The 144,179-nt window shown below is 42.7% G+C and overlaps 4 protein-coding genes across 7 annotated transcripts; all 4 read left to right on the top strand.

The window, feature by feature from the left end:
• The first annotated feature begins 39,771 nt into the window (after positions 1-39,771).
• On the top strand, positions 39,772-41,611 carry LOC105023403 (aquaporin-5). Its single transcript, XM_010892554.3, has 4 exons — positions 39,772-40,479; positions 40,658-40,819; positions 41,000-41,080; positions 41,215-41,611. The coding sequence occupies exons 1-4, from the start codon at positions 39,958-39,960 to the stop codon at positions 41,380-41,382; spliced, it is 933 nt and encodes a 310-aa protein (XP_010890856.2). The 5' UTR covers positions 39,772-39,957; the 3' UTR covers positions 41,383-41,611.
• Positions 41,612-43,561: 1,950 nt separating this feature from the next.
• Positions 43,562-63,303, top strand: itga2b (integrin, alpha 2b). 2 transcript variants are annotated; one of them, XM_013135931.4, is made up of 31 exons: positions 43,562-43,920; positions 44,377-44,507; positions 44,619-44,716; positions 45,089-45,260; positions 48,369-48,418; positions 48,707-48,752; positions 49,163-49,282; positions 49,556-49,600; positions 49,759-49,802; positions 50,547-50,612; positions 50,928-50,980; positions 51,848-51,923; positions 52,398-52,533; positions 52,825-53,010; positions 53,895-53,940; positions 54,097-54,204; positions 56,655-56,710; positions 56,814-56,965; positions 57,456-57,572; positions 57,777-57,844; positions 58,136-58,283; positions 58,457-58,549; positions 58,849-58,928; positions 59,481-59,561; positions 60,281-60,386; positions 60,646-60,798; positions 61,027-61,119; positions 61,314-61,430; positions 62,344-62,445; positions 62,533-62,655; positions 62,915-63,303. In XM_013135931.4, the coding sequence occupies exons 1-31, from the start codon at positions 43,748-43,750 to the stop codon at positions 63,038-63,040; spliced, it is 3,165 nt and encodes a 1,054-aa protein (XP_012991385.1). In that variant the 5' UTR covers positions 43,562-43,747; the 3' UTR covers positions 63,041-63,303. The 2 variants fall into 2 exon arrangements, with proteins under 2 accessions (XP_012991385.1, XP_012991386.1); XM_013135932.4 differs by lacking the exon at positions 50,547-50,612.
• A 644-nt stretch (positions 63,304-63,947) lies between these two features.
• Positions 63,948-118,195, top strand: fam171a2a (family with sequence similarity 171 member A2a). The gene is made up of 8 exons (XM_010892509.5): positions 63,948-64,234; positions 80,653-80,880; positions 85,461-85,553; positions 93,566-93,724; positions 95,456-95,635; positions 112,820-112,933; positions 113,076-113,202; positions 113,597-118,195. Exons 1-8 carry the CDS (start codon positions 64,072-64,074, stop codon positions 115,233-115,235), a joined length of 2,703 nt encoding a protein of 900 aa, XP_010890811.1. The 5' UTR covers positions 63,948-64,071; the 3' UTR covers positions 115,236-118,195.
• Positions 118,196-118,558: 363 nt separating this feature from the next.
• syngr1a (synaptogyrin 1a) lies at positions 118,559-141,819 on the top strand. 3 transcript variants are annotated; one of them, XM_010892511.3, is made up of 4 exons: positions 118,559-119,166; positions 131,559-131,796; positions 133,745-133,890; positions 135,438-136,409. In XM_010892511.3, the coding sequence occupies exons 1-4, from the start codon at positions 119,053-119,055 to the stop codon at positions 135,537-135,539; spliced, it is 600 nt and encodes a 199-aa protein (XP_010890813.1). In that variant the 5' UTR covers positions 118,559-119,052; the 3' UTR covers positions 135,540-136,409. The 3 variants fall into 3 exon arrangements, with proteins under 3 accessions (XP_010890813.1, XP_010890812.1, XP_034151229.1); XM_010892510.4 differs by lacking the exon at positions 135,438-136,409 and adding an exon at positions 139,162-141,819 and having other exon boundaries at positions 118,561-119,166; XM_034295338.1 differs by lacking the exon at positions 135,438-136,409 and adding an exon at positions 136,656-136,773 and having other exon boundaries at positions 118,561-119,166.
• The last annotated feature ends 2,360 nt before the right edge of the window (positions 141,820-144,179 follow it).

The following is a 144,179-nucleotide window of genomic DNA, read 5'->3' as shown; positions in this document are numbered from 1 at the left end:
ACGAATGGACAATTAGCTGTTAAAACAGCCAGTGGCAAAAGAGGAATTGTTCATAGACACAAGAGGCTGTACTGACACCCATCAAATATAGTGCTCTGTGGTGAAGTGGTTTGTGACACAACCTTTCATGTGGGCGACCTGGATTTGAATCTCACGAGGGCGGTACTTTCTATTGCGTTCCAGCCAAACTAGGCATGCCTGGTTTCTTGTTACAAAACTGTTGTAATTTCAGATATGGTTGAACATACATCACAATCAAAGCTGATAGTCTGCACTGAATGGTCATTTAATCTTTTTTGTAAAAAAAATACACAGAGTCAATGTCAATATTAAGCACGGTATTGAAATGACAACTTACATCACAAACGCGACATTGTGTACTACAGTATCCATTCTCTAGCACAAATACATGCTGTGCCTTGCTTATTGGAATCAGGTGCAGTGTGAAGGCCATAAGATTATATCTCCCTTCCTTCCTATGGCAAACCTGCCTTCTGTAACACATTAGTTTATTGGTAACTTGTATATACATAATCAGACATTTAGTTGAGGGAAACATACTCAAAGAAATGTCCCACATGTGACCTACATATGTCACATTTTTGAGGGAACACGCCCTCCAGTGCTGTCCAGTGCCGCTGTGCCTCCAGTGCCGCCCTCCAGTGCCTCCAGTGCCGGTATCTTGCGCCTACATCTGAAACGTAAGGAAGACCCTATCTACTCTACTACGCACTTGCTCGGGGTGCCCTCCATGGCCATGTGACTGGCTAGGGGTTTAATAGACGCGATTCATGGTCCACTTCTATTTAATAAAACAAACAGGGTATTCAATTGCACAAATCCGTTCAGTTGCTTCAGAAGAAATAAAACATCACTGACACTTTAACATTTAACTCGGGAATTATTTTTGTTTTGTCTACACATGTCAGATGTAAATAAATCATGTAATCAGGCCTGTCTAGTCTGTGTGAAACTCAACAAGCGCAACAATGAAGTGGTGCCTTATGGGATTACATGAAGGAGGCTGCGATGGTGCCCACTCTCTGGAAGGGGCCGCTGGAGCATCTGACTAGCCACTGACAATTTTCACTTTCTGAGCTCTGGGACACTTCTGCGAATAGCAGAGGTACATGTGAACGTGTAAATAAAGAGCAGAGGGTGGAATGAAGGAAGCATGGGGTTAATTTGGGATCTACCCAGAGTGTGAGAAAATGAGGAGTGAGAGAGCACAGGAAAGTGAGATGCCATTACGACGCTGGCATGACAGCATGCTTTTTGATGATTTCCCTTGTTTTTGAATACCAATATATTGCTTGTTAGTGGTAGCTGTCATTTTGGTCATTTATGAGTTACTATTCAGCTATTGTCTCATTTAGCTTAATGCAACATAACATAGCAAGCTCTTGCAAGAGGTTCATCTTTCCGAATCAGATGTTTGACCTCCCCTGACTTACTATATTTCATAAAAAGCCATTCTTTACTTTTCTCCCAGCCTGAAGTTAGCATGATCAGACTCATGTAAATCGAAGAAATACATTCTGACACCCAAACTAACAAACGTTGCATTGCATGCAGAAACAAACTTGAAAATTCTTCAAACTAACATTAGTACTCTAGGTCACGCTTGCAGCTATCTTGTGATTGCATACCACCAATGAAGCACCTGGAATTTCATTAAATAAAACTCCACAGCGTCCTTTACTCAGTGATTATGACTACACTGTGGGCCAATTACAATAAATAAATCATAAATGACTTTGTTAGATGACAGTTTGGACTTTGCCATGACAGCACCCCTCTATCACCCTTGTTTGCATTCTATTCCGACTCTGCCACATTAGTGACCATTTTGGACAGTATGTTTGCCAAGAAACGGATAATATAATACATTTTACATTTCGCCATTTAGCAATCCGTAGTTGTATTGAACCTGTCCATTTCATGAAGTTTGGACACAGACACTGAACCTGATGCCACATGTGTAGTGTTGTACCTGTCTAGACTACTTGATTTCAAATGAGGCATTCCCTAACAACTGATGACAATGTTGAAGGCTTGATTGCTGTGGTGTAGCTTCTAGGTAAGACAGCATGGAGTTAAAAAGAGAACATACATAGACGAGTAAGCAGAAAGAAAGAAATTCTCCACTGGAATATATAGAACCCCTTGCCACAACCGTGAAAACCGGACATTTTCTAGAAAACACATAGATGTTTGAAGAGAGCAGCTGGAGAAGCAATGTATTCTGGGCTATGTCTCAGGCTATGTCTCAGTCCTGGCAAAATTCCTCTCGTTGTTGACAGCAGACCTTTGTCACAGCGCATCCAGGGAGGAAAATACAAGAGACACATTAGTGAAAGGCCACGTAACTATATCATCAGACCACTTTGAGCTGGTCGGGTGACATTTTTCCACTGCCAAATAACATACAGCAGAGGAATTCAAAGTTGAATTTGTTTCCTTAAGAGGGGTCACAGTTGACATTAGTGACTCTGGGATGTTGTCAATGAAACTCCTGTGCAAGGAGAACTATATTTTTTGCGTCAGTTCTGTGAATGTTGATTTTCTTTGTCCTCCCCTATCCTTTTTAATGTTTTTCCTTTCTTGAACTCAAATTTGCTAAGGATTTCAGTGCTGATATTCTCCCTGCAGTTGTCTGCTGAAGGTGTTTATCCTTTTGTCCATCATCCTTCTGCTCTTTCTCTTATCCAAAACAACTCAAAAGATGCATGTCACATGATCATAGCAGTTCAATCGATCTATTGATTCATCTAACCTTTCCTCCCTCCCCATGAATGGCATCTGTTCCTGCTGACAGCGCACCTTTCCTCTCTTTGAGTTCTTAACTTGTCTCTGAAAGGCGTCATAACTTGACACATTTCCTGCAGGTTATTCAGGCTGTTCATAAAACTGCTTACATCATTTCCTCATCAGAGTTTTACCAAATGTACTGCACTCCAAAGGTCTTCATGGACATATACAAATCCAATTATCCATGCTCCAATCTGGCATTTGACTGGTTGTATACAACATTTCACAGTCGTTTCTTTACAAGGCATGGTGGTTAGGCTTATATTCAGTGGCTCTCCAAAGTGGCCTCTTTCGACTTTTCCAAATTGTATTGTGTAACAATACTAAATAAAAATGTATTTAATTTGGAGTCTTTACTTCTGCTCCAAACTAATTACAGATATTATCCACCTTGTCTGTAGAAGTCTAGTAATTAGTTGAATGGAGTCCACATGTGTGCAATCAAAGTGTATTACATGACTTCAGTTTAAATACACCTGGCTCTTGGAGGTCCCACAGTTGGTTATTACAGTTCTTAACTTCATGAAGATGAAGGCACATTTAAAATAAATGTGAAATAAGGTTATCCAGAGCACAATAAAGTCCATTAGTTAAGAAGGGAGAGAATATAAATGCAAACCTGTCTATAAAAGGCCATTCAAAATTAATCTTATCTGTAATTGCTGCCAATGGGGCCTCTACCTAATGTTGACTATCTGTGGTGAATACCTATGTAATCAATTTGTTTCTGTTTCTGTATTTGTAATTAATTTTGAATTAACAACAAATACAAAACTGAAAGTGTCGGACAGTCTGCATGCGTATACTCTAGAGTATGCAGGGCCGGCTCCAGGTATAAGCGACATAAGCGGTCGCTTAGGGCCCCCAACCACTGGGGGGTCTCCGACTGCTAGGGAGCCTTAAACCAATAGGGGAGAGGGATCCCTAAATAACATTTTGCTTAGGGCCTTCAAAATGCTAAAGCCGGCACTGATATTACATACATTTATGTTTATGTTACACAATAGTCATGTGCAGTATTAGTAGATAATTACATTAACACAGAGTGTGGTATTTAATAACAGAGATATAACTCTGCTCCTGGCTAAGTGGTGCAGTGGATTCTGGGCAATCACATTTTTACATTTACCTTTGCGTATTAGCCCATGCCACACTCTACCAAATGAGAATGACGGGACCAGCTCCAGAGCAGCATAAGGAAAGAATGACCTCAAATAAAGCTGTTGAATAAAAGAGTCTTTCAGCCTCCTCAGTGTTTTCTCCTGGTGTCTTGTACAAATCATGGTGGGAATCTTTTCCCCTGTTCTGCTACAGGCTGGACATGTACAATCTGTAGCACTTTATGCAAATAAAGGGACATTGGGTGCAAAAATACAGTAATGTCAATGCTATTGTAATAAGACGTCGCCACCATATTTATAGTCAGAAGTTGTGCAGGCTTAATGACTCCAAAAAAGGGTAATTACAGTTTTTTTCTTACTTGCATTATAGGGCGCTTGGAAATCTGATCCTGAAATAAGCAAATATTTTGTATAAAACAGTAAGGTCATCATCACCATGTCGTCAAAGTTATTTTAGACAGATGTCATTTTTGTTATTTGCTTGCAAAGTGTGTTGAAAATAGCTAGTGATGCCAATGTTAGCTAGCTCAAATTTAGTAAACTCCACTTGCTAACGATATACTAAATCTAAAACCTATCAGGTGACATGAAGGTAATGACAGTTTAGATACTCTGTATTTGCTTTCTTTAGTGATGGTATGTTGTAATCAAGCTTCAGTAATGCAATTCACACCTAATATTCCAGAAGTGCTCGTTGAAGATTTATAAAGAGTTACAACACCCCTTAAAAGAGCATTCAAAATAGCATGTTGATGAAAAATAGCATGTGCCACCCATGAATATACAATTAACTGATATCAAACAAATCAGTGGCATCAAGGCTGTTGCCAGGCCTTCAAATGACTGGTTCAGCCCAATAACTACACATGAAACAGTTGCTCATCCATGGTCCTTATCAGTGCTCATCAGCTTTGTTCTTCCAGTGTTTTGTTGTGAAGGATTTGTATTCTCTGATTACTTCAGCTGTTGAGTCCAATGACCTTAATATAGGAATGACATAAGTGTGTGTGTGTGTGTGTGTGTGTGTGTGTGTGTGTGTGCACGTGTGTTTCTAACTATTAATTGGGGACAAAAACATCTCCAAACTGTGTTCAGATCAGAAAAACATTACAAATGGTCTTACGCTTTATTGTCTTATGTGTTAGGTTCAGTGCAAAATTTAGAATTAGGGTACGGTTCAGGCCTTTTGGATTATGGATAGAGTTAGGAATTAAAGTAAAGTTAGGTTTAAATATGAAGGTTATATTATTGAGGTTAAGGTTAGGGTTAAGAGGGACATCAACCTTCGATTACCCATTTTGATTCAGGTAATTAACCTTTGTGTGTATGTCTGTGTGTGTGTAGTCAAAATATATAAATGAAAATCCATCTTTAAAACTGTCAAATGTTATAAATAGTTCTTTCCTTGTTTTCTTTCAACTGAAATGCCCTACTGATATTTAGAGATATATTACCAGCTGCTTTTTGTCCCAAATTCTATAATCATCTCATAATACTACTCAGTGAGCACAGTTTCATTTTTCTTTCTTTGTTTGGCTGCATGGCTTAACCAATGCAAGTATGAGGACGGCAGCTTAAGTTAGCTAACGTGGTTCAATATTCAAAGACATTGCCAACATGTACAGGTCTTATCATTCGGTACATTCTCAGCCTACCAAAGAATCATGGCTTGGCAAAGCAGGGAACTATTAATATTTCAGTCTTAACTGGTATTTATAGAAATGCCCTCCAGGAAGTTTCTTTGTGGTCATTATATTGTCAGACTGCAGTCCTAACAGGGTGGAGTGTTCCCACAGGTAATACATTACTTCTGATCATCACCTGTACAGGTTAATCCAAGATGACAGCTAAATTAAAGATAGACATAACCTCTTACCTAACTAACAAAAACATGTGTTACTATAAATAACTGTTAGCTCTAACTTCAATAAGATGTGCAATCGTCTCAGTTCCAATTTCACCTGAAAGCTGAGTCTCAACTTGGCATAGAGAGACTGGCTATAATCTAATATATATCCCGTTATTTTTTAACGCTTTAAAGTTGACCGTCAGATCACTGTGACTCAGTGTTTCTAAACCTGTTGAAACCAGGCTTCTTCCTCTACTGACACAAAACATTTCTACTGTGATTCATCAGGGGCTGAGAATGAGTAGCATTTGTGAGCAATGTTTGTAAAGTTGTTTTGTGTTCTACTTGTGTTGTATTTTAATTTAAAACACGTTGAAGTGTTTTGGTAGTCTAATACCAGTGTAGGTAAGGGAAGAGGGGGAGGAGAGAAGTCATGTTATTGCTCAAATTCAGTCTTGTAAATATTAAAAGGCAGGATTCTACACAGTCCCCATTTAAACAATCCTCTTTTTGACGAACCGCATAAGCAGTTACTGAGTGAGTGACTGACTGACCCTTGTTAAATAGCGTAGTGGTTAGAAAGGGGACTTGTGAACTTTAGGTCCTGAGTTTGTATCTCCTGGCAGGTGAAGCAAAGTATGCATTATGAATTATTCCATATAGTTGAAAACTTCGCTGGCTAAAACCATTAGTGTCTACATTACAGTAAGCCTGAAATAAAACAGTTTACGGTTATATTGAGACTGTTTATGGTGAATTTTCGAAGTACGCATCCATGCATGCATTTTGGGTCAGGATAGACAAATACATTTGCTAGCTACAACATACAATAGTTACATTATAGTAAGCCTTAACTGAAACTGTATACGGTTATATTGTGACTGTTTCTGGCTTGGAAAAGTTCATCTTCAGACAATTGCAATTGCTCAATTCTTATTATTATTCCTAGGAAGTTAGTAGGTATTAGTAAACCTATTACTGGCTAAGCTGTTAAAATGGCCAATGGCAAAAGCAATACAATACTCAATGGAGTCTAGCGGACGGCTGAACCGTGTAATGCCGTGGCGTAGTGGTTAAAGATAGTGCCTCTCATGTGGAAGACCCAGGTTAGAATCTATTGAGAGCAATGACATGTATTGATTATTTCTGGTAGATTCCACGATTCTCTCGTCTTTTCACTTGATGAAAAAGTTAGTTATCGTCGTCTTTATTGATAGTTATTGTATAAATGTCATTCACAAAAGAAAGAAAAAAGTATGTTGTTCTGCCATGAAATAGCTTTGGCACACTCGCTCACAATTGCTCAATTCTTATGACTAATACGCTGTTAAAATGGCCAGTGGCAAATGCCATATACGGTATTTGTAGTGGAGGTAAACTTAGTATGAAACTTTAGTCAGTTTAACTGTATCAATGTCATTCACAAATGGCCAATTAACTATTAAAACGGCCAGTGGCAAAAGAGGATTTGTTCAGGATATAGTAAAGAGGCTATACTGACACCCGGCAAATGTACAGCTCTGTGGTTTAGTGGTTAATGACACTTTCACATGGGCGACAGTGTTTGAATCTCGAGATGGCAACACTTTCTATTGCGGGCTGGTTGAACTAGGCTTGCCTGGTTTCTTGTTAAACAATAGCTTATTGTCATGATCTTGGGGAAGCAGGACACAGGCGCAGAGGTTTCTTGAACAAGTAGTCTTTTAATAAACAGACTTGGGAAAGAAAAGGCTCAAAATGGCATCATCATGTGGAACACAGCCATATAACAATCACCGACAAGAAACACTGGGGCAGGAAGAACTTAAACAAGGAAATAACGAGGGGGCAAATGAGACACACGTGAAAGTGATTACATTGAAAATACTAAACTGAACAAAGAAACTGTTAAACAACTACGGAGAACATAGAAATTTAATGACCGGCAAGGCACAGGCTGTCTATGACAGACCTGGGCGAGATAAGCCCCCTGGGCCGGATCCGGCCCGTTGAGTCATTCTATCCGGCCCGCGATACATCCAAAACTTGGCGAGCTCTGCAGATTATTTACTGCTGCGTATTTATTTATTTCAAACTAAAAGTCTTGTGGCAGTCCCAATAAGTACATTATGGGAGTGCCACGAGATGGCTAACAATATCTGAAAAGTTGATAATGAAAAGTAGGGTATTTAAAAAAAGGATGAACAGAAAAAAATATTTGGTCTTGAGTATGTTGCCCATTGGGGGCCCAACTAACACCCAGTGTAATCCTGCATGAAACCCATATGGGCAATTAACATGGGGCCATTGAGGAACCCGTGGACAAACCCACATGCAATCCAGATTTCAGCCCATGTTATGTAAAAAGCTTGAAGATGGGACTGGGATGGGTCTTTCGTATGTTGCCCCGTTGGGGCCCAGCTAACACCCAGTGTAATCCTGCATGAAACAATCCCATATAGGACCCATTTACTACCCATATGGTGTTCACATACCAATTTTGGCTGGGATAGACATATGGCTGCCCTAATAACTGTTGTTAACAATATACCTTATGTAATATAGCCTACTCTATTATATTGAAAGTTAAATTTTAAGGCAAGTATGTGTTGCAAGATTTCCATTGAGTGATAACCCTGAAAAGGGATTCCTTAGGCCACAGGTGTCAAACCGGTTCCACGGAGGGCCGAGTGTCTGCAGGTTTTCGCTCTCACCTTGTACTTGATTGATTAATTAGTTCACTAATTGGTTAATTTCTATCCCCACCTGGTTGTTCAGGTCTGACCTGGGAACCAATTTAAAGGAAAACCCAAAGACCTGCAGACACTCGGCCCTCCGTGGAACCGGTTTGACACCCCTGCCTTAGGCCTTTACCTGCCATACTTACAATTGTTAATAATACAAACAACATTGTTAAAGTAAATTAAGGTAGATTATGAAAATGATGTTGCATAGAAATATGCATAAATGTAATATGCATGTAAACAGAGTGTCTTTTAAGCATGTTGGTTAAAAAAAAGTAATCTGGCCTGTGATGGTCTCTGGCATTTTCAGTGTGGCCCCCCAGTGAAAAATATTGCCCACCCCGGTCTATGAGCTATTATATTGATGCGGTTTTTATGATGGGTAGGCCACATAACCACAAAGTTAAATAATCATTATGAAATAAAACCTGCTAGGCTGACCTGTTCTGGAGTGAAATTTAAGTGGGACAGAAGGCCACCACTCTAAAAGAACAACAACATGTTTATTGGACTCAACCAGTTACTCCCTTGGGTCAGTTCACATGCTGCGACACTTTTGCATTGTTAAATTCTCATTGAAAATAATTAACTCTGAAAATGCTGTGCTTGAAAACTTTCACAACCTATTCATCTTAATAATGTAGAGATTACTGGGTTTGGATGAATTTGTGACTCCACGTTCAACAACGGGAGCGTGGTCTTGTGACTCATTTCCACCATCTCTCACAGTTTCCTTCCATTCAACAGGCTATCGTTCGTGACAGACTGGGAGAATTTCCTTGTTAACAGGTCAACGACTGTTAACACTCAGTGGCATTTAAAACCCTCTTAATGGAGACAGTGCTGGCTCCAATGTGTGGCTGTAGCTTCAGGGGCAGCAAGACTTGAGATGTAGCTACATTTTCTCCAGATTTGTATTGAGCTGTTTTAGGATTCCTTTATTTATTTTACTGCTACTGTAATATTTTCTCATCTTTTGCTGTGGGCACAACATTTGGAGTTCCTGTCTCAACATTTGGAGCTCCTGAAGGCCTACAGCTCGTCGGCGTGGAACGCATTCGGGTCACTTGCACCACTGGCGCCGATATTCATGTTTTTCCATTGATTTTCAGGTCCTACGAAGACAGGATCTGAAAATGAATGCTAACCGAATGCTACCCAGTTATCTGGAGTGTGCACAGTATTACTTTGTTCACTGTTACATTACTTTGTGACAGTGGAATCCAACAGGCCAATCACAAGCTACTGACAACTGGCTGACACATTTGTAAAGACACATAGACCCCCCCTGTCAAGATCTTACGCTGCTATATTATTGTGCTGGGGGAGTAGGGTCAGTTCTCCTTCTCCACTATAAATTGTTGTTGATATGAGGAATGCATGTATTCTTACTGATTAAAGGACTGAGTCCCCATAAGTAAAGGAATGTGGGAGAGAGGGATCTGGTATTTGTCTAAAGGGGCATCCTTGACTGGTATCAGCAGATTATAGGGTTACTCATAAATCTGTATAACCCATCAGTGTCTATCTGTCGTTTGTCCAGATGCTGTAAGTCCTCCTCAAGGGTTGAGAAGGTTACCCATGTGGGGGAGGACAACATGTCCCTTGTGTGAAGCCTAGGATATGTTATAGAACAAAGGGAATGTGTTTTATTGACATAAGGCAGATGGGCAGCATCCTTACACAGCTCTCTGGTCTTGGCCATTGTGGAGAGGTTGGAGTCTGTTTGATTGAGTGTGTGGACAGGTGACTTTTACACAGGTAACGAGTTCAAACAGGTGCAGTTAATACAGGTAATGAGTGGAGAACAGGAGGGCTTCTTAAAGAAAGACTAACAGGTCTGTGAGAGCCAGAATTCTTACTGGTTGGTAGGTGATCAAATACTAATGCCATGCAATAAAATGCAAATGAATTACTTAAAAATCATACAATGTGATTTTCTGGATTTTTGTTTTAGATTCTGTCTCTCACAGTTAAAATGTACCTATGATAAAAAATTACAGACCTCTACGTGCTTTGTAAGTAGGAAAACCTGCAGTACATCGAATACTTGTTCTCCCCACTGTAGAGGCTCGAACATGGAAAATACATAGCAGAATCATTGTGCATGATTTTCCATCGCAGAGGATGCTGCCCTAAGACTCTATTATTTATCAAAATGAATGAATGTCATTGATTGATCTTCTTGACTTCCCTGCAAATGAGTTAATGGCAGCTGCAAGAAGGACGAATTTGTCTCCACTCATCTGGTCTCCTTCCTTTGTGGTTTATAGTGCTATCGATCCAAGCCTCATTCCATCCGTCTCTGCGAAACAGTGCTAGCTGCTACCTTCTGACCCACACAGATTTGTCATCTCACCTGTTTTTGATGCTCTTATTATGAAAAGTTCAGAATTATTTTATTGGTTAGGATTTCTTGTAGTACATTTGTGTTTGTCACAAGCTTTTGTTTTAAATGTATGTTATTTATTTATTTAAATCAATACATTTAATACATGTAGTGCAAGAATGTTTAATATGTTAATACGTTTTCAGATTATGTCGTTTGTTCGTGATTATATATTATGTTAAGAGCACCAATTTTCATCTGTAGATGTTTTAGGATTAGGATTAGTTGAGTTAGTTAAAATGTTACTAATGGTCAGTAGATGAGCTAAAGAGCATCTACAGAAACATTTGGGATTGTCACTATAAAGTTTAAACTTTTTCATGCCATTTAGAGAAACCCTGGGCAGGAATATTTCAATGAATGCACTTGGCATTATTCCCTGGTCAGAACTGTCTTCAACAGGGTGTTTCCCTGCTGTTGTAGCTAACTTTTGTCATCACCATCACCAGCAAACCTACCGCCTCTGGGCATATTTCCTCTCTCAACCCGCCATCAACCCCATCCCAGAACTATTAATAGCATTGGCTAGTGGGCTTGGGAAAGGCCAAAAGCTATTGTAATTATTTCGATTAGTCTTAGTGGCAATCAAGAGACATAACCTTTTAGACAGCATTGTCGCCTATTATTTGACACCTCGTTGAGCCGGGCTGCCTGGGAGGATTTTCAGGGGTGTGTGTATGGTGAAGACGGGTGCTGCGTATGTGTGTGTGTGTCTGAGGAGGAAAGCGCGTCAGGTAAAGACATCCCAGACTGTCATTGGCACTGCTCATGGCAGGCCCCCGGGTATTCATATTTTAATCCTCTTATCAAAAAACATAAGCCAAGTGCATGTCATCTAGTTGAATATATAACCCCGACTTTGCTCCCAGCAGGCTCCCCTGTGAGGATAGTGGTAATGTAAGGGTAAAAATAGGCTAAACCGGTTAAGTAGGATTTTTATAGACCTATCCTTTTCTATAATGCAGCAATAACAATAAAAAAGTGAGGCCAGCAACACTCTAATTTGAATTCCTGTGTCAAGCACAAGCATTTTGGCTACATCAGTGGAGAAAGGTCCTATTCACTTCCAGCAACTTCGTTTTTTTTTTCGCATTCAGGTACCTTGTGTCAGGGATGGAAATTAGCACCCGCCACCAGCCAAATGCGGGTGATTTTGTGTTGTGGCGGGTAAACTCGCTTCACCTACCGGCCACCGTGGCGGGTAAATAAAAGTAGCATACTGTTTCACCCGGACACTTTTTCGGAAGAGGATTAGTGCCAAGCAATAATAAAAAAAATAAAACCATTTCGACATTAAAGTCATTATAATGCGAGATTAAACTCGTTAAATTTAGAGAAAAAAGTCTAAATACAATCTTGAGAATACACTTATTAAATATCAAGAATAACGTTTAATAATCCGTCTTATGGTATCCTGGGAAACCACGAAACCTCGATGAATCGCGCGCAGGTGAAATCCACCAGCCACAGTGGCCGGTGGACAAAAAATTTAATTTCCATCCCTGCCTTGTGTTTGTAATCACTGACCCCAATGAGTTAAAATACACGGTTGTGTCTGATTGTCACGGTTGAGATGAGGTAGGGCATGTGGAGCAGAGCAAAAATACATCCTTTAACATCCTTCTTGTCAAACTTCACAGAAACAAAAGGAGGGCAACCAACCAAAACTGAGGCCCATAGTACAAACAGTGATCCACAAAACATGGAGAAACAACTGATCTTAAATAGGGTTCCCAATTAGAGGAAACTAGAGGCACCCCAGCCAGGACCTGACACTGATTGTAATGTCATAAGCGAAGCGATTCAGTGTTGCCTGATTTCAGCTAAAATAATGCCTAAGAGATTATTTAACTCTACAAGCTCTCCAAGCACCGCAAATTAGCTTGACATTCATTCAAAAAAAGTGTCACCTATGAATGAACTGGCCTTTTCCTTTCCGGATCATATCACTATACAACTGAGGGACAATCAATCTATATCTCTGAGTTTAAAAGTTTTGAGGCGGCAGAGATGTTAGAGCCAGTTTTTATTGTTTTATTGATACAAGGCTAATGATAATCAATAATGGAGATCAGAGCTTTTAAGTACAAATTATGCATTCTAAGCAGACATGTATCAGAAAGTTAACATGGTGCTGCAGGAATACTGATGTTTCTGTTAGGGAGTCATTAACTGGGTTCTCAAATAACCCAAAGGTAACGATGATATATAATTGCTGTTAAAGTGAACAGGTTATATGACCAAAGGAATCCTGATTTATTATGAATGAATTATGGCTGCAAACTTAAAACATGTTGAAGTTGGGAATTATTTCAATTGAGAAATCCTTTTCTGGGAAAGATCTGATATTACTGTAGGATCTTAAACCTAGAAGCACCAACAGATGTAGCCTAAAGACTAAACTAAAAGATTGGTGTTGCATAGCTTTAGGCCGGAGCCAGGAGTTGGGGTAGCCAGACAACCTCATTACCAATTATCTGGTGGCAGGGTGCCAAGATTCTCAATCTGGCTCACTTTTGGTGGCGTTATGGTAATGCCAACTCTAGGGAATATTTACATTGTGCACCACTGTCTGAGACATATCATAGAAGACTCAAGACATTTGATTATTTTGTTGTGTAAACTTGACGATATCGGTAGCTAGTGACACCTCCTTCCGAGGTAGTGTGTGCCACATTTTTGGAGGTTTGCGCCACATTTCAGTGTGAAGACAATTGTGTTAGAAATGTATCAAGTGTCTGTACAGTGCGAAGACATATTGCTCGATTCTCCCTGGTTTGATGCACTCAGTACTGTGCAGTACGTCCAGGACATTCTGATGTACATTAGAAGGCTAAGGAAACTATTATACAAACTAAGAAAAGAAGCAAAACATCATTAAATGTTTATTACTCCAGCTAGCTTATCTGGATCAGTTAGATCAGTGTTTCAGGCTTTACCTGCCATCTCTGAGTGATCACAGTTGAGCCTAAGTGTGTTAGTCCAAATGTTGGGAGACAGCTGAATTGAGCAAAAATGTGACATTATGCATATAGAATGTCTACACCTCCTTGAAGTTCATTCGCATGTTCTCAGTACCACAGAGTTTTCACTTTTCTTAACACAATACTCAACACTTTTACTCAATACTTTTACTTTCAAATTGTGTGCTTATATTAGAAATAATTATCAAGAATGTACTTTTAAGAGCACATTCTGCTTAAAATCTTTTTAACAGTGAAGTCTGCCTAGCGGAATGCCATTCTAGCATAAACAACACCAAATTATGGAATTTCTCCTTGAAGATAACCCCTCCAATAGAGTTCCAGACACATGTAGAATGTATGCGAAGGACCAATAAAGTTGTTCTGTCAGGTTGTGGTTGGCCAATGTAATAAAACACTATGTTTATTTAATTACATTTTGACAGCTACTAAATTCGGGTAGCTAATTTGACAGATACCACTTTTTGGCATTTTTTTTCTATTCTACCTTCTGCCATTCTTGTAATACTAATGAAGAAAAAAGCACATAACCTATAATACATTTGTCATCCACTGAAGTGACTAATTACTATGTGCGAAAATAGTACAGCTTTGTCACTGCAATTACACTTGCTACCATTTCATGTCACTTTTACAACCCCTCCCACAGCTGACAGTTTACACATGACTACAAAAACATGATTTAAAAACAAATAAACTGGCTAATGTGCTTGAAGTTCCTAAAAAAGAAAACAGTCAGGATGTTTATAACATGGTCAGATGGTTTATTCGATGAATGACTTATTTTCTTATTGCTGAAAAGAACTGATCTTAAGTTATTTCTTTCAACATCTCTAATATACAACATGTGATGGCCTTATCTGCGAATATTGAAGGTATCAGTCCATAATAATTGAAATGAAGACCAACTAGCTGGGTATTAAAGCAAGCATCGACAGATAAAATAATAGTTGACTTATCACACAGTGAGTCAATGACATTTGTGCTCATCATTTAAAGAAATGATAAAATAATGGGTAGGACACAGGGAATGGAGGCGTTGTAGCCGTTCAGGGCGCTGGAGGGCATTTTATTACTAGAGGTGGTGGATAAGGAGTTATCTTGCCCCCCCCCCATTCTAACGCATGAGAATAGCCAACATATATGGTATTGATTATGGAAATCATAAAAGCCAACCCGAAGCTGGTACATTAACGAGATTTATAGGGAATTCAAGCGGGATGACAGATTTATATGTCTGGCTTCTCATTACACTGGTTCATTTGGAGTTCAGGAGCAGTCTAGCCGGTGTGGTCTGTTCATATGGCACAGTGCTTCCACCGTTTAGCTTCTAACTTATCTGTAATGGACTGATTGGAAGGGATCCACCCGTAAACACATCCGGTGGTAGTAACAGTAACATCCAAGTGACCTGACCGTGTTGTCAATTAAAACGTACCTAATGTCCTCATCTGGTGATGTATTCTGATCCAGTCCAGCCTATTCATGTCAACTACTAGCTACATCTGTCTGTTGTCATTTGTGCGGAATACCTTGACTAACATAGAAGGGCTGGCTGGAGCCCATGGGACCAGGCAAATACAACAAATATAAACACATCTATGTAAAACTGAGAGGAATACTTCTAACAGGTCAAGATTTGTGGTCCTGCCTTTGGATACAGCTTCAAATTTGAGTGCGGACGTGTGTGAAGTTGACAGTTGTATCTGGACTTCAAAGGTCACTCAAGGTAAACCGGGCCGGGCAGGAACTGTTTTATTATCTCCACATCAAATGTATTGTGAAATGAATACTGGAATGAATGTACTCCTGTTGATCCATGCCACAGGGATTAAATGACATTGTTTTGTTCGATATCACACCTACTGTAAATACCTTTAATGAAAGTGTAATGTTGGTAGGAGGGGGCAAGCAGAACAGCCGTGGTGCGAGGAACAAGGAATGTGTTTGTTTGAAAAAGTTTCAGAGAAATTGGGGTAGCTGTTTAGTTTAAACCTGTTCCACTTAAATATTTGCCTGGAAAAAAGGAGTTGCTCGACTTCTCACACAAGAGCATATTTTTGACGCTCCTATTGACTGGCCTAAAAATCACCTTGGACACCTTTAGTACAAAATGGCCAGGTGGTGCGTTCTATTGCTATACTGTTACCATTCTTTGTTTTTCCATCACATGCTTGTAACAAAGAACAGGTGGAGCATTATAACCGAATACCCAAAAGACAGCAGAGACTGTCGATGTTCTGTCTATATCTTTCGGGGCTGGAGATTCCCAGAGACCTCAGAGTGAATTATCATCATCTCATTTGGTATTTACGATTCAGCTTAGGGACTGACTGGTCTGCACTGGTTGATGAAGTTAAGTATGAATGAAGGCCAGACCTTCTGTTTGGGGTCACTTCTATTCCTTGTAACTGTTCTTTATTATGACATTCTGAACTTTGACCCCTGTCAAGATCCTAAAAAATCTGTGCCTTTTGGCATGACTACTGCAGTTAAAACGTCAATAGAACTGAATACCTTTTTGTTTTATTTTCTACTCATTTTCTATTTTTCAAACTCAGTAAAAACCAGGTGAACGTCTAGTGGAATCCATTCATGGGATATTGTTCTACTGCTGCTGAATCTGATTTAATGTTGAAATGTATGATGGAAGTATTTGCATTAGTGTTTTATAAATAAACACCTTCTGGTATACAAACAGGTCTAGCCCACATCCTCATACAAAAACAATGATGTACCTCTAACCAGTAATAAAGGGCAGTTTGGAACACAGCTACTAACTGTTTTAGTGTGGACACTGAAGCATGCATATTTACTACATAGCCGTAGTCGAAAAAGGATATGAAAGTAGCATTCACAAATGTCTTCCAATTTACAGTGGGAGAACAAGTATTTGATACACTGCCGATTTTGCAGGTTTTCCGACTTACAAAGCATATAGAGGTCTGTAATTTTTATCTTAGGTACACTTCAACTGTGAAAGACGGAATTTAAAACAAAAATCCGGAAAATCACATTGTATGATTTTTTTATAATTAATTTGTATTTTATTGCATGACATAAGTATTTTTAAGTGGGAAAACCTGAAAAATCGGCAGGGTATCAAATACTTGTTCTCCCCACTGTATTTATTTTATTTTCTCTGAGTTGCTGACATATATGTTCAATTTTTATGTTTTGTTACTTAATTTTCCACTGTTCAGATCCTTAGCAAATGAGACGACAAAATCTGACGCCAGATTCATTGACAATTTAGGCCCAATCACCCGCGGACTCCATTAAAAATAGGCCAATTATGGGGAAAAATTGACCATTTGGAAACACTGGCTCCACGCGGTCACAGATTGTCATCATACAAAAGCATTTTTGAATCATAAAAAATATTGATGTTTATCCCTTCCATGTCAACTAAATAGTATGTAGCAAATTAATCATAATTCTCCCCACTGTACACCTGATATTCAACACAACTTTAAAATTCAAAAATGCAATCTACGCTTCCAAAACAGTTGAAAAGTAATGAGGCTTGGTAAAACATTTGAGAAATGGTGTACAATGCAGTATCATCTGCATATAAATTAATCTTCCATTTTTGTTTATAGCATCATCAGTGTTATTCATTTAAAGAGTAAACCATGAAGGGCTGAGTATCTAACCTTGAGGCACCACAATATGTAACTCAATATGTAACTCAATTTACAGCCCCTAGATACTATAATAATAACCTGAGTTCTGCCCTGGAGATAATTATTAATCCAGCTGCAAGCATCAGATCCTAGTCCAAGTGATGAAAAACTATTTTACAGAATTACATGATCCACTGAGTCAAAAGCTTATGACAAATCAACAAAAAAGGCAGCAAAGTGTTCTCTATTATTTAAGGCATTTGCAATATCATTTTTTGATAAGCATAAGAAGGCCGAAATTTAGGAAGACACCTAGAGAGGAACCAGGCTCAGAGGGGTGACCAGTCCTCTTTTGGCTGTGCCGGGTGAACATATTAAGAGTACAAATAGTAATAGTTAATAAATGCATGTGGGCTGAGTCCAGAGTCTATTTAATCCTAGTCCAGGTCAGAAGCATGACCTGATGGACAAGGACAGGGACAACACAAGGGAAGAAGGAGGTGTCAGCTGAAATCGTCAGGTATCGTCTTGATCTGCAACACAACCAGGAGGACTTTAGACAGGGACAGCAACGGGTCTTTCAAGCCTGGTACTCATCAGGTATGTGCCAAGACCTCATGTCCTCCTAAGTTAAAAATGGCAGGAGACAGGTAAAATTTAGAAATTGCATTCCTTAGGTCTACAAGGATTTATAGTAGAGAAGGAGAACTGACCCTAGTCCCCCAGCACAATAATATAGCAGCGTAAGTCCTTGGGGCTGAGACAGGTGGGTCCAGTGACACTGTGGCCCCATCCGGGTGAGGCCCCAGACAGGGCCCAATGGGCTGGAAATCAATCCACCCACATTGCCAAGCACCAACCGCAACCACCCTGAATGATGGCTGAATATTGCCAGCAGAGTATAGCCCAATTGCACAAGTGCGCAACAGAGAGACAACAACAAAACCTTGAACTACAGTTCCCAAGTCTCTGAATATTAACTGATAAGATGATTTAGAAAGAGTTGATGGCACTCGACAATGAGGATTCTCCTCCTTCCACATAATGAACTATCATGAATCTTTTCAAAAACAAAATACATCCCGGGCTTCTAACTATTTTCTATCACATCCCTTAATCGTCCCGAATCTGAGGCAGTGATTTATTTTAGTAAGTGACCATAAGAGTTACGTGACCATGGAAATAAGGGAATTAATTCATAAATACCATGTCACATTACATTTCACAGCACTTATAAAACAATTATCCGCCCTTCAGATCAGCCAATAGATGATACTCTGTCATTACTGTCTAAATCATTAACGGATGTTAATCTACTTTGTCAGATTAATATCCTTTTCTCCTTCAACTTCCCTGAGGAAAATCATCTCCCTCCTGGTCTGTCTGTTTGCAGACGTTCCTTACCATAACTACCCGATTCACACAGTTATGTTCACGTTTTTCTTGTTCATCTTCATTAGTGTTTTTGAATGTGTATATAGATTGGACACGTTTCCAGGGATCAAATAATGATGGCAATGATTTAAGCTGTAGCTGAGGTCACCTATATACTGTATATCAGATCTCAGCAGATCTTTAGTGTACTTGGCTCAGCTTTAATGAAGGCTTTTGCTAAGGTGACTGGTTAGCTGGCACTCATTTCACGAGAAAAGGCTGACATTGCCAAAAGACCACCTGCCTGCAAAATTAGCTACTGCCGGTGTATACCTCTAAAATATACATTTGCTTGCTTCTCACAAAGAAAAGTAAAACCCTGCGAATGAATGAACTTTGCTAACCCTGACAGATGGCTTTTGGGTGAATCAAGGATTTGTACAGTAGGAAGCCAGCATTAGATGTTGTCATTGGCTACACTGTGTAAATGTTTAATGGACAATATCAGTTATTTCAACTATTTAAGCAACCAAATGTCTGCTAATTTAATTTCTTCTATAAGAATGTACAGTACATGCATTTAAAAAGCCTTCATAAAAGGTGCACTGTATGTCATCATTTTATTTGCTTCTTATTGAAATCACAATCATTGTTTAATTTCTGTGATACTTTTTCAATTATAATTGTTCATTGATGTAGGTAGACTGAAGGATTTGCTTACTTAAATATTTGTTCAGACCTTATAGAAACTGTGTCAAGGTTTCTTTTCCCTCTAACATGATGACTGTTTTGTTTTTCCTTGTTTTAAATGTCAGAAAATCTTAAGATATTGTGGAGCTGTGAACTGCAGAAATGGCATACAGCACACTGCAATAATGTGCCACTACACCCTCAATGTCCTGTTTATTCATTTTTGCTAAAATCAGTTGGGTTCAGAGCAAATTCATATTTCAGTGTGTTGTCCTTTTAAATTGTCCTCACTGATAACAACCCTCTGAGGTCAAGAAAATTGCTTTGATATAACATTGTTTATTACCCAAGAGAGACAACTCCACCCCTGCCCAAGATCAAGGTCCTGACATGCATAAACATCTTTGTGATATGCCAATTGTTTTGTTTGAGCTACTAAAAATAAATTATATTCCCACTTATCTTAAATGCAATACCACTCTCCCTTTTTTCATTATATTGGACAGAGGATAGTGATTTGCAGGTATTACAGTGCCAATAGCACTGCTTTCCATAAGCACAAGGAACTGATTTGTGCTTTTCTACAGTAAACTACAATGATCAGTGAAGTTTTGCATGGAAGTCCTTTTTTATGTTTTATCGACAAAGAAATGTTTGATCTCTGCCAATATTTTTTATATTTTTAAAAAGGCCTTTGAGGTAGAGAGATGAGTCTTTTACAGCTCACTGTGTCTTTGAATACATACACACTCTGTCATCTGCACTATTCAACAGAAGCATTCCTTTTTCCTTTTTGACATTGTCTGATTTAATACACATTATACAGTATCTTGGTTTTATTTCAGTTACTTATTTACTGCCCTTCCTGCTTCAGGTTTCTGGGTATACTTGTTTTACGAAAAAAACAAAAATTGTCTACAAAAAGTATACTTATCTTTCAGTCCGAAAATGTGAATGCTTTTTCAAAAACAAAACTAAAAAGTTTTAATTAAATCATAATTCTTTGGAGAATATCCAGCACAACACAGACAATGTAAATGTAATTTGCCTCAACAGCCAAGCAATCAAATGATCCCTGTTGTATGCTGAAACTAGTTTGAGATTAATTTGATTGAAATAGGTATGGGGCTTGAGCTGTTCTGCCAGGCCCACTACTATACTGTGCAGGTAACAATTGGAACAATAAACAATGGCATTTTTGTTTTAGCATAGCCCTTAGAGTGTTAGAAATTTACAGTAAGATATCAGTGTATCAGCATAATCTAGTTTGTAGTTTTATACACATTTCTGTTGTCTTGCAGCTAGAACTGCTGATGGAAATGAAAAATAATGAGCAACAGAAAGCAGTGAAGGAACTGTATAAATTGTCCATGTTCATGCACCACAGATTCAGCAATACATTGCAAGGAAATATATATTTTATTACTGTTTAGCATTGGAATTCTGAAACAACATCGTGTTTCAATTGTCTGAGGATTTGGAATGACAGTTAAAAAGCTATTTCGGTCTCTCACTACCACCAGACATTTTCCAATGTCCTGTAATGCTGAATGTGCATTGTACTGGATGACACGCCAATCAATCAGGGCGCTACTCATCAGCCGCGGAGCCAAAGGCGCCTGTTGGACCTGTTTGGGTCAGGCACTGTCTACATGTCGATACCTAATAGGTTCTCAACCAATCTCCTTTCTTTATCAATATCACTGAATAAACAGAGGTCTGGACACGTCCACGCCTGACGGAAAATGCCAGACGAGCAAGATTAGTACTTTTTTGCAATATTCCATTAGTGAAGGGTCTAGCAAAATAATTCTTCGTCAAAAATAAGAAAGTAGCAAAGATACAGTTAGGTCCGGAAATAACTGGACACTGAAAAAAGTTTTGTTACTGTGGCTGTTTACCAAAATATAAAGTATGAATATGGGCTTAAAGTGCAGTCTCTCAGCTTTAATTTGAGGATATTCACATCCAAATTGGAGGAAGGGTTTAGGAATTATAGCTCTTTATTATGTAGTCCCCTCTTTTTCAAGGGACCAAAAGTAATTGGATAGTTGACTCAGAAGCTGTTTCATGGACAGGTGTGGGCTATTTCTTCATTGTTTCTTCATCAATTAAGCAGGTAAAAGGTCTGGAGTTGATTCAAGGGTTGGCATTCGCATATGGAATCTGTTGCTGTAAACCTACAACATGCAGTCAAAGGAGCTCTCAATGCAAGTGAAACATCCTTATGCTGCAAAAAAAAACACCACAAGATGCAAACCATTCATAAGCCTCAAGAATAGAAAGGCCAAATTAAACTAAAAATATCTAAAAAAGACTGCCCAATTCTGGAACCGCATTCTTTGGATTGATGAAACTAAGATCAAACTGTACCAGAATGATGGGAAGAAAAAAGTATGGAAAAGGCTTGGAACGGCTCATGATCCAAAGCATACCACATCATCTGTAAAACACAGTGGAGGCAGTGTGATGGCATGGGCATGCATGGCTTCCAATGATATTGGGTCAATAGTGTTTATTAATGATGTGACAGAAGACAGAAGCAGCCAGTTGAATTCTGAAGTGCATAGGAATATTTAATCTGCTCAGATTCAGCCAAATTAAGTGAAGTTGATTGGACGGCGCTTCACTTTACAGATGGACAATGACCCAAAACATACTGTGAAACAACCCAGGAGTTTTTTAGGGCAAAGAAGTGGAATATTCTGCAATGGCCGAGTCAATCATCTGATCTCAACCCAATCGAGCATGCATTTCACTTACTGAAGGCAAAACTTAAGGCAGAAAGGCCCACAAACAAAGAACAACTGAAAACAGCTGCATTAAAGGCCTGGCAAAGCATAACAAAAGAGGAAACCTAGCGTTTGGTGATGTTCATGCATTCCACACTTCAAGCAGTCATGGCATGCAAAGGATTCTCGAGAGAGCATTAAAAATAAACATTCTATTTATGATTGTGTTCATTTTTCCAACTATATTTGAGCCCCTGAAATAAGGGGACTGTATATGAAAATGGTTGCAATTCCTAAACGTTTCATACGGTATTTATGTTCAATCCCTTGATTGAACAGGTGGAATCTGGCAAGCGCTAAACGGTGGGTGCATGAACATGGACAGGGGGCAGCAGGGGGGCTGTTGGTGATGTGGGGAGAGGTCAACACTGACTCAGGGGGTCTGAAGATGTTACTGACGACAACGCACGCGCTGAGGGTTGATATGCCAAAGTCACCCCCTGGTTGTGGATTTCCATCACTTGCCAGCGATATTGCCATATGGCAATGGAATTTTGACAGTATTGGCTTGCTAACACTCTCTCCTTCAGTATGTTTTCAAGATAATTTTTTAGATACAAGCTATAGAGAGCTGAAATAAACAAGATGCTTCTCAAGCCACATAGATAAAATATTTGGATCCTTAATTGATGTGGCACAATGGTGGATTGATCAGTTATCTTGCTTACAAAGCTGTTATCTTAGTCTTCCTTTAAAATACAAACCAATTGTTTTTACTTAGTTTCGACTCTCTGGTGTTGGTATTCGGGTTGCCCGGAATCCAAGAGCCTGTGAAGGGAAAACATTATGTTTGCAATCTGTAAATTCAAAATTAAAAAATGTATCAATCTCTTGGCTCCAAAGGAAATTCTAGAAGGACTACGATAGACAAGTGGTGCCCCGCAAAGCCTCAACCGCAACTCTCAAATTTTGTCTTGTAAGGTAATGCCTCTAATTAGGGTTACCAGAGGACAACGCAGAATAGAAACCTGTGAATCCTTCAACGACCTTTAATTATTTGCTAGACACTTTGAGGCTTGCACTTCAAGCTGTGATGTACGGGTAGATGTCAACTGTCAGTCTGCATAAAAACGATATGTTGCAGCTTTCTGAACTGTTCAGTGCATAGTCCTCTGGAAATATCTTAGTTCTTTACAGATTTTTTTCTTAATGACTTCCCTGAGGAAGGAAGACACCATGCAGTTTCGGTGTACTGCGCTTTAGAAGAACTGTTCATTAGAAGGGAGAAGAAAAAATCTTTCCAAATGGCACACTTTTTGACCAGAATTGTGCCATATGGCTTGCTGTCCAACTCTTAAGCTCCTCAGAACAAGTAAACAAGCGGCTTCACTATAGATGCCCATTATTCGCTTTTGAAATAAATATGTAGTCTATTCTGGGCACTTTTCTCGTCCTGCGGAAGTTGTTGTGAGGAAATCAAAGGAACCCAGTATTTCCCCCGAAGCATCCTGTGGGTTGGGGGATGTGGGTGGGCGTGGCGGGGGATGTCTTATAGGAAATCTTTTCCATACTACACCATTCATTCCCACGGCCGAAGGAAGCTTAATCCTTCCCTAGTCAGAAGGCAGTGGTTAAATGGCAAATGGGTTTATAGCCCATGTTCCCCAATACAATGTGTCTGGCTTGAGGTAGAAAATGCTGCCTCAGCCCTGTTAAAAGCAAGCTTACAGAAAATGCAGTGGTTACATGGTAACACCTGACACAAAGTTAGTTGATATATGTGTTATTACCAAAGGGAAGTGTAATAACAGTGTAGTTACATGTATGGCACAGTGCCAGGTGCCGATTTAAATAACTTGATGCCGATGGTTTTAATGCGGATATTGGCGGTGGAATCGATGCAGTCACATCAAACACGCTCACATTTTGGTGGAAAGAAAAATTCCTCTTCCTAATTTGTTAATATCTCATTCCACCATATCACAACCATATTACCATGTAGTTACATTGTAATATCTGTTTAGGCACATATTACAGCTTGCATTTTTGAGATAAGGCAAAAAAGCTCTTCTCCAGTCCAGTTGTGAAGACTTTTTCTGACAATTTTTTTTCACAATTGATTGCCTGTTGCAGAGACTTTAAATGAACTGCTTTTATCGCTTGCATTGACCTCAGGTCAAAATGTGTCATGACAGATAAATTAAATGCAGGCCTAACAGAGGTGTTGTCATGGCATGTGATGACAACAATATGTCTGGCCTTGTTAACTGTCCATAGGTCGGATGCTTCCCTGCCCTTTAGGCCAAAAGGGTCAAACTCAGTGATTAATTAACACTTTCTTTCCCATAATCCTTTGCAAAGGAAGACTGTGGTACTCTTCAACTAGTCCAGTCCTGAAAGTATTAATTACACTGCAAATTGAATGCTTCTGTTCCTCACTCAAAACTTTCCTTTTAAATTTTTTTGGAAAGGAAAGAAAAAGGTGCAGCGGTCTCTTAATTATTTCTTGTACATACACCTATTTAACTAGTCCCTGCTGACCCTAATGCATTCTGGTCATGAACAACCAGACAATGTTGAAGAATAGCCTGGAAGACTTGTCTGGACTGGCGAAACATCCGTGTCCTGTGTCCAACATAAATGTGTTGTCCATTACAGACAGTGTGAAGACAAGTATTCTGGCCCAGTTGAAATAAGTCTTCTGGCCCAGAGATTGATTAAGTAACTGTAAAATGCTGTGGTTTCTAGACAAAAAAATATCCTCAATCGTGAAATAATAATGTTTACACAATGTGTAAGTGGACTGTCCTTGAATAGTACGCCTGCGGTTCACATACCTCAGCTGGAATAGCTAGGGAGTTAGGTAGGGAGTCTAGCTAGCTACATTTTACAGGTAGGGAGTCTAGCTAGCTAGATGCTACTTCATTCTAGAGAGTGGCTGTTCAACACCGGGATACGGCTGTGCGCCACTCGAGGCCCAATGTCTCTCATCAGGCACATAGTGGTTACTGGAGTGTGGCGGCACCCATTCCAGTGACCTCTGGACGTTTTGAGGACACTGCAGCATGCCAGTTTCGAATACACTGTATCATGCATGTTTCGATCATGATGGTTCTTCCAGTGTTTTACTGAATCATTTCAAAACAGGTAGAGTATGACGAGACGTTGGCATGACACAGATATATGACAGTTCCTTATTATACATGGCCTATATAATGATGAGCATTAGACTGCTAATCCACTGCAGGTGCTCTCATGTCGAGATCACGTTTGGCAACATGTCATTTGATTGCTGCATATTTCAGACTCTTTATTTAGGTCAATAGGTCAATAATAATTACAAAAAAACTACTGAGCACTGACTTCCTGTCAGAGATGTCAGTGATATTAAAGACAGGCAAAACCCCTGCAATTAAAGCAGAGCATGAAAAGTGAATGCCAGAAGCCATAATATTCTGCCACTGTTCACTTTTAACATTCTCTGGGGCTTCTTGTCACCATTTGACCTTGGGAAACACTCTTTATCAAACAGTTCAACGACAGCCGTTGGCGACACCATTATTTGTTCAGCTACCAGGATCTGGTCCTTGTGATGTGATGAGAATGCTCCTGGCTATCACTAATCAGCAGAAGGACAGAGACCTGGAGAATTTGGAGGCCGGAGCCTTGAGCCACGATCGTTTTACTCTGAATGCCGCGTGCCTGCCAACACAAGCTTCTCGCCCCATCAGATCTTATTTCACTGTAATGTCAGAATACGATTCTGAGCCAGGCACTGTAGGATTGGTTTATAGCACCATCAGAGCAGAAAGAAAGATAAACAGGCCGAGAGTATGCACTTTTCCAGCATTCTTTATCCTCATGCCTTGATAAAAGAGGAAACTTTCCACGTCAGAGTCCAGTTATCGTGTTGTTCCAGTACACCATGAAACACTTCAGTTCCTCGGTTTTTTTGGTTACAAGTTCAGCCCGGTGTGCATGAATAGTTGGAGGAGTTTTCCCTGTCAGCAGGTTATCACACTTACGGTTCTCTGACCCCCCTCAGCCAGACATATGTCTTTTAGAAGCCCCTGCCACTGATCGGCTATCATGCCGAGACGCAGACATACAATAACTTTTTTACACTCTTTACAAATAGATTTTTCAGCATTATGCTGCTTCTGACTGCATGTGTTGTGCTGGACCACTGCCTTTGCACTGTATCCTTGTTGTTGTGTGGGCTAATATAGTCAAAATGTTTTACTTTGGGTAAGTTCAGCAAATGGCCACCGTAGCTCAATGCAATATCTATTAACTGTGTCCATTTTGAAACGCGTCATGCACATGAAGCAACAACAGTGATTTTTTTTCTACCTCATGCTTTAGTGGACAGGAAAGTGGTAACATTAAGGAGCACGTTTCTTTCTGAAAGAGAAGTAGATATGATTTAATCCCATGCTGCAACAGTACATGAGCACCAGAGACAACAGCTTGGACTGCTGGACTCCCATAGATCAACAGACAGTGGATTTTTGATATTACAGAAAATACATTGTCATGCCCTGTGTATACAAACAAAGCAAAACAAAATAACTTGGATATTTCCACCTAAAATAATGTACCATTACTTCTGTCACAGCCTGGATTTATCAAGTTAGTTTCTGCTTGCAGTGTAGCTTTTGCTAGATCAGTTCGCACAGCTTCAATTGATTCATTTGGGCAACGCTAATGACGCCAACTCAAGGCTCGATCATAAGTAGAGAATGGAAGATATGACAAGATAATTTGTCCCTGACTACAAAACTTGAACCTACACACTGATGAAGGGGAAAGCAGAGTTGTCAAAAAGGGCTTGTAGAGATCCCCAGCCTAAAACACCAAAGTGCAAGCAACAACATGAAAGGGATGCACAGTGGCTAGGAAAAACTCCCACTAAGGTCAAAACCTTGGAAGAAACCTTGAGATGAGCCAAACTCTGGGGTGACCCGTCCTCTTCTGGAAGTGCCAAGTGAACAGTTTAAGAGTACAAGCACCACAACAATAGTTTGCTTGTTCTGATGATGAGTGGGTCAGTTAAGTGGGCTTAATCCAGTGTCTTCAGGCAGAATCCAGATCAGCTGCACAACCAGGTGGCAAAGGAGAGCACAATGAGCCTCTTTCAATTGGGAATCCACATCACGCTGAAATACTCAAGAATTTACTTGAGATACCTTTGCTAGAAAGAGTAATACGTATCCCCTGATGTAGTAATGCTAAATATCAAAGAAATTCTCAACTTTCCCATAAGTAACAGATAACTAACAAATATACTAAAATAGGCAAAGAATACCTCATGAAAAAAAAACATCTGATTTGTGATTCCACTAATGTGCAGTCCATATCCATGTTCATATCCTGAATCAAAAGGTTTTGGAATCGGTGACCTACACCTGAACAATCATTGATAGTTGTATTTGTTTGATCAGTATGCTTGTTGTTTTCGAGGTTTGATTATGCTTAGTTGTAAACACAGTTCATGGCATAACAGCATTCTCTGTACATATTACTGTACATGCAGTCTTAGAGGAAAGGATTCTTTTGTAAATATGGGATGAAGGGTGGAGGATCTCTCAAAATTCTATTTTTAGCGCATCTTATTTGCAAAGCAAATCTGGAGCACCACATCAAAGCAGTAACTTCATTTTCATGCTGAAAGAGAAACCAGATGAGTGGCTGATAACTCCAGTTACATACACTGAAGGTGAGACAAAAACGCATGTTCACTGCATAGCTTCAGGACCAGGTTTTGTGATCTTGGGACAGGTCTAAAATTATTTGGACCTTTGTTGAACAAGAGCCAAAAAGGCTTAAATACTGAGCTATTGCAACAATAACAAAATTGCTTGGGGAATTACACTTTGGTTTAACAATCAATTTATAAAAAATGCAAGAAACAATATTATCTCAAAATGACTAAAACTCCACTGGAACCTGACTGAAAACACGTTGTATTGAAGAAGTCGTCTATAATGCATTTAAAGGATTCAGATACCTGCAAAGCCACATTTTTTACTTTACGGGATAGTTCATACAAATTACAAAATGGTACATTTGTGTGCATTGCCTGTAAACAGTCTATGGACAAAGTATGAGAAGAGATACATGCTTTGGTAAATTTCGCTAGCATGGTATTTACATGGCAACATTTTAGCATTTCTGGGCATAATCCCATCCAAGTCCAGAGACGTAAAGTCAAGTCCAGACATATTGGCACCCCTCAGGAAAATGGGCCAAAACATTAATGCAATATGGATAATACATAAAATAATTACATTTTTTAATCTTCTGAAAAGTTTATTCTGTCAAAAACATATGTGGCAAAATTATTGATACCCTTGAAGAATGCTATAAATGAAACCAAATTAATTTGTGTCTTTGGGGAAAAAATAACTTTTGATATTGCTTTTAGTGTCTAGGAATTTTCCTGTAGTCTATGACCATTTCCTGTTTCACTGGGGTAAAAATATGAGGTAACACACAGATAAAAACCTTTTGCCATCCATCAACATGGTTAAAGAGAGAGTTCATCCAAAAAACATATTTCGGTGACAGTTCCTTACTCCCAGTTGGTCCATCAGGCACATTAAAAACATTAAAAACAATCTATTATTCAGCTCTGTCTCAGTCTGTAATTAACGTTATCAGCATCATACTAATACATGAATGGAAACCATACGTACCCCGATCACAAAGCTGCATTGCAAGTGGAAAACTACTCTAAACCACTCCAAACTAAGACAAGTGGTTCTGTTCACCCCAAACAAAATGACAATGTTGTATTACATTTTTGTGATATAATTCTCATTTCAAATAATTGGTACTTCCTGTGTTTACCGGTCAGTTTTGTTCACAATAGTATCAATCCATGTGTTCATTCAGAAAGAGTACGTGTATACACAGAAAAACAAAAGTTAGTATTTGGTAGTTAGAAAGCTTTGATATATGTCTTTGATATTCACTTCAGACAGACACCTCTGCAATGGTGAATGCGTTAATCCCCAACCCTTCCCAGAATATCCGGAGGCAATGTGTACGTTGTGTATCATAACATAGCAATCAGAAGTATTACTTACAGTCTGTCTTGTCTCCACTGGTTGAACTGCTTAATTTAATGGAATTACATTTCCCTTTAGTCCTCTTCTGTGGGGGTCACGATCCTCTGTATTAAAAGGATTCTTGCAAAAATTGTGTATCTCATTGGCGAACTTGCTCCATTGATTCTCCAACAATACTACTCAGGAGAGGCAGAGATATTGTCCCAATTGCAGATGGGGTAGAATAAAATTTACTCAAGATCCATGAACAGGCAAACGAGCAGGCAGAAGTTGACATTGATACAGAGGAAATTCAAAAGTTCAAAATGTATTTATCAAACACACTGAATAATACAGCGTCATCCTGCACAATTAAATTATTGTGACATGGGACACAACATCTACGTAGTAAGAATTAAGAAATTTAAAGCAAAAATATAGCAAAAAATATAACAAAAATATTCATATATGTAAACTAGCAGCAATTCTCTTTAAAAACAAAGAGTTCTCAACTCAAATGAGAAACAAAAGCGGTTTCACTGTATGGATTGGGGAATGGCTACAAAAAAATAGGTATTCAGTTGAAATCCCCAGCAAGCACAATCAGGGCCATAGTAAAAACATTTTAAAAACATTGAACAGTTGACAATTTGCCAGGAAAGAGACACATCCACATATTGCCCCAACACACAGTGAGAAGGGTGATAAGAGAGCCAAAGAGGAGGCCAAACATCACCTTTTCACAACTGCAAAGTACAGTTGAACCTTGGGTTTCACTGTTTTAAAATCAAGTGAGATGGCACCTCCATGACCAGAAGATTTTGAGGAGTTCCACAAAAGAAGCCCTCCCTAAGACAAAGACATGAATCCCAGCGGGTGAACTTTGCCAAACATCATTGGAGTTACAACTGGAATCGTGTGTTGTGGTCAGATGAGACAGAAATTGAGCTTATTGGCCGCCCATACCATCGTCATGTTTGGTAACAAAAGGGGACTGCATACAAACAACGGCACCTCAAACCCACAGTAAAATATAGTGGTGTCTCTTCAATGCTTTGGGCCTGTTTTGCTGCCAGTGGGGCTCTTGTTTAGGACAGTGGCATAATGGCAACATTTTTGCACAAAATCTGGTTGCCCCTGCAAGAAGGCTGAAACTGGGTCGCAGTTGGGTCTTCCAACTAGACGATGACCCGAAGCACACATCAAAATCGACACTACAGAAAGAGGCTGAGTGCCATTCTTGCCAGGGACTAATGACACCCCAATTGTGGAGCTTCACCAAATACTAACAATTTGCATGCCAGTATTTTTGCATTTTCACTTAAATTTGTGTTACTGAAGATTTCTGTCCCAAAAATCTCTTTGAAAATAAAAGCATGTGGCTTACCCATCTGTTCAAGCCCAAAATATCAGTCATTACATGTGCGGTTCTTTATATAAATTAATTTTAGCAAATTGTCATGAAAGACAGCCAATAATTCTGGAGTTGACTGTATATAATTTTTAGCACATCATATCCATATCATCGAAGCAATTTTTACATGTATTGTCAGTGCCAACAATGACCCATAGAGATCATTTTAATTTGAAAAGCATACAGTTTTAATATGAGTGTCATTCATTTTGTAGCATTTGTGAAACAAATCCCAAGTAATGGTACTAAGATAAGCATTCTTCATGCATTATGTTAAAATCATCTACAAAAAAAAGATCACAAATCAATGTGTTTTGCAACCCTTCCAAAAAACTATTTTTGAAATGTTGTCAAATTGTAGGTCTGGTGGTACAAATTCATAAATAATAAATTCATAAATTCAGATATTCATAAATATCATGCTGTGTCACTTAGCTGCAAGATACACATACGTCCTTAACCGGCAAGTAAATAACTGTTTTGTTGAATTTAAAATGGTTAATTGTTGACGATATATATATTTATTATTGTATTTAGTTGTAGCTGTCTGTAGCCACTGGCTGATTTATAAAGGTCAACAACCACTATACAGGAAGTAACAGTGAGATCTACTAAAAGATGAATGCTAAGAATATTATTGTAGATTTCATTATTATTCTTTCTACAAATCCTAGAAGGGTCAATAATTTTTATTGATTTTTTTTAGAAGAGAACTTGACTTTTTGACACTAAAATTACATCATAAGTGTGTTGAGCTTAGAATATAGCTAATTACTGGAAAGAGTTGTTTAAATTATAACGTATTATTCTCTATTGATTATTAACTTTTTTGTTTAAGAGTGGCTATCATTTTAAACTGATGTGGGTCTTTACAATGAGACAATGTTGCCCTCTAGTGAAACTAGTCCTTATAAGCTGTTCCATTCACCATGATCTTAAAGGTTTTTCTTTCCATGTTTTTTTTTTTTCCATTATTAAAACCAAGGGTGCAAGACTGAGGTTTCACAAAACTTTAAACATAACACCTCACTGAATGGTTGTATAGTGTACCAAACATTGCATGAAAAAGGTTGCTGATATAACATTTACCATGTGTATAACGCTGGACTTACTACAGTACACCCCCCCCCCCCCCCCCCCCCCCATGAAAGCTTACCATTTGTGAAATCAGAAAGTGTTTACGTCTTCAACCTTTATTTGATCAATTTAAACTGTAATAGCCGGGGAAACTCAGACTGTTTAATAAAAAGCTCCACTTCAGAAAAACACATTATGTCTGTGAGATCCCACGGTTTATGTCTTCAAATGGTCCTGGCATATTTCAAAAATAAATTTGGAAAATGTAGGATATATGTATGCATATATATATATAAAATATGCGATAAATGTAAAATATAAAGTATTGGCTCAAATTGATATTTTATACATATTTAAATTATTTATATTTTAATAACACATTTATGTAAGCATTTGGAATAAAAGTTTTTTATATGCATCACGTAAATACTTCTTCAATCTAGTGCATTATATGTACTGACTCTGCTGCCAAGGTTATGTAGCCTTCAATGGAGTGGTGTCGGTTACGTCCCACCCCTCAAGGCCTTCAAAGGTTCTGTTCAGAAGTTGTGTGTTATGGGCTGTGTGCTCTGTTCTAAAGTAGTACACAACACATTATTACACTCCACAGGGAAGAGGGTGCCTCTGGAAACCCGCCCTGTGACTCCAATAGTCTTCCTGCCTGGCGGAAAGATTTGACAAGACATAATCAGACGATAAACAGTACATTGGCGCAGGCCTCATCTGGACTGATTATCAGGATTTACAAGACATTTGCATTAGGCCAGGAGGGGCAGACGGTCCCTCACCGGTCCTGTGTCAATAGGAGTGCTGTGTATTAAGGGCGTTGAGATGTGCTCCCACGCCCAATATGTGCACCGTTTATAGGGACTGGAAACGTATTTCTGAAGCCCTAATGCTCTCACTTAAGCACTCAGTCCTTTAGTTAAAACAACAACTTTAATGTTGCTGCCCCAATCAACAAGCTCTTACCACAGAGGTGTACTGTATAAATTACTACATGAATTATTAGCCCTCTACCTTCCCCTCTCCTTTTTCTCAACTGTTCCTTTTTCTTCCCCTGCCAAATTCATTTTGGTCTTGTCGCACATCTCCCGGCTGGCTTGGGAGAGTCCAAGATTGGGACATGTATCATCCGATGCACATCCTAGTTGTGCTACTGTTTGCTCAAATGGGATATTTGTTGAATAAGCCCGGAGGTGTACCTCTTCTTGATGACCACTATGTTGACCTCCCAAGACTCGAGTATGGCTAGGCAAGGCAAATTTGTAGATGGGCAATTGAGTTGTTTCAAATCTGTTACCACTATATTTTCCTTTTTTTTAAAGTGAAAAGCTTTCCCATGCCAATGGTGTTAGCATTAGTTTGTTTAGCATGTTACAAAAAAACCTAGTTAAATAAAAACTCCCGTATTGTAATATTCATTAGCTGCTTTTGTATGCTGACAAAAAACAAGTTTATCGATATTTATTAGCTAGTTTAACATGTTGACGAACAAGAAACCAGGCCAGCCTAATTCAGCCCGCAATAAAATTAATCTTGGCTGCTCTCTCGAGAATCGAACCTGGGACCCACGTGAAAGGCCGTGTCGTTAACCACTACGACACAGATCCACTGGCCGTCTGTTTGGCTCCCACTTGGGGTGATGCAACTGCCTGATAACCCCTTCTTAAATAGCGTAGCGGTTAGAGGCACGGACTACAGAACAACAGCTCCCGCGTTTGCCTCCCGTCAATGCTAAAACATATTATGCCTCAGGACAGACAAAAGCTTCACTAGCTACAACCTTCAGTAGCTACGTAATAGGAAGCCTAAAATAAACCAGTTCTGGTGGATATTAGGATTTGTTAAGGATAGACAAACACTTTGCTGGCTACATGATTCGTCTTTTCACTTGACGAAAAAGTCAGTTATCGTCACTGGGCAGCATGATAGTATGCTGGCAGCACTCACATTTTCTTTATCACAATAAAAGCCCTTATTGAAATGTATAAGGCTATATAGTTAAAAATGTAGTCTTTGAAAATCAACAGACAAGAATAACATTGGAACAGACATTAAACATAAAGGGGCAGTTTCCTGGACACCGATTAAGACTAGTCTTAGACTAAAGTGCACATTTAAACTGGACCAACTAAAATAGCATTTCTTAGACATGGTTTATAATAGTCTTAGACTTTCCATAGTCTTGATTTATACATTCTCATTTCTAGAAGGATGATTAGAGCTAGTCTAGGTCTAAGTGAAGGCTTATATTAAACCTGGCCAGAGCCAGGTTTAACTTCTGATGAATTGATGTTGGCCTCCAGATTGACCCTTGCAATAAAGGAAAATGGATTACCTGGACTATTTCAATGATGAGGAAAGAGCACCAACTAGACCAGACAGAGTGGCAGTTATAGACAGGAGCAACCCACTGAATGATTTTGATGAGATCAACTTCCGTGACCGTTTCCATATGTACAAATCAAATGCAGCAGACAATTTGTTTGCTTGAGCCAAGGCTTTCATCTGACACTTGTGCTCATGAAATTACATGGCCAGTTTCTCATGCATGGTCAAACTCTTTTTCCTTGTACACTGGCCCAGATTAGTGACACCATCTTCCCTCCTGACTGCTGCAGATGTATTGGGCTGACCTTCATCCTGTCTCAGGCCCTCCAAGCTCTGGTGATTATCTGAAATATTGTATTGCTGCATTAGAGAACAGTATTTCAAGTTGAGTTCATCACATTTACGGTTATGGGAGTGCAGGAGATGGCTGCCAACATTACATATTCCCTGTTGTCTGAGAATGGCACATGTTGAATTAATGTGTCCTACCAAATGAGTATTGGAACGGTGCCCCATCTGAACTGTCCAAATGATCATCATCTGGGATTCCTTCCAAGGGTTTCTGGCTATCAATGATCGCAGTCAACAAGTCTCCCAGGTCATCGGTTTCTGGTCTTTCTGGGGTCCACCACCCGTCTTGAAACACTCCCTACGAGCAACTGCATTTGTCTTCTTTAAGTGTATTTTTATGTTTTTCCACAGGATCTTAGAAAAACAAGACAATATAAAAATGATGCTAGCAATTCTGTATGATACTGTTTGTTACATACAAAAAAAAAATCTGAGTCACTGCTTTGTAAAAGTGGGCCAACAATAAATACAGTATCTTATCTGAAGTTGTTCAATGGTCCTTTTGCTTACTTTTTCATTTGAGTTCAATTCATTAGAAATGGACGTCCAAGCATTCTTTTTCTTGTTTTCATCATGCTGTTTGTTCTCAATAATAGGGTGGTTTGACACAATATGCTTCAAGAGGGTCACTGGAATTATTTGAACATTTTCTTTTACCTTTGTCCATTGTTTGGTTGAGTGGCTTATTCCAGTTCTACAAAATGCAAATGTTTCTGAAGGGTCCCTGGTTTTTGAAGCATTCTCAGGTCAGCACCAAGTGCACGTCATTAATCTAATCAGGCTTCACAAAGAGTTGCTGGTTAGTCCTTATTTACCCTAGTCTTCAACTCCCTAGTCTAGAACTAGTTAATCTCAAGTTAAGCAATGTCTCAGAAAGCCATTTTTTAAGTCTGGAGTAATTTAAGTAGAATTAGCCTGATTTAATTTGAACTCTGACCGGGAAACCACCCCATAATGTACAGACTAGATCGTAAACTATATTACTTTATATATTTGTATGATGGCTTTTATTTTAAAAATACATTTTGAGTTAGCGCTGCTAACTTGATTAGCCACGCAGAATGCGCATACCGTAATCAATCGCAAGCACACGCTGCACTGTTTTGGAAGTGGAGTCCTGCTCCTGTGAACTCTGTCTGCTCCGTTCCACTCCAACCTCATTAAAATACGATATGTTATAGCCTAACTTACATAATGTTTAACCTTAATGTAGAATAGGTCTAATACAAAAATAATTGGTAACTTCTAGCTAACGATCACCGGCTAGCTATTAACGAGGCTTGTTGTCTTTTAGCTAACGTTAGCTTGCCCATTACATTTATTTACTAATTAAATAGCTTATAAATTTAACTTACCGAAAAAAATTCTAAGATCGATTGGAAATGCCAGATCGGTTAGCACAATCTACTGCAGAACAACCCATTATGTCCGTGTGAAATTATATCAATTATAGAAATTTAGAGATTAAATTTAAAGCTCCAATCTCCTTAGTCCTCCGAAGATCGCGAAAAAAGCCTGTTGGAGCTTCAGTGTCAACCACAGCTGTGAATCACGACGTCACACCACCGTTTTTAGAGCATTAAATAGCTAACTAAAAACCAACTTATTTTAAAAACAAACTCTTGAATTTACATTAGCGTGATACAAACTACAGTAAATGACAGAAACCAGCTTCGGAAAAAAGATATTTGAAGGGTAATTTAATTGTTTAGTTGGTCTCGCGTCCCATTGAATAACATGGGGAGTTTATGACCTATACTGGGACCACTCACCAGGGGGCGATCGAGACGTTTTGGCTTCACTTTTCAGGGCTTGTGCGGCACGCTTGGTAGAAGGTAATGCACGGACGAGCACTGCTTTTTTTCTGAAATCAACATTAGTTAACGTTATACTTTCAAAGTTAGCTTGTTGGCTAGATAAAACAACAGGACGTGACAACAATACAAGCTGATGCTAAGCATTGTTAAGATATATTAACCACACTAGACTGACTGTTAACAAATTATTTTACCGACAGTCAAGAGGAGCGAGACAGTCAGTGCGAGACCTAAGTCTTTTCGCTCAATGTGAAAAAACGAGGCACCTTACAACATTCAGCTATCATGACTGTGGATAAACTGCTCAGTTTGAGGAGTGGTGCCACTGCTAGAACAAATACGCTTGCTAAACGTTCAAATGTTAACCTTGATCGTTCATATCAACAGTTCATCTTGATCGTTCATATCAACAGTTCATTTTTCCCTGCTAGACTAAAAATGACATGTTATGTGCAGTTGATGTGATCTTTAGCTAAAAATTTATTGGAACCATCAGTCAAAATAGCTTGTTTCCAAGTGTCACTACAAAGCAAGGCAGGGTGCTACTGTTGGTTATTAAAATGATTAAATATTAAGTTAATTTGTTTACAGGCATGGGTTGCTCAGTTCACATAGCGATGTTACGTAGGGTTGGGGAAGGTACTATTCAGGTCTCACAGGTAACACAGATGCTAAAAACGAATCAGTAATGTCGTCTACTGGGATGCACAAACCCAGTAAAATGGATGTTACTGTTTATACGTAGTTGTGTGCTTAACATGGTCTAGATTAGCAATGGTTATTATCATAAACAGGCACAGATCACGTCTTGTTTATATTTTGCTGTAAGACATGGCTACCCACGGCAGGACGTTAGCTGACCAGGCTAGTAAAAAGAGCAACAACTTGCTTAACGTTACCCCCGAATCAGCCCTTCGCTTGTTATAACTTAAAAAGGACGGGTGCGTGGCTAATCAAGTAATGTCTATTTAGCCGGAAGGTTTAGCTAGCAATCTCCATGACAGTTAACGTAAATATGGCTAACGTTTGCATTGTAAACTAATGTTAATATCTTACCTTGAAATGGTGACCGGGATCTCTTCTTATTTTATGAATCCATTCACGGCAAAGTACAGGATCTTTGGGGAAACGATGGAAGGTTTGACCTGTATAGGATTTCTTTCTCTTTGAAGACGTACATTTGGGAACACAACAATGCGGCGGCATTGTAGGTAACGTTATGACAGAAATCTACAGATGAGCGGGCCAACGTTACTTCCGTTCCCCACAGCCTCGTTTTGGTTTAAAGGAAGTGCTGTAGGTGAATAAGGCGAATGGACATGAGAAGAGAGGGATGCTCGTCCCTGCCTCTGGGTTTTTGTTTCATTATGTTTCTTTCACTTTTAGTTAATAAGGTGCATTTATTTATTTATTTATCCAGGACCCAGAGCACTGACACAGTGTCCGTTCCTTGTCTCTCCCCATTCCAATTGTGTCTGTCCCCTATCACATAATTGTTTCAAATAGCCTTAATGTGTCATGAAATAGAACATGTAATAGCTCATGGACCATGTTAGGAAAACTAAAACAACCTTACTGTATTACATCATGGAGAAATAGTAAAAAACAAAGTAAAAAACCAAAATGAATGCAAGGGGCCCCCAAGACAATAAGGCCATGCTTTGCAGGTTCAGATTAGAGACATTCTGGTCTAACAACTAGGCTACCCTGGCAAATTGTCTACTGGGTGGAACATCCAATTGAGGCTATATCCCTTTTTTAGTACATTCTTCCTAATTGGTTGATTACTTTACCAAGGGACAATATAACTTCATCACCTAACGCTGATTTAGCAAGATTTTTGCATTTGGCTTCAAACACTTTTGGACACTGGCACTTTTAACTCCCCACTGCATCCCATGTCAGCTTCGTAAGCGAGGCTGGAGTGAATGCGAGAGTGTACCCAATCCATGACAAGTATCAAAAGGCCATCAAAAGTTCAGACTCAGCCATGTCATTCACACCACTTTAGCAATAAACCAACTGAGACAGAGTCATCACGTTTCTGGAGAGTGGAGAAGTGAGCATGAAGTGGGTTTTGGAGACGGAATAGACGTTACGCTATCTGAAGCAAAGGACGGAGAAAAATGTACAAGGACCAAGTGGAACAAGTGTCCCACACCTTATATTCCGTTTGCCGCCAATTTCCTGTCATGGTACCACAGCTAATGTGGCTGTTGACCCGTCAGAATTCCCTGTACCCCGTTCATCCATTAGCAGTGAGTGTGCTAAGGGGCACTCAAAGGGTAGCAGGGACATAAAGGCCTTCTATGTCAGTGGGGAGGTAAGACAGGAAAGCAACCCGTCCAAAAGGCTGAGGCCTGAGGAATGAAGAGAAACTGAAGCAGAATCAAGGACAGGTAAATATATTACAAAGGACAGCAGACTACACAGAGTTAATTCATCTTTAATTGCACGCTACAGCAGCAATATATTAAAAGTGAGTAAAATAATGAGAAAGACATATAGCGATGTATGCTGACTTTTGTTCGCTTTTTAATATATAGAGTACAAATCACAAATAAACTCCTCTACAGTTTCCCCTTGTAAAACACGCCTAAGGCCCGTCCTTTTTTTTGTGTTGGGGATTATGTCCTACTCTGACATTCCCTGTCATCTGCCCTCATCACCAGAGCCATGCGTTGTTGAAACAAAACCGCTCCTAATCATATTCCACACCGTTCTGATTCATCTGGCCTATGTCCATAACCTTGGCGGACTGCTATCTTAGCAGGGAGATCTCGGTCTGAACTGTGCTCCCATTGTTACTGTCGACCTTCTAATGCTTTTCTGCTGTACTTTTCCATTCCTCCAACAACTCTTAGTCAGAGTGAAACTTCCCTGGCAACTCTGCCAGAATAAAGAATTTCCTATTAGGAGATTAAAACAGGATTTTTTTGGCACATTTTACAACACTGGCATAACATTCGGTATTGTGCTTTTTTTGGACAAACATGATTTGTCGTTTCTTGGTAAGTTCAGTTGCAGCCTCACAAAATTATGTAGATTTTCTCCTGACCTTTTCTCCTCAGCTTTCTCTCATTGCTAATCAGCACTCAGGGTGGGTTTGGCCCTTTCACCTCAAACCCGAGCAACACTCCTCGTGTGGAAAGGTAGGAAGCTTCAGGTAAACCCCTCACTGTAATCCTGTGGGAGTGGAACTACTCAGAAACAGGGGCATGGGTTTAGTAGAAACAAGAGAGACTGATTGAACAGATAGACGGCAGGCAGAGCAAGAGGGCACCTCAGACTCAATTACTCATGGGTAAAATTACCCCGGGAAAAAAAACTCTCCTCGACTTCTACCAGAAGCCACCTGAGACTGCAGAAAGACAGAATGCCAAAATAGGCATTGGCAAAGCTACCCCTCCCCGCCTCCACTCTACCTTTACCCACTTACACATTACAATACCGCCAGTATGCTGAGGTGACTGTGTAATCAGGCAAGTCATCTCGGAGAAAAAAAGAATGGACTGTCAGACGCGTCACAAGGGCTTGGTGCCACCGCTATATAGCTGCACTATCCTCTGGTGGTGGATTGGTTCTGCTACTGCGCCGCTACAGACAGGTCTTCATGGTAGAAGAAAACGTCAAACCAAGAGAGACAGATATTCATTCATCCACCATGCAAGTCCTTTCTATCCTGGCGTTGGTTCTGAAGAATATTTGGACACTCTCTTTCCTCCGGGACGTCCTGTGTGAATTTCTGGGCACTGCCCTGTTCCTATTTGCCAGCCTGGGCTCGGCAGTACTGTGGCCCCAGCTTCCAGACCGGGACGACTTGTCGTCTGAGCCAGACCTGGCCTCTCTTTCCGATGCCCAGCCCCTGTCTCAGTGCCACCCTGATCCGCTGCGGGTGGCGCTGGCATTTGGAGCGTCCGCGGCCTTGGTGTCGATGTGTCTGGCTCCTGCTACATCCGGAGGTGGGGTGCACCTCAACCCAGCCGTGACCTTGGCTCTCGCTGCAGGACTGAGGGTCAGCCCGTGGAGGGCCGTCCTGTACGTGGGTGCTCAGCTCCTCGGTGCCCTCTGTGCCTGTGCCCTTCTCGCGGGCATGGTGCCCGACTCACTACGAGGACAGCTGGGGCTGAACAAGGTGATTCCCATCCCGTCCATGTCTCCTTAACAAATGGGGATATTGGTACAGTCAGTTAGAGTTCCATTGGGGTATTCCCTTTCCCAGACAACTACGTATACAAATGTACTGTACGGTTGGTTTACTTTTAGTACATTGGTGTATGGAATCCAGGTCTGATTTTCATGTCTTTTCTTAGGTAGCTTTAGGGGTCCACCCCTGTCAAGCTTTCTCTGCGGAGACAGCCATCACTTTTCAACTGGTACTCTGTGTTTTTGTCACATCTCAACCCAAATCAGCATTCCACCTTCTGGGTCCCACAGTGATCGGTCTGTCTGTAACTTTGGGACATTTAGTTGCGGTGAGGGACATTTCTGATAGTACTTGCGCTAGTTTAAATTCTGTCTGCAAGACGCCAGTAAAGTTTGTATGAGTAGAATTTTCTACATTTTAGCTATGATGTATTTTACTTCCACTGAATGCCCAATTTTCTCTCATTTTCTCCCTCTCTCACTTTTCACCATCTGCCTTCTTCAACCAGATTGGGTACACTGGCTGTGGGATGAATCCAGCTAGGTCTTTTGGTCCAGCTGTGGTCACTTTAAATTTCCACAATCATTGGGTAAGTCAGGCCAAACATAAGTGAAACACCACTCATTGTGCCTCATTAAAATATTTAGACCCATGAGTGCCGGTTTTGCTGACGCGTGAAAATCTTCTTGCAAAAGCTGGGCTGAGTCTCTTTGTCCTGTGCAGGTGTACTGGGCCGGGCCATGTGTGGGGGCTGTGCTGGCTGGCATACTGCATGACCTCGTGCTCCAGCCACGTTGGGGTTGCCCCGGCGACTGGCTGGTGGAGTTTAAGGAACTGTTACCCAAGGCACCACACAGGCAGCCCACCACATCGGAACACACGCAGGGGTAGAGATGGATCTTTAAAAGACCACAGAAGACCATTTCTTGATGTCTGACCACTGTCCACAGGTGACAGCAAACAGTTTTATGATATCTGACCACTAATCATGGGTGACCGTGCACCATTTCCTGATCTCTGATACATAAGTGTGTTTTTCACAAACAGCTGTAGCAATGACGATGTACTATATTCTCTGGCAGTCAGCTTTCTCTCTCCTCTCTTTCTTCTTTCCTCTCTCTCTTTTCTCTCCCACCTCTCTTCTCTCTATCCTTTCTCTTCTTTGTCCTCTTTCTTCTTTCCTCTCTCTCTTTTCTCTCCTACCTCTCTTCTCTCTCCTCTCTCTTCTTTGTCCTCTCTTTCTTCTTTCCTCTCTCTTTTCTCTCCCACCTCTCTTTTCTCTATCCTCTCTCTTCTTTGTCCTCTCTTTCTTCTTTCCTCTCTTTTCTCTCCCATCTCTCTTCTCTCTATCCTCTCTCTTCTTTGTCCTCTCTTTCTTTCCTCTCTCTCTTTTCTCTCCCACCTCTCTTCTCTCTATCCTTTCTCTTCTTTGTCCTCTTTCTTCTTTCCTCTCTCTCTTTTCTCTCCTACCTCTCTTCTCTCTCCTCTCTCTTCTTTGTCCTCTCTTTCTTCTTTCCTCTCTCTTTTCTCTCCCACCTCTCTTTTCTCTATCCTCTCTCTTCTTTGTCCTCTCTTTCTTCTTTCCTCTCTTTTCTCTCCCACCTCTCTTCTCTCTATCCTCTCTCTTCTTTGTCCTCTCTTTCTTCTTTCCTCTCTCTCTCTCTTTTCTCTCCCACCTCTCTTCTCTCTATCCTTTCTCTTCTTTGTCCTCTCTTTCTTCTTTCCTCTCTCTCTTTTCTCTCCCACCTCTCTTCTCTCTATCCTCTCTCTTCTTTGTCCTCTCTTTCTTCTTTCCTCTCTCTCTTTTCTCTCCCACCTCTCTTCTCTCTATCCTCTCTCTTCTTTGTCCTCTCTTTCTTCTTTCCTCTCTCTCTTTTCTCTCCCACCTCTTTCCTCTCTCTCCTCTCTCTTCTTTGTCCTCTCTTTTTCTTTCTCATCTTATGGTTCTCTCACACATCTCTTCTCTCTCATCTCATTCCTGTCTTTCTATACTCCCTCTCTCATTCATCTCACACTCTCCCCTCTCCTCTCTTCCTTCTCTCTTTTCTTTCTCATGGGCTTTCTCCTGAATCTACTGTTTTGTATATGTCAAGTCTTCATTTGATTTTGTCTAGTTCTGAATTTCAGAACTGAGAAAACTCTACTTCTCAGGTTCTTCACAAGGTTTTTGACTGTTTTTCTCCAATCCATTTTATGCATCTGTGTATATCTCATTCAAACCAAAGGCTAGACATGGTAATAAGTCTCCAAGGGGATTTCATTCAGGTCAACAAAAGTACGGGTACAGTTCTTCAACCAGTTTAGTGTCATAAGCCACATTCTGGTACAAATCATTTATTATGATATATTGTCTGTTCTTAAGGTCTTATACAAATTTCAATAATTATTATTTGACTCAGTAAAACTTAATTATACTATTATTTCTACGTGGTTTTTTTACTGTATTGAAATGAAGCATAACGTTCTCTGTTGAAATGAAGCACAATGTCCTCTTTGCAAGAGTGTAATAAAACTGAATACCCCAACCTTTTGAGTCTTGTGTACAGGGAAGAGAGGGGAATATAAAGAGACTGTTAAGCTACAAGTATTTTTTTTGTGTCAGGTCCACTTTCTTGTCGCCATCTGTTTCCAAGAAGTGTGCAAACCAGCGGGAGATTCATCAGGGAAGATTTATGGTGGTAAATGATCTGTGCCTCCTTAGTCCCCCAGACACCACCTCCATTAAGGAGTGTGCATAAAAAAAAATGTAATAAACTCCAAAAAAAGAGGAAGGTAAATGTATTTGGATCAAGGTGTTGACAATGTTTTGCCTTATTATGAATTCACTTCTTACATCGAATTTTGTGCTGCCTGACAGACAGTGTATACAGTTAAGGCAATGCTAGAATTATAAATTCACATTGTGTGTGGGATTGGCAGTTGTGACAGGCGTACATAACTTCACTGAATAAAAAAAGAATAGCCTCTGTGACGTCCTATCTGCAGGAAACAGGTCAGGCTTTGGCAACACAGTTCCCTAATCACAACGCTACATGAGCTGCAAATACATCTCGCTTAGTAAGATAACAGATAAGAACACATCAGCAACTCTATGACAGTCTGACTCCCGCCTTGACTCCACTGTACAATTTCATAGCCAAAAATAACTGAGGATGATAAGAATGACCAACAAGGAAATACAGCATATTGCTAGAAATTAGGATTGTCGAGAGGGTGTCATCCTTGACAGAGGGACAGAGGGATATTGCTGAAAAGTATGGAGGAACACTGGCTACATGTACTGATCAAAGTGATGGGTCTCCTGCTATTTACTCTCGCTCACTACTCTGACACCATAAATCTGAACCTTGTCAACTTCACAGAGTTCTCTGGCCCTGAAGGAAGCTACTTTGGCTTCTCCACAGATTTCTATCAGTTTAGCAACAAAACGTGAGTATTCAAAAATACTACTCAGATTTTATACTGGTAAGCTATGGCTTTACTTCATTAAGCACTTTGTATGTGGCATTTGCAGTTAGATTACAGTAAAGCAGTGGTTCTCAAACATTTCTGGGCTAGAGACCCACATCATGATTAGAAACCAACTTGAGTGAAAAGTGTTTTACAATTACGTTGGCAGAGCCTGGCTGAATAAACAAAAAATTTAGCAGTTTAAATGAGTAATCCTTTGCAATGGAAATAACACAAGCTGATTTTTGGCAATCGTGCTCATTTTGCCATGAGGCAGGGAGGCTTTTTATTTTATTTAAAGCTTGCATTATTTTTACTATACAGTACCAGTTAAAGGTTTGGAGACACTTCAAATATCAAATATCTATGTTGATTGATAAATAGGAAGTCCCCAACTGGTTATTTTAACCCTCAAACCTCTTTTCTGTCCCTCAGCATCAGTGTCGTAGTTGGAGCCCCCAAAGCCAACACAAGTCAGGAAGGGGTGACTGAAGGAGGGGCAGTATACATCTGTCCCTGGTCAAAGACTGGGGGGTCCTGTGCTAGCATAACCTTTGACCCTAAAGGTGAGCCATTATGTGTCGAAAGAAATTCATAATTACCTTTATTTAGTTTTTGTTTTTTTAAGTATTTATTCTGGGTCACATTTACCATCTCTTCCTATTGCAAATATATAGGCGATGAGACATTTCCCCAACCAAACTTGAAGATAAAATCCTCCAAGTCCCACCAGTGGCTAGGAGCTACTGTGAGATCCTCTGGGAACTACATAGTGGTGAGGTTTTCCCCGCAGACAGATGCTCAGTGATCTTCTGCTCTGTTCTACTTTAACTCTTCTCATTAACCAGCCATCATTGGGATGTGAGACTGGAGCATCAGAATACAGTTACTCTGGAATGTATCTGATATCAAAGCTCTGAATCTGTCACCCAACCCCTGCCGCTCCATACTTCCAGAGTATCCCTATTTTTCTCTTTAGATGTTGTTCATTATTATTATTTATAATTCTGCTCCTCTGAATGTTTTCTTTTTTCCATTTTTAATTAGCAACATCTCTGTCTTTCTTCCATCATCTTTATCCCTCTTAATGTCTCTCCCCACCCCCCTCCCTTTCTCTACATATTTATCCTTCCTTCCTCTACACCAGGCCTGCGCTCCTCTGTTCCACTGGAACGTGGTAGACGTGGACGAACGTGACGAAGCCCAGAACACTCCGGTGGGCGGCTGCCTGGTTATGAACACCGTAACGGGGGGAACAGCAGCCTTCTCTCCCTGCCGAGACTTCATGACGGAGAAATCCTATAAGGAAAACAAATACAGTAAGAAATAGTTCCCTATTGGTCAGCCACTCACGCAGACGTGTGTGGGGGGCGTTGCCTAGCTCACCACTGCACATGAGTCCACCACAGGTAACCCTTTAAACCTGCACCCGGGATACAACAATGTCCCTAGCGGGTTAGTGCGCAACCTAAGCCGTTGCTGGCGTGTCACCCCTCATTCACACATAAGCGGTGAAGTCGCTTGCCATTCGACAACGGGAGGCAACTGACATTGTCCCGCCTTTGCTGTTTTGACCAATCAGTTACCTACTATAAGCTGGGGAAATTAACTTATTGCATTCAAGGACCCAACAGTTGGACCCAACGTAAACAAAACAGAGTACATGTCCTCCTGTTCTTGAGCTAGTAAAATTAGCTGTTGCTCTGACATGTTGGTTAGGTCATGGACTATTCAGCATTGCAGTATAGCCTACCTCCTACAAGCTTTCCTATTGGTTTTCTGCTGTGCTCTGATTGGCCGTCTAGCTGCATGTAGCGGGGCGGGAAGCCTTTTTTCAATGGCTAGCAATGGAGCACTTCCACTTTCAAAAACGGCATGCCGCTTATGTGTGAAGGGGGGTCAGGTACTGGCTGCTGTTACCCAGTGGGGTGGTTTACACTTTATTCACCCCAGAGGTGGAGCTTTAATGGGTGCAATGGGTGCGCGGCACCCAGGGCAGCCAATTACATTGGCCCACAAGAAGTTAAGGTTATGGTTGAAAAAAATATAGAAAGCAGAATAAAATTATATTATGATTAATTTGCTACATACTATTTAGTTGACATTGAAGGGATAAAAATCTATATTTTTTATGATTCAAAAATGCTTTTGTATGATGACTATCTGGGAGGAGACCTCGGGATAGGCCTAGGACTAGGTGGAGAGATTATATTTCGACACTGGCCTGGGAACGCCTCGGGATCCCCCAGTCAGAGCTGGCAAATGTGGCTCGGGGTCCCCTGCTGGAGCTGCTGCCCCCGCGACCCGATACGGATAAACGGATGAAGATGAGATGATGACAATCTGTGACCGCGTGGAACCAACGTTTCCAGATGAGCCATTTCCCCCTATAATTGGGCTATTTGTAACGACAAGTGTGCGGTTTTTACGTGGAGTCTGTGGATGATTGGGCCTAAATTGTCAGTGAATCTGGCAACCCTGGGTATAACTTCAGATTTTGTTGGTTCGTTTGCTAAGGATCTGAACAGTGGACAATTAAGTAACAAAACATAAAAATGGAACTTATATCTCTGCAACTCAGAGAAAATAAAATAAATACATGAAATATAATGTGCCCTTGAGAAATATCTTCATTAAATTTGTTGAGCAGCAGAAGCAAGAGAAAATGATATATTTGACCGTGACAACGAGATGCAACTGACCTTGTCCCGCATTAGCTGTTTTGACCAATCAGTTACTTACTTTAAGTAGGGAAAAGTAGCCTATTGCGTTCAAGGAAAAGGGCATAAACAAAAGAGTAGGTTAGGTTATGGACTATTCAGTATTGTAGTATCTACAAGCTTTCATATTGGTTTTCCCTTGTGCTCTGATTGGCTTTCCGCGAAGGAGAAGGGAAAACAATTTGAATATCCTCTATATGCCAAAAAATAAAGGAAAAGTAATTATATTACTGTCCAAAAAACAGGTCAGAAACGTTTTATTGTTTAATGTTTTAATTCATAACTAGGCCACATTCAAATCCCTTTGTTTTTAACTCAAGTAATTAATGATGTCACATCTTTTCAGTTCATAACCTGAAATTACCTGTTCCAAAAAAAGTGCTAACTCAAAGAGTTTGACAAAGTTCTTCTTAGCCTTGCTAATGTTAGCTTAGGGTTCCTGGTAGCTAGCTAGAGAGTTGGTCTAAGTCTTCTTTCGCTTTACCGTTTTCGTAGTGTATGCTGTAGTAGACAAGGGAGTAACCGACTGCTATTATAGTTTCTTACAGTAAGCAAACTTCACTCCTTACAGCATAATTATGCTATATATAATATCATCCAGATAAAATGCGCGTTCACAAAATAAGCCAATGAGGAAAGCCTGCCTCGCAGAAGGTGATTGGCTGGAACGGGATTTGCTGGAAAAGTAGCAGCATGCTCCAAAGATGATAAAATTACATTCCACTGGCACCTAACTGTTTTGTTTTTTTACTGAATAAATCCTATCTAGTGCAGCTTTAACAGAGTTATGTTGGCGCTGGTGTTTAGGGTATCACCCTGATGGGCTTTTGGTGATAGTACTGACTAATTAACATTGACTGACTAATTAATAATTATATTTAAGCCAACCAAATGCCTCTGTGTAATAATGGCTTTGTGTTAAATTAACTTCCTATTGAAAATGCTTATTGATTGTTAATTTTCTATTAACAAATACCTAGATATAATCCACTTGTCATTTATCAATATCTGCGATCAAACTACATTTGAGGAAAAAAAAAAAATATCTATTTCAGCAAATTCATATTTATACCATTCTTTTGTTGGGGTGCAACCAACACATTCCTACGTAGAAAGCTGCTTTTTAAAACAATCAAACACATTTGGAAAACTATTAAACTCATTTTGTATGTAATTATTGCTCATATTTCACAGAAATCTGACGACACCAGGCAGCTACTTTAAAGTTCACAGCTAGCTATTGTTAAATGTCACTAGCTAACTGTGCAAATACCATCTGAAATGTCCCCGTGGGCTTGCTTTGGCCCCAGGTGAGAGCCGGTCCATCGGAGATATGGCCCAGCGAGATGGGAGGCGGCCAGCGAAGACAGAGACAAATGTTAATGTACGACTGGTAATTGGTATTGTAGTCACGGCCATGCCTCATAACTGAGATATTCCTTCTGAAAATACCAGAATAACTGACAACAACTGAGGTGACCTGGTGGTCTTTCTCCTCAGTGTTTTAAAGTCCTCTTGCAGTTTATTTTTTAAAACTGAACAACTGAACACCTGCTGGTCTATTATAGTCAAATCTGCCACATGATGTAATAGGGCTGTGTTTTTCTGCTAATGGAAGTGTAACTTACACGTTATTGTGAGGGAAATAATATCCCAAACAACTTATAAATTGCATATTTCACTGAACTGAGCCTTTAATCTTTTCAGGAGATGACAGGCGATACTGTGAAGTGGGATTTAGCTCAGAGATTACAAAGGTGCCTATACAAATATTTCTAATCAAACTTGTTCTTTTTGTCCACATCATGTTATATTAGCAATTAAATAAATGTATAAAATAATGTCTGTATTTTTTGGCAGAGCAAAGTCTGACATTAAAGGAAACAGACAGTCAATGACAATCCAAATCTAGTTTATAGGGTTTTAAACATCTTTCAGGCAGAATGGATCTGAAACTGCCATGTCTACACATTATACCATATTGAATACAGGTTCTATGATAAAATGTAAAACAGTACTCTGTTGTTCCTGCTGTACTACTCTAGGGAGGAAGACTCCTTGTTGGTGCCCCCGGAGGCTACTTTTTTCAAGGTAACTTATGCCATCTTGTGTTTGGAGTGTGTAAACAAATAGTTATGGTTAAACTACATTGAACGTGACAACAGGGTTGGGCATTGTTTCTAGTTGAACCAGGCTACAGTATGTCAGAATATCTCCAGGAACAGCAGTATCAAATTAATTTAATCTCAGAAATTCCACATTGACAGAAAATATATCTTTCTAATCTATAACGGAAACATGTTTTTGTGAGTTTTTTCTGGAACCGTCATTTCGCCCGACACGTGCCTCCCCTCCATTTGATATCCATTCCATTCAACCACACAATGACAATTATCAGCGGCACACCCGATCAAAAGGCCTTGCCACAGCGTTGGCATGGAGCCATCATTTAGCTTTCATGGAAGTTGTTGTCATTGTCATGACGAACTTCTCTGCTGCAGGTCAGATCATCAGTGCAGCGTTGTCTTCTATTGAGGAAAGCGCCAAGAAACGCTATGCCAAACCTTATGTGGCAGGACTAACCTTCTCCCCTGAGACTGGCGGATATGATCATTACCATGGTAAGAAGGTTATAAGGACGGTTACTCATGACTTCACACTATTCCGAAGCATTCTGTTATGTCCAAGGATTGTTTTTGGTGTTGTTTTGCAATTATATTTTTACTGGATTTTGCCCACCAAAAGACGGAGTGAACAAACACAGGCTTGACAGGTCACGGATATTCCATGATTAGAAACAAGTAGTAACAAGGGTTTCACTTGAAATGCTTGAAGTATTGTTCCAGTGCTCAGTACAGACGAAAGATTGATCTGTTTCACTGGTTCCCCAACAGGGTACTCCGTGGCCATTGGCGAGTTCACTGGAGATTCAGTCCCAGGTGAGAAAGAAAATGTTGCCATAAAAACCTATATTTCACTAGTATTTTAAACCCAGTATGGGTCTGTGCTGACAGTGACAGCTGTACTAAACTTTTAAAAAGCGGTCAAAACATTTTGTCCACCATTTTGGTTTACTAGTCTTAATTTACTTTTTCAGATTTCGTGGTTGGAGTCCCTAATGACCGGGGAACAGCAGGCTCAGTAAGGACATAGCCATGGGAAGTAGGGGTGCCAGGGGTGCAGTTGATTCAGATGGTCCATTTTTCATCTGCGAAACGCGCGTCATTTAATCGGATGGACATGCATCATCTGTCTGTTTGCTATCCATTCAATTGAACCTCGCGAGCAACCACTATCAGCACCCCCCAAGTCATCACAATCAGCGCCTGTCGATCAACCACTATCAGCACCCCCCAATCAACCTGAATCAGCACCCCCCAATCAACCACTATCAGCACCCCCCAATCAACCACTATCAGCACCCCCCAATCAACCACTATCAGCACCCCCCAATCAACCTGAATCAGCACCCCCCAATCAACCTGAATCAGCACCCCCCAATCAACCTGAATCAGCACCCCCCAATCAACCACTATCACCACCCCCAATCAACCTGAATCAGCACCCCCCAATCAACCACTATCAGCCCCCCCAATCAACCTGAATCAGCACCCCCCAATCAACCACTATCAGCACCCCCCAATCAACCACTATGAGCACCCCCCCAATCAACGACTATCAGCAACCCCAATCAACCAGAATCAGCACCCCCCAATCAACCAGAATAAGCGCCCGTCGATCAACCACTATCAGCACCCCCGATCAACCACTATCAGCACCCCTGATCCAAACATCTTCCCACGGCATTGGCACAGAGCCAGCAATTAGCTTCAATTTGCATTTAGTACTCAGGAAACTAATGTTACATTGTTGGTTTTTATCAAGGTCAAAATCTACAACGGAAAATCCAGTGACTATTTGGGCGTAATACACAAATTTTTTGGCTCCCAGGTAAGACTAGAACACAGGTACTATATTTAAGATGTTTAGAGGATTGTGTGTAGAAATTACAGGGCCATCCATACAAACATTATACCTACAAGACTGTAGCTTTTAGATGAAAGCTTCTGTTAAATTAAATATTTTCATTTTTTTTTAAGATTAGTTTTTAAAGATTGTGACTATGAGACTATAGCTAGGAAAATTAAGTCAACAGATATATGGATAGTCCATGCGGAGCCATATATTTAGAATGCTTTTTGCTGATGTACTGATCTATAAACAATGAGTAAAAAGTCCAAATCACATGCATCTTTCACTTTGCAGGTGGCCTCTTACTTTGGGCACAGTGTTGTTGTGACTGACATTAACAATGATGGGTATGTCAAATCTCACTTTACTTTCTTTGGGAGGTGCCCAGTGAATTGTTAAATGTTAATAAACTATCAATCAAATGTATTTATAAAGCTCTTTTTAAATCAGGAGTTGTCACAAAGTGCTTTTGCAAAATAAACTGCCTGAAACCCCAAGAAACAATCAACAACAGTGTTGAAGCACAGTGGCTAGGAAAAAAAACCTAAAAGGGGCCAAAACTGAGGAAGAAACCTAGAAAGGAACTGGGCTCACAGGGGTGACCAGTCCTCTTTTGGTTGTGCCAGATGTCCAGAGTCTATAAAACATAATCCAGATGGGGGGGGGGGGGGGGGGGGGGGTAGCAGAGTGGCAGCTGGAATTGTCAGGTTTTGTTTTGATCTGCAACACTAACAGAAGGACTTTGGACAGGGTCCAAAACCTCATGTCCTCCTAAGGAAAATTTAGTGAGCGCATTCCTTAGATTTACAAGGATTGACAATGGAGAAGAACAGACCTGACTCACCCGGAACAATAATATAGCAGTGTTATATCAAGTGTCCTTGGGGCTGAGACAAGGGTGGGACGACATGATGGAAGTGAAACGATCGTCTTAAGGGCCCTGTACTAAATTAACCTGAACCAAAAAGCCTTGTGTAACAGCTTCCTTAAATTCTATGTGCATATGTATGAAGAGAAGAGGTTAGATCTGGTATCAAGAGTTTCACCCTATCTATTTAAAAAGTACCAGCAAGTCTATTGGCCAAATATCAGCTTCCCTTCCACAATCCAGATTGCCCACCCGTTATATCAGAGAAGTCAGTCCTCTGAACACTATAAGGTACCTAAAATGAGTATTACTTTCAACCATTCTTACTCCCCTGTGTCCACTCCAGACATGACGACATTCTAATCGGGGCGCCCCTTCACATGGAGCGGGTTTCAGGCCAGCAGTGGCAGGAGGTCGGCCAGGTGAGTGTTATTAAGACTCAGCTATTCAATCAAATAGATTTTTCTAAAGCCCTGTTTACATCAGCAGCTGTAAAAATGGGATTTCACAGATGTCCAGCCTAGAAACCCCACAGAGCGAGCAAGAACAAGAAATTGATACATAGTGGCAAGGAAAATCTCCCTCATAGGGTCGGAACCTAGGAAGAAACCTAGAGAGGAGACAAACTCCAATGTCAGGCCAGTCCTCCTCTGCCTGTGTCGGTTGAAGATTATAAGAGTTTATGTCTTTTGGGCCACATTAAGGTAATGTTAAGATGCCCAACATGTCAGTTACTGCAGGTAAGCCGTGTTCAGGTCAGTCGCACAACCCGGTGGACCAGAACAGTGAGTGCAGTGTGGACTGTGGGCAAACACAACTGCATATCGAAGATGTCGTGTTTCCCTTCACTTGTTACTGTGACTGGTCACGCCCTGTACCTTCTACTCCTTTTCCAGGTAAGTGTGTTCCTTCAGAGGGAGCGCTCTGCCTTCCTCCCCAGACCGGACCAGAAGCTGACCGGCTCACAGATGTATGGACGCTTCGGTAGCACTGTGGCCGCCCTCGGCGACCTGGACAAGGATGGCTTTAATGGTGAGGCTCTGATAAACAGGCATCTGCTAGCCCCACAGTATTTTACTGTACTAATTTAGTGTATTATTTTACTGTACTTTACTATACTTTTTCACAGCACTTTGAGCAACTAGATTCCCTCTTTTTTGCATTAAGCATTGCTATCTGTCCCTCTTCATCTCTCTGTTTTTCGTTTTCGATCCCTCCGCCCTCTCTAACCTGTCTCCCCATCTCTCTCACTGTCTCCCTCTGTATCTCTCTGTCTTACCCTCTCGCTCTCTGTTTCTCTGTTTGCGTCTCCTTCTGTCCCAGACATTGCTGTGGGAGCCCCGTCCTCAGGTGTTGATGGAAGGGTGTTTATCTACATGGGGACTGTCGATGGACTGTCTCCCCACTATAGCCAGGTCATTGAGAGTCCTTTCCGGTCCAAAGCCTCGCCAGCACAGTTTGGCTTCACCCTGAGAGGATCCACTGACATTGATGAAAACGGCTACCCAGGTTGGTCTAACGATTCAGTGTCTATCACGATTAATGTTCTATTCTGTCAGTTGGATTTGAACCTGGATTGGACTACATTTGTGCTAATCGTGTGCCATGACCCAAGGGTTTTAAGTTATTGATTCATGCCCAAAAACGTTAAATAATACATCTCTTCACGATATGAGACCTTCTGGCCCAGGAAACCTTACAGCTGCAACAATCTCTACCACTTTTCCCAACAAAGTCCCCACATCTCTTGTCACGCCACAATAAATCAACCTTAAATTGTCAGAAAAGAGGTCATTCCAGTTCTCTTAGCGCTCCGCTAACAGCCTCCCTCACACTTCAACCACAGCTGACTACCCATGGAGATACGGTAAAGCCACTACAAAACAAATTCCATGTTAGTTTAAATCCCAGTCAAAACGCAAATTGCATGTTGTGTTTGTCTACTGTTCCTCTAGAGGCAAAAGCAATGTTTCTCTGAGACACAGAAGTGAAACAAAAAGGTCACATCCTGTGGAGAAGCCAAAATGTGTCGTAGCCTCTGCCACAGGGGAAGTGACTAAGTGGAGATACATTTTGTGCCCCTGGGGCTCTCGCGGAGACTAATGTACCATTCTTAACACAGCAATGCTTTTAAAAACACCCATCATGCAATATCTCTCTTGTCTATCCAGCGATGCTCAGCCGGGTACAATTCAATTATTTTGAGACAAAGTGGTCGCTTTTTTCCTTCAATTGACCTCTTTCCCTGAAAATAGTCCTCTGCAGAATTTGATTGAAGTTGCCGTGATAGGAAAGCAAAGGGTCTGGCAACACAAGGGATTATTTTTGTGACGTAGGCAAAAATGCTGTAGATTGTGATTTTTAAGCAGTTTAAATATCTTGTTTCCTCACAGATCTAATTGTTGGTGCATGGGGAGTCAATAAGATTGCTGTATACAGGTAAAAAAAAATACCTGTAGTTGCATTGGAAAATTGTTTATAATATTTGTTGTTGAAATGTTTCCACAATGAATATTCTGTGAAAATAACATATATTACAATTTGACGTAAAATTGTCGACATAGTAAAAATAATCTCTGTGTGGGATTGAATCAGGGCACAAGCTGTGATAATGGCCAAGACACAACTCTCCCTTGACCCTGACTTCCTAAACCCAGATGTCAAAGAGTGTGAACTCCCATCCACCAGCAAACCTGTGGCTTGGTAAGGATTCTGTATGAATGTAGCAGGGCCAGAGGATTCCTCTCAAACCACAGGGTTTCTCATACATCTGCTGGTGACCCCCACCTGTCTCATCGTGTTGTTGTAGCCTTGAACTAGCTCACCTGAATCAAGCAGTCGAGGGTTTGATAATAGATCACGTCTTACACATGGAAAGGCTGGGGGTTCCCATGCACCAACAACCTTGCCATGCTCAAAATTGCTTAAATCACCTTTCTTTCCCATTCTGACATTCAGTTTGGAGTTCAGGAGATTGTCTTGACCTGGACCACACCCCTAAATGCATTGAAGCAACTGCCATGTGATTGGTTGATTAGATAATTGCATTAATGAGAAATTGAACAGGTGTTCCTAATAATCCTTTAGGTGAGTGTATATTTTGATGCAGTATATACGCAAGCCACAATACTACACTAAATATATTAGATACTGTCTACCTTTGAGTTCTATCTGGGGATCACTTTTTAACTCCTCATTGTATATAAAGTTAGGTCTGGAAATATTTGGACACTGATGCAATTTTCATAATTTTGTCTCTGTACAATGGATTTGAAATGAAACAACCGAGATGCAATTGAAGTACAGCTTTAATTCAATGGGGTGAACAAAACTATCGTATGAAACATTTAGGAATTGCAACCATTGTCGTACACAGTCCCCTTATTTTTTTTCATTTTTAATACTTTGTGCAGAATCCTTTGCAGGCAATGACTGCTTGAAGTCTGGAACGCGTGAACATCACCAAACATTGAGTTTCCATCTTTGTGATGCTTTGCCAGGCCTTTACTGCAGCTGTCTTCAGTTGTTGTTAGTTCGTGGGTCTTTTTGCCTTTTGTTTACAGCAAGTGAAATGCATGCTCAGTCGGGTTGAGATCAGATGATTGACTTGGCCATTGCAGAATATTCCCCTTCTTTGCCTAAAACTCGTGGGTTGCTTTCACAGTATATTTTGGGTCATTGTCAATCCAGTCAACTTCGCTGAATTTGGCTGAATCTGAGCTGACAATATATTCCTGTACACTTCAGAATTCATCCGGCTGCTTCTGTCTTCTGTCACATCATCAATAAACACTAGTTACCCAGTGCCATTGGAAGCCATGCCTGGGCTTGCCATCACACTGCCTCCACCGTGTTTTACAGATGATGTGGTATGCTTTGGATCATGAGCCGTTCCAAGCCTTCTCCGTACTTTTTTCTTCCCATCATTCTGGTACAGGTTGATCTTAGTTTCATGTGTCCTAAGAATGCTGTTCTAGAACCGGGCTGGCTTTTTTTGGTAAAGTCTGGTCTGGCCTTTCTATTCTTGAGGCTTATGAATGTTTTGCATCTTGTGGGGAACCCTCTGTATTTGCTCTTGTTAAGTCTTCTCTTTTTGGTAGAGTTGGATAAGGATTTGCCTACCTCCTGGAGAGTGTAATTCACTTGGCTGGATGTTGTGACAGGGTTTTTCTTTGCCATGTAAAGGATCCTGCAATCATTCACCCCTTCCATGGGATGTCCAGGCCTTTGTGTTGGAAAGCTCACCAGTGTGTTCTTTCTTTCTCAGAATGTACCAAACTGTTGATTTGCCCACTCCTAATGTTCCTGCTATCTCTCTGATTAATCAACTCCAGACCATGTACCTGCTTAATTGATGAAGAAATAAAAAAGAAATAGCCCACACCTGTCCATGAAACAGCTTTTGAGTCAATTTTCCTATAACTTTCGGTCCCTTGAAAAAGAGGGGGCTACATATTAAAGATCTGTTTTTCCTAAACCCATCCTCCAATTTGGACGTGAATACCCTCAAATTAAAGCTGAGAGACTGCACTTTAAGCCCATATTCATTATTTAACTGTAACTTGAATATATTTTGATTAACAGCCAAAATAACAGAACTTGTGTCAGTATCCAATTACCTCCGGACCTAAAGGTATTTTATTAAAATATGTGATGGGTTATATGAGAGGATATCTCTTGGGTTTCTCTATCAGACGCTTCTTCAGAAACATCCATCATATCTTACATCACTCACTGAAATTCAAACAATAAATTTTTACACAAAAACAGAAAACGTTAATACTGTATTCACCAAGGGTAGCCCCTGAACTTGGTGAAATTGCCTCTACTTATCGCAACACTTTGTAGTGGAATAACCTCTGAAAGCAGTTTTTACAGGAATGTCCGTTATGCATTTAGAACATCACCATTTGACTACAAGGAAAATGTGTCTGAGTTGGGATTCATTCAGAACTTTTATTACATTAATGCATTTTTTATTATGTGTTTCATGTACAGAACATTATTTTAACATAACTTTAAACATTAAATACAGGTTCAATCAAAAACCAAAAAAACATCTGTTAATTCACATTGGCATTCAGGCTGATTTGGTGTTTCTCTGTTTGTCTGTCACTCTCTCTGTCACTCCCTCTCTCTCTTTACTATTGCAGTTTTACAGTCATGATGTGCATTAGTGTGTCTGGCCACCGTATTCCCGAGGAGATTGGTATTGTACACTTATTGAAGTCTGAACTGTCCCCTATCCCATTAAATTAGGTCATGACTAGACTTAAAAATGTAATGGAGTGTGTTAAACATCCCCTCTGTAGTTCTGGATGCAGAGCTTCAGCTGGACAAGATGAAACAGCCAACGGCCAGAAGAGCCCTGTTGCTGCAGACCAATCAGCCACAAGAGCGTTTCCAGCTGACCATTCAGAGAGAAGAGGGAGTGGTTTGCTCAAACCAAACTGCTTACCTACTGGTGAGTTACTTGTGTTCCGTTTTGTCCCATTGGCCTGTGCATGGTTTATGAAGTATTAATATGGTCAGGGTTCTATGTTTGGACTTAAAGCAGCATATCAGCAGTGTTCCTGTTGGCTGCTTCCCCCTAGTGGCCATTCATTGATATTTCACTGCAACTGATTACAATCACAGTAATTATACTTTCCTTAATTGCACAAAAAACATATTTCTCTCAGGTGAAAACAATGGATTAGGGCCTTATACTAACTGGAGCTCAGTAAAATATTTCAAATAGGCTTATGTTGTGTTTAAAAAAAAGAAATTCAGTGTACAGTATTAGCCTAACAGAAATGTTGTCTAAGCTGTCATTGTAGACAGCAACTGACAATGCTAAAATGGGAGCTAATTGATACTGTCTTAAAATGTTTCACTAAACTGTCATAGAACTTTAAATATGTTGAAATTGAATTGAAGGTCATTATTGACTATGCCTCCTTTCTTGGTGGCAGCATGAAACAGAGTTCAAGGACAAGCTGAGCCCCATGTTCATCTCCTTGAACTACGACCTGTCCAATTCCAATTCCCAGGAGGCAGTGCTACATGGCCAGAGAGCCACGGCTGTACAGGTAACCTTATAAATCACAAATTGCATTCAAATGTGTCAATTATACTGTTTTATTGTACAGAAATGACCATGTATTTGGGAATGTGTTTACTATTCAGTAATATGCTTGTAAATTAATTTGGATAAGAAAATTAGTACGTCCCTGTAAATGTCTGTACACGTTTAGTTTCCTTGTGTGTAAGTTGCATATTTATGTGTTTTGAAGACCAGGATAATTCTGGACTGCGGAGAGGACAACATCTGTGTCCCTGACCTGAGATTGACTGCTGAAGCGTGAGTGTCCAACTCCCCCGAGGTCCGTTGCCTCCTCACATGTCACTCAATCAAAGTGTTATCCGACCGGTCACCAGCGTCACTTAGGTTTTTCAAGACTTTGACAGAGTGTGATCTCACGGGACGAGCGTGGGGGAAAGTCGTGTTTTATTCCTTACGGGACTCGCGCCTGTGCATTAGAACACAAAAAAACAGACGACTAATGTGCACTAAAAACAAAGAACATCATTTCAAAGCTGTGAATGACCCTCTTTTAAAGAACAATTGCCTGACCTTCCCCTTTACCTCAAGGGGTACGGAACGCCTGCTGATAGGGGATGACCATCCTGCCCTGCTGGTCGTCGTCGCGGAGAACCGAGGAGAGGGCGCCTACGAGGCCGAGCTGGAGATACGCCTGCCAGCCAAAACACACTATCAAAGTATGGTGGTGGACAAAGAGGTGACTGCCACGCCAACTTCTAATACTCCTTTATTTTGTTCCTACAAGGACCCCCCTGAATGTTTCCTTCAGATAATCTGACAAAACACTTTGCAATTTAAAACACTTCCGCTGTCAAGGAACGAATACACCCTGGGTCAAAAATGCACTTATTTGTTGTCTGACTTTGCCAGGGCTTCAGCCGGCTGATCTGTGCTCAGAAGAAGGACAACCAGACGATGGTGGTGGTTTGTGAGCTGGGGAACCCCATGAAACAAGGCCAGAAGGTAACCATCACAAGCGGTAATATTAGGCCTCGTGTGGTAACTGCTAACCATGTAAAGAGTGAGGGGAGTGGTGTGTAATTCACCAACATCACCCATGTGTCTGCTCAGCTTCAATATCAACATCGTGTCACAGTGTGCTGGGGGTTCCTGTGAGCATGCTGGGGCGGCACCCGGTCCGTCTGTCCCTCGAACAGTTCGAACACTTTGACACAAACAATGTGAGCGTGTGTCGCCAGTGGCACCGTCGGCCCGGCAGTGTGGATGTCACGGTAAAGCATTGTGCTCTCCCTCTGTCATAGCTTCAGGCTGGTCTGTTCTTCAGTGTGGGCAATCTGGAGGAGGTGGAAAGCCACGTGACCTTCACGCTGCAGATGAAAAGGCGAGAACCGCACACCGTCCCTCCTTGTGATTTTAATGGACTACATGCCCCCATGCAGACATGGGCAGTATTTCTGTTACATGTTTTTGAATTGTGTTTTATTTCTTTTGAATGTTCTATTTCACTGTCTATTTTGTAACGGGATAATTTAGGGGGCTTTATGTTGTATTTTTAAAAGTATTAGAAGAGTAACATCTTTAGGGGGTGGGGCTGATTTGAATGATATAACACAAAGGGCATTGCAAACAGTCATTTTTACCTTCACGCCATATAGTCTGTTAATGTAGAAACCACATATTACCATCTAAACAAGCATCAGGGTTAAACCTAAACCTAACCTTAGAAATAGGGCTGAAGGGAGTAAGGCAAAATAAGTGGAAAGCACCAGTTAGAACACTGTAAGAGGTTAACAGTGTAACATTACCCTAATTCTCTGTACTAAATTGTTTGCTTATTAATTCAGTGGTCTGAATTTTAGACAAGATGTCCGCCGACGGTTACATTCGTTCTAATGAGGCTGTTCAATCACTTTCCTCCTTTTATTGTATTCAGCAAGAACAGCCAGAACCCTGACAGCAACGCCGTCCACCTGAGGTTTAAAGTCAGTGCAGCAGCAGCCCTGGAGATGCGCGGGTGGGCGTGCTTCTTTTTCATTTTCAACCAGCTGTTCTCTGAGATGTGAACTGTCCTGCTGAGGCCTGCTACGGAAATGAGCATCCCTACTGCAGAGACTACGCAACAATTCAGTGCTGCCTTGCTTGGCTGTAGTAGCAGACGGAATTGGAAATATCCAATAGAGAATGGTGATGTTGGGCAGTTGTCGAACTCATTAAAATGTGTCACAGTCCAGAAAATAATGCTTATTTTAAAATAAGTAAAACATTATTGAATTGAGCAAAAACAAAAAGATCCAAAAAGACAAGCTACAGAGTCTAGTTCAGACACACCTTGACAGGTAAATCATTAAATTTAAATGATTTTATTTATTTTTAAAAAGCAAGAAAACAAAACATCAGGCTTGTTCAGACTTCATCCACGGAACCGTCACTGAAGTAATTGGCTGAAGTTGTTGGCTTTCCCAGCACACTGTGGTGTAGTTAACAGGTATCACCAGGCGTATTTACGCAGAAAAACACAAGGTGTAAATGAAGTTTCTGGACGTTGCCTTTAGCAAAACTGAAAGAGTCCATTAAAGACACAAGTAAATCGGTTATTTCCTGGATCTGCTGTCATGCATGACAACAACCCCAAGTCCTGGCAAAAATGCACAAACAGATTGGTAACCAGGCTAGTGTCGGTTGAACTGTCCTAAGGATCTGGTCTGTCCTCATAGCCTGTGGTTTTTTGGACAGGGGCTCCTCTCCACCAGAGTGTGTCTTGCCCATTGCCAAGTGGGAGCAGAAGGAGCAGCCTGCTGATCTGGAGGAAGTCGGACCACTGGTGGAACATGTTTATGAGGTGACCTTTTGGTTAAATTTGAAACCCAAAGCATTCTGGGACAGAATGTGTTCTGTTTTGTGTGTTCTGTTCAGTAATATAAGGAAATATGTAACATATTTTTTTTAAAGCCCACCAGCCCACAAGGTTATTTTATTGCATATGACGGGAACTTCTAAGAAAGATATAAAATGTATCTTGCCCCACCAGGGAATCCAATCAATCTGAAGTCAGGTGTTTTACAAATGTGTGTTTCGTGTTTTGCGTGTGACCCAACAAGCTGAGGAACTTGGGTCCAAGCCCAGTCAACGCCAGAGTGGAGGTGGATTTCCCCACGCGTAATCACGGAGACTTCATGCTCTACGTGTTTGCCAATGCCTCTGAGGACTTCCTCACCTGTTACACCGACTCCCCAGACATTGATCCGTACCAGGTGAAAGCGGCGGCCATCTTGCAGTTCGGCAATCTACAAGAAAATATCCTGTGGTCATGGGATCCTATAGTCACTTTGAGTCTATTTGAATTATTTAAATTGGAGAGCTAATGTAAGACTTGATCAGTCAGTTCTGCTTCAAAGTTAAACTAAGTGTTACCCTGGCCCGTACTTCATTATGGTGTCATTGTAGGCATAGAAAAACATGCTACTCTTACCTTTTGGCAGCTGTCTAGGAATAACACGGACGCTATGCTCTACAAAATCAAGTGGAACGAGACGACTCGTCCGGAACCTCAGCGCAAGCAGACCATCCACGTGGTAAACTGGGACGCAATGCAATCATGTTCAGAGACGCAAGGGGAATGTGATTGATATGTGCCAGAAGAGGGGGTCTGTACAACAATATGTTGTGAAATGTCGATGTGCTTCGTTGCGTCCCTCAAAAGGAGGTTTAGATGTTCCGCGGATGGGACATTGTTGACTCTGTGCTCCATCGTCTACCTTCTCCACAGAACTGCACCAGTGGAGACGTCTGTGTGAGGTTCGTGTGTGAGGCAGCAGGACTGGAGAGGGGCTGGAGCGCTGTTGTCAAGGTGATGTCCCGACTGTGGGTGCAGACCTTCCTGGAGGTAAATCATAGATGGGAGATAGATAATAGTGGGGAGGGGGAGAGAGAGTGATGGATAAAGCTGGAGTGAAATGTAGTCAGAATCAGCAAAGATTTATTGCCAAGAAAGTTTCACAACAAACAAGAAATTTGTTCTGGCAGTTGGTGCAACAATTTACAAAATTAATAAGGGAAATAAAAAACCAATCAGAACAGTGAACTGAGCATAAAAATAGGTCATGTGCATTATTAAATTACTAAAAATAACTAAAGAGTATGTAAGGAGCAAGATTTTATCCAGTTGAGGGTTTTGTGTGTATGTGGGAGGGTTATAGATTTGTCTCGTAGAGGGTTGTGTGTGTATGTGAGGAGAGGGTTATAGATTTGTCTTGTTGAGGGTTGTGTGTGTATGTGAGGAGAGGGTTATAGATTTGTCTTGTTGAGGGTTGTGTGTGTATGTGAGGAGAGGGTTATAGATTTGTCTTGTTGAGGGTTGTGTGTGTATGTGAGGAGAGGGTTATAGATTTGTCCGTTGAGGGTTGTGTGTGTATGTGAGGAGAGGGTTATAGATTTGTCCGTTGAGGGTTGTGTGTGTATGTGAGGAGAGGGTTATAGATTTGTCTGTTGAGGGTTGTGTGTGTATGTTGGGAGAGGGTTATATATTGGTCCAGTTGAGGGTTGTGTGTGTATGTGAGGAGAGGGTTATAGTTTTGTCTGTTGAGGAGGGTTATAGATTTGTCTGTTGAGGGTTGAGTGTGTAGTCGAACAAAGACACCACCTCTTCAACATCCGTTATACCCTGATGCCTGGTGTGTAGGTTAAAAAGACAGGCGACACAAGACCGGGCTGCATTAACCTGAGATTCCACCGTGTTTGCCAGTCTCCCTTTGACATTTCTCTATACCATTGTGACCCTACGTACGTGTCCTCCTCAGAGGCCCTACGAGAACTACGTGCTCCAGTCCACCGCCCGTTACCAGGTCACTGACATGCCCTCAAAGATCCAGCCTGAAGAGCTGCCGAGTGGATGGGCAGAGGTACGCTGTGTTGCAGAAGTGTAACGTTGGTGTACGCTGGATGGGTAGCGGAGACAACATTCATTGTGTGTGTGTGTGTGTGTGTAGACCCAGACAAGTGTGGTATGGAGGGCTCCTGATGGGGAGAAGGAGGTGCCAGTGTGGTGGATCATCGTGTCCGTGGTCTCTGGCCTCTTCCTCCTCGGTCTGCTCAGCTTCATCTTCTGGAAGGTACTGTACTGACACAGTCTCAACAGCAGGTGGTGCTAGCCCCTTCATTTTCTTTTTAAGATTACTTTGCGCCACGGACTAGGCCATAAAACTATGTAATGTAACTCATCCACCTACCCCCCATTGATCAGCACACTTTCCAACATAGTTTTTCTGCATAGAAACAATGGAAATTTGTGGGAATTCAAGGAAACGTTTTCTTTAATGGCACAAATCAGAATTAAGGAGCAACTTTTGTAAATGTGTGATTATTTTACAGATGGGCTTCTTCAAGCGCAACCGTCCGCCGTGTGACGACGATGATGATGAGGCAGGACAGCTAGCCGGGACTGGGCAGTCAGAATATGCAGAGATGCCCACGGACACGGACAACAAAAAAACATAAACCGTTGTGGTTTCGCCCTGGGAGACCTATTTTGTGTAGATGTAGAAAGCCCTGGCGTTAGAGCAGCCGGCCAGTGACTGAAAGGTGGCTGATTTGAATATTTGAGATAGCAAGTTGATCAAAGTGCCCTTAAAAAGAAGATTGAACCATTGCTTATGTATGTTCTGTAAATGTAGATTTCTTTGATTCAACAATTATTTCTACACTTTTTTGTTAAACTGTATCGCCTATCAGCAAAAAATAAATAAAATACTTGATAGAAAAGTTGAATTTTTTGGAAAAATCATTAGTAAACTTAAGCTGCTACACTTTGATTTACAATAAACCCGTAATATTCTAAACGTCTTCATTGTGACACTGGCTTGGTACATTTACTGCCCCATTTCCTCACTAAAGTTATAGAGGAAAACGAAGTCCTTTTGAAGCCATGATGGCATGGAAATGTTCACAGAGAGGATATCCTTGTTAGTGTGATGGCATCGCTTTGCTCACCAAAGGGGCATTGTGTTGGAGAGACCAGCATGACCTACGGAGTGCAGAGCCAGTTTCCTGTTTTTGTGAAAGAGAAAGAGTAGATCCCAATGTCAAGAAAACCCAGACGAAAGCAATCTTGCTTTTATACTTGGTGACAGATATAACACCTTTCCCAGAGACATCACACAGAGTACAGCAAAAATGTAATTATTACCTCTCATTGGCTACCTCTCACAAATTCTTTGATTGGCAGTTAGACTTTTGTATAAGCAAATCCTTGAAATTGGGTATTTGTGAGATTGCAGATATGCAATATGTTTTATATGTTCGACTTTGACTGTAATCACATTGTAGTTGGACTGCCCTTGAGATGCATGAGGGGACCCCATTTATGAAAACAGTCGACGTGTGTACCAGCAAGGGGCGCTCGCAACCACCTACAGAGAAGAGCAAGCGCGTCCCCTCCCACCGTAGGACAATGGAATTGTGAAGCCACTCCGTAGAGCGATCCAACCAAGGGAGTGGGCATCCGAGGCAACGCGACGAGCGAGCAGTCAATGCCAACCTCAAAAGCAACATGGATGAATGGTCACCTAAGTGGAATTTGTAATGTCGCAGTAAGAATGCCACCGCCGCACATATTTCGTCCGTTACTTGTTGTTTTTCTCGGCAGTCTTTGGGACGGACTTGCTAAATCAATTGCAGACCAGGGAGCACTTGGTGAGTACTTCGCAAAGATATGGCAAGATTCGAGTTTGGAGGGGAAAGTCTGTGGTTGTGAATAAGATACACTGCTACTGCTAACGCACTGGGTATTATTTGTGCTGCTTGTTGGTGTTGTGAGTGAGTTATGTAATATTCGCCTTTATACCGATATAATAGGCTACGCACTAACGGATACGATGCATGCCCCAATGTTCTTAGCATTTGAGAATGGGATGGGGCTTCAGTTTTGAAACAAAGGATCAACTGCAGACCCCTCCCCTTCTGTAGGTTAAATCTGTAGGTCAATCTAATTCAACGATATTCTATATAGAGCATATCAAAACCAGGAGCATTAATCCGTTTATTATATGCTGTCTGAGCTGTGCGATTATGATGCGGTGCCTGCTGAGTTCACAAACTTCTGTCCCAGTCGACATTGCCCAGGCCGTTAACTTTATGCAACTCTAAACTTAGCAGGATCTCTTAATAGGTTAATTATTCAATGTAAATTCAATGTAACTGATGTCCAAGATTTTCCAGTACACAGTATTATCAAGTACACAGTATGTTTACAACAGTGTTACAGGGTTCCCAGGACTTTAAACACGTTCATTTTAACGTAGGCCCATGCAATGATATTTCATAGACTTACTGCTCTATGGATATGGACCCTGTATGTTTACACTCAGCTATCAGTAGGAGCTGATAGGAAGCTGGGTATGCCTCCTCTCAGCTACATCTTGTCTATCTTTTTTGTAAGGTGTTGGTGCTTCAGCCTCACAGCCTATTGCTGTCTTTAACCTAGTCTAAGCATAATGTTTTCAACATGCTGTACTTCCTTAGAAGAGGCCTTTTTTAAATAACCATGCATGCTTTTAAGAAGTTGTCTCCTTGGATCTGAGTTGTTTCCCTCCAAAAAAATACTATTTTTGGATGTGTATTAAGGAGGCGTTTGCCAGGGTAGGAAGCGCTTACATTCCAAATTCCATGTACTTTTGTCTTTTTAACCTCTCTCAACATTATATGAATAATATATTAATAAAAGTTTTACGGACTCACTGAGCTGTTTGTCAACAGTCTAGTTTCAGAGTACGGTAAAACATTTGATGTATTTTTCTAAATAGGTAAACACTTTCAAAGTCACTAATATTTTAATTTCAAAACTTTTTTAAAGGCTCTATATTGTTTTACCATGGGTTGAAAAGATTGAACATCCCACTCGAGGTGTAAATGTTGAGTGATTTGTGTGAAGATGCCGCCAGACTCCACTTTCACCCCATATTGATTTGCCTGACTGTTTAGTTTTATTACTACGTCATAGACCTCATGACCTCAATCTCTCTCCAGTACAGGTCTCTTTGAAGCAAAGAGGGAGCTTGGATTGGAAACTAAGCCGAGCCGCCGAAAGATTTTGGCGCTTGTGGACAGAGCCAAGGAAAGCTTTGGCTGACTGTTAAAAAGCTTGAGTGTTTTTCTTTTATCAACGTAGAAATTATTTTTATTTTAACGGCTCAGTGTCTTGCAAGTGTTGTGTTCTTTTGGTCCAGTTGCTATTCAAGAATTGGATGAAAAACACCAGAGTCTAGCCCCTTTAAATTCTACGATAACCAATTAAATGCTTCATATACAAAGAAAAAAATCTAATAATTTCAGAGACATCTAAAGGATAATGCTTTGGACATGTTTGAATTGTCCCAGTCAGGGTTGTCAGCTCCTCTCCAAGAGGCATTTTTAGGTACGGTTTTATTTTGGGTGTGTCCCACATGTCTCTCTATTCCCAACATAGCACACTACCTTTGACTACAGTCCCTGCAGACCCTGGTCAAAATGAGGGCCCTTTCTAGTGGTGTCATTTGGTTAGCAGACAGCTGCTGTTCAAACTCTGCCGCATCTGTGATCAAGACGTGCATATTCATGATTTACTGTTGAAATGAACTGAGAAGGGATTGATCTCAGCTGTAGGGGTGTTGTTTATTGAATGAACGACATGATCATCCAGTCTAATCGCACATTATTATCTGTAGGCTCAACGTCCCCAGAGTGGAGGGTTGTGCTGGCAAACAAGTCTACCGTGTATTGAACGGCTCAGTATGAAAATGGGTCAAAGTATTTTCTAACTAAATAGATCTTGAACATGGTGAATCTGACAGAGTAACTTGATGGAAATTGGCAAAAACCTCTGACTTCAGTATTGTTTCCTGGCCGGCTTAGTCTGTAACCCTAAAATCAATGTCCTTTTTCTGTAAAGTTCATCTATTCATTTCACAAGAGCCGGGAGCTTTTATTCATGGCTGAATAAACCCTCACAGTAACATAAGCTTGGTGGTCTCCGGCCACTCCTTCCCATAACAACAGAGATATCTGTACACCCATCGATTCAGGTACGACACAGCTTGTTTGGATTTCTACACGCCTGCCGTTCATTGCCTGCTGCTTATCGTCTGAGGTTGAAAAACAAAACTGGGATTTCTGTAAAAGCATCAGCTGTGTATGCTGACAGTGTTCCGGTGTGCACATTGCCCAGAGAAACAACCTAAGCATGACCAATGTATGTTGTTCCTGGCTCTGGCCTCCGTGTGATGAACACCTGAGTGTGCTAATTGAGCTGACACCCTGAGCAGCCAGGCCCAGTGTTTGGACACTAGCCCACTGAGGTGGGGCAGATAGGAGTCTGATGCATATGTCCAGGCTTTGTGTCCTCTAAACCCACATCTCTCCCTCCCTCTGGATCCCCCATCTTTCTCGCGATTCGCCACAGGCTGGGTGAACAATGCAGATTAGGAGACATTTCTGTTTCTGAACTAGATTCATTAGTCCATCCCGGGACATGACACGTTTCTGTCACAAACACCTGGACGTCTTTTGTCCATCCCGGGTTTGCTGGAAGGGCTGTTGCTCTTTAGTTACACTTCGTGGCTTGTCCGGTCTATACACTGCTGCACTTTTAACCTGTATGTTTTGTGTTTTATCTTTTCTTGCCTCCATCATTTGTATACATATATAGAGACGGGTGACAAATTGTAGGGAAAACCTGTATAAATAAGTGGAGGAACATAATGAATGAAGGTGCTTCCATACAGGTGTACTGCATGAGACAATTAAGCAGTTACATGATCATATCATGCCCTGTGGCAGGTATAAAAATGCTGACTGGCCCAGTTGACCTCATTTTTGGATCAAGATTAGATTAAATCGTAGTGACTTTATTGGGTCTCTTGCAGGATGACAATGCCTCTATTCACAGGACACAAGGGGTCACTTAATGGTTTGATGAGTATGAAAATTATGACCTTCGCAGTCACCAAATCTCAACCCAGTTGAGCATATAAGAGATTTTTGATGACGTGTAAGACAGCTCTCTCCACCACCATCATCAAAACTCCAAATGAGGGAATTTCTTTTGGAAGAATGATGTTCCATCCCTCTAGCAGATTTCCAAGAGACCCCGTAGAGTCGATATCAAGGCACCTTGAAGCTGTTTTGGCTTACTGAGACACTTTATGTTGGCTTTTCCTTTAATTTGCATTAGAATAAGATAGAGTAGATCCAGTGGGAGAGGAAAAACTGTGCTGAAACCTTGGCTGGAATTTCACCCATGCAACGATACTGTGCGTGTGGTATATGAGATAGCATCCCAAACCTTCAGGCTGCCCTAAGCCACCCAGACCCTCTGTAATATGGACTACCTCTATCTCCTGTTCATGTTAGCTGCTAAACAAATGCTGATCTTGATCTTGTTAGAATAAAACAACATCTCTGGCTGTAGATACTGTATGGGGATAAAGCTGTCTTACTAGGAAACCCACTTTTGGAAATATCATGCACCTTAAAGTAGACAGCGCAGGCTTATGTTAAATATGGCAGCAATGTGAAGAAAAGGTCTGTTCTAATTAGCATTTCATTTATTAATTCTACTGCAGGTAGGAGACCTGAAGGATGTGTTAATGAGTTTGTTTCACATGGGGGGTGGGCCTCAGGATGTCTTCACTGACATGACTTAAGATGTCTCAGGAAGTCTTCGTGGACATGACTTAAGATGTCTCAGGAAGTCTTCACTGACATGACTTAAGATGTCTCAGGAAGTCTTCACTGACATGACTTAAGATGTCCCAGGAAGTCTTCGCTGACATGACTTAAAATGTGAAGTCAATGAGAGGTTAAAATGACTTAATACATCTCACGAAGTCTTCACAAATGTAGCATAGAGCAGCATAGCATATGCTGACCGCATGGCACTCGTTTGGAAATATATACTTAATAATACAACCATCTCTCAGTCCTACTATGACAGGGACCTACCCTGACTGATAAAGCACTCTTAATGTATTCTGTGGAGAAAGATCTTTAGTAGTTGAACTTAAGCAATAGTCAATACATGGATGCATTCAAAGCTAAACGTTTTCCATAGCTTTTGTTGTCCGACACAGGTTGGTGCCGTCTCAGTGTTTATCCTGGACGCACTTAGCATAGGCTGTGCACCACAATCTTAATGAATTCCACTTCAGGAGTGTTTCTTTAGCCTGCTTGTAATCCTAACCACTGGCAGCCGTGCAAATGCTGTAGCATTGAATTTGTTTATAATACAATGTTTTAGACACTGCCTGTACCTTGAAATTGTTGATGTCTGTTACAAGTTTTAAAAGCACTTTTGACTATTACTTTTTTTATTCAGTACGCACATTCTGTAGGCTATGATTTCTAAGATCTCATTTTAGAAGTGTTATCTAAGTGTTTGAAAAAAGCAATTTAAGAAAGGTTTTTGGTTAGTAACCATGTCAAATCCTCTGTTGATGAGTATTTTCCTGATTAAACTGTGTCTAATGTGTCTTTAATGGGTTTTCACATTTAATCTGGATTATGTTTAAGAACAGTTGACTAATTTGGCATGTAAGCCTGTTTGACAAATTGACTTGTTTTGGAAAGTGTCCAAAGATATTTGTCCTCTATATTTCAAACATTCAGTTGGAACACATGATATGTTGTAAGGAAATAATTATACAAACACCTAGATGAAGTGAGTGTTTTCAAATATTTGCCAAATACTGAATCCAAATAAAGCAAATGAAAGCTTTACAGCTAATGAAATGTCCATGGTCTTGCCCAGAGACCATGGACTACGTTACAAGCTTTTAATGTCTATTCTCATGTATTCCCCCAAGTAAAATCTGACGTGATATTTCGACAATTAAATTACGTTTTTATTTTATTATTGCATTTTGGCCTTTGTTTTGCTTGAATGTTTGCTCTCATATTTTTACATTACCAACATAATATGCGCTAACATGCTGGCTGTTCTTAAACCAGACCAAACTCTCTGTTTACATGGCTCTGGTACTAAACCCCATGATGTCCCAGCCCTAAACTTTTGGACTAAGCTGCAAAGATCCAAAACATCTGGACCTGATGACTTAGTACAGCATCCTGGCAAGTTGCTGTAGCCTCAGTGACCACAGATTATTCAGCCTCTAACTAGATTGTGTATATGTGTGTGTGTTTGTGTGAGAGTGTTTTTCCCTTCCAGCAGCTGGGTGCTGTGAGTGCCTGAAGACCATCATTTTCAGTGACTAATGGATGACTGTGTAATGCTAAAGCTTTTGATTAGTTTATGTGGGCCTATCAAACAGGGTTTCAGTGTGGGGGCGCAGTGAGCGTGTTCTCACATGATTGCCATGGTAACAAAGTTTGGCGTTCAAGTGAATTGAAATCAAGTTGTGGCGAATCATAATTGTAAACTGTATAACTGTGGATAATTTACACTTCTGGTAATGATAATTTGGTGAAATAGTGTGATTTTAGTGGATTATTACTGGATTATTGGTTCTCTTGTTGTTGCTGATGTGTGGAAACAGTTACTCTGCCGCCAAAAGTAAAAAAATAAGTACCTCTCTGTGGTATGAGTCAGTGATTGTAATGGCAGATCAGAAGTGAGCGTTGGTTTTAATTAATGTATGGAGCAGGATGTTAGTGAGAAAAGCAGTAAGGGTGAGTAAACTCTGTGTTAATCAAGGCAAATGGACTTGTGTCCACTGGGACCCTTCAGTAGGTCCCAGTGAAGCTAATATAGTTTTTTTGTGGACTTCGGCTTGGTGCTCTGTGTTTTGCAGTCCTGCCTGGCAGTATTTTCACCGGGTACAATGGTCTGCTCCGGGGTCAATACTGTATGACCGGTGGCTGGGTTTCCTCTCGGGGGACACTCGGCAGTAGGTTATGACTCTTGGAAATTACCACTGTCCACATGTGTCAACCTTTCTTCTGTGTGCCTGTATACCTGCTACTGTGGCCAGATAGCTCTTGCCTATTATTGTGTTACCAGGCTGTGGAGATCTCCGTCCACTCCATCTACTATAGTATGGATTCCGTTACTTTCAAAAAACAACATACTATGCACCAGCTAACAATGCGAGGCACCAAGCCACGCCCACTTATTTTGTCTTCACACACCTACAGCAAAAAAAGTCCCTAGTATCCTGAGTGATAAGTTGCATCTGGCTTTAAAAGAAAAAAAAAATCAAACACTGTGGAGCTGTAGTCATTAATATGATTCGTGGGATGAGCCTTGGTGAAAATGTCAATGTTGCACACAAGCTTTCCGGGGCCTCTTTGCTTACTAAAGCTAGCTTTTTGTTAGCCTCTTTGGTGGTAGGGTCTCATTCACAGCAGGAACCGCAGGACCCCTAGCAACCTGCATACAGCTTATGTAGCTCCTCCCCTGGGTCCTTGGTAGATGGCAGGGTTGAGGCCTGAGAGAAACCTGCTGTGTTAATGTTCTCCAGCTGTGGACCCCGCTCCAATCTCAGGTCTCCCCTCCCCCTTTCCGTGCAATCTGAGGATATCCCCAGAATGGTTTCCAGCAGGTCCAGGGTCTGGGTGGGAGGAGGTGGAGGTTATTTGTTTTGATTTATCTCCTATTAACTGTCCCCTTGCCTTGGATACCTCCTCAAACGCCTCGTTCTATGATCCAGCCTCCTCAGAAAAAGTGATGAGAAAAAAGAGGAGTAAGGAACTGTTCCCCTTCCACATAGGAACAGGAAAGACTAGGTTTTTGCAAGTGAATTAAAGACAATTGCCTCCCTTGTTCCATTCTGTACCCTCATCATATTCAACCCCCAAAGTATTCTTAAATTGGTTGGATTCACAGTTCAGTCTATCCTGTGCGTCGTGCTGTAGTGACTGCCAACCTTTTCATGTCACCCCACCCATCGTGTTGTACTGTACATCAGGGTTTTTTAAGCAGAAGAAAGCCTGTGAATAATAGCTGTTTTCACACGGCCCTATGGCACCTAATGTAGCACACGTTACCCATTTTTGTTGAGCCGTGTGGGTGTTGGCGAGTTGTGAGGTGATTACGTTTGGCCCGTAGCCAGACTGACACGGGCCCAGGTCAGACGGCGGAGGGGGATGTGTGTGTTAAACAATGAGATGGAAATGTACAGGAAGAGCTGGCGGTGAGAACAAACATGGAAATGGGACGTTGTCAGAATGCAAGAATAACAATGTTCCTATTGCTGGGCCACGTTGCTGTTGAAATGTGAATCCACCTTAGCTCTGCCGAGATTGGGAGAGGAAACGAACAAGAGTGAGAGTGACAAGAGAGAGAATGAAAGTTAGGAGACAGAAGAATTTGGGAAATAGAGGGAGAGACAGAGGGAGAGACAGAGGGAGAGGTACTCAGTTGTCAGGCTAAATATACAATTATTTTCATCCTTTTCACTCATGTCTGTGCTAACAATTTCAGCGAGCTATGTTAAAACACCATTTTGCCTATTCTTATTTATTTATTTTACTTTAACCTTGATTTAACCAGGCAAGCCGATTCAAAACCAATTCTCATTTACAGTGAAGACTGTGCCAAACACTCAATCACACGTGAATGATACAAATGATTGAAAAGCCAATCAAATAGACATCAGGTAAAATGTAATAAGCAAGATGTCAATGAGGTGCAGTTAATGAGGTGATACATTTTTACTGAGGAAGATGGTGTATAGTTGCTCACCATATGAGGTTTCTACAGTTGGGTTAGGTGTTGGGCCAGTAGCTGCCAGAACAGCTTCAATGGGCCTTGGCATAGATTCTACAAGACTCTGAAGCTATATGGATCGAACACCATTCTTCCAAAACTAGAGTTATTCCCCTCTTTTGGGGTCTTGATGATGGTGGAGGAGAGAGCTGTCCAACACGTTGGTCCAATATCTCCCATAGGTTTAATTGGGTCACGCCTGGTGTTTCATTTATTGTGAGCTTGATACAGGGATTGACAAGGTTTTTACCGGCTGTTCTGGTTAGACTCATATGTTAGACTTATCTGCCAAATTATAGAAATATTTGACGATTAATACATGAGGGCAATCTTGGAATGTCTGCAGGGACAGTTCTAGCTGAGGAGAGGTCACAGAAAATATGGAGGTAGATGAACCACTGGTTCTCTATCTGGTCACCTCAACGACAGATGATTGATGATTTCAGATTTTGGTTAAAAAAATTATATATTGTATATAATGTTATACATTTATATTTTACGTATAAAGTAGCCTAGGACTGGCCTATGAAGATTTGAACGGTGTTCTTAACAGACTTGGTGATGGTGGTAGACAGACCTGTACTTTCTAACAGGAGCTGGAGGACTTTATCAGCAGATGATAAGCCTTCATGTCTCTGCATGTCAGAGTAGTGAAGGCCAGTCTTTTGGGTAAGCCACCTTCTTGGCTCCATTCACCAAAAAGAGATCGCTCATTTGGCTCTGAAACAACATTTTGTCCAGATTGATAAAAAATGTACTAACCTCCACCAGTGGTATAGGCAGAAATTGTTTGGCTAGGTATAAGTAAAGATGGCCGGGGCCAAAAACTAAGTACAGCAAAACATAAGACATATTTAGTTTAAATCTGACCCAAAAAAAGTCCATTGACAAACAAGACTGTTTTATTAAGTAGAGACCATAGGGAGGGCAGCGCGACCACAAACATATGAAACAAATGCACAACATGTACATATTACTTATAGGCTACATATTCTTTGAGGAAAGGAGGAATCGAGAGAGAACGAGAAATGAGAGACTACAGGAACCATACAAAGCGCATTATAAAGGTCAGAAATTATACTGTACCCAGAGTATTCCGTCTGATAGCCACAACATTGACAAATGCTTCTGTACAGGTAGTCAAGCATGACAAAGTTTTAATTATAAATACTATCACGACAGGCATTAATACATAAACTCATTTGAAACACCGAACAAATAAACCTGGCCTACCAAAGCAGGCGCCATCATAATAATAAAACAACGGCAACGAAAGCGGTCCCTTACTTAGTATCGAATGACATCATTAGGCAAAATCGTACATATTCATGCTTAGCTAGTTCCACAGCACAAGGCGTAACCTGAACAATCCAGGGTAATGTAACCAAAGACAGAAAAAAGCTGAAGCCAAAGACGTTTAACACAATAGCGTTATCAAGAACATTTCCTCTCAAATAATTATTTGTATTCATTTTTAATACATTTGTTTTCGCCTTTCAAAATATTTTATTTCCAAAACATATATTTTTGATCTCAATACTTTTTAGTTGATGATTTTCTTTCAATATTAATTATTTTATTTGCAATACTAATACTTCTGTTTGTTCTTATTGAAACAAAGGTAACTCCATACCCGTCCCCCCCGGGATTTGCTCCTTGCTCGAACTATATTACAGCCAAGAAAATTGTCCGTACCACTTCTATGAGAAACTACGTGATTTTCCATTTATCACTGTACTGGGGAGCACTCACAATTTTGGTTGTGTTGGCGGTTCGTCTACTGCAGACAAATCCGGAGGTGGTGCAGAGTGATGTTATCCTGGGCTGTTGTTGAAATACACTCACCTAAAGGATTATTATGAACACCATACTAATACTGTGTTTGACCCCCTTTTGCCTTCAGAACTGCCTTAATTCTACGTGGCATTGATTCAACAAGGTGCTGAAAGCATTCTTTAGAAATGTTGGCCCATATTGATAGGATAGCGTATTGCAGTTGATGGAGATTTGTGGGATGCACATCCAGGGCACAAAGCTCCCATTCCACCACATCCCAAAGATGCTCTATTTGGTTGAGATCTGGTGACTGTGGGGGCCATTTCAGTACGGTGAACGCATTGTCATGTTCAAGAAACCTATTTGAAATGATTCAAGCTTTGTGACATGGTGCATTATCCTGCTGGAAGTACCCATCAGAGGATGGGTACATAGTGGTCATAAAGGGATGGACATGGTCAGAAACAATGCTCAGGTAGGCTGTGGCATTTAAACAATGCCCAATTGGCACTAAGGGGCCTAAAGTGTGCCAAGAAAACATCCCCCACACCATTACACCACCACCAGCCTGCACAGTGGTAACAAGGCATGATGAATCCATGTTCTCATTCTGTTTACGCCAAATTCTGACTCTACCATCTGAATGTCTCAAAAGAAATCAAGACTCATTAGACCAGGCAACATTCTTCCAGTCTTCAACTGTCCAATTTTGGTGAGCTTGTGCAAATTGTAGCCTCTTTTTCCTATTTGTAGTGGAGATGAGTGGTACCCGGTGGGGTCTCCTGCTGTTGTTGCCCATCCGCCTCAAGGTTGTGCATGTTGTGGCTTCACAAATGCTTTGCTGCATACCTCGGTTGTAACGAGTGGTTATTTCAGTCAAAGTTGCTCTTCTATCAGCTTGAATCAGTCGGCCCATTCTCCTCTGACCTCTAGCATCAACAAGGCATTTTCGCCCACAGGACTGCCGCATACTGGTTGTTTTTCCCTTTGTAAACCCTAGAAATGGTTGTGCGTGAAAATCCCAGTAACTGAGCAGATCCCACACTCAAAATTGCTTAAATCACCTTTCTTTCCGATTCTGACATTCAGTTTGGAGTTTAGGAGATTGTCTTGACCAGGACCACACCCCTAAATGCATTGAAGCAACTGCCATGTGATTGGTTGATTAGTTAATTGTATTAATGAGAAATTTAACAGGTGTTCCTAATAATCCTTTAGGTGAGTGTAAATGTAGAAGAAACGCTAACCTCCTCGGCTTCTGATCTGCTAGCTCCCGAGTCCTTAATGTTTGGGCCTGAAGTGTTATTGCAAATTTCCTCGTGGTCTGACTTGCTAGCCTCCTCATCGTTTTATCAGGTATCCGAGGGATTGGGCTCGAATGCGATCGAGGTGTTATTTCTTCTTCATCCTCCATTTGTAGCTTTTTAAAGAAGTGCAAGAGCAAACTTTGTTCTGTCTTAACTTGTGAATTTAATGAGCAAATAATTACCGGTGTGGTGGCAAGAACAATAAGAGCACAATATGTAACTAACCAGTTCTAACTAGGCCTGCTATGTAATGAAGGTGGGGTGGCGCGATAGCGTTTGATTCCTTTGTAACCAATTAGATTAGAAGTACATCCTACTGCCGTTTTCACAATTTCTGATTAGTTAGAAAACAATACAAACAACAAATCATAATGTATTACATTTTTTGTAAAAATCTAAAATGTGTTTAGCCAACCTGAGTGGCCCAGCTGTGGCTTCGCCTCTGATCTCCATAAAATCTCATTTTCACTATTGTCATATTGTGAAATGCACTTCCAAATGTACTGAATTTTTACCAGTCCTGATTATCAGTTCTCCAAAAGAGCAAAAGAACCCATTGTTTTTGAGGTGAGTGATCGAAGTAGAAGGACAAAAGTACATAATTTTATTATTTGTCTTTGTATAATAAAATATATTTTATGCACGCCAGTAACTGAACAGTTTCTGGATTTAATCACTAAGCTGGCAAGGTTAAAAAAGATGTTGTTAGTTATCCCTAATTTATCCTTAATTCTAAATTACTAAGATTTTTTTTACACAACAATAGTTTTACAGAACACAATTTCATTTAAATGACATGAACCCAAAATATAAATGCCATTGTCGATTTACAGAAGCAACCAATTGCGCTCGCTTTGCATTGTGGCAACAAACATGCATGTAGCCAGACCCCTGACCTGAGGCCTATACTACAAAGCTAGTTCAAAATAAATCAGGATTTATTGTCGTTAGCTGGCTTCACTATACCTAACAACCGCAGTTTCGCATACCCGGTGTCACGTCGGTGGTTAATTTGTTAAATCAAGCCAGGTTTTCCCAATCTAGTGACGAGCGTGTTCAAATAGAAGTGTGTGTGTGAGGGGGTTTTCCACCATATGACCACATATAAAAGGACCACATGGTGGAGTGAAAGAGTTCAACTTTGACCCCAGTGCTGTGGGAATGTTTCTACATGTGCTAAAAAGGATTACCTTTAACTGTCCAGCCTACTGCTTTTTCTGAAAACCCTTGGTGTCCATGTAGACAATGTACCAGTATGACCAAACAATGACTATCCTTGTTTTCCTTTATCTGAACATTGATGCTGTGGAATGATTTGTGATTAACCAAATCGCCTTCATTCTCACCCATCTATGCTGTTAACAGAATATGCCTGCAATTTATGGCCTCAATCACTCTAGGGAGCCCTATGAAAGGAGTATGGTGCATTTAATATACAAGAGTAAAGTTCATAGAGTCTACATTATTTAAAGTAGTCAACATACGTTAGGGCTGCACGATTTGGACGAAATGTTGCAATTATGGTTATGATGAGCGATTTTCAGACATGGGTGTAATCAGCGTAGATAATCTCACTTAAAAATAGAGATCATAGCCTACAGGATGTGCTATTAAACGGAATAAAAATTGTGTTAAAGTTCAGTGTTTCCTATTTTACACTTTTTACCAATTCGAACGTGCAGCCTGCGTCGAACTATTCATTCAACTGCTCATTTAATGCAATGGTGTTTGCAGTGTTTGCTATGTTTGTGCTGTTGCCATAGTTGGTTAGGCAAAATCTCTCCACCCTTGAGGTATATTTTCTCCCATATTAAGTTTGTAGGGACCAACACTGAAGCTGAAAACTTTCATAACAATGCCGCTGTCTATGTGGGACAATATCTTGGTGCCACTCACAAACTTGAAGCAGATATCTTCGCTAGCAGTTGCGGTGTTCCCATATGGAAAATAAATACATTTTAAATGTGTTTTTAAAAACATATTTGGGATACATAAAAAAAAGAAGAAATTGGCTAATTAATGTATTAAGGAAATGTAATAATACATTTATAATAGATTTACAAATATGTTACCAAATGCATATAAAATGTAAAAAAAAATATTGGAGATGCATTTGAAAATGTATTGGAAAATACATACAAAGTATATTGTACATTACATTTGGGAAATATATTTTTGAATACATTTAAAAAATGTTGCATTTGGCAGACTGCATCTCAAACCCATGATGTTTGGCTTTTAAGTGAAGTGTGCTAACCACAACTCCAAACAGGAATATCTCTTTCAGAGAGGCGAGTTGTGGTCTTACCAAGGTGCTCCAGTACTTTAGGATATATTGATGACTTCAAAATGAAATGCATTTTGTAAATGTATATCTATAAGTATTTATATATTTCAGCACCTTAAAGTGATGTCATCAATACGTCACTAATGATGAACATTTTAAAAGTGTTGTTTGTATATTAACTGTGCTAAGACAAGTGCGCTGCATTTGTTTAGAAAATCCAGTCCTATTTTTGGCTGTAATATAATATTGATTTCAGAAAAAAAACCTGGGTTGCACTTAAGGGACCCCACAGTCCTTGCCAGGCTCAATATCCACTAAAACCTGAGGCCTCTAAGGGAATAACACCTGTGTTTGGCTGTAAAAGAGATCTTGGTCTCAGTTTGTGTTCCTGGTTGAAATAACGGTAAAATAATTTTCTGTTCTGCTGTGAAGTGAAAAAATCGAAGTCTAACATAAATGTAATTTTGGACTGTGAACATGAATTGTTTTGAAATACATTTGGACAATATTGAAATGTATTTATACATTTTGACATACATTTCAGAATAAAAGGTGAAAAACGTTTTCATACCTGAAATGTATTTTGAAAGAAATGTATGTATTCGATATATATTCATCATTGACTCTACATGCATTTTACATTGCAAAAATATATTTATTTTTTTCCTTATGGGTTGACTCAAATTAACATTGAAAAACCATCAAGTATTTAAACAAAATTGGTCCAGGTATTTAAGTAATCTACAAAGATACCTACAGCAGCCACAAGAAAAATAATTACGGCTTTTACACTTAATCTGTTAATCTGTTATCTCGATTATAACCTGCTCTGGAGCAGTTTAGGTGTTTAGCATAAGTTACAGTGGCGATATAACCCGTTAACAAGTGAACCACCCTTGTGACACTGACAACCCAGGGTTCAACCTGAAGTTAGCTCGGGAACCCCAAATCTTGCTTTGTAGTTTTGGCCCCTGGAAGGAATATAACCTTACCCACAATGTTGTTTACCTGCTACCTAACATTGCACTCTCTTACAAACAAGTGCAGTTGCTGGAGAGTAGCATTGTTTCGGTGCCAGTGTGAGATGGCTTCTCGATGATAGTATTTTCTTTTCTGATTCTGTTTATGGAGTTGAAAGGCACCAGTGAGAACCCCTTTTGAGGTTACCACGACCGTGATTTCCCTCAGCCGGTTGTGTCAATGCAGGTTGTTGTATGCTTGATAATGCTAATGAGATGCCACTGTCAGCCTGTTGATGTGCCACTGTGGCACCACAAGTCCTTGTTTTGCCGGAGCAGATTCCATCCCCGTGTCCGTGCCAGTAACCGTTCTCCCATTATTCTTTTTCTGGGGACGCCTCTGAGTATCCATAGCAACATGCATCAACTGACCCAATTAGAAACCTGACATTTATTTGGTTAAGTGTTCTCTGAAGGACTCTCTCTGTAGCATGTGAAAGGTATCCTGGGTGTCAGTCTGGAAGAAGGAATTACTGTCACTTAAAATGCAGTACGGACAGATTGATTCTGTGTGGAATTTTAAGTCAGCCAGCTGTCATAGGATTGAGTTTGTTCAGGAAAACTTGTGTTAAGGGAACTAAGAACTAGGGATGTGCATGACATATATTTTCATTATGGTTTTTCTTCAGCTTATAGTTGACCCTACCATCTCAGAGAGGTACTAAATGAAAAAATATGATGTAAATTGTAATATGTTATTCAAGAAATTCAACGTTTAATTGAGTCATATATTAGAGCTGATACAAAGAAGTTAATTGTCAACCTTCCAGTGCATAGAACTTAAACTATGTAAATGTGATCTCCTGATCTGGAGGAATACTTGTATTTTTTTATTGAACAGCTAGCTAGAATGGTTCTGAACAGCAGTATGCATATGTGATCCTTATTATCTCCATCTGTAGTGCTTGGGCTTGCATCTGGAACCACACTTTATTCCCCTGTGAATTACACTTCTTCTGATTGATCATTATGGGTCCTGGCCAATGGTAAAGCACTTACAGTACCAGGCGAAACTTTGGACACACCTACTCATTCAAGGGTATTTCAATTAGATTTACTTTTTTCCACATTGTAGCATAACGGTAAAGAGATCAAAACTATGAAATGACACATTGAATCATGTAGCAACCAAAAAAGTGCTGGACAGATCAAAATATAATTCATATTTAATATTATTTATAGTAGCCACCCTTTGCCTTGATGACCTTGCATTTTCTCAACCTGCTTCATGAGGTCACCTGGAATGCTTTTCCAACAGTCTTGATGGAGCTCCAACATATACTGAGCACTTTTTGTGTGCTTTTCCTTCACTCTGCGATCCAAGTCATCCCAAACCATCTCAGTTGGGTTCAGGTTGGGTGATTGTGGAGGCCAGGTTGTCTGATGCAGCACTCCATTGCTATGTAATTCCATATGCAATATTTCCTAGTTTTGATCTCTTCGCTACCATTCTACGATGTGAAATTGTAAAACTGAATAAACACCTTTGAGTGAGCAGGTCTGTCCAAACTGTTGACTGCTTCTGTACATTTAGCAGGCACAACCATGCAGAGGCACTGAAAGGAGCAATTAGGTTTATGTGCACTGCTCAAAGGCACAACAACCGGATCTTGTTTTAAACTGGCTTAGGGGTTCAATCTTGTGACTTAACAGGGCCTAGGGTTCAGTTCTGGATACAAAATGGGCTTGGTTGGAGGGGGTACCAGGCAATTTGACTGGGGTTTGGGTTTTAATTGAAACTGGTGACAGAAGTCCCAGGATGTTCTTATAGGGTCAGGCCTTGTGGTTGACGATGACGTGTTCATGTTTGATATACAAGCAACACCGTTACCATTGTTAGCTCCAAGGTGAGTTAGAAACCTCTTTTGAAAAGGCAAACAATTTGTGTGGTGTCAGACAGCCATTAAAGTTCATTACAGAATGTATGATGGGCTGTCTATATCCTGCACATTTCGCCTAACATAAAAAAAAAAAGATTTTGTGTCAGGGTATAGTTGTGATCTCCTTTTTCTTTTTTTTTACAGAGGTTCTCATCAGAGTCCAGGTATTCGACAACAGTGACCTTTCACCTATAGCGGAGGCTGGTGTAGATGTTTTCGGGAACCAGTCCGCCTTAGCGTCCAGCAAGGCAGGGGAAGATGGCATTGTCACTGTCACCTTCCTGTACCGCCCCGGCACCTGGGTCATCGTCACGGCAACCAAGAACGGCTTTGTCACTAACTCCGCCCCCTGGCATGCCAGCCGCGTCCCCTGTGAGTACTGCATTACATAGCCAGCGCATCACACTCTCCCCTCTGGAATGAAAAGAATGTTGTTGTGGTTCAATACTATGCCATCAGAGTCTTATTCATACAACTCGGTGCGATCCCGTTTTGAGAACTTAATCCTCGCAAAGCTCATTTTCAGTACTGATGGCCAAGCAGCACAAGAATTCCTAAAACAATTAGCAGACTCCTTAGGGGACAGTTGATGGAATCCGAGCCCAGGATACCCCCGTGAAAGGAATGTCCAACGAGCCATTTCTCCATGGTCTGGGTGTGGACAGCAGACAGTCAGTGCCCACCCCAGCTGCTGTTACACTGACCCCCCCCCCACCACCATGACCTCTCAGGGTTCACTGTCGTGTTCTTACTCGGTCCCGCCCGGCACCACCCAGCCAGACGACATCCACTCCTTTCTGCAGCGTCTGTGTCTCAGCCCCCCCCCCCCCCGGTCTACCCGGGTGGTTGTCGTATTTATATCCCCACCTTCAGACCTCCAGCCGTGGGGGTGAAGAGCTGTCCTGTCTACAGCAGCGGCCTGAAGCCACTCACCAGTCCACTAGTGTTCTTTCAGCTTCGGGGCCAAGCGGTGAGATGAACCGTGCCTGGATGGTCTGAATGTCGTTCTCTTCTGTCCTCCCTGTTAGGTTGTTTCAACCTAGTGGTCTAAATTGCATACAGGTCCAGGGTGAAATTAGGATGCAGGCTGCAATTCGTGGAGTGTTTGAGAGCGTCTCCTCACCGAGACGACACTGGTCCCTCCAGGAGAAGAATTACATGGATTCCATCGTGGCATCCTGTCGGAGAGACTGTTAATCCACTAGCTAGCCTGACCCATTTAGGCCAACAACAGATATCTAATATGTGTGTTTCGCTTTCGATGGATAAACGATGAAGACACCAGGGATGTTTTCACTTGACACCTTAATCCACCTGGAGCCTTATTAGGGAACCAGTATTTCAGATTATTTGGTGTGTGGTCAGAATTATCTCATGAATTTGGTTAATTCCGGGTTTGCATTGACATTCTAGTTGACTTCCTGAAATGACTGACTTAAAATGAACAGTGAAAAATTATATTTATATGCTTGGGTCTTTTAAGCGTTTTAATTGTAAAAAAAAAAAAATAATACATTCTCCCCCATTTTAAGCACAGTGGAATTCAAGCCTTTTGTCTGACATGAACACAATTGTTAGGTTTTCTAGCATGTTCTCTGAATCATTTTTCAATAAACAGCTCTGCTTATTATCACATGGCTCACTCAACCAGGAAGTGCTGCTATGCTTACTATCACACCGCCCATTCTACCGGGAAGTGCTGCTTTGCTTATTATCACACCACTCACTCAACCAGGAAGTGCTGCTCTGCCTATTATCACACTGCTCACTCAACCAGGAAGTGCTGCTCTGCTTATTATCACACTGCTCACTCAACCAGGAAGTGCTGCTCTGCTCATTATCACACCACTCACTCAACCAGGAAGGGCTGCTCTGCTTATTATCACACCGCTCATTCAACCAGGAAGGGCTGCTCTGCTTATTATCACACCGCTCATTCAACCAGGAAGGGCAGCTCTGCTTATTGTCACACCGCTCACTCAACCAGGAAGTGCTGCTCTGCTTATTATCACACCGCTCATTCAACCAGGAAGTGCTGCTCTGCTTATTATCACACCGCACATTCAACCAGGAAGTGCTGCTCTGCTTATTATCACACCGCTCATTCAACCAGGAAGTGCTTGTTACCACCTCTGCTGTGGGAAAAGAATGCATTTACCAGCCATGAACCACATCTGAACCTAATGGCTCTCCCCCCACCAAAACGTGTTCCCACAGCCAGACGTGCCAAGGCGCCTCCATTCAACCTCAGATGCTGTTGAGACAATTTACCCCTCCAGATGCAAGACCCCCCGGAGTGTACATACACAAACGTGACGCCTGTCCATTCGCCTTCCACAAACTGTATAGATGTTTTTTACCGTCTTCTGCAAGTCTGAATTAATTGATTAATCTAACAACATGTCACCCTCACCTCACAATGAATTCAATCCCACAGTTTGAATCCCAAAGTTCAAATCCCACTATTAAAATGTTCACACTTGTCTAATTAGCATAGAGCAAATTTCCATAAAAATTCCCGGGGTACATTTTGCCATGCGTTGTATCCATATGATACCCCGGGGTTAAATACCAGAACAATTTTACAGTTTTTAAAGTTCTTTTGCGTTCTGTGACCATGACTACAATGAGTCCTCTGTTCTGTAGGCTTTCAAATCCAACAGCCCTCCGTCTCCCTTCCTTTGGCTGTCTCTGTCAGCAGTCCCTGACTACACCTCCATTTTCCTCTCGTCTTTTATTTTCGTCAGCCAGAGAGACAAAGAGGGAGGGAGAGAGAGAGGGAGAGAGAGAGGGAGAGAGAGAGGGAGAAAGAGGAAGAGAGAGAGGGACAGAGAGAGAGAGACTGAGACGAATGGCTCTTTTAATAGCCACTGTGTCCTACAGCCGAGCTACTCTGTCCCCCTCTAGCCCTTCTATAATCTGTGGTTGTCACGCAAATCCCAAGGATGGATGACTCATCATCATCATCTTCATCACCAAGGCAAGATAAAGCACAGCCCTGGTCGCTGATGGACTGAGCTGAGGTCAAGGGGGCCAAATCAGAACACACTATGTGGGCTGGATGGTGATGACGGTGTAGTCTAACATGGATATGTCAGGGATTCTTTTAATGTTTCCTTCATGATGATCTTCTTTTTGCTTTTGTTTCTCTCCAGCCCCTTGACCCTCTGAACACTCACATACTCTCTATTTCCTCTTTTTTTGCTTGGTCTCCCTCACTCTTTCTTTTGCTCTGTCTTTCCCACTCACCTCATAGCTGCTGGTGTTGTTTTTGCATCTCCTTCTGCCCTGCCTCTCGTGTGTCACATTCACACGTTCCCTCTCCCTCTGTCACACATTATTTCCTGGATGTTGTGTCTCTCTGTGCCTCGGGCCAGTAATGTGCTTCCGATGGTGGAGAATATTAACCGTTATGAACGTGTCCTGTACACAACACCTACAGGATGTGTTTGTGTATGTGTGTGTGTGTGTGTGTGTGTGTGTGTGTGTGTGAGTGTGAGAAAGACAAAGATGCAGAGAGCTAGAAAGGCAAAGAAAGAGAGGAAGAATCTATTTCACTTGTGACTTTTTACTAATTTCTATAACACGTCACCTAGTCTTTAATATCATTTTCAAAAGGCCTTTATCCTGTTTTAAACCTGTTTGTGAAGTTTACATGTTAGATATGCAAATGTTATTTTGCTTTTAAATATATTTTATTTACTTTTGTAATGAACGCAGCTCTCTCCTATCTGGGATGTTAAATGTGAAAAAGTGATTGAGGTAATATTATGAGTTTTGCAATTAGCTATAGTCTGACAAGCCCATGGATATTCATGTGTTTTGATTAAAGTTAGTACTAGCCTCCATTATAGCAGCCATTGAAAGCACTCTGGTTGTGTAGCTGAGGGCCTGGATATCGTGCCTGTATCCCTTTAAATCTTTACACACGCAGCTCTATAATATGTTATATAAATTATGTGTCTGCTGCCTTGTGCTACCCCAAGGGGTAAATGAGCCTCCTGATGCTTCTTCAGAACAGATGGGCACTGCAGATTATTCCAAGCACCTTGCTCCCTGTGTCCTGGAGAGTAGCCATCACTTACTACAGCTCTGGAGGGTTCCCACAGACAGCTCAAGGGTATAATTATTGGGAACACTTAGATCCCTGGAGACAGATGGGAGACCAACAAAACATTCTGGACAAAACAATGCCTGAACTCGCACAGTGTAGTCGGTCATTATTGCCAACGCTGAGCTAAGCACTGAATTCTCTCTAGTATCCTTGAAATGATCTGCCTTGCTGCTGGTTTATTCTAACTACTTGACAGTGAGAGAGAGGTTTTTTGCTTGTTTGGGTTGTTTAGTTGGCACACTTTCAAGACCTGTCTGGATCGTCAGGACACACGCCGGTCAGCAATGGATGGGGGGCAGGTCCCTCCACACATTCTGAGACAGAGAAGGTGAAGGGGTGTGTGGTTGGGGTGTCAAAGCCAAGAATGTTTTGAATCGATCCGGCTCTTTCTCCCTGAGTGACACCATCGTCTTGTCAAAATCCTCCTTTAAATGGAAGCTCAGGTATCAATGAACTGAGTCTGTTCTGGCTCCCCTCTCCACCGTTCAGTGGACTCAGGTTCCAAACACACACACTCACGCTGCTTTTAGTCTGCTGGTCAGTCAGTAGTAGGATGCACCAGGTTTTCCCACTACTCATGCTGCATGCTATGAGGCGTTGAGATGGCCTGGTTCCTTTAAAAGCCCCCACATTGACTCTGCTGGATTGTGAATGAATGAGAGGGTCTTGTTTTTTTCAGTTGGAACGTACTCTGAAACTGGAACTAACTCAATAACTGGAACTAACTCTTACTGGAACAAACTACAATTGGAACTGACTCTTTAACTTGAACTGGAAGTGACTCTGTTACTGGAACTCACTGACTGTGTCTGTCTGTTTCTCTGGCCCTCTCTGTCAGTGTATGCATCAGTCAGCCTCTACCTGCTCCCTCAGAGACCTGCCACCCTGATCCTGTATGATGATGTAGTCCAGGTGCTGCTTGGAACCCCAGGTGAGTCTACCTAACCAAACCATTCCTATGAACCTACAGCACTTATATGCCCCCTGAAAACATCAGTCTTTATTGACATATTTGGAATTATTTTCTAGTATTTGGCCAACTTCATTTGTGCATTTATATTATTAGTTCTATACTGTATCAATAGTTCTAAGAACAGTTGATTCGTTCTGGCCCACATGTTGGCCATTTTATATAATTTTGATACGTTCCTGCTCCCCATGTTGGCCAGGTTTGTGCAGTATCTTTCTGAAAGTTGACCCATGCTCTCCCACATTGGTTGTCAATTAAGCAATACATTTCATAAAGCCCTTTTTACATCATTAGTGGTCACAACGTGCTTTTACAGACCATGGAAGCCTGTAGATCATTTGATGTTACCCTGGGTATTCTAGTCTTCCTCAGACATATTTGGTCCCACTCTTGTGAATTTGATAAAACCCCCTTGTCCCAGGCAGATTAGTCGGTGTCACGACATGTTTGTGGATTATCTGTTGTACAATGGAATGATTGACATCGGAATTGCTTGAATATTGTCCTGTAGCCTCTCACAGACATGTGGGCATCAACAGTCCTCCTTCTGAGGACCTCTGAGAGATCTTTTGATTATCCCAGGCTCTTGTGTGGTAACCAAACCGGACAACAGGATTTACGGCCAGTGGTGGTGTCAGAGATGGCATTAATGTGACCATGTACAACTGTAAAAGCTAGCATTTGGTGTTAAAGAAAAGCTATTATGATTCGCATAATACGTATATCTGTTTTGGAACGGGCGTTCTGCACAGAAACACATAGAAACATCCAGTCCCCTGTCTCCGGAGCAGAACCGATATTAGTGGCAGAACAAATGGAGCGTGCTGTCCTCTAGCAGTGTGAGCCTCTCGCTATTCAAAGCCAGTTACATCACCCGGCTGCACTAAAGCAAAAGAGAAATGGGCAGTTATTGCCAAGTCAGCCAATCACAGTTCTTATCTGCATTTGTGCTTGTGCATTTGTGTCTTTATTTCCCAAATCCTGATTGAACAGATCCACAAGAACAAACTTGTCACCCTCCAGATCGCTGGTAGTGCCAATAAGGCAACAGCACAGAAGATTAAGAGTCCAAATGAAATCGACCTGGATACAGCGGTCTCTCTGCCTGAAGGCCTTACTAGGCGAAACCAAACAGGCTATTAATGTCTGACCAGATTTATGCCGTACGGTGCGTAGTTGGCCAGCCTTGTTGAGCGCATGCTTCGTTCCTCTCTGTGAAATGAAACAACGTAGATTCTCCAGTCAGTGTTCAGGCTAGTTTAATAATAGCTCTGAGGTTGGCAGCATTGCGGTTTGCTGTTGTTGAATATTATGTGGAGAAATTGTCTCTGATTAACCAGCACTCACTGGGTGAGAACCTACTTTTGTACACCAGCAATCACGGCATGCTTTCAGGACATCCAGTTTAATACGTCTACAAGCCATCGGGTCAGACGCTGGGAGGCTAGGAAACGAACACATCTGCAGTAGGGATGTGTGCTTCAGAGTGCAATAGGAAATATACCCCGGTCATTTAATAAGTTATCATCAGTGCTCGTTTGAGATATACTGTATGAGATGTTAGCTAGGATAACACAACCTCCGTCTTAAAACGACTGCGGCTATGTGTCTTCTTGTCCCTGTGTCATTCTTCAATGTCATGTCACGGGTCCAGTCCAATAAGTGCATTCCAGCTCGCTGATGGAAGAGTTACACACTGTCTCCATGGCAGGGGTTTCCAGTTTCCATCTCCAGGGCCTGTGACTAGGACCGGAGCTTTGTTTTAATCTAATCAAATCAACTACGGCGAAATCACAATGAAAAGCTTACCGGGACTGATTTAGACCTGGGACATCAGTTGACTAACTACCATACCACACAGAATGAGAAACCAGAAGCATGTCGGATCGATGGCCTACCTATTGAGAACCATTTGTTAGATATTTCAGATTGATATTTTCCAAACTCATTTGGGTGAACTGTTTTGCTTAGGCACTGTCCCACTGCTTTCCATTTAATCTGTCATCAGTGGAGTAGCTTTACTAGTAAGTCCCAGGGTAGGATAACCATCTCAACATGACATGCTGCTTGTTGCTTTATTTGTTTCTTTTCCCAAATCTTTCCTTCTTCTGGCTCTCTATCAGTCTGACTCGGTCTGTTTCTTCCCTTCACCTGCATTCACCTCCCCCCTCATCTAATCTGTGGAGACCATGCAGCCTTTGTCTAGTCTCTCCTTCAACTAGCCCCGACTGTGGGTGTTTGTGGGCGTGTAAGTGTGTGCCGGGATGTGAAGCATTTATTTAGACTGCAGCCAATTGATTTTTGTAGCGACACCCATTGAATGAGAGAGCTGTTTGTCCCCTATAATTATGCCCCAGACAGCTTTCTCTTTTCCTCCTCACTTCCTTTTTGTCAGTAGGGGCATTTTTGCCGTAATTGGGTACATATTTTCCCACCCCCCTTCTCTTCCTCTCCGTAGTGTTTCAGCAGTGATTCGGTTTTAGATCCATGTTGTCTGTTTACGTGGCTGAAACAGTGGCCAGCTTTCTGTTTGGGCCAAGACGTTATTGGGAGCCAAACAGCTACATTTCAAATACACCAGTGCAGACAGTATTTCCGGAATTCTCTATATTGAAAAATGTAATACTGACGTGAAAAAACGCATTTCAGGACAAATTAAACAAATGGGTAAGGTTTTTTGCTAAATATTTTTAATTTATTCAAGATGAGTTACAGTTGCAAAACTCTCTCATTAACATGTTGGAGCATCTGGCAACTTTTATAGAGGGACTCAACTGGTGGATGTGGTTGTTTTGCTGAGACACACAGGCTCTGTCCCTCTCTTCCTCTCCCTCTCTCTTTTTCACTTCCTCCTGTGTATTCCTCCTTAAGGCAGCTGGGAGAGGTTTAGTTCAGCAAGTTCACCATCCGTGATCTCTAAGATGCAGAGATGAGTCTCTCAGGAAGTGTGCAACATAGAGAAAGAGAAAGGGGAGACTGCCCAGCTCTGATGGACATGCCTGGATGGGAGACCCTCGATGGACAGGAAGTGATGGGAGACCCCCGACAGACAGGAAGTGATGGGAGACCCCCGATGGATAGGAAGTGATGGGAGACCCCCGATGGATAGGAAGTGATGGGAGACCCCCGATGGACGGGAAGTGATGGGAGACCCCCGATGTACAGGAAGTGATGAGAGACCCCCGATGGACGGGAAGTGATGGGAGACCCCCGATGGACAGGAATTGATGGTAGCCCATTTGAAAATGCCCTGCTAAGTGCTGAGGCTGATCACCATGGAGACAAACAGTAGCACAAAACTAAAGTGTTTTTTGCGGAGGTGGAAGAGTGCCAACAATGGGGGTTGGGGAGGTAGCTGTGATTGGCTTAATCCAAAAGACATCTGCGGGACTGACTGTTCCACTGGAGGCATGACCTGCTAGCACCATATAATAGATTTTGAAGGAAACTACTAAATGAAACTGGACCTTAAGCATGCTGTTTTTCAGCTCCAGTATTTGTTCTGACAGGAACAAACCTCCAGTGAAGTCAATACTGCTAAGCTGTCTAACAACACAGTTAAACAGAATTGTAGTGCTAGTGACTGGAACATAGTGTGCACACATCTTCATGCTGTGATTCGATTGGGCCAATCCCCACTCCGCAGCTGCCCTTCAGACTCATTGGCCAGATGTCAGATCTTTTTCTCTTACAACACACAACATTATGTAAATCTGCAGCATCCGCCACGTCGGGCATATGTTGCTCGCGGTGATCACGCTTTCCCATCATGCCTCCCTCCACAAGCTGTTCCTGCCGCCTGGTGTGTTGTGTTGTTCTGTTGGGGAACACCTGTGCCTCGTCCGTTGGCATGGAAATGAGCAAGCAAAGGTTGCCGACGTCACAGCTACTTCTCCTGACCTTTGAAGTGTTGAGAAAACCCCCAAATAGTCTAGAGGTGGAGTGTCCCTTTAAGTTCTCCCGCAACCATTAAATAATGAATAATTTGTGTTATTCAGGGCTGTCCACACAGAGACTACCCCTCCTGTGGAACACCACACAATTCAACAGTGTGTCAGCCCAGGTGACGAGAGATCAACCACATCTCAGTAATCAACGGGTCGCTGCGAGGCGTGCCCCTAATTACCTGCTTGCGTCACGGTCAACCTGTTTCCAGAAGCCGGGGCAGTGGGAAAACAATCTGGTGCTGTGTGTGCATCAGTGAAAGGGATTAGCCAGGTTGCTAATTATGGCTAGCCAAGACAAGTAACGTCTGAGTCCGTCTTGCCACCACATTAATCGACACCATGTATTTTAGTTCAATAGACGTAACAAAACGTTCAAAGCATTGAAATTGACAAAATAGAATGTAGAATAATTATAGAGCTCCCTATTTGGGCTTGCTCCCAGCACCATGGCAACCTGGAGGCCCTGCCAAACTGTGTCTCTCTGAGCCTGTATGAGGACTGCCCAGTGGATGAAGTAAGCTATTGGAAGAGAGCGGGAGGAGAAGGAAGTGGCAGGGATGGGGGGGGGGGGGGGGGTATAGGGGGGAGAGTAGCGAGTGGGGAGTGGATTGGGCAGACGAGATGAGGGAAGGGGTAAAGGTCAAAACATTTTCTAGAGCGCATCGTTCAGAGAGGGGGTGCTAAAAGGAAACACACACAGACACTCACACACACAAGCCTGCCCACATACACAGGGCCTCTGGGGAGCTGTAGAGCCCAGTCTATCCTGATGACACCCCAGGGAGAGCCCCCTGCGAAGCTGGACGGCTGCCAGCTGGTCTAGACCCTCAGTCAACCACCAAAACACGCACAGGGCAGTCAGAGATGAGGACAGAAGGAGCCCTCGCTTGGCTGCTCAGTCAGTGATGTCATATCCTGTGATATCATGCAGCGGCCTTTAATTAATCTGACCGCAGTCACATGAAAGGGATTGGAATTACATTACCTACGTTAGCATCTGCTTCATATCACACAAAGAAGTGCTCACCGTTCTCCACTGCCAGGGTTCCCCAGTCGACAGATGGCACACTTCGGCTGACCTTTCACCCCTAGCAAACCCCTAGCCCCTTCGCTGTGTCAGTGAATAATCTCAACCAATATGGGGAACCGCCCTTCATTTGTCACCTCTGATGGAGGAGTCCCCTGAAGGTCAAAAGCACTTATTAATCAGGATGGTTTCCCATCCTTCCAATCCCCCCATTGGAAGGATGGGAACATTTCTGTTTTAACCCTTTTCTGGCACAACTTAAATTAATAAATGCATCAAATGCTTGATGAGTACTTGACCAATTGAATCAATAAAAGTGACAGTTTTAGGGATAAAATCTAGATAGATGATCCTTCAGCACTGTGTTTAATTCGTAAGGCACTGTGTCTCAGTCTTTGTAGTCTGGTTTCTTTTGATGAACGTCAGCATTTTATCTGAAATGCTTTTAACTGATGAATGTCTGGTTGAAATAAATCAGGCCCCCCCCCCCCCATCTCACTCAACAAGCTGATCAGAATGGGGGGGGGGGGGGGGCATTTATGTGATGGATTACCCATGTTCTCATCTGGGACCTCCACTGTCCCTCATCCAAATGCCCCCTCTCTCCATCCTCTATTATGTCCAAAGCTTCCTCTTCAGCTTGGCTGGGGGCCTAGGAAGCTTTAACAGACGGGCCCTGTTCTGTACCGCTCATGGGAAAAGGACCCAGAGAGGAGCCTCTGTGCCAATCAGCTGGCTCTGGCTTGGTGGAGAATACAAAATTGAAGCACAGCTCTGAGGGGTTTTTAATTAAACAAACCTGTCTTTTACCAAGCCAGTCTCGTTGATGTGACCATGGTAAGGTTCGGTCAGGCCTCTAGACAGTTGAACTGAATACATGTAGCTAAATACTCAAAACTGAAATGAACGCAGAGCCAAGAGTATTTATTTGACTTGCTATTGTATTCATTTTAAAGATAGCTTTACTCTTCCAGTTGAACAGTACGGTTTTGAAAGCTAAGGAATCCACCCCTGCCCATGACCATGGAAAATAATCAGCCCATTGGTTTTAAATATTATTGGCTGTGTGGGGAATCTCTCTCCCCCATTGGCAGATGTAATGTAGACCTGGGATTCTCTTCTATTGGCTGATGATGTGTTGATCTTGGCTGAGTGACAGTTAGATTGGTCTGTGAGTATTAGTGATATACGCTTACATTATTTTGTTAACGTGTAAAATATGCTTGATTTTAACAAACAGAATGAAAACGATGCTTGATTTTGACCGACACATGGAAAACTATGGTTGATTTTGACACACTTTTGAATTATCGCTGTGTAATGAAAAGATTGGCTATACACCATTCAGCCATTACATGACCGCTGACAGGTGAGGTGAATATCAATGATAATCTCATTATCATGGCACCTGTCAGTGGGTGGAATATATTATTCAGCAAGTGAACATTCTGTCCTCAAAGGTGAAGTGTTAGAAGCAGGAAAAATGTGCAAGCATAAGGATCTGAGCGACTTTGACAAGGGCCAAATTGTGATGGCTAGACGACTGGGTCAGAGCATCTCCAAAATTGCAGCCCTTGTGGGGTGTTTTTGGTCTGCAGTGGTCAGTACCTATCAAAAATGGTCCAAGGAAGGAAATGCGCTGAACCGGCGACAGGGTCATGGTTGGCCAAGGCTCATTGATGCACGTGGGGAGCGAAAGCTTGCCCGTGTGGTCCGATCCAACAGATGAGCTACTGTGACTCAAATTACTGTTCCTGATGGAAAGGTGTCAGAACACACAGTGCATCGCAGTTTATTGCGTATGGGGCTGCGTAGCCGCAGGCCAGTCAGGGTGCCCATGCTGATCCTTGTCCAGTGCCTACAATGGGCATATGAGCATCAGAACTAGATCGCAGAGCAATGGAAGAAGGTGGCTTGGTCTAATGGATCACCTTTCCTTTTATATCACGTGGATGGCCGGGTGCGTGTTTGTGGCTTACCTGTAGAACACATGGTACCAGGATGCACTATGGGTAGGAGGCACGCCTGTGGAGGTAGTGTGATGCTTGGTGCATTATTACAGAACATAAAGGATCATCTGCTAAGGTCTTGGTGCTATATACCACAGCACACCTTCAAAGTTCTAGTGGAGTCCATGCCTCGACTGTTTTGGCGGCAAAAGGGGGACCCACACAATATTAGGCAGGTGGTCATAATGTTATGACTGATCTGTGTATATTGGATATCAAAGACATTATGATTAAACTATAGTCCTTAACGAATCCTCTTGTGAGGGTGTTTCTCATTGAAACATGGGTTAGGAGCAGTGGGCAATTTCGGTGACAGGAAAGGTGTGACGGACGGAACGAGCTTTCAGAATGAATCCAGCATCACGGAGGATGAATACAGTGAGAAACGGAGCGAGTGAGCGAAAGAGAGAGAGTGAGAGTGAGAGAGAGAGAGAGGATGCTACACTAAAGCCAGCCCAGGGTATACAGCCAAATACAGGCCCCTCTGCCTAGACACACTAGCCAGGCTGTCTACACAGATCAGGCCCTGTGCTCATCCAAGCTAATCGCACCAGACAAGCGGCACCGTTAGGAGCGGACCGTGTATTTTTAGGCCCCCTCTTTTCACTTGGCATGCCAAATCGGACGGGGAGAAAGGGATTATGGGATGGCAGGCAGGGAGAGCGGGGGGGGGGGGGGGGTCGTTCTTCTGACCTGTGCCGTGAGTCTACTGTCCAGCTGTCTCTGGAGTTAGAGATACTGTGCTGAAAGCAGGGTTGATTCTGTGGTTAGATTGAGGTTACCTCAGTCAGTGTCTCTCTAAAACTGTTTTGCGGCGAAAAATGCCTTCAACTGTTCACTTTGGACTATCGTCTTTCATAGGGCAAGCGGCTGCCAAGCTGAGGCCCTTTTATTTTTGCATTTCTGCCAAGTTGCACCACCAATTTCACAGACGCCATCTCTCCCTTCTTCCCCCACCTCCCACTCTCTCCCTCTCTCTCTCTCCTCCAGGAGGTAAGAACCAGCCTTGGATGCAGCTCCAGAGGAGGTCAATGTCTCTGGCCCTGAACTCCACCAAGCCGGAGCTTTCCGCTGCGCTGACCTACGCTCAGAGCCAATACGAGATGGGAGGCTTCCCCTACCCCCTGGGCTGGGAGGGCAACGCCACTGGTGAGACAGCCAGGAGGGACAGAAGGGAGAGGGCACTTGGGGGAGGGAGGGTTTGAGGAGCACTTGTGGGGTAAGGTAAGAGGGAGAAGGAAAGGAAGGAGTGAGGGAGACCAGACAAGATTGGAAGAGTATCAGCGGAATGAGAATATGTCGCTCAGAACCTTCCAGGTGATGAGAAGTAAAGGCTGCATGCCAGCAGAGTGTGTGGGTCCATATCGACTCAGAGCATCAAAAACCAAGAGAAGAAAATGGACGTCTATTCTGTAACCGTGGATGCAACTGACATGACCCGTCCCCCTGCAGACTGAAGGCTCAGCTGTTGGTTCGGATTAATCGCTAAATACCTAGGAGCTGTCATCTCCCAAAACCCCAGATGGGAGGACAGCATCAATGAGATCACCAAGAAGCCACATCAGTGGATGTAGTCCTTTGAACTAAGCATCTCCCAGTCAGTCTGGGTCAAACAATAATATAAGAAAGTGTATTTTCCTGTGCTGTGGCCCCCGGCAACAGGTAATCGATCCCGCAGAGATTCAAAAAACTATGACGACCATATCAGTCCACCCTAAACGTCACCCTAAAATCTAGATATACTAAACTGAATATGAATATTACATCCATAAACATTTAATATCTCATTATCGTGCATTCTTATATTAGCTTTTGTCGTAATTATCTTACATTATCTTATACTCTCTTACATTATCTTACACGTGTGCTCCGTATATCATATGTTAACTTTGTTCAGATGTTGCATATTCATATTCTTTCAAAGCAACGTTTGGAGAATTTGTAAATGTTTCTGCTGAATTTCGGGTGATCTTGGAACTCGACCAGCACAAGATGAGAATGTACCAAAGACAGCATGTTGAGTTGAGCAGTGTTCAATGCCTTCACTTTTCCTGCCCAGCTCCACCAGGCTTCACACGTGTCCCTCTCTCCACGTCAACAAACATCCCTCCTGTTGGACTGAAGCGACTCGCTGGCTGTCCCAGTTTACTTCAGAATGCGACGTGATAGTGGCCTCTTGTTTAGCCAAAGACCACAAAAAGGAGCCTTAACGGGTTTAGTGATTGCAGTGACTTTGTTTGTCAGGCATTTGCCATTCATTATAGTATAAAGGATGGTGTTGAGAGGGACAGTTTGCTGCACAAACAAAAGGCCTTATGGATGGTCAGGTATTTCTGAGCCAGTTCAACCATAATGACATAGTGACAACTTCTCCCTGGAAGCAAGAGAAACATGTTCGCTAGTGAACATGAATCTGAACCAAGTGTGTCACTGTCCTCATTAAACAAGTGATTTTCATACCCAGACATTGAGAGTGACAACGGACAACTATTGTGCTGATGAATTCAGTTGTGGTCATCATGATGATGATGAAGTAAGAAGACATGTTAGAAACCAGGTCAACCGTGATGAGGATGATGACAACTGTTTGCTCAACATACAGTAAAATAGTTTAGCCTGGGATGGTCCAGCACTGCAGCTCGAGTTCCACTTATTTCAGGCTCACTTATTTCAGCAAATAAAAACTACCCGTCGTTCCCAACTTTCACTAGCCATGACACAATGAAATACCTAAATGAATATATATCTTTTTACATATAAAATGATAGTGAATTTCTGGTTATTATGGTGATATTTACCTTGTCAAGCTAGCGTTAGCATTAGATGTGTTTATATACCAAGACGGTGGTGTGCCTAAAGGCTTGTGCTGTCTCTCCCCAGGGGTTAACAGTAGCTGGGTGGAGCTGACGGCGGTGGCGGCGGTCAGTGCCCACCTGTACGGACAGAATGGGACCAGCGTTCAGGCGTGGGAGCCCATTCACATGTCCATCCCCCTCCCTGTGGACACGCCCCTGCAGACGGCCACCAGCGTGCCCATGTGGAGGTTTGACGACAAGACCGGTACGACAGCCCTGCTGTGTTCATTTTGTCAAAAACAATATTGAAAAACAGACTACATCGTTACGGCCCATTTTGCTTTTGAACAAAAATGAGACTAGAGTTTTTTTGTCTGTTTGAGCGAGATTGTCTGTTTGATCGGTTCCTTTGTTAGTAATGCATTACATAAAACGCAAACAAATCGATGACATTAGGTGTATAACTAGACCACAGACCGGGTTTTGAGTGAAGTATTTATCCTCTGTGTCAGTTAAAAGCCTGAACAGCTGACCTGTGCTCATGGTCATATCAGGCAACTTGAACAAATGTGTAGCCTCCTTTCAATCAGCTAGCTGCTCCCTTCTGTCACATTCAGCACTAGCAAGTCGAGCATGGTATTGGGATGTTATTGGAGGACGACTGTCAAAATGGGAGTTGTTAGTTGACATTGCATTATTTGCTTGTCTTAGTAGATTTGGCAGGGTCTTTAATTTTTTTGGCAATATAAAAGTGGTCAGACTTGTTCCCAATGCATGTTGGACTCCGGCAGGGCTGCACTTTGTTGCCGGTTCTGTTCGTAATTTTTATGGACAGAATTTCTAGGCGCAGCCAGGGGCCGGAGGGTGTCAGGTTTGGGGACCACACGATTTCGTCTCTGCTCTTTGCGGATGATGTTGTCGTGTTGGCCGTTCAAACCAGGACCTTCAGCATGCACTGGGACGGTTTGCAGTCGAGTGTGAAGCAGTGGAGATGAGAATCAGTTCCTCCAAATCCGAGGCCATGGTCCTCAATAGGAAAAGGGTGGCTTGCCCACTTCAGGTTGGTGGAGAGTGCCTGCCTCAAGTGGAGGAGTTTAAGTATCTAGGGGTCTTGTTCACGAGTGAGGGAAGGATGGAACAGGAGATTGACAGACGGATCAGTGCAGCTTCTGCAGTAATGCGGTTGATGTATCGGTCTGTCGTGGTGAAGAAAGAGCTGAGCCGCAAGGCAAAGCTCTCGATTTACCGGTCAATCTACGTTCCTACTCTCACCTAAGGTCATGAGCTTTGGGTCATGACCGAAAGGACAAGATCCCGGATACAGGCGGCCGAAATGAGCTTTCTCCGCAGGGTGGCTGGGCAATCCCTTAGAGATGAGAGAAGTTCGGTCACCCGGGAGGAGCTCAGAGTGGAGCCGCTGCTCCTCCAGATCAAGAGGGTTCAGCTGAGGTGGCTTGGGCATCTGTTTCGGATGCCTCCGGTACGCCTTCCTGGGAAGGTGTTCTGGGCCCGTCCCACTGGGAGGAGACCCCGGGGAAGACCTAGGACACGCTGGAGGGACTGTGTCTCCCGGCTGGCCTGGGAACGCCTCGGTGTCCCCCTGGAAGAGCAGGAGGAAGTGTCTAGGGAGAGGGAAGTCTGGGCATCTCTGCTTAGACTGCTGCCCCTGCGACCCGGCCCCGGATAAGCGGTAGATGATGGATGGATGGAAAAGTGGTTATCCCCTATATTTTTTGGCTACTCACCAGTGGCTAGTAAGGTTGACAATTTTACCCGCTAATTGATAGTTTTCACGTGACGTCACGGCATATGGGAATGCCCACTTGGCGGGAAAAACAAAGTCTCCTTCCATTGCCCTCCATCAACAACTCCACAACTTTTACTAGTTATACATCAAAATTACATGGTTGCAGTTTCATTGGGGATACAGTGGGGAGAACAAGTATTTGATAAACTGCCGATATTGCAGGTTTTCCCACTTACAAACATGTCTGTAATTTTTATTATAGGTACTCTTCAACTGTGAGTGATGGAATCTAAAACAAAAATTCAGAAAATCACATTGTATGATGAAGTAATTAATTTGCATTTCATTGCATGACATAAGTATTTGATACATCAGAAAAGCAGAACTTAATATTTGGTACAGAAACCTTTGTTTGCAATTACAGAGCTCATACGTTTCCTGTAGTTCTCGACCAGGTTTGCACACACTGCAGCAGGGATTTTGGCCCTCTCCAACATATAGACCTTCTCCAGATCCTTCAGGTTTCGGGGCTGTCGCTGGGCAATACGGACTTTCAGCTCCCTCCAAAGATTTTCTATTGGCTTCATGTCTGGAGACTGGCTGGGCCACTCCAGGATGTTGAGATGCTTCTTACGGAGCCACTTCTTAGTTGCCCTGGGTGTGTGTTTCGGGTTGTTGTCATGCTGGAAGACCCAGCCACGACCCACCTTCAATGCTCTTACTGAGGGAAGGAGGTTGTTGGCCAAGATCCTGAGGGAAGGAGGTTGTTGGCCAAGATCTCGCGATACATGGCCCCATCCATCCTCCCCTCAATATGGTGCAGTCGTCCTGTCCCCTTTGCAGAAAAGCATCCCCAAAGAATGATGTTTCCACCTCCATGCTTCACAGTTGGGATGGTGTTCTTGGGGTTGTACTCATCCTTCTTCTTCCTCCAAACATGGCGAGTGGAGTTTAGACCAAAAAGCTCTATTTTTGTCTCATCAGACCACATGACCTTCTCCCATTCCTCCTCTGGATCATCCAAATGGTAATTGGGAAACTTCAGACAGGCCTGGACATGTGCTGGCTTGAGCAGGGGGACCTTGCGTGTGCTGCAGGATTTTAATCCATGACGGCATAGTGTTTAACTAATGGTTTTCTTTGAGACTGTGGTCCCAGCTCTCTTCAGGTCATTGACCAGGTCCTGCCGTGTAGTTCTGGGCTGATCCCTCACTTTCCTCATGATCATTGATGCCCCACGAGGTAAGATCTTGCATGGAGCCCCAGACCGAGGGAGATTGACCGTCATCTTGAACTCCCATTTTCTAATAATTGCGCCAACAGTTGCTTGCCTATTGTCCACAGTCTTATCCCTGATGTCCTTACACAGCTCTCTGGTCTTGGCCATTGTGGAGAAGTTGGAGTCTGTTTGATTGAGTGTGTGGACAGGTGTCTTTTATACAGGTAACAAGTTCAAACAGTAATGAGTGGAGAACAGGAGGGCTTCTTAAAGAAAAACTAACAGGTCTGTGAGAGACGGAATTCTTGCTGGTTGGTAGGTGATCAAATACTTGCAAATTAATTATTTAAAAATCATACAATGAGATTTTCTGGATTCCGTCTCTCACAGTTGAAGTGTACCTATGATAAAAAGTACAGACCTCTACATGCTTTGTAAGTAGGAAAACCTGCAAAATCGGCAGTGTTTTATATATATAATATAAATATAAATACTTGTTCTCCCCACTGTACATTGTATTTGCAATCATATCTACTATGTAATCATTGTAATGGGTTAGAAAAATCCCACCAATCCAACCTTCTCCACAGCAACACAGGCTGTCAGTGGTGGGTCATTTTAAACAGTAGGAATGGTTTAGGAAAACATATTATTACCGGTACAATTGTCACATGATTGTGTGTTATACTGGCTGCACCCACATAACCAACAGTAATTTAGCATTAAACTTTGCTTTGACAATTAAGAATTTATTCTCCTTCACCTCCCAAACAATTTCATTATTGACCCACCCTGATTGAATGTACAGATAGCTGTCTGTACTTTTGTGCACTTCCATTTTGGTAGCACCATAAGGGGATGGATTTCACCTTGACATTTGACCGGCCTGTGCAGTAGCTCCATAGAATTCCCAGTGTTAGCCTCTATATTTTAACAATGTTTTGCCTGCCAATCTGTAAGAGCAACCACGTGACTGAAAACTATGAATAGCTAACATTATAATTTTATTGTCTAATGTCAGTGATATACAGTACCAGTGTAAAGTTTGGACACACCCATTCAACTGATTTAACTGATGCAGTCTTTGTTAAAGTGAACAGATTTCTGAAATGAAAACCAGGGACATTTCCAATGTTATTATCTATGAAATATAAAAAGAAGGACAATTCTGGTTTCATGTTTTTAGTCTAACAGCCACACTGTGAAGGACAGAGAAAAACGATGTTACTGAAACACTACAGACAAGTCCCATATTGTTCATATTCCCTATCCTACTCTTTAAAATCACTGCTAGTTTACAGTATGTATAATATTGCTATATTTTTGCTTTATTGAGTTCTTTGATGCCAGGTCCCCAACAAGTTGCTTCCCTCTGTCCTTTGATTCCTGTGATGTACAGTTTTACTCATAAGTTTGTACATTCTGGCAGAAATAGTGACATTTTGGCATTGATTTTGAAAATATGACTGATCATGCAAATAAAATTCTGTTATTTAGGGATAGCGATGATATGAAGCCATTTATCACAGTTGTTTGGTTCCATTTATAAATCATAATGATTACAGAATGGAACTTAATAAAGATGGAAAAGGATATAAAAACATATCCAAAGCCTTGCAAATGTTAGTCAGTACTGTTCCATCACTTATTAATTCAAGGATATCTTAATACCAAGCCAAGGTCCAGTAGATCAAGAAAGATTTCAGACAGAACTGCCAGAAGAATTGTTCGGGATACAAAGAATAACCCACAGGTAACCTCAGGAGAAATACAGGCTGCTCTTGAAAAAGATGGTGTGGTTGTTTCAAGGATCACAATGCGACGATATTCGAACAGAAATTAGCTGCATGGCCGAGTTGCCAGAAAGAAGCCTTTACTGTGCCAATGCCACAAAAAAGCCTGGTTACAATATGCCCTTGACATGCCACACAGCTTCTGGCACACAGTAATTTGGAGTGACGAGACCAAAATAGAGCTTTATGGCCACAGCCATAAGCGCTATGTTTGGAGAGGGGTTAACTAGACAAATAGTGAACAGAATACCATCCCCACTGTGAAGCATGGTGGTGGTTCAATTATGTTTTGGGGGTGTGTGAGCTCTAAAGGCACAAAGAATCTGGTGAAAATTGATGGCAAGATGAATGCAGCATGTTATCAGAAAATACTGGCAGACTGCATTCTTCTGCATGAAAGCTGTGCATAGGATGCTCTTGGACTTTCCAGCACAACAATGACCCTAATCACAAGGCCAAGTTGACCCTCCAGTGGTTACAGTAAAAAAAAGGTGAAGGTTCGGGAGTCACAGTCTCCTGACCTTAATATCATTGAGCCACTCTGGGGAGATCAAGAACAAAGACTTTACATGACCTGGAGGCACTGTGCCAAGACGAATGGGCAACTATACCACCTGCAAGAATTTGGAGCCTACTTGAATGCTAAAGGGGGCAATACACAGTATTAAGAACTAAGGCTATGCAGACTTTAAACAGGGATCAGTTCATTTCTTTCTTTGTTGCCATGTTTTGTTTTATGATTGTGCCATTCTATTATGACCTATAGTTGAATATTAATCCCATAAGAAATAAAAGACATGTGTTTTGCCCGCTCTCTCATGTTATCTTTACAAATGGTGCATATATTACCGATTCTCCAAGGGTATGCAAACTTTTGAGCACAACTGTATATTTCTTTATTCTTATTACATAGATGTTGTATGCCATGTAACATGGATTTCATTGTGCAGGATGATGCTGTGTTATTCTGTTATTCTTCACGTCTTCCTTCCTTTCTTTCATTTTACCTTTCCACCTCAGTCTTCTACAGTCTCCTCGCTTCACTCTTTTTTCATTCTCACTCTCTTCTCCTTCTTCTCCAAACTTTTAATAATAAATTGTACACTATTAGATGAGATACTTTGGTTAATAGATCCCAATTGCTTCCCTCATTTTTGTATTTTGTTTGGAACATTGCTTGGAACATTGTCAGGCTCTATAATCATATCTTTACCTTTCCTCCTTCACGCATCTCCACTCTTCCTGTCCAGTCTTCCTCCTCTCCTTCCTCTCCTCTCTCTAACAGAAAACAATGCTATTGTTATCGATGAAAATGTAAAAATTTATTTTCACACTACTTACAGTGCCAAAATATTAATAACGTATTCTACAAATAAATATTATCATAATTTATTGTGCATTCATTTAACATATTTTCCAAATAGCCTGTCCACTGCATGATTACATGTGAAGGTATTTAACCTCGTTGCCATGACTGTATCTAGCTAACATAGCTAGCTAACTTAGTCTACGTAGCTAACGTTAGCTAGCATAACCTATTTTAAAACGTAAAGAGTACATCATCTATTAATAAATAAATTGTGACATTATAACCAGCGCCGTAACCAGGGTTTAGAAATTAGTGAGGTCCAGGTGATTTCGGACTGATTTTACTACTTGGACATTTTAGGGTTCTACATTCATTTCTGTAACAGGTATCATGAAGTATTGTATATCCAGGTAATCACAACCCTCTCAGCTAGAATAATAACACATAAAAACAGACACTATTTAGGTTCTACAGAGTACAGTTCTGCAATATGATATGATAAAACAAATAGAAAAACATTGTGAAACTTGTTTTCAATCACTTATTTAAGTGTCATTAATTTAGTGTTTTAGGCTGCAAATAATGAATAAAAAAAAATATATATATTTGGGTTTTACCAAAAAAATCTGTTACACCAAGATGGAAATCAAACATGATTTCAAAAGTATAAGATATTTCCAACAAAGCCCTCACCCGTATCCACGGATGGTCGAAGGAGACCTATCCATATCAAAGAGATACTGCAGGAATGACAGAATCTCCTCCACAGGACAATATGAAGGGTCCGAGGACCTCTGCGTGCACAACGACACAAACATATTCCAGCGAGAGGAATACAATTTGGACGTAGACTCTGCCCTAGCACCCTGGATGGTGCGGACGACAGCAGCGGACAAACCTCTATTCAAAAGCCTGTCCCGCTCAGGAGCCAGACCTTGAGAGTTCCTGACAGCGATGGAGGGTGTAGAATCGAGACCTCCGCTTGGGCCGACCACGGTCCACCAGCAACTGGATCATCTCTGGATACCAGATAGCCACAGGGCAATCAGGTGCCACCAGGATGACCCAAAGCCCTTCTGAGTCAGCAAACATACTATGCAGCGCTGCTGGGGAAACGCGTAAAGGAGGCCTCGAGGCCAGGGGTGGTGCACGAACGAGTCCCCCCCCAGAGGGGGATGATCCGTCCGGGACAGGGAGAACCACAGGCGACAGTTTGCATTCGGTCTGGATGCAAATAGGTCCACCCGGGCTTCCCCAAACCTCTGCCAGGTGAGGGAGACGATGTCTGAGTGGAGACGGCACTCGTCGTGATGAAGGCCACCCCGAGACATCATGCCCACATTCAGACGGCCCGGAATGTGAGTCGCAGTCAGAGAGCGGAGGTGGGCATGAGCCCGTAGCCAAAGATGCGTCGCCGACAGGTGGAGAGCAGGAGACCTGATTCCCACTTGGCGATTGATGTACGCGACCGTGGCCCGGTTGTCTGAGCGAATCAGGACATTGCGGCCTTTGATTAGGTCCGAGAAGTGCGTCAGCACCAATAAGACCGTGTCCAGTTCCAGCAGGTTGATGTAGCAAGGACCGACAGCACACGCCCCCAACATCCTGACCCCGGCACACACCGCCCAATCCGTGAAGAGAGGTGTCTGTGAAAACCTGAACGCACTCTGACACCCTGCCCAGAGGAGCGCCCTGAGAGAGAACCAAGGGGTCCCTCCAATAGTTCAGGTCCCCTCGTAGGTGAGCTGGCAGAGACAAGGTCCCGTTTCGATGACGTACTGGGTCGACCCCCTGGCGTGCGAACCAGGCCTGTTGACTGCACATGGGACTACTGTGTGCGCTGCAGCCATCATACCCAAAAGGGACATGACTGAAATGCGCGCACACTCATCGTGCAAGTGTCCATGACCAGACCCAGGTAAGAATCCTGCTGGGCTGGCCTCGGCACGCTCTTCTTCCAATTCACAGCGAGACCTAATTGGGTGAGAAGAGACACCACTCGGAAAGTGTGTATCCTGGGCAATTGCAGGGACGATGCTAGAATCAGGAGGTCGTCTAGATAGGCTAAAATCCTGATGCCTTCCCTGCGTAGGGGCTCCGGCGGAAAGGCAAACCGGAAAAACTTCCTGTGTCTGCGAACGATCTGAACATGGAAGTAAGCATCCTTGAGGTCTATGCTCAGACTGAAACCACCCGGCAGGAAGGCCTCTAGCAGGCAACTGGTGGTGAGCATACAGAACTGTCACTTGGCTACATGCGTATTCAGATTACCAAATCCAAGATCGGCCTGACTCTTCCCGTTCTTTTGGGGACCAGGATGTAACGGGAGTAAAAGCTGTCCTGTCTGAGATCCTCCGGGACCTCGGAGATTGCTCCTTTGCTCAACAATTCCGTCACCTCTGACAGTAGAGCAGACGCACTGTCGGGTGATGACATCACTGTCTACACTATCCAGGAGAAGGGGGGTGGAGCTGAGCGTAACTGAACCAGATAACCCATTCTGATTGTTCGATCGAGCCAGGCTGACATGGTACAGTGATGACGCCACTCCCAATAACGCTCTGAGAGAGAAAGAGCATGAAATTGGGGGGCATTGGTCAGGAAACATTCAAATTCCCTCTCTGCCCTTACCGCCACCGAGCTTGACCAGACAGGAAGAGACACGGAGGGCATGGGGAGAAAGGGATGAGAAAAAACATGTGGAGTCGCATTGGGAAGCAAACCCAGGTCTACAAGCACGCAAACCACTGAGCCATCCCGCTGTACCATTGGCATCATGCTCTCACTCATAGGAACCTGAGTGAGAGAGGAGCCCTGCATTTGCATATGCGGACATTACACCCTGAGTGGGGATGCGTTGCTAAGGAGATGCCTAGTAGTGCAGACGGGAATGAAGTGATCAGAAGGAACAGGTTGCGAGAAGGAGGCGAGCCCCGGCGACGTTACCTGGCGTTTGATCTCATCATAGCGAGCGGGATGAGAAGCCACCAAGATTACATCTGTAACACAGAGTGAACTCTCAGGACGCTCTGTAACCCGCGAACGGCAGGAGAGAGGAGCCTGGCATTTGCATTCACGAATGTTTCACTGACGGCGAGTGAGTGTAAACACAGTCGTGCCGGGCAGAACTCTGAGAGCGAACACGCTCGGGACTGGCGGGTAGCGGAATACGAGATGCCTCTGAACTAGCGCTTATGTCTATTAGAGGTGGCGGGTAGAGAGGGGAGAGAAGTTATACCTATAACTTCCCTGAACGTAGCTAACAGAACTCTTATCCTTATACTGCATAGGGAAAGGAAGAGACCGTGCACAAGCAAAAACATTATAGGACCTGCAGGCTGCAGGGCGAGAATGAGGGAAAAGCCACTCATTCGCGCCACTGCTCATATCCAACGGGGCAGACATAGAGACAGAGAGAGCGCTCACTGAGTCTCTAATAGCCACCGACGGAGGCACACTATTACATGCAAAAGGTACAAGTGACTTAACAAGCTCAGACAGCGCCTGAGTCTACACAAAAGCACAACTTACACCGGAGTAACATTTAGATTGTTTATTGAAATGAAATGATAGTCGGGCCGAATCTGCGACGCCGTCAGACTTGGCCCTTACTCAGCTGATGGAGGAAGAGGCGGGGTACGTGAGGGCAACGTTACCACTCGCAGCCCGCTCCAAGCCTAGTCAGGACGGTCTGGGCTTCTTAGACGGTCATGGACCGTCCAGTCTGGGAGTGGGTTGTCTGCATCGCACAGGAGGAGGAGCAGGAGCCGCGGCAGTAGGAGGAGGAGGCGCCGAGGCAGCTGAAGAGGCGGCAGCGGAGACTTGGCGGCGCTGGCGGCCCTTAGTAGAGGAGCTCGGGCGATGAGCAGAGGATCGTGAGGCTGAATGGGTAGAATGGCTAGCCAGGGGGAGGTGGCGAGATCATTATTTCCATCCCTCGTCTGCCTTCTTGAAGGAAGCTATGGCACTGTGAACGGCGTCGCCGAATAAACCCTCCTGGGAGAGAGGTGCGTTCAGGAGGGGTGCACGATCGGCGTCGCGTAAGGAGGACAAAGACAGCCACAGGTGTAGCTGGAGCGGACCAGGAGCCATCGACAAAGGCTTTTAAACCACGGACCTCAAGTGCAGGGTAGTCCACAGGTTTGACACGTTCTGCCCAGGAGCCGAAGGACATGTTGGAAGGTTCCTTCGGCGTCGGCAGGGCCAGCTGAATACGTAGCGCTGTTCTCTCAGTCATCCCCGCAAACTCCACGCAGAGAGGGGGCGGGCGGAGAGAAACAGCAGAGGAGAGGTCGTCCTCCAGCTCTCCCTGGAGAGAAGAAGTGCAAGATCCACAACCACAACCCACGTGGGAAGGGATCCGGGTCTACCTGAGTAAGAGGAGTTGGGTCCTGTGTAGGAGAGTCCTCCTCAGACATCTCGTCGTGCTGGTATTCCAACACAGCGGAGGCATCCACCTCCTGTTCGAAAAAGTTTGCCCTCTCTACACGTGTATAGAGGGATAAAGCAGCACAGCAGGAGTAAGCTAGGGGGTCGGTGAGACCCTCGCGAGTGTGAGCCGGTCCCAGTCAGGAAACACACGAACGGTGAAGGTCCTGATCCAGAGACAGGTCGGCGCAATGGCAAGCGGTGGCGAGAAACTTCTTCACCGTGAGATGTCAAACTAAAAAATGACGACAACAAAAATTCTCAGGCTGAAGAAAAGGCAAAGTAATCAGTAGAAATTCAGCAAGTTTGCTGAATAAAAAGGGAGAGCGTTCTCTGGGCTTACGGGTCCTATATAGGGGCAGACGTGCCCTGATTGGCTGTTGCATCTTGCATAATGAGTTTTCAGTACTGAAAAGCAAAACCCCGATTCCAATGTTAACAGGTAGGCTCTGCTGCACAGTCTATATTTCCATGTAAAATATTATTTCACTTTGCGGTCTCTTTTTAACGCACAGTTTAAAAACGGGGACGTCTGTTCACCCCAGTCTTTGTTCAGTGTGGTTTAACCAGGCTAGCTGGTGCGATCTCAGTTCATTGTGGTATAACCAGGCTAGCTGGTGCGGTCTAAGATTAGTGTGGATTAACCAGGCTAGCTGGCGCATTCTCTGTTCATTGTGGATTAACCAGGCTAGCTGCTGCGGTCTAAGATTAGTGTGGTTTAACCAGGCTAGCTGGCGCATTCTCTGTTCATTGTGGATTAACCAAGCTAGCTGGTGCGTTCTCAGTTCAGTGTGGTTCAACCATGCTAGCGGTGCAGTCTCAGTTCAGTGTGGTTTTACCAGGCTATCTGGTGCGTTCTCAGTTCAGTGTGGTTTTACCAGGCTAGCTGATGTGGTCTCAGTTCAGTATGGGTTAACCAGGCTAGCTCTTTAGTTGGAAGAGTGTGGGTCACTTGGCTGACAGAACTGTTATGCAACTCTGGACTGCTGCGATTTCATAGGAAGGGACGTGAACAACTCTACCTCTCTCATCCCCCTCTATTACTCTCTCATCCCTCTGTCACCCCTTTCTCATCCCTTTCTCCTGCACACTTTTCTTTCTCACACATGCACACTCTTTCTATTTCCTATAAATGTTTATCTCTATTGCTTTTTCTCAGTCACACACAAACTCTCTACCATCTCACTCTTGCACACATTCTTCCTTTCTTTCCCATCTCCCTTCTCTTGCTCATTTGCTCCTTGCTTCACAGAATCAGGCTTGAAAACAAAATGCCGGGACTTCTTTCTCGTCTTGGGAACCAGTGCAGGCTCCCCTTGGCCATTGTCCTAGTGTGTCTAAACCAGGAAATGCAGATCTCATTGACATGCCGTGCATTTACCTACAGAGACTCCCATTCTCATTACTATGCTTAACAAGCCCTGGTTTTGGCCTGAGTGGCACAGTGGTCAGAGTCAGGGTGGTGCCAATTGCCTAAGAGCTACCAGACATGGATGGGTAGGTATTTTGGACATTGTTGTCTAGCGACTCCTTGTCTTATAGTCGGGCACCCACATAGTCAATCTTTATTGTTGGCCAGGGAATGCGCTCTTCTCCTAGTGGGTATGTGCCGGTGAATACTTCCTAGCTGAGCGAGTATAGTGACACTGAGCAGGGCGACTTGGTGGAATGTGCATTGGAGGACAAGTCTTGATCTTCAACTCTCCCGAACCTGTTGTAGAGTTGTTGCCATGAGGCAGGGAGAGAAATTCGGGTAACAACGGCATACTGTTTTTCTTTGACGTCGTGAACCCATTATGGATGTTGTTGTTTATAAGTAGTTATCAGTACATTTGTTATTCATTTTTATGTATTATTTATAGCTTTGAGCTGCTCATAATGTATTACAATGGGTATTCTTAGGAAATGTTACAGAAGTCCCTGGGCCTATTTTTAGGTCTCCAAGATAACTTTTGCTTCTTCAAGTGGCATTTCATGGATGGAGTAATACGCAGTAGAGCAAATATAATATAAACCAAAGAGATAACTATAAATAGACGATGAAGCCTCAGTCTGACACCATCCATCTAAATTCCCATGATCCTTCTGTGATGGTATCTTAAGTACAAACAGGCGAGCTGCCGATAAGATACAGTTATTACCTATTATCTGCTGGGAAGTCTGGTTTGTTTCCAAGAGTTTTATCCTGGGACCAATCATGCCTTGATCAGTGTCCTTTTGCCACTCAAATGATGACAGTTTTTTTAAATCAATAGGTGGTGTTTACTAAATTGATACTTAATTTAGTAAACATTAGAAAAGAGAGGCGAGTACATAAACAAGTTATGTGCTGGAAACACATTAACTAGTTGTGTGGTAGAAACACATTAACATGTTTTTGTGAACTTTGTGCACCAAAAAGTGCTGTGTCCTTGAGCCATATCGTGTGATCTGCTCTGTGATGTAGATAGGAATTCTAAAACAGAGGAGACAATATTCCCTACCCCTTCTGGTCCATGAGATAGAGGCGCTCATGTTACTACGGTAACGCACAGTGACATGCAAATAGAGACAAAGACGGGGGCGGCGGGGAGGGGGGGGGTCTTGAGTACAGGGGGAGGCATAATGTGAGGCTTTTTGAATTCTGTGATAGGATTGTCTGTTGGTGTTCTCTAGGGACTACAACCCCCATCCTCTTTCAGGATTGCACAGATGACTGACAGCTAATGTCTGGACTTGCTGTCTTTGCTCTTCTAAGTGCTGACCCCTGAAATTTATGACGGGGACAAAACAGGTTACTGAGCACGAATTGACCACCCCCATCCCCCCACTCCCCGAGCAGTTCACCGCTCTGTCCATTTTTATTAGTGTATGTGCAGAACTGAACTCTGGTGCTTATTTGGTGGGTATTTTACTGTTCTTTATCTTGGCACGGTCTTCCTGTTTGTATTATTCTACACTGTAGAGTGGCTGTGAATAAAGGGAAAACAGATCTTTGCAGTCTGACCTGAAGAACAACATGCCACAGGAATAAAGCAGCACTGACTGGACCAGCAGAGCCTTGCTGTGATAGGTCATGTGTTATTTAACTATCTTTTTTTTTTTATTCTGAAATAAGCTCAGTGGGAGGCGCTGCCAGCCTGGAGCTCTTATCTCATTAGCTGTCGCCTAACCGCTAGCAAGACCGCGGGGAGACGGATGTGATCTGGTCAGTCTGGACAGTCTTCCTGATTATACTGGACGACGGGGTGTCAACTTGGCCTCTAAAGGGTGTCCCTTTTAATTATTCACACACTTGCTGCTGTTTCCTGTATGTCTTGTCAGCTTAACCCCGCCCGAATGTACATAAACCTCTCTACACATCGACGCAGTGTTGGTGCTCCTTGTCACCAGTTATTAGTGTGTGTTATTAATTGTGTACTCACTATTTAATATGGTTGTTACTATAATTCTAATGATCTTCTCTGTTTTTTAACTCTGCATTGTTGAGTAGGGACGCGTGGATAATGACATCGCTGTTAGTCTACACCGGCTATCTGCTTATCGTGTGACTGATAACACACACACATTACACTCACACACACACACACACACACACGCATTACACAAACACATGCATGCACGCAAGAACACACACACACATTACACTCACACACACACACACACGCATTACACAAACACATGCATGCACGCAAGAACACACACACACACACGTTACACTTACACATGCATGCACGCAAGAACACACACACGTTACACAGACACATGCACGCGCACAAGAACACACACACACACACACTTTACACAGACACATGCATGCACACAAGAACACAGACACAAACACGTTACACAAACACATGCATGCACGCAGGAACACACACACACACCCACAAAACACGTGTGCACTCACCCTGCTCTGAGGGTTCATTTGAAGGAAGAGGGAATAGTGCCCCCTATCGGCCTTCATGTAACAGTACAGCAGAGGGGTGTTCTCAGTTGCTACTGCACTTACAGGCTGACAGTAGAAACTCTCGATGTTGCCGTTTAGGAACTACGGAGCTGATCACAGCCAGGTACACTCTGTGAGTTCCGGATGGTGAGCTACGCTGAAACGGGCTGTCTCTGTTGTGACTTGCAGCTAATGGGGTCAGGTGACAGGTCATCCCAGATGTCACTGGGTATTAGACAGGTAGAATCCCTTACAGAGCAGAAGAAGAAACCTGTGCGTCTGGATTCCTTGGGCCTTTCCTCTGGAGACAAGCGTTACAGCAGATATCACACACACACAAACACACACAGACACAAACACACACTTCCCCCCTCCGTGCCACATTGCACTTGAAACACTGTGCTAAGGCTGTAAATCAAAAAGGTTATTGGGGTTGAGGGGAGACCCAGACACCTGCCAGGAGCTCTAGGAACATTCTGGAGATGGAGTGAGGTGCTGCAGCGTCAGCCTGTAATGGTTAGGTTCTGGGAGAGCTCTGTGACAGGTCACTCATGGCGGACCTAAGTGAGCTGTAATAACAGGCTGTTAACTGTCAGTCACGATTGGCACTGAGAGGAAATTAGATGTTAGGGAAAAATGAAAACTATTAATTGGGCGTAGGTGGGTGGCCAGCGTCTGCTGCGCTGCGGAGAGAAAGGGAATTGTTTTGGACTGAATCAGGACTTTCTGTCTGGATGCGTGTGCCTGTTCGCATGGCAAGTGTCTATGAAAGGCAAAACACTTCACACAAAAAAAAAGAGTCCAAAAAGTTTGCTCAAAGATCAGGACTAGCCTTTCAGTCAGGAAAAAATCCCAGACTCAAAGTCTGTCTATCCGGCTGTCCTCGATGACCTCTCCCATGTGATCACCTCCTAGGAGTTTCATTTTTTAAAACCAAATAAGGATGGTAAGAACCTGTCGGCTCAGGGATTTGGTAAGAACCAGCGACTGTTTGTTTACCAACCCGACACTCTTGACCACTCGTCTTTCTGCGTCAAGGTGAAAAGTTAGAGGAGTTTGAGGAAAGGAGGAGGATGACCCTGTGTTTCTTGTTTTCACCCAGGAGACACTTAATCAGAGCGTCCTTTGTCTCCGCAGACTCAGCTGTGATACCGGAAAGACTGAGAGGAGGTTGTTTACTTTGGAGACGGATCACACACACACCCTTACAAACACACACACACATTGTTCAGAAGAAAGACCAGCAGAGACTGCCTGATCTCTCTAGGGTAGGGTTTGGTGGGGGGTTCTTGGAAATCCCCCTGCCTTATTCTGAAGAGATTACCAAAACAACCCACACCCCATCTTTGTGCATGGGGACCCCTAGTGGTCGATATCTAACACTACAACTGAGCACTTCCTGTTTTCAGTGAGCCAGCCTGACACATTCTCCGTTCCCTCTCACATCCCTTTCACCCCAATTACTGAGGATATGTGGGAGATTGTGTTTTTTTCCTATTCACTCCTCGTGAGGTGCACTGTGCCAAATAACCCTGGGCTCAAAAGGCAGTGTAGGAGTCTAAGTTTCAATCCTCAGGTGAAGTGGTGTTGAGGTTCTTAGACACCGAGATTTGAAGCTGTCACATTTACCTACCAGCCAGTGACTTAATGGATTCTCAGGCCTAGATAAAGTGGCTAAGCTACTGGTAAATTACTTGGTATATTTGGTAATTAACAGAAAATTCAGGGCAATTGTAACTTGGGCAATTTATATTTTTCTCAAATGTTTTAGTCATACAGTGTAGTGTTAAGTCTTCAATTGTCTGGAAAGGTATATAAGGTAAATCTATAATGTTTCCAGCGATACACTAGACTTGGGCCTGTATTTCACCTGCTTTTGAGAACCTGATCCTAGATTACCTTGTAATTTAGGTCTTAATTTTCAGGAAACTGGTGAACACTGGTGAACACAGCCTACCGCTTTAACTTCGTAGGTTTGTAGTTTTTACTCTGTTTTGTAGTTTTTACACCTCAGACTCTGTTTTATATTGGTTATAATTATGGCCCTGTTTTACTATTGTATGCCATTGTTAGGGGAAGATTGCTTGTAGGAGCCATTTTCTTGTTGTGTGTGTGTTCCTTTTATTGTGGGAGGGTTGTGTGTGGCATATTACAGGTTGTGCAATGCATACTAATGGAGAGCATGGTGGCCTGACGAGGAGTGGAAGCAACAGCTTTTGACCTTGCTTACTGACTTACTTATGGACATATGGACAAGACTGGCTAGTTGGTTTGTTTGCTATGTCAGTACTCGCATGTTTGTTGGAACCAGAACTCTTTTTTTATTTCATTTGAATTGATTTCAAACAATTTTTACAGTAAATAGACACAAAAATGTTTTCATTGAATATCTTTTTGGACATTCGGTTTTGTCAGTGAAGTAAGTGTCTCAACAAATCCCCCCGTCACCCAGGAGTGCCCCTTTACATGAAGATAAAACAAAGGATATGTGGTCACTACACTGCCCTTGAAAATGTTAAATCATTCAATTCACTTTCAAAATTAGTATACAATATGTAGATCTAATCAGAACCAGACTCAGCGTTTAAGTTTCTACATAATGACAATGATAGAACAGAAGACTATTTTTGGAAGGACACCTTGGGTGTTGCAGGCCCGTGGCCTCCCTGTTATAATGCACACTGACCCTTGACCCTCTCTTCAGTAGTTTTGGCAGAGCAGGACTAAAAACTGGACATTTTTATTTTGTGGAAATATACACACGTGTGAAATTGTGGGACAGTACAATTGAGAATTATTTTTTTTTTCATTACATTTCCACAATGTGACATCTTAATAACTAAATAACGTTAGTGCCCTTTTTGTGTTAAAGCTAATTGGGGTTGGGGTCCTGAAATGCCCTTTTCAGGTGGGTTACAAACATGCAGCACTATTGTTCCTATCAAGTCAGATCTGTCACGCATTATGATGTCGCAAACCGGTGATGGCTGTGTCTCTGAATTATGTCCTGTGCTGAACTCCACAGGACTCTGGGTTAGGAAAGGAACTGGCTACATCAAGAAGAACGGCACACAGCTGACATGGAGTTTTGTGGCCAGTCAGCTGGGATACTGGCTGGCAGCGTTTCCTTCAACCACAGGTGAACTGACTTCATCTTCCTACAGCCTCCGTCTCACTATCCTTCTTCAGCCCCACTGTCACCATGGGTTCAACAGGAGATAGTGATTTTATTTTAAACATGGTTCCAACGTGTCTTATTCGCCTGTCCCCCCATGTTGAAGGCTCAGCACTGAACCCCAGCGGCCTGCGAGATATCTCCATATACCACACCTTCTTCCTGCTGGCCATCCTGGGCTCCATGGCTCTTCTGGTGCTGGTTCTGCTCTGTCTGCTGCTGTACTACTGCAGGTGGGTGTCGGAGACAGCGTCTCCACTCAGACACTGACAAAAACACTATGTTCCCCCCCACTTTTTTCTGAATAACTAGTAAACCAATCACTAATCAAGGCCTGGTAAATGTCTGTTCCGGTTTCAGTTTAGGAAGCACACTGGAATTCAGAATTCCTTCCGTTCAGTGAGGAAGGTTTGGAATTGGAACTTGGTTTACTTTCGGAATTGACTGGATTTGAAACTGAATTGACCCCAAGCCTGTCAAGACAAATTTGCTAGAAGTCGACTTACTGGATTAGACTGAGCATATCATCTTTCTTGCACTCTCCAACGTCTTTATTAAGATGTGATGAATAGCTGAGTCTGTCTGAACTGCCCCGTTTCATCCATCTTTGTCATGTTTCGTTTGCAGAAGGAGATGTCTAAAACCTCGACAGCAGCAGCACCGCCATGGCAAGACGCTCGTCTCCGCCGGCCTGGACGGCTCCAGGAGGGATCAATGCACATCCACCTCCCAGCTCAACCTCATCAGCTCGGGCCACATCCTCGTGGACACAGCCTCTTCCACTGGGGGAGACCCAGACGCCCTCAAATCGGACCTGTCCTCCTCCCGAGACATCCACAGCTCCAGGGAGGACTTCTTCCGCCATGCTGCCCCGGGCAAGGCCCAGCGTCAATCCCGGCTGAACGTGGATGCTGTCGCCAGGTGTAGCGGTGCCGGGGGGGAGAGTTTTCCCATGAAGGCGACAACGCGCTCTACTAACACCAATGACCAGGAGCCCCCTCGACTGGCCCGGGACGACACGCGCAGCTTCAGCTCGGTGGAGGAGAACACCCACGACCCCGGGCGTCGCCACAACCACCACACCCGCAACGCCGGCGACAGCCAGGGCTACTCCTCAGATCCTCCGTCACCGCCGCCTCTGCTGCCTCCTTTCACCGGACACTACCAGGATTACTGCGGCCTACCCCCGGAGTACTCGGCATCTCAGACCGGGGACCTCCTGGCCAGGCCCAACTCCCTGAACACCCAGCCAGGCCAGCTCATCTTCTGCCACTCCATGGACCAGATGAAGGAGAGCGTGTATCGGAGCGTTGTGCCCACGCTGGTAATCCCGGCCCACTACATGCGCCTGTCATCAGACCTGTCGGCCGTGGAGCAGGCCCTGGAGAGGCAGCAGCAGATGCAGCATGACGTCGAGGGGATCCAGGTGAGCATGACCCTGCCCAGGCAGCAGAACCAACAGAACCGCCAGCAGAACCAACAGAACCAGCAGCAACAGAATCACCAGCAGCACCGGCAGGGGGATGAGGAGAGCGATCAGCGTGGGGAGGAGTCGGAACACTCCAAGTGGGCCTCGGACCCCAACGCGGCTCCGATGCGCATCCCTGTCCTGTTCAACGACAACACCATATCCCAGATGAACGGAGAGCTGCAGGCACTTACAGAGAAGAAGCTCCTGGAGCTGGGGGTGAAGCCTCACCCCCGGGCCTGGTTTGTGTCCCTGGACGGTCGCTCCAACTCCCTGGTCCGCCACTCCTACATCGAGCTGGGCGGCGACCCCCTCAGCGTCCCCGGTGGAGGGGCGGGAGCTGTGGGCAGTCACCACGACAACAGAGTGGACGTGGCTCGTGAGGCCAACATAAAGCAGCGGAGGGGGAAAGAGGAGAGGAAGGCCCGAGAGGCAGCGGCCATGGCCGAGAGGAAGGATCACGCCGGGAAGACCTACACCAAACTCCCCTGTATTGACCCCGCCGACCCGCCCAGCGGCGAAAGCTTCACCGCTGCACACTCCCCGGAGGACAACTCCATGGCACCGCTCCTGGACGAGGCCCCAGAGACCATCGTCCGCGGGGGCACGTTCCCCCGGAAGGGCCGTAGCCAGGACAACAGCGCTCGGAGCAGTAGCACCAACACAAGCGAGGCAACACGCAGGGACTCGGCCACCAGCCCGGAGGACGGGGAGGACGCCGACGACAAGGACGAGGAGGGGAACAGGAAGAGTCCCTGGCAAAAGCGCGAGGAGAGACCCCTCATGGTTTGGAAGTAAACTCTCAGGGAGCTAACTGTAAGAGAATGGGGAGAACAACCACTTTGTCAACACGCCTAGTATCTGACTGTGTCCCTGTGGGACTCCACAGAAGGAGGTCCGTCACAGACAAGGGGGGAAAATGAACTAGAATTGTGTGAGAGAAATTAAGAGAGAAAGTTAACCACCCGAAGAAGCATAGCTGTCACATGAGCTGTGAAAGAAGTCGTCCCACTATTGCTTGTAGTCCTCACGTGAGATCAATAGCTAGCTATCTGTGTCTCTAAAAACGCCACTGAGTTTGGTAGGTTTTAGCCCTTAGCACCAGTCTCTTTAACTTACATTTCTGGCCCTGTACTTCCTGAGAGTCTGGCCTCATCAATCTGTTAATTCAAACAATCAGTCAATAATGATCTGAAAGTCCAGTCTCCCCGGCAGTAGATGGTTATGTTAGCAGTAGACGGGTATGTTAGCAGTAGACGGGTATGTTAGCAGTAGACGGGTATGTTAGCAGTAGACGGGTGTGTTAGCAGTAGACAGGTTTGTTAGCTAAAGAGACTGGTACTGCTTAGCTATGCTAGATCTGTTTCTCCAGTATTTTCAGATGCCTGTGGATTTATTTATTCCCTAAGCATGTCGATGGTGTTTGTAAAAAGGAACAAATGGAAGAGTTCCTCTGGGTTGGTGTTCTAACAATTTTTTTTCCCCCACTCTACTGTACATTTATCAGATTATCCTGTTACCTTGACATCCAGCTCAAGCTATTTTTTACAGACCTTTAGGGAGATATCCTCCGGCCAAACAGAAACTTTTGATTCCTATGGAAAGCCAAGACTGTCTGGTCAGACACTGATAGACATAGTGGAATTAATTACTCAGTTTATTTTACGATTAACTCTTTGTTTTTTAACAGACGGCCTTCTTTTCATGACTAAGTAGAGCTGTCATTAAGGAGACGGAGCAATGTATTGAACTGGCTGCCATTTGTGTTCGCTAAGTTCCTACAACCCAGGGTTTACTACAAAGGTTTTGTTTCATTTGGAACATGTTTCCTTGTAGATGACGTCATAAGACAGCCTCCACTTTACTCACGGAAGCCTGGACGACAGCGCTGACCTTCTGACTTGAGACATTAACACCAACACCTATGGAGGCGAATACCTGACAGTTGTCGGAGTTGTTTGTTAAGCGAGGTGGCTGCCAAAGTGTTAGTCATGGAAATTGAAGCATTGAAGTCCATGGCTTTCATGACGATATTAGTTTGTAGTCAGACATCAATTAAATGATACAGAAACTTGAAACTCGAAAAGATCGTATAGGGTGTTATTGCTAACTTGGGTAAAATTATAGATATATAGCCTACAGTACACTGACAATGTAGGGAAATGTGCCCAGCCATCAAAACATATTTTACTGGAAACTACCTGTGTCCTCATAAACTGTGCCATAATTGATTGTGAGTAGTGTGGCAGACCTGGAAACATTCATCGCCAAGAAATCTCATAAGTGCCTTATTTTAGTGTGAGAAATAGCTCGGATTCAAGGCTCCTGCATGAAACCATCTTTCATCCATTCAGAGAGCCCCTGTTGGCTTAACCAGCTTGTTACTGAGTCATACAGTAACAAGCTATAATTATTATTATTATAAAAACAACAACTTTGACTTGAACCAAAAGCTCTAGTCCTGTTATAATTCTGTCACTTTGGCTTGTTGTGGACTAATATACAACACAACGTAAAGCAATTCATGAGCGGAACCTTGCCTAACATAATAAGCAACAAACCTTCAAACTTGTATTCTCACATTGCGTGTTTTAAAACCACTACTATTTGTTATTGGTTACAACACTGAAACTGATCTCTCTCCTCTAATTTTAAGACTTGGTACTTTCCATGCACTGAGTTAATACTATTTTGTGAAGTGGTCTTCCTGTGGTTTTCCTTTTCTCATAAGCTTTCATGCTATTGCTTTCTGTTTTTGTTGTTTCTTTAATTCGTCACAGAATTGGCTTCTCTCTCCTTCAGCATGCTTTGATGCTGGCAGAATTGAACCACCTGTCTCTACAAATAAACCAGCTAATCTCTGATATTGGATCTCAGAGATGTTATGTTTGGTTTTATGTGCATTTGATCAGGGATCAGAGCTTAAGTGGGCACAAGTTGTTTTGGGGAGGACGTAACTGTCCTATCCCAGCCAGGGGATGGGGTTGGCACATCAAAGCTTATACTTTTATTGGCCAAATGAGGCACAGTTGTGTGCTAGTCAATAAGCCATCTGAAGTATTTTTTTTTAGATCAAGGATAGCAATAGTGTAAGTCTTTAAACAGGAAAGTCAGCTGAAAAGTGGAATTCTTGATTTGGCATGTGGAGTGTAGGCGCATTCTCACAAATCACAAGACTGCGCCTTCCACGCGATGGCGCCAGTATGCTGGAACCAGGGGTCAATAAAAGTTGAACTAAGTGAGAAGGGGTTACGTTGAGTACGAAAAGACGTACTCGCTGTTCAATTTAACTGACACGCTGCTGTTCTGAAAGACCAATTTAAAAACAGGGAGGGGTTATGTTGTGGTTTTGAAAAAGCTGTCAGCTTGACGACTGCCCTTTAAATAAGTTACTGCTTAAAGTGACAGCCCTTTGCCCCCACCTGACAAAATAAAGAAACATTGAAGTATGTAGCCTACAAACGTTCTGGGGAAACGTGTCGAAAATTTTGAGTAAAGAAGCAAAACGAACATAACACATCAGGGGTGTGTTGTATGACGAAACATGTTTTTTGTGAGCTTTTTTTATACCGTTGTTTTTATATATGTGAATGCCTGGCTAATCTTACTTCCTCTTATGGTTGAGTGCTTACACAAGTTGCCACCTTTCCCTCTCTGATCTATCTGAGGCGAATCTTTGCAAACTTTTCATGCTTGTTATTAATAATGGTCTACTATATAATAATACAGTCCAAATGATTAAAGCATTTAACAAGTAATCAGATTTCTTGGATTTTTTTTACCGTGTGCTTGGCATCACCACGTAGTATGTCTTTGCTACTAAAATCACAATGTCTCCTGGAAGATGAACGGTACCTTATAGAGACCCTTGCCCGACACGATGCATAGTAAATAACCATTTCTGACTAGTGAGAGACTACCCGCGGTTATCCGCCACGCGGCATAGAAATATCCAACCAGATAGATTGGTGCGGCAGACAGATTGAGCAAAGCAGTTGATCCAATTTGTAAATCGGGATGAGATAGATGTCTGGTTTATCCATGTAAGGGGTATATAGGTTAATGAATGTGAGCTTGGCGGGATTGTGCATTTCTCAATTTGGAAGACCTAGGCTACTTCTGAAATCCTTAGGTATTCCCATATGTTGTTTAAATAGTTGCAATGTTATTTTAAGTAGGGTGTCTTGGGTAAAAAATGCCACAGACCAGCATACGGTGTTGCACGCTCGATGTGATTGTCGAGAGTGCGCGAGTAAAGGTTGACAGCGGCGTATGCGCGCGCTCGCTACACGAGATTGCGTGTCAGCTCGGCTTCTCTCCACCCTTGAGATGAGAAGGGGATAGAGGGTGAAGTACGGGAGTATTGTTGATGGAAATAGACTAGCTTAAAAAACATAAATTAGCCACGGGTGAAAGCCTTTTTGATTCGCATAAAGGCAGACCAGAGAGGATCATACATTAAATAGCCTAGCAACCCGAGTTCGAACCGTCATCGTTGTATTAACAGCCAAGGTCAGTACACGGAAGGAGCACACAAAACACGTCATTTAACGGCTTGGCTACTAGGCAGATTATTGAAGTCGGGAGACGGAGAAATCACCAGCAGCAACTGAAGATGGAGGGGGTGATGCAAGGGATGCAAGCTTACGGAGCGGGTAAGGCTGGAGGAGCCTTCGACCCTCTGACGTTCTTTCAGCAGCCTCAAACTATCCTTCGACTTGTTTGCTGGGTAAGTGATTGTTGTTGTTTTGTGTTGTTCATTTGACCAGTTCGTCGATTTAATAATTCATGAGTAGAGTTTTTACATCCTCATGGACGTCACGCGCTCAATTTCTAGATTCAGAGGACACGGGCGCGGTGCGCGTGCCTTAACGTTTCCACAAACAGTCCTGAAATATGTAGGACAAACAGTCCTGAAACAATGTCTTCTAGACAGTCGGTTAGCGTAGGTTAGGTTACCTTAGGAAATTTGAGTGACATGTTACGATATATGACGTACTCATTGAACACTTCTGTCGGACTTTCATAATTTTGTATGCATGCTGAATATAGACGTCTTGAAAGAGGAGTTTATATACAATCTGATGGTATTAATTTTAGCTAAATTTCCAATTAATTATATACCCCTATCAGGGCAGTAAATGTCAGGTAATATATAGGTAGTGTTTAAACAGGCATTTTTCCACGTATTGGTCTTGACCAATCAAATCACATCTTTTCACATTAGTCATTTAGAGCGGATCTTATTGGTAAATAAAGTAAAAAAAAAAACATTGCAAAAATATCATAATTTGGTTGCCGGTTTAAACATAATATTGACCCATCACTGGTGAGTGAATCTATAGAGGACTCCACTTGAAGGTAACACCTTTTATTATTGACATCACTATTGGTGGCTTCCACCATTTTAAGTAGTCATTTGGGTGGGACTTTCAACCTCATTGCCAGATCTCTCCTCATGACCCCTATACTTGCAATGTGATCACATGTCTCTGGCTGGGTCATCGGGAAGAATCGAACAATTCATTATATTTGTGAAAAGTTCATAGAATTAAGCTTCCCTCTTAACCCTCCTTTCACAAGACATTGAAAACACAGTGAAAATATATCTTTGTTGAAAAAACCTATTTTCCTGAGTGCGTGTGGTTTAAATGCATTTAAGCTGAAAATGTTCATGCATAGTATTTGCTGTAAAGACCCCAAGGCCGCATTCTTCTTTTCACTACTAAGAATGGCAGTTTGAATGGCTGTTGGTTAATTGCCATTCCAATATTATGATTAAGCATTTAGAACCCGTCAGGCACCATTGCTTGCAATTACAGGTGCAAAAGTACTTGGCTGTGTTCATCAGGTAAGAGAAGTACCTAATTCATCCCTAAAAGACCAGGTAAAGAGAGTTAATTTTTATGCCTTAATTAGGAACTTCCGCCTTTTGGTGAACACAGCCAGGTGGAGAACACTGGGGACGCTCTATATCTTATTTTTTTACATCTCTGCTTGCAATTATTTTTTTCTGAACCCAATCGGTATGGGTGTGCCAAAAACAAGACTGTAGCTGTCCCTTGATTTCGGTGTGACCATGCTTGCATTGTGATTATGTCACTCTTCACGGGCAGTTGGTCAGTGACGAGGTTTGTGTGCACCAGTATTTACTCAGAGAAGAGTTGTCAGGCTTTGGATTTAAAGAATTTGTCAGGACGAGGTGTTGTAGGCCATCAGTTCCACACAGAGTCAGTGGAGGAGCTGCACGGCATCGCTAGGGGCCCCACAAGATTAAATTACTGGAACCAGAGATTTCTCTCAGTTGTGGGCTACACACAAACATGCATTTTTAGGCCCTATTTGATTAAAACGGGAGTATTAACTGAACTGGCTTTTTTTTTTTTATACCTTCAATAACATTTATTCAGCGTGTTGGGGATGGAACTCCAGGAGCCATGGTGAGGTTGTGTTTCTTGTTTGACTAAGACCCCCTGGAAGAGTGTTATCAGAAAATATGCTTGTCACGACTACCAAAGGTGAACAAAACAGATGGATGCCAACCAATTTGCCCTGGGTGGGGAGACTTTTAATGTTGTGTATAGTGAAGGGGAATGCAAGCTCTGCCAGCCTTTTTCTCTGAGCACTGGACCTCATTTGTATCCAGCTCCCGGTATTATTTTGGATGTGTCTAAATTCCCCTCCCATTGCAACGTCTGTGGTATTGATAAGAGCTCAGCGAAAACCTGACAGACAGCAGCCTTCTCTCTCTCCAAAATGAGAGGGAGCCCCCCCCCACCCCCCCCCCCACCAAGAGCTTGATTGGCCGGTTGAGAGCTGATGCGTTGGCATGACGACAGGCAGAGATCACAGGCAAGATGCCACCGGCAAGCCCACTCAAGAGTAAGGCGTGGAGGGAGGAGGGAGGGGGACAAACAAGGCTCGCTCACGACATGACAATCTTATTCACCTGAGGAGGTGGGCAGTGACAGTCCTTGGAAATGGTCACATCATCCCCATTTTATTCAGCATTTTTAATTTTTTTGTCAGCTGATTTTCCACTGCCTTCTTGGGTGCGGTGCCTCTGTCTTAGCAAACATGTCTTGTTTTTGTTTTCGGAGTCATGGGGGAATATAGAATGGGTCCTCTTTTTCTTCATTCCATGGAATCTTTTTCTGAGTCACATGGCTATTTTCCCCCATTTTCAGGTTTGGTGACAACAAATAATGATACATAATAGTGTTCAATTTGGAATGGCCTCTGTCACCAGATCAATACAAGATTTACTGGGCCAATTGGAGACCTGGAAAAAGAGAACATAGATGTATTTTCTTTCCATGGATCTCCGGCCCTAGAATACTGCAATGCATGTTTCTTTGTAATTGTTGTATTCTTATATGTAACAATTTGCTAGTAAATCAAATCAGTGCAGTGTCTACATAGTTAATCTTGTTTACCCAGTAATACATTTATTTTGGGAATGTTTAACATTTGTTTTACTTCTAGGTAGAATTCTGTGATCGTGATTACTGTTGTGCAACAAGGAAGCAAATGAGGCTCCTCCCTCACAAAAATGACATTTTTGGCCAAACACTCTCCTTCCTCTGATTTCACCTGTGTTTATCATTCCCAAAGCACTTACATTTTTATTTTATTTAGTAAGTGTTACAATAAAGAAAATGTTGGAGTCACCACCGAGTAATTTTAACCAGCGTGCTATGAGTGCATTTCCACTTTCAGGCTTTGCAGCCCTGTTTATCCCAAACTTCAAAGAATAATTAAAGGGGCAGGGTAGGACAACTCTGTCCTTGGACATCTACTGTCTTGTAGGTTCACTCTCCAACCCTGTCCCTGGCGATCTACCATCCAGCTGGTTCTCTCTTCAACCCCATTTGTGATTAACCTGGTTTTGCTTCTCATTCTAATTATTAGACCCTCATGTGCTACAGTAAATTAGGGTTGGTAAGAGCCTACAGGACGATAGATCTCCAGGAACAGGGATGTCCTGCTCTGTCCCTGGGTTATTTCTAAGAGCAGGGCCATTGTAGGGGCTGTGGGGCAATAGTGGTGGAACTGGAAGGGGTTTGAAATGTTCTCCAGCCAACCAGGAATTCTTAGTATGTTCGATTGAAAGGTGACTGGGCTTAGATGCTGAGATTCTTTCCCTCTTCTGAAGTTGGTTTCAAATCTTGATCCTTTAACCTTTGTCTACAGCTCAAAGCCAGAAACACATTATGTAGGAAGTCATATATCTTTTATAGAGAGTTTCCACCTGGAACATCTCTTGCCTTTTATTGAAAATGTTTTTTTTTTTTCTACAGAGTGCCCTGCTAACAGCTGTTAAACTAATAAGACCCAATAGGGAGTATGCATGGGTGCATCATACTAAAGTCATCTCAGCTATGTAATAAAACATTGTTTTGTTCAAAAATATAGACAGAGAAAACCTGTCAGCTGGTATGCCTAAATAATGTAATTCATTTAGTTTTTATTTAGAGCCAGGCACAATCTACCATTTCAAATTTAGAGCCAGCAAATAAACAAAAAACCTACTTGAAGCTTACTGCTTGACAGCTGTTCAGATAATAAGTCAGAGTCCCCAGTTGGGACTCTGCCCTGGTGAAGTATTATCAAGTGTTCAGTTTTTAGATGCTCTCTGATTCTTTCAACTAGCAAATGGATAAAATATGGCCTGTCTCTGTTTTGGGTCACAAGCTAGCAATTAGGCAGCGCAGTCTGAGGAGTTAGCTACACAAATCCATTTCCTATACATTAACAGTTTGTGTGTGTGTGTGTGTGTGTGTATTTATCATCCATGTATTATAAGTACATGCTGGATGTTAAACTAACGCCTCTGTTACACATCACACATATGCATCAGCCATCAAGGGAAGGTTTTCTTTTAAGTCAATTAATGCTACATTAATTGACTTAAATTAATTGTCTGTGTCAGGTCACGTTCTGTGTCAGGTCACGTCCAAGCCCAAGAGCTGTCAAAGTTTGAATCTCGATGGCAGGACGCACAGATTTCTTCTATCTTGAAAATTGAAATAATGTAGGAGAAACACAGATTTTGGTTTGTGACGTATCACGTAGAACTTCATGTTGATGCGTGTAGTGCAGCTGAACCGTGTTTCAGGCCCAACAACATCTCTTGAACGCTCTCCTCCCAGTGTTGTGTGACGATGACTGGCTGCCATGTGAGGACCAACTAATAAGTGCATCTGCAAACGGGCCATTGGAGCAGAGCTCAGATCCACTCTTCAGAAAAAGGGGCAAAGTCACATCAGTGAGTGTGAGCTATTCACTCTTGTATTTGGGGATTTTTGTCGATATACCTCTTGCAAAATTAATTATCTAGATGTTCTGCTGTGCAGCAGATTTTATTTTACTTCTTTTCACTAGGATGACATTGGTGTTCCTCACTAAGGATACACAGCCAACTTGAACTAAGAGCAAAATCACAGCCTGCCATCACCACCTGCTAGACTACAGCATATGGCGTGTTTCAGGATTACTGGGATCTGTAGTTTCTGTTGGTGACGCTGGTTATCTGGCTTCACTGTGTTTCAGGATTACTGGGATCTGTAGTTTCTGTTGGTGACGATGGTTATCTGGCTTCACTGTGTTTCAGGATTACTGGGATCTGTAGTTTCTGTTGGTGATGCTGGTTTTCTGGCTTCACTGTGTTTCAGGATTACTGGGATCTGTAGTTTTTGTTGGTGACACTGTTTATCTGTCTCGACTGTAATTCAGGATTACTGGGTTTGTAGTTTCTGTTGGTGACACTGGTTATCTGGCTTCACTGTGTTTCAGGATTACTCGGATCTGTAGTTTTTATTGGTGACACTGTTTATCTGGCTCCACTGTGTTTCAAGATTACTGGGATGTGTAGTTTCTGTTGGTGACACTGGTTACCTGGCTTCACTGTGTTTCAGGATTACTAGGATCTGTAGTTTCTGTTGGTGATGCTGGTTATCTGGCTTCACTGTGTTTCAGGATTAATGGGATTTGTAGTTCCTGTTGGTACGTTTTAAAGTTTTATTTTAATTTTTTATTGCTGACCTGCTCTTGGCTTGAATGCCATAAACCTTATGACATATATAGTTTTGACCAGTCATGGAAATAAGTGCATAAAACAAAGTGTTGTTCAGTTTTAGATTATTTGGGTAGTCTCAAGTGTTCATCTGTCTAACCTTGGCAGTCATTATTTTTGAATTTTGTGGGTTAATGAAAGTTAATAATTTGGGATGTTCCCTTTTGGGCAAAAATTCAAAAGGAATTCAACAAGAAATATTGCAGAACAACATAATGTGACTTGATCCTGATGAATTCTAGCCAGAATCCAAAACACATTAAAGGCTGGTCACCAACTCACCACCATCACCAGTATACTAACAAAAAATATTTACCAGCATGACCACCGGGATATACATCGGGTTAAACACAGAAAAGGCCGGTCACCAGGATAAATAAAGTAAAGGCCGGTCACCAGGTTAAACACAGTAAAGGCCGGTCACCTGGTTAAACACAGTAAAGGCCGGTCACCAGGATAAACACAGTAAAAGCCGGTCACCAGGATAAACACAGTAAAGGCCGGTCACCAGGATAAACACAGTAAAGGCCGGTCACCAGGATAAACACAGTAAAGGCTGGTCATCAGGTTAAACACAGTAAAAGCCGGTCAACGGGTTAAACACAGAAAAGGCCGGACACCGGGTCAAACACAGTAAAGGCTGGTCATCAGGTTAAACTCAGTAAAGGCCGGTCACCAGGATAAACACAGTAAAGGCTGGTCATCAGGATAAACACAGTAAAGGCCGGTCATCAGGTTAAACACAGTAAAGGCCGGTCACCAGGATAAACACAGTAAAGGCTGGTCATCAGGATAAACACAGTAAAGGCCGGTCATCAGGTTAAACACAGTAAAGGCCGGTCACCAGGATAAACACAGTAAAGGCTGGTCATCAGGATAAACACAGTAAAGGCCGGTCATCAGGATAAACACAGTAAAGGCCGGTCATCGGGTCAAACACAGTAAAGGCTGGTCATCAGGATAAACACAGTAAAGGCCGGTCATCAGGATAAACACAGTAAAGGCCGGTCATCAGGTTAAACACAGTAAAAGCCGGTCAACGGGTTAAACACAGAAAAGGCCGGACACCAGGTCAAACACAGTAAAGGATGGATGTGGGTTTTCATGATATGTTGATGGAGGTGGATTAGTAGTTATGTTGTAACTTCAGTCACTGTTACTATCTCTTTATTGGGGGTGGTCATTTCTAGTTTCCTGGTAGTACTTCTACCTGGTAGTACAGGAGTGCTTTACTTATGGGCACAACAACAGATTATTCACCCTGTCGGCTCAGGCATTCAAACCAATGGCGTTATTGGCGTAAAGCTCTAACCACATGGCTATATGTGCCCTACGACCGAGGAAGATGAAGTAGGAGCTTTCAGTCTTGTGACTCAGAGAATCTGACTTTGTTAGACTGTTCCTCTTTTTCTCTCATATGTCTCCTCTCTGTCTCTCTCCCACTCTTTCTCTTTCCTTCTCTGTCTCTATGTGAACACAAGGTCACAGAGATTAAAATGGAAGGATTGTGGGGGGGGTTGCTGAGATTGTGTGTGTGCGTGTGTGTCCATGTTTGTTTATCAAGGTCTCCTGCGTGTACATCTAAATCAATGTCTTCAGCGGTACTCAATGATGGGAGGAGAATGCCCTGAGGAACACTGTCAGAGGAGAGAGTTTGCCCACGGTTTTGCCTTGCCGGCGAGAGCAAGCTGTCTCCTAGGCCTCACCTGCAGCCCGTTGCTAGGCTAAGGGGCTCTTGCTTTAACGGTGTGCGTAGTCTGATCGATGAATTGACTTGTAGGCCTCCCAGTAGGGCATTGTGAACATTACTAGACAGTCAGCGCTGCAAGATGCATGGCATGTATTTAAATGTACGTCAATGGTGCGGTGGTTAAACTCCTGACGGGGCAGCGCTGCTCATCCTGAGAGAGTCATGCGTCCAGCAAATTCTTCTCCCTCGATCACATGATCGCGTGCACTAAATCCCTTCAGGCTTAGTGGGTTGCATGAGAGGTCTACTGCTGATCACAAGATCAGGACCCCACGTGGTGCCCACCACAATGCCTGCTTTCAGTGGTCCATGAGGCACTGAGCCTTGTGATCCCGATGGGACTGCGGGCTGTGCTGGAAAGCCTGTAGCTGTGGCTTTGACTGTAGGTGAGTTGACCTCTGTGACGTACCAGCGGAAAGACACTGGAGAGTGTGGAATTCACACATTTGTAACTGCATCCGGACCAAATCAGAGTCGGCCTGATTTCAATTGGCAGTCGATTTACAAAGAAGTGGCCGGCCTTTGCAGGTTATTACGTTGTAATTTACATTAAAAAAAAATTTTTTTGCATCCTAAAATGTCAGTGTTTTTGCTAAATCGTGACTCAAATTTACCCACAACCCCTCTCCTCTTTGCGGTGTGAAATAAATAACATAGGATTAAGACTCAGGAAAGGGTAGAGGACCGGCAGAGTTAAACATGTGGGCTGCAACCAACAGCAAAGGAGTTCAACTCTCAGAAGGAAGAGCACTCGAGTGCTGTCTCTATACAGTTGTGCTCATAAGTTTGCATACCCTGGCAGAAATCGGGACATTTTGGCATTGTTGATGTTGAAAATATGACTGATCATGCAAAGAAACTGTTTTTTATTTCAGGATAGTGATCATATGAAACCCTTTATTATCGCATAGGTGTTTGGCTACTTTTTCAATGATAATGATAACAGAAATGACCCAGATTAAAAGTTTATATACCCTTGAATGTTTGGCCTTGATACAGACACACAAGGAGACACACAGGTGAAAATGGCAATTAAAAGTGAATTTCCCACACCTGTTAATGTCTGTGTGTAAATAGTCAATGAGTTGGTTAGCTCTCACGTGAATAGACTGAGCAGGCTAGATACTGAGCCATGGGGACCATAAGAGAACTGTCAAACGACCTGTATAACAAGGGAATTTAACTTTATAAAGATGGAAAAGGATAGAAAAAGACATCAAAAGCCTTGCAAATTCCAGTCACTACTGTTCCGTCACTTATTTAGAAGTTGAAAATTTGGGGATCTCTTGATGCCAAACCAAGGTCAGGTAGTGGAAGGAATAGTTCAGCTAAAACTACCAGAAGAATATTGTTCGGGATACAAAGAAAAACCCACAGGTAACCTCAGGAGAAATACAGATTGCTCTGGAAAAAGACTGTGGTTGTTTCAAGGAGCACAATACGAAGATTCTTAAACAAAAATGAGCTGCATGTTCGAGTTGCCAGAAAGAAGCCTTTACTGCACCAATGCCACAAAAAAGCCTGGTTACAATATGCCCGACAACACCAAGTTGACCCTCCAGTGGTTACAGTAGAAAAAGGTGCAGGTGGCCATCACAGTCTCCTGTCATTAATATCATTGAGCCACTCTGGGCAGATATACCACCTGCAGGAATTTGGGGCCTTATAGACAACTATTACAAAAGACTGCACGCTGTCATTGATGCTAAAGGGGGCAATACACAGTATTAAGAACTAAGGGATCAGTTAATTTTTTTCTTTGTTGCCATGTTTTGTTTTATGATTGTGCTATTCTGTCATGACCTACAGTTAAATGTGAATCCCATAACAAATAAAAGACGTGTTTTGCCTGCTCGCTCATGGTTTCTTTACAAATGGTACATGTATTACCAATTCTCCAAGGGTATGCAAACCTTTGAGCACAACTATATAATCACTGGACCCTGTGATGAGATGTTGACAAACACTGCACGTGAGCACTTGAAGCAGCATGCACTTGCTTCATTGCACCTCATGTTTACCTGTGCTTTGATGAAGGACAAGCACTGCGGTAGAGCTGAGGGCCCCGAATATTTGCTTTGTCGAAGGCTTCTGCTTGTAGCCTTTGGACAATGATGGGTTCCGTTTCACCATCAGGGTCGTTGTGTCAAAGGGAGCCCAGGTTAAGGTTGAATGCACGTTGAGACGGAGGTCTGTGAATGCTGAGCGGTCAGCTGGTGATGAGCCCGGGGTGCATTGTGCTTCCTGAGAACCAGGGCCGGTCAGCGTGAGCACAGCCAACGACAGTTAGATGTGAAAGATGCACTTTGGAAGAAGGCCGAAGGCCAAAACACTCTCTTCCACCCTCCCCCTCCATCTCTCTCTATCTCTCCCACTTTCTGGCTCACACGCTTCTTTTTAAAACATGCACACACATACCCACTGCAGAAACTGCACTCTTACTGTACATCGTGTTCTTTTATCACGACCCATCAGATTCCCACCAGTCACTGGACAGATTGGGGTGTGTAACACACACACATCTTACATTTTACTGTCCTTGTGAGGACCCCAAATATTATTCCATTTAAAAAACATATTTTCTTCAACCCAAATTCCACCCGGGAACCTCAGTTACTCTGACACATCTGGACACCGATGGAAATTGGCTCATCCTGTTCATCCGTCTAATTATTAGAATCAGTTATGCTAAATTAGGGTTGGACAGAACCTCCAGGATGGTTGGGTTGGACAGAACCTCCAGGATGGTTGGGTTGGACAGAACCTCCTGTATGGATGGGTTGGACAGAACCTCCAGGATGGTTGGGTTGGACAGAACCTCCAGGATGGTTCGGTTGGACAGAACCTCCTGTATGGATGGGTTGGACAGTACCTCCAGGATGGTTGGGTTGGACAGAACCTCCAGGATGGTTCGGTTGGACAGAACCTCCTGGATGGTTGGGTTGGACATCTCTTCACTTCTTTCTCTTGCTCTTTTACTCACTCTGCCTCCTTATTTATCACACTCGTACACTACACTGCGTGCACAGTTATTAGGCAAGTGAGTATTCTGATCGTATTATTATTTCAATGCAAAAATTGCAACTCCAAAACATATAAACTTGAATGCTCATTGGTTTGAATCATTTTCAGGTGAAATGTATTTGTGTAATGAGGGAGGGTGGGGCAACAGTGAATAACACCTTTTATCAAGGTGTGCATAATTATTAGGCAGCTTCATGACCTCAGGTGAAATGGGCCAAAAAAGAGATTTAACTGACACTGAGAAGTCATAAATTGTTAAAATGCCTTTCAGACAGATGGCATTTTACAATCTTGAAATAGCTAAACTATTGAGGCGTGACCACCAGACACTCACTTCTTTATGCAGGACAATGCTCCATCACATGCAACCAAGTACTCCACTGCTTGGCTAGCAAGCAAGGGCTTCTCAAACGTGAGATTTACAGTCAGCGAAGACAATACATCTCTTTGAACAGCATTTGGGAGGCAGTGGTTGCTGCTTCAGCTAAAGTTGATTGTGGACAGATCAAGAAACTGACAGACTGCATGAATGGAAGGCTCATGGCAGTTATTGATAAGAAGGTTGGCTATATCGGTCACTGAATATTTTTGAAATGTTGTTTAATTTTCATTTTGTGTTACTTATTTGTTGCATTTACTCAAAAAATTGTGAATAAACAATTTAGTTGCCTAATAATTTTGCACACTAATTGTTGACTAATAATTCTTCACACTTATGTATTCCCCTGAGAAAGATCAAAACTCATTATTCATTTGTTAAACATTCAGGTTTGAGGTTCAATTATATTTTGGACTGAATGAGAGCATTGTGTTTGTTCAACAATAAAATCAATCTGGAGGAATACGATTTGCCTAATAATTGTGCACACAGTGTATATTCTCCCTCATTGCCTCTCACTCTTTCTCATGCTCACTCGCTTTCTGTCATTTCACTTTTTCTTTCAAACACACGTCCCCACACACAGTGTTGTCAGATGAAGAGACCAGCTGTTAACTCCACAGGCCTTTCCAGGACATCCTACCTCTGGATGGGGTTGTCTGTGTGGCAAAGAAGTTATTTCACACAATTACACTAAATACACATAGACACACACTATACACACACACATTTTACACATACACATTATCCGCGCGCACACTGTTTTTACACACACACACACAAAATTTACACAAACACACACCAAGCGCAGCAGATACAGATGTTAACCCTGATTGCAATTCAGGTCATTATCAAGCAAACAAACACCATTTGCCAGACCTGGTTGAAAGCTGTTCATACCTATTCCCCTAAAAGGGGCATGTTTCTAATATCTGAATTAAATGAGTAGACGGTTCTAATGCAGCTGTAATGCTTGGTGATTTTGTCATGTACGTTTCTGGTCTTGGGTGGCAAGAGCTCAACAGGAGCTCTGATCTGAAATTAGGATGTTGCATCATATATGCTGCTGTCTCATCGGATCTTGTGTAGAAGCAGGACCGCCAAACTGTAGGTTTTGGGTTTGCATTCAGGTCACACGCAGCTTTATCCCAAAGCATCCCTTTGCATCATTGATGGGGGGTTGTGACGACGTGGCAACGTTTTGTCTTCTCCTATTAACACCAAATTATTATGACTACATTTGCCAAAACCTTGTATATCTCTCAGAATCCCCCGCTGTAAAATATACCAGAGGTCCTGGTTGAAGGATTCTGAAATGCCTGCTTCTTTCCTCTCGATTCCTGGAATCAATCTGGAGTTTGGGGAAAAGTACAGACATTTTGAAGACCTTGCAGTTTATTTTAATTATTTACATTGGATGCAAGAAGTCAGAAGTCATCCTAAGGTCTAAGCTGATGCCTTCCGTGCTCATCTACTGCTGCAGCGTGGGTTCAAATCCAGCCAACTGCTCTCAGCAAACACTTGTTCCTATATTTCTTGTGAAATAAAGCATTGTTATGTCTGAATCATTGAGGTGCTCTCTTGTCTGCTTGACAAGGCCACACAATACACAGTTAAAATTAAGTAACACCAGAACTAGTCGCACCTGAGCTGCAACCATTTTAAAGGAGACTACTTGAGGTGGAGTATCGAAACACAAAAGTGGATCCTTACCAGGGGTTTAACAGATATCAGGCTGTATGCTCTTGTTATTGTTCCACTACACTCTGTGTTTTTAGCCTTTCAGTTGTAACATCGTACCATGGCAGATTTGCACAGGATGCAAAACGCGATTTGAGTTCCACCTGCGCCGATTTGTCACCATGTGCCTTAAGCCTCTCTTCCACCCTACAGCTGTTCTCCATTGTGATCTTCGGCTGCATAGCCAACGAGGGCTACGTGAACCGGCCCAATGAGACCGAGGAGTTCTGCATCTTCAACAGGAACCAAAACGCCTGTAACTACGCAGTTGGGATGGGCTCCCTGGCGTTCCTCAGCTGCGCTGCCTTCCTGGCCCTTGATGTCTATTTCCCCCAGATCAGCAGTGTCAAGGACCGCAAGAAGGCCGTGCTCGCCGACATAGGAGTGTCTGGTAATTCCCCTCCCCACCCCCCACCCGTTGAAGATACAGATCTAGGTACAGCTTTTCTGCCCACACGCCTAATCGTAATCGTTAGTGGGGGGAGGGTGCCAAACTGACCACAGATCAGTGATCAGAAATAGACCCTTAGATAGGAAGGACGTTGAGGCTTGTTGGTGTGACTTTGCAACATTGGTCAACAGCGAACGCTGGGGGTTTTTTTGTGGGAGATTTGTCCGGAGATCTTTGTGAAAATCGATGCAATCACTTTGCATTGGTTCTTAGCAAACGTAAACACATGTTTGTCGGCACACAAGGTCTCCCGGGTGCCGTGTGTAGACCTGGAGTGGGGTGGTGGATGTGGTCTCTGTTTTCTCTAGGAATCACTGATCAGTGCCTCCTCACAATCCCACCGTTCCTTGATGCAATCAACAAGGTTTCCCCTGCGTTACTGCTCTTGTATGGTAACAGGTCGGTGGTTACGTTGAGGACATTTTAATAGTTCTGGATCAGAGCCATTGGAGTTTCAGTCACAGCTCAGGGATGCTGGCAGACATAAGGGCTGTTGTAGCCATTTTGTATGGCCACTGGTGCCCCCGTCTGGTCAGCTGAGGTTTTGCTGATGTACTCTGCGTGATATTTGAGGCCCTGCATCTATAACTTTGTTGCTACTTAGCAAGCAGACATTATCTGTCTTGTAAACCACCTATATTTGTATCATTTTAACTCAGTGTATTTATTTTTAAAGTTCACCTCCACCCACCTCAGACAGACACACACCTGCAAACAAACCCAAATCTATCACTGACAGTAGGCATCCTGACTCACAACCTTGGACAAATATATTGGCCTGTGAATCGGTGGTATTCCAGACTCAAGGGGGAACATACGTGTGCATAAATAAGCCTGTACCTTAGTTCCCTCTGCCATCACAGGCCTGCAGAGCAGTGTTCCTGTATATTAACATTATTATTTTCCTCTTTATTCATCACACTGAACGTTTATATGATGTGGCCAGATGCACAGCTGCGCCTGTCTTAGGTTGTCTCGGTTTCAAAGGTGGGTTCTTACCCGTCTTTGGCTAACCAGCCTTCTTCACTGGCCACATTCTGGGGCCCATATATAGGGACTGCAGGAGTACATCAGACAAAAGGTTATGGAAGTCAGCAAATGTTATGTTGGGTTTGTACACAGACAATATTAGTTGCTTTACCTGAGCAACACGCAGTGTAACAGCAAATCCCCAACCATAGTTTTTTTGTTCTCCACAGGAGTAGATCAGCCATGAGTGAGCACAGATTATACATCTGCAAACCATTTATATTAGCATAATTTTCTACTTTACCTATGTACATAGATATGATGTGTGTATATATATATATATGTGACCAGATGCATGGTTGTCCCAGTTTCAAAAGCCACATGTCTGTGGTTAACCACCCCTGTTCACTGGCCACATTCGGAGCACTTTATGGGGGACTGCAGGAGGAGGCACCAATTCAACATGTTGTACAAGCTAACAGCAGGCACTATGTTTCTCCCGTGAATCCTTAGGGAGACCACATTTCATGTAAACTCCTCCTATACTTGACCTCCAGTGAGCCAGCCACAACGCTACAGCCAGCACCATCCATATGTATACACACATACATATACTCACATGCGCTTGCACGCCCAGGTGACATACATACATGTATCCCATATCCAGATTTATATTCACACACGCGCACCCGCACACACTTATAATGTTTTTTGCTGTATTATTACATTTTACTTTTACACATGAATTGCGTCCTATATGTCGCTGTGAATACATTCTACAAATGTCTGCATTTTTTTACAATTCAGACATTTAGCAAAGATGTTTTACTAAGCATGGTGTTGACACATCTTTGTTTTATCACACATGATGTTAATGGTCTGTATTGGTAACTCTCTTTTTCGTCCCTCGTTCCCATAGCATTCTGGTCGTTTGTGTGGTTTGTGGGCTTCTGCTTCCTGGCCAACCAGTGGCAGGTTGCCAAGCTGGCCGACAACCCCCTGAAGGACGGCGCGGATGCGGCACGGGCCGCCATCACCTTCGCCTTCTTCTCCATATTCACATGGGTGTGTAGAGCTATCCGTTCAATCATCCACGCTTTCTGGCCTCATGGCCTCTTGTACGCCTACATGTTCCAGTTATATAACGCTGCATGTATTCACATAAAACCTTTCCAGTCACTGCCCTTTTAATGAAATGTGTAAGCTATATTATGCCTTTGCTGTCTTCTCGTTAAGATGTCGGTCCTTAACATTCTAACATCGGTCTTGTAGGCTCTCCTCCTGGTCCGTCAGATGTCGGTCCTTAACATTCTAACATCAGTCTTGTAGGCTCTCCTCCTGGTCCATCAAATGTCAGTCCTTAACATTCTAACATCTGTCTTGTAGGCTCTCCTCCTGGTCCGTCAGATATCGGGCCTTAACATTCTAACATCAGTCTTGTAGGCTCTCCTCCTGGTCCATCAAATGTCAGTCCTTAACATTCTAACATCTGTCTTGTAGGCTCTCATCCTGGTCCGTCAGATATCGGGCCTTAATATTCTAACATCTGTCTTGTAGGCTCTCCTCCTGGTCCAACAGGTGTCGGGCCTTAACATTCTAACATCTGTCTTGTAGGCTCTCCTCCTGGTCCGTCAGATGTTGGGCCTTAACATTCTAACATCTGTCTTGTAGGCTCTCCTCCTGGTCCGTCAGATGTCAGTCCTTAACATTCTAACATCAGTCTTGTAGGCTCTCCTCCTGGTCCATCAAATGTCAGTCCTTAACATTCTAACATCTGTCTTGTAGGCTCTCCTCCTGGTCCGTCAGATATCGGGCCTTAATATTCTAACATCTGTCTTGTAGGCTCTCCTCCTGGTCCAACAGGTGTCGGGCCTTAACATTCTAACATCTGTCTTGTAGGCTCTCCTCCAGGTCCGTCAGATGTCGGGCCTTAACATTCTAACATCTGTCTTGTAGGCTCTCCTCCTGGTCCGTCAGATGTTGGGCCTTAACATTCTAACATCTGTCTTGTAGGCTCTCCTCCTGGTCCGTCAGATGTCAGTCCTTAACATTCTAACATCAGTCTTGTAGGCTCTCCTCCTGGTCCATCAAATGTCAGTCCTTAACATTCTAACATCTGTCTTGTAGGCTCTCCTCCTGGTCCAACAGATGTCGGGCCTTAACATTCAGACATCTGTCTACCTTGTCAGTCCAAAGCCAACCTCTGTTAAACATACCACTTGTTTTCAATTCTATAACAGAGTCTTATGTCTTCTGTTCTTCTAGCCTGTCTCTCCTTATTTCATCTTCAACCCCGAGTCTGTTTAGTTTTCTGTCTCATTCTTAAATCAAGTAAACTTTTTGTCTATGCTACAGTATATTATAATCAAGTAAACATGTTATCAACGCTATATTATTCAACTATACAAATGTCTGTTTCTGCTGAATTTCCTTATTCCATCTATAATATTTGATATTTGCTTCTGATGTCCCAGCCTAGAAAAGCTTTGCAGTTTTTTTATGATACATAGATTTATGGAATGACGATAGGGTCATCCTCACCACATTTTCCATCCCATACTTGTCCATTGGCCTGTCCATTGACCTTTCCATTGGCCTGTCCATTTGTTTAGGGTGCGCTGACCCTGTTTTCCGTGGAGAGGCTAAAGAGGGTGTCGTTTGAAGAAGAGTACAACAAACTTTTCACCCCACAGACCACACCACCTCTAGCCTAATTCTAGACATCCTGACCCTCATTGCCCATGTAATTTCCCTCCCATGAGTCTCTTTTCCAGGCTGCTGGAATGATGTCCTCCTTAGGCAAACCACAGTGAATTCGTTTCTTCTGTGCTTTCATGGGACTGCTTAGTGTTTTCTGCTAGGGCATGTGTGCCCGGAGTCAGATTATTTCTGATTTCAGCCGCCAATCTAAAGTGCCTTGATTAGGTCATTGTCAATAATGTGTATTTTGTGTATTTGAAACAGTGTTACTGATGATTCATTCACAAAGGTTTTTAAGTTGTGCCTTCTTTTTGTCCATAGTAATCCGCCATTTTGTCTGTGCTTACTTAACCTTTGCCCATTGTCTGAATTCATTTTTACGTAAAGTGTTCATTTGTTCATGAAGTTTAGATTTTCTGGTACCAGTTTAATTTGATTGTACATCTACTGAGCCGTTTCGCGTGGTAACTCTTTGTCAATTCAGGAATTTATTAGAAAGTGTTAAAGTACAATTACCTGGGTTCAAAACAATTAGACCCAAACTTAGTTTGATAGGATCTTTTTAGATGTGGAGTCATTGTGAAATGTTCACATTGTATTTCAATGCCAAATACTTATTTCTTACCAAATTTCACTCAGTGCTCTCAGTGTCTTGTCTCTAAGTATTCATGTGCTTTCTACTGTGATCTACCCACTGGCTGATCTATGAACATGGTTTGACTACAAATCTCTGGAGTTAAATTCTACCTTTGAATCCACATCCCATACCTAATATTTCTTTATACTATCAAATAGGCTTTATACCTAATACACCAATCAGCCATAACATTATGACTACCTGCCTAATATTGCGTAGGCCTCCCTTTTTCCGCCAAAACAGCCCTGACCCGTTGAGGCATGGACTCCACTGGACCTCTGAATGTGTGCTGTGGTATCTGGCACCAAGACGTTAGCAGCAGATCCTTTAAGTCCTGTTGCGAGTTGGGGCCTCCATGGATCGGACTTGTTTGTCCAGCACATTCCACAGATGTTCGATTGGATTGTGATCTGGAGATTTTGGAGGCCAAGTCAACATCTTGAACTTATTGTGTTCCTCAAATCATACCTGAACCATTTTTGCTTTGTTGAAGGGCGCATTATCCTGCTGAACGAGGCCAATGCTATCATGGATTACCATTGCCATGAAAGGGTGCACATGATCTGCAACAATGCTCAGGTAGGTGGTATGTGTCAAAGTAACATCCACATGAATGGCAGGACCTAAGGTTTCCCAGCAGGACATTGCCCAAAGCATCACACTGCCTGCACCAGCTTGCCTTCTTCCCATAGTGCATCCTGGTGCCATGTGTTCTCCAGGTAAGCAACGCACACGCACCCAGCCATCCACGTGATGTAAAAGAAAACGTGATTCATCAGACCAGGCCACCTTCCATTGCTCCGTTGTCCAGTTCTGATGCTCACGTGCCCATTTGTAGGCGCTTTCGGCAGTGGACAGGGGTTACAGCCCCATATGCAACATACTGCAATGCACTGTGTGTTATGATAACTTTCTATCAGTACCAGCATTAACTTTTTCAGCAATTAAAACGACCGTAGCTCGTCTGATGGATCGGACCACACAGGCCAGCCTTCACTCCCCCCATACATCAATTAGCCTTGGCCGCCCATGACCCTGTCGCCGGTTCACCACTTTTCCTTCCTTGGACCACTTTTGATAGGTACTGACCACTGCAGGCCAAAAACACCCCACAAGGGCTGCTGTTTTGGAGATGCTCTGACCCAGTCGTCTAGCCATCACAATTTGGCCCAAAGTCGCTCAGATCCTTATGCTTGTCCATTTTTCCTGCTTCAACACATCAACTTTAAGGACAGAATGTTCACTTGCTGTCTAATATATCCCACCCACTGACAGGTGCCACAATTACAAGACTATCAGTGTTATTCACTTTACCTGTCAGTGGTCATAATGTTATGGCTGATCGGTTTACATATATATACTAATCTATACACTATCTATCTAATATAGATTTATAGTACCCTATACATTATCTACTGTGCCTAATTTCTGTTTATACTATACAGTATGATATCTATCAAACCGATTTATATTACCCTATGCTATCTACCTAATATAGATTTATAACACCCAATACGCTATCTGCCTAATATAGATTTATACTACCCCATACGCTATCTGCCTAATATAGATTTATATTTCCTAATACGCGATCTACTAGCTACAACAGTTTATTCACACATATTCAATGTCCAGTCAGTTGAAACCACTAGATAAAGCATTGTCTGTTCTTATTTTGTTCCTGAACACATTTATTTTATTTTTATAACTTTGTACTAGCTGGGTTAAATATGAATTGATTTGTGTATTGCTTTGTATATGACATGTTAATGATTTCTGTATTATTTATGATGAATCAGTGTCGTTGTATAAATAACTGAAGACAAATAAAAGGCCGTGCCTGATAGGATGAAAGTTTAGTCACCCCCTGACCGCTGACTGTAATCTGTCTTTACGCTTAAAGCCGACAAACAGGCTTAATCCTCTGTCACTAATCAAATTAATTTTCTTTCTTCCTTCTTCATCTCCCTTCCTCGTTTTATTTTTGTGCCCCACAAAATCACCTGACTTCCATTCATTATCCTAACCTTATTTAATTCCTCTTCAATCACTGGTTCAAACCCCATACCTTCCCTGTTCCCCTCACCCTGCCTCCCTCACCCTGCCTCCCTCACCCTGCCCCCCTCACCCTGTCCCCTAACCCTGTCCCCTCACCCTGTCCCCTAACCCTGTCCCCTCACCCTGTCCCCTAACCCTGTTCCCCTCACCCTGTTCCCCTAACCCTGTTCCCCTAACCCTGTTCCCCTCACCCTGTCCCCCTCACCCTGTTCCCCTAACCCTGTTCCCTCACCCTGTCCCCTCTCCCTGTTCCCTCACCCTGCCCCCCTCACCCTGTTCCCTCACCCTGTCCCCCTAACCCGGTCCCCTCACCCTGTCCCCTCTCCCTGTTCCCTCACCCTGTCCCCTCACCCTGTTCCCTCACCCTGTTCCCTCACCCTGTCCCCTCACCCTGTCCCCTAACCCTGTTCCCCTAACCCTGTCCCCTCACCCTGTCCCCTAACCCTGTCCCCCTAACCCTGTCCCCTCACCCTGTCCCCTAACCCTGTTCCCTCACCCTTTCCCCTAACCCTGTTCCCCTAACCCTGTTCCCCTCACCCTGTCCCCTCACCCTGTCCCCTCACCCTGTCCCCTAACCCTGTCCCCTCACCCTGTTCCCCTAACCCTGTTCCCCTAACCCTGTCCCCTCACCCTGTCCCCCTCACCCTGTCCCCCTCACCCTGTTCCCCTAACCCTGTTCCCTCACCCTGTCCCCTCACCCTGTCCCCTCACCCTGTCCCCTAACCCTGTCCCCTCTCCCTGTTCCCCACACTTATTTTGGCTGTTCCATTAATGTTGCCATCCTCCCCGGTTTTCCAATGGTTACCTCCAACGTATCATCTCCCCTCCGCTCCCGCTGTTTCCCCAACGTGTTTCTTTTTCCGATTGATCCCCCCTCCCCCATGACGCCCTGCTCGGTGCCTTATTTCTCCCCCGCACTCTCCATACACACTGTTCCCAAGGCGGTGCAGGCCTTCCTGGCCTATCAGAAATACAAGCTGGGGGCCGACTCCGCCCTCTTCTCCCAGGAGTACGTCGACCCCACCGCCGACCCCAACGCCGCTGCCCCCATGGGCAATGACTACTCTGGCTACTCAGCGGACATGGACCCCGCGGCCACCACCGAGCCGGCCTTCGACGGGTCTGCCGGCTACCAAGGCCAGGAATACTGAGTTAACTATTTGGGGGGGAGGGGCTCGTTTATGGGAAAAATTTAACGGCTCGTGACTAGCCTCGCTGCAGTCAGGTGTGTGTGTGTGTGTGTGTGTGTGGAGTTACAGAATTGTCTGGGATCTGGAGGTAGGGTATAGAGGGAACAAGGGGGGCTTCTCAGAGACCACGGTCGACATGTGTTTTAGTGTCTGGAACCAGTTTGCCTTCAACACGGGGGGAGTGGGGGGCAATGTTGTTTGAACACCTCCATGGGATCCCACCAAACCAGAACATAAGTTTTTTTCTGAAGCTTAATTCACTTGTGCGCATCCGAGTTCACCCCTTTCCTCCCAAAGTGTGCACCTTCTAGACCTCATAGTGGAGAAGATGGGATTTAGTGTAAGAGCTGGAGTTTCCACCATGTCTGACGGGAAGAGCACACTTTGGGAAAAGGGTGGAATGACATGCAGAGTCTGAACCCATACCCACTTGTACACATCAACACACATTCAATAAATTGTAGGGAGACAGTTGGGTTGGGAATTACACTATGAACAACACGGGTGGTTGAACTAGGCGTTGGTACCTGAACGACACGGGTGGTTGAACCAGGTGTTGGTACCTGAAAGACACGGGTGGTTGAACCAGGCGTTGGTACCTGAACGACACGGGTGGTTGTACCAGGCGTTGGTACCTGAACGACACGGGTGGTTGTACCAGGCGTTGATACCTGAATGACACGGGTGGTTTTACCAGGCGTTGGTACCTGAACGAGACGGGTGGTTGTACCAGGCGTTGGTACCTGAACGATATGGGTGGTTGTACAAGGCGTTGGTACCTGAACGACACGGGTGGTTGTACAAGGCGTTGGTACCTGAACGACACGGGTGGTTGTACAAGGCGTTGGTACCTGAACGACACGGGTGGTTGTACAAGGCGTTGGTACCTGAACGACACGGGTGGTTGTACCAGGCGTTGGTACCTGAACGACACGGGTGGTTGTACCAGGCGTTGGTACCTGAACGACACGGGTGCTATGAAAGGCCACGGCGTCTTGTGGGCGTCAACACTACAGCCTGGACATTGCATGAAGACTTACATTTTTTTGTTGTTGCTTTCTTTGTTTGGTGAAGGTGAAAGGACTCTTTCTACTGTTGGCTGTGGAGGACTGCATTGTTCAATGTTTTCCACCATATCTATGCCGACTGAATGCCCCAGCCAAAACCGGTGTTCACGGTGCTACGTTTCAAAGGACATCCTGTCTTACTGGACAGGGACAGGATGTGACATACAAGAATGACACAGCCCACAGTAAGCCTCAGTGACGCTGATTGAGCTGTTACAAACAGACTGCATCATCATCCGTACAAACTCGGATATTGTCATCAACATACTTGAATTTGATAAGTCGCAAAAAAAATTGTCGAATTCCTAAACATTCACTTAGCAATCACCAAATTTTATAATGATGGTGCATAAACACCAATGAAGAAGATTAATTCATAGCCCTTTGCAGCCATTTACAAACCACCATGTTATAACGTTGACTGCCAACCTAATGAACACCACTGGCTTGACACTAATGTAGTAACTGAAAAAGTGTTTGAGCTTAAAAACAAGTGGCCTCAGAAGCTTTTCATTTAACCTAGGGCTAGAATACCCGCAGTGGATTTCAGACTGGTTTAATTTTCCCAACCAACAGCTGAAGACTTCAGTAATATCAATTTCAAATGTTCGTAATGATCCATGTGTGACTCCTTTTATTTTTTTAGTTCAAGGCAAAATGTGCTAATGAAAAAACCTTAATTGTATATTTATTTTTTGAAAAAGTTTGCTATTTTTAGTATATATATGTATATATGTGTATATATATATATACATACACATACATATATATATATATATCTCACAAATTATAGGTATTTAAAACCAGCACATTTTTATTTTGTGGAATAAAAACATTTGTGATTATGAACAAAATGCAATTATATGTATGAAATATCATTTTTTAATACATTATTATTAACCAGACGTAGCTGTGTTATAAACAAATATTGTATATTGTACCTATTATTTAAATAACATATGTCTATACAAGTAAGCATTTAAAGTGTTTGTTCAGTTTTCATTGTGTGACCTGTGGCATTGTTTTCTGAATCAGGAAACATTCTTTATCATGTTTTACTGTTGCTGACCTTTCTAGTGGGGGGGTTGAGTGGTAAAACGTGACAAAATGGACTATTATATTTAGACATTGCATAAAAAATATGTTGTCTGTGAGCTACAACGAAATTGTATAAAAAGAATTGTAATGCCTTTGTTGTGATGAATGTTGATTAAATTAATCAGTTAATTAATTAAGGATATATGTACCTAATTATTTCCTGTTTGTTGCCTGTTCGTAAGAGTAGTTGTGGTGGACTTTTTTCGGGAGACGATAAATAAAGCAAAAGCTGTGGACAATGCAAGTATGTTTGTTTATTGACGGTAATGGTTTTTGTTAAAGACATTGGCCCTAAGACATTTTTCTAACCATTCAGAAAGCTCACAAAATTCTTTGGATGCACTTTGGAAGACATCTCAACACTGACTGGCGTTTCTGCAATGGCGCAGAGTCTTAATCACACATTGGATATCACAAAATTAGGGAGAGAAAAAAGGGTGAAAGTAACAATGCCGCTAACATTGAGGAAATAACTTCAACGTGGTGCCGTTCAAGAGTCATTTAGAAAATGCACTTATCCACTACAGGAGCAAATATGGTTCATGTATCTGGAGTTCAATTAATGAATTCAATAAAAAAAAGTTGATTATCCATAAAAAGTGCTACCAACATTTTAAATCAATAGAAATCCAATTGATCTGAATTTTTCTCTATAGCCCAAAGTTTTATTTATCAAATGCACCGAAAAACGGTATCATCCTGCACAATGAAATTCTTGTGACATGGCACTCGACATCTACATGGTTAGAGTTATATATAACGCAAAAATATTGCAAAAAAAGTATAGCAATAATATATAAATGTAAACTAACAACAATTTGAAAGAAGTATAATGGGGACTATATGCAATACAATGTAAACTAGCACCAATTAAAAAATTGTACGATGGAGAATATGAACAATATGGGTAGAAGTATTGAATGTTATAGATATAGCAAGTATAGCATAATATGCATAACAATGTAAACAAGTAGCAATTTTAAAATGAGTAGGATGGGAGAATGAACAATACAGGTAGAAGGATTTAATATTATAGATTGAATATGAGAGTAATATGCCTCTAAAGGGTAGATACAAAGACATTTTTGTAATGTACATGAAAAGACATCCGAGCATCTGGAATGTTCATGTGTGGTCAGTATGATGATAGATCATTTTTGCTGGTTGATGAGCCCTATGGCCTGAGGGAAATAACTGTGAGTCTAGAAATATGTGTCCTGATGCTCTAGTAGCGTCTACCAGACAGCAACAGTGTGAACACACCATAGCCTGGGTGGCTGTTGTCTGTGATGATGTTTCGTGCTTTCCTCAGGCATTGTGTATGGTTGATGCCTTGCACAGAGGGAAGATTGGCAGCCGATGATGCGCCCTAGAGACTTTACCCCCTCTGGAGGGGCTTGCGGCCCGCAGCAGAGCAGCTACCATACCAGGCAGTAATGCAGCCTGAGAGGATGCTTTCAGTGGTGCACCTGTAGAAGTTGGTGAGCATTTTTACAGACATGCCAAACTTTTTTTTAGGCTCCTTAGGAAGTAAATTTGTTTTTCGTCAGTTTTCACTGCCATCTTTGATGAACACACTGAGAAACTTGAATTCAGAGACTCTCTCCACTTAAGTGCTACAGGGTGGTAGTCATTCAGGCAGGTGATGGAAGGTTTTTTTCGGTACAGGGACGATGGTGGTCTGTTTGAAGCAGGAAGGGACTGCAGACAGAGACAGGAGGAGTTTGAAAATGGAGGTGAAAATACATTATTATTAACTGGTCGGTGCACCCCCTGAGGTCTGGAAGGACCTTGACGTCTAGAAGGACTGGAATGCCATCTGGTCCTGGTTACTTCCGAGGAGTCACTTTTTTGAGAGATCTCCTCACGTCAGCTGTGGTTAGGGACAGATTGCAGTCGTTCTGGTCCTCAGCAAGCCTTCCAGAAGGATTGGCGTTGGTCACCTCAAACCGTGCATAGGTGTTGAGCTCAACAGGGAGTGAGGCGGCAGGAAGAGTGTCACGGGTTGGATATTAATTGTGCATGTATTTTGATTGTTTGTGACTTGATTTACTGTGATTTTGGTTTGGATATTGTGTTTGGTTTAGTGTTGTGATTGGTGTTTTGTTTGTAGTGCTTTTGTGTTATTTTTCTATTCGTTAATTTGCTAACAACCCGTGAACTTCGACCTGTACAACGAGGCTATTGATTGGACGGTAGAATAAGAACAGGAAATAAAGACCAGACACCGAGAGGAAGGCGGGAGAGAAGAAGGCTACCGGAGGCAGCTCGAAGCGGTGGAAAATTACTACGTGAGACACAAGATCTACGAGCCAGAGGATCCACGCAGGATCCCGTATACCCATAAGGCTAGACGTGCGCATCCCGGGGAATGGGCTACTACTGCCTGTGACCCGGGCAGAGTGTGAGTACGCTAACGTGGAGAGATTGTTGCGCTTTGTTGCTTGGGTATACGGAGAGTGGTTGTCCTGGTCGTGGATGACAGACGTGGTATACTCCTCTGGAGTGACCGTTTTGAGCCTAGTTAACAGAACACCAGACTGGCACTTGTCTTCCTCTGTTTTCCGGTTTAGCCCTTTCCTGCCAGTATACAGTTAGACGAAG

This window comes from Esox lucius, chromosome 11, assembly GCF_011004845.1.
Source record: "Esox lucius isolate fEsoLuc1 chromosome 11, fEsoLuc1.pri, whole genome shotgun sequence".
NCBI classification, from domain to species: domain Eukaryota; kingdom Metazoa; phylum Chordata; class Actinopteri; order Esociformes; family Esocidae; genus Esox; species Esox lucius.
Note: the sequence above shows the minus strand (reverse complement) of the source record. Positions and strands in the feature narration are given on the sequence as shown.

Bases quoted from the DNA above. Each gene is read 5' to 3' on its own strand.
- LOC105023403 (XM_010892554.3), top strand. From the start codon at position 39,958: ATGGTAGAAGAAAACGTCAAACCAAGAGAGACAGATATTCATTCATCC. The intron at 40,480-40,657 runs GTGATTCCCATC...GTCTTTTCTTAG, and splicing joins GACAGCTGGGGCTGAACAAG to GTAGCTTTAGGGGTCCACCC. The intron at 41,081-41,214 runs GTAAGTCAGGCC...TGTCCTGTGCAG, and splicing joins TAAATTTCCACAATCATTGG to GTGTACTGGGCCGGGCCATG.
- itga2b (XM_013135931.4), top strand. From the start codon at position 43,748: ATGGAGGAACACTGGCTACATGTACTGATCAAAGTGATGGGTCTCCTG. The intron at 48,419-48,706 runs GTGCCTATACAA...GTACTACTCTAG, and splicing joins TTAGCTCAGAGATTACAAAG to GGAGGAAGACTCCTTGTTGG. The intron at 53,941-54,096 runs GTAAAAAAAAAT...GGATTGAATCAG, and splicing joins AATAAGATTGCTGTATACAG to GGCACAAGCTGTGATAATGG.
- fam171a2a (XM_010892509.5), top strand. From the start codon at position 64,072: ATGCCAACCTCAAAAGCAACATGGATGAATGGTCACCTAAGTGGAATT. The intron at 64,235-80,652 runs GTGAGTACTTCG...TTTTTTTTACAG, and splicing joins TGCAGACCAGGGAGCACTTG to AGGTTCTCATCAGAGTCCAG. The intron at 80,881-85,460 runs GTGAGTACTGCA...CCTCTCTGTCAG, and splicing joins GCATGCCAGCCGCGTCCCCT to TGTATGCATCAGTCAGCCTC.
- syngr1a (XM_010892510.4), top strand. From the start codon at position 119,053: ATGGAGGGGGTGATGCAAGGGATGCAAGCTTACGGAGCGGGTAAGGCT. The intron at 119,167-131,558 runs GTAAGTGATTGT...TCCACCCTACAG, and splicing joins TCCTTCGACTTGTTTGCTGG to CTGTTCTCCATTGTGATCTT. The intron at 131,797-133,744 runs GTAATTCCCCTC...TCGTTCCCATAG, and splicing joins CGCCGACATAGGAGTGTCTG to CATTCTGGTCGTTTGTGTGG.